Here is a 144179-nt window from a genome sequence, read left to right on the forward strand (position 1 = left end):
GCCAATTACTTGTAAGCCCATGCTGACTGATCCTTGAGCGACAGGATATACCTTGGGCCTGAACTAGTGTAGAAACCACATTCAGCATCATCCCTGTGCTGGAAAAAAACTGATTAAAATGGTCATTCTTCATTTCCACTGAACCCAGTCAATCAAAATGGTTGAACGGTGAATGTTAACAGCTAACAGAACAATTGCCTTTATGATATTACTGAAGCCTCATATTACTGAATATTAAAAACACATCATAAAGAATCCATTTCAATGCTTGTATTGGTTCAATGATATTAGGCCAGTCCCATTTAAAGCAATGATTGTGTAACACTGGCAAATTTCCATCATATAAAAAAATATGCTTCAATGTAGCACCCAAGTAACAAGTGTGGTGATTTTTGAAAAAAACAAATCTAGGTTTTACTTTGTTCCATCAGTAATACCAATTTCATATTTTACCTTTCACCTTTCTTATCCAAACCAATTTTCCTAAACTTCCAAGAATGAAATTGTGCATTATATTGTCATATATTCTTTCAGTCCACGCCCATGGCACACTTGCTTCCAAGTTATCTTTAGAGATTAATCTAGTGGAATTCCAAATAAATCAGAGACTTGAATCTTAATTTCAGTTGTGTGTCTGTTCGTGGCTCCACAGACTGAAAGCAGTTTTGAAAGTCCTACGGCAAAATTTGCACATGAATGGCCTTTCGAAGGTAGCTGCTGCAAGAGGAGGGGCATGGGTAAAAAGTGTATCTGCTGCCTGTGGGCTACCCGTCTTGTCTGAATTATTTAAGGGTGGTTCAGGTTCAGGAGACTGCTCCTGGGCTGGTACAGGGAGTGGTGGTGGTGGTGGTGGTGGAGGAGGGGGAGGTGGTGGACAAGAGGATGGGCTCCTCACAGGTTTAGAAAATTCAAGGTGGTCTGCTGACTGAGAAATATGGGACTGAAAGTGGCTCCAGAGACGGAAGTTGGTACGGAACGCTTTATGGCAAACGTGGCAAATAAATGGCTTAACAGCGCACAACAATTCCTGATGACGCTCCAGTTGCTTGTGTATCGTGAAGATCTTGCCACATTTTTCACATGGCCAAAGACCACGCTCTCCTTTGCATGTCAGGTCCTCTGGTTCCCCACTAGAACTGTTGGGTTCTGATGTCACATCTTCCAGATGAATGGGATTTGTGGAAACTACATCAGGTAGATGATTATTGTTACTACTTGTATTTCTCCGATTAGAAATACTCAAATCTTCAGGAAAGCAAGAAGAATCTTCAGAGTCAACATACATTGGCTCTGAAGAGTCACTGCAGGCATCGTATTCTTTTGATGTACTTGGACTGACAATAGCATCCTCTCCTGCTTCAGTTTGAACTTCTTTAGGCAAGACACCATTATGACATATTGGATCCAAATTGGATTTTTCCACTGGGGCCATTGTGTTTTCATTGTGAACTTCAATCTGATGACGCCATATGCTGAAAGATGATTTAAACGTACGTTTACATTCTAGACAGGTTAACTTCTTATACTCGCACTGATTTTCATGCTCCTGTTTCAGTTCTCTAGAGCAGAACCTAAGGCTGCAGTAGCAGCACACAGTAACATTCCTACAGATTCTCTCATGCTTTGTCTTTTCTGCCAATGACGACATTTTGGTATTACAATGCTCACACTGATGCTCAATATTATCTTCACTTACATTTTCAGTAACAACTTGTTCTTTTGTTTTGAAAGCCCTGTTATAGAGTTTGCAAACAAAGGGCTTCTCACCTGGATGGGTCTTCATGTGTTGCCTGTAACGTGACAGAAAACGAAACAACTTTCCACATGTAGTACAAATGTATACTCCTTTAGTTGCAGATTTCAAATTTTTCTTGAATCCTTGTTCTGACCGCAGCCCTGAGTAACTATGAGATGATATTTGCCTACGCCGCAATTTGTGAAATAAAGCCTTCTTGATCTCTCTTTCACGCATCATATCATTCAGTTTCTTTTGAAATTTTTCTTCTGGAACTAGACTGGAGCTGGTAGCTGCTGATGGGTTAATAACTACTCCATGTTGGGTTTGGCAATGTGTCCAAACTTTGAAATTGGTAAGAAATCTCTTGTGACAAATATCACATACATATGGCTTATCTGGGTTATGGTACATATCGACATGCCGGAAAAGACCTGCTGTGGATCGGAATATCTTGAAGCAGGTCATGCACTTGAACTGTTTGCCAGTTATTGCTGTTTCAGACTCTGAATATTCATCTTTGTTCTCATCAGTCTTTGACAGTTCAAGATTAGTATCATCTGCTGTCGGGCTTGAACTTTCCTCAAAGCTCTGTACTATGTTGGGAGAATGCTGCAAAGTTTCTGATTTTTCATAAAGTTTTGCATTTTCAGCCAAGAATCTCCTCTTCACCGGAAGCATTGATACTCTTCTGTTCCTCTCCACATTTTTCACAGCAAAGTCCTTACTGGTAGACGGTGAAGTTTCTCCTACTGTAACCGTAATTATATCGGAAGTATCTGACGCAGGGCTAGAGGGCTCGGTTTTTATTTTAACAGCTGATGGCAGAGAGACAGCATCAGTTTCAGCAGCCTGAGATACATTAAGTTGTCTTAGTCGACAAGACTGATCAACCTTTGGCTTTTCCTTTAGAAGCTGTTGTTTAATGGAGTCTGTAATCGATGACTTCTGGGATGATGCATCACAAGTCAACTCCAGTGGTTCCCGTTTACAGATCTGTGATCCATAGGTCATTTTCAGATCAAGAGACGAAGAGTAGGAAGGGACTTGGCTATCCATCGACAATGACCTGCGTAGGAGACTCTTTACCAATGGGCCACTGCTAACAACACTTCGGCTGCTAGGTGGCAATCTTCCAGGTTGAACTGTAGGCCCTACTTTGGTGTAATATAGCAAATTACTCTCTTCAGTTTTGCCAGCATTTACCGTGTTCCCAGCTTTTTGTTGGGAATATGGATGTCCTGTAGTTCCATGAAATGAAAATGCGGGTGCAAGTTGTGGCTTGGGTAAAGGCTTTCCATTTACCAAGAGATCAGTCAGACTTTGCCTCACCTCAGAAATATTGCCAGTAAAACTTGAAGTGCCATCTACACTCATGGAATTTCTCCTATCAGGCCAAAACCTCATTCTATTTTGATCATCCAGAGATTTGAAAGTTGCATAGAATTTAGTGTTACCTAAAGTTCCATGAATATCTTTTAACAAAGGTTGTCCTTTATCATCCAAAAGATGAGTTGTATCAGCATCTCTGGACAGAGGATTAGAATTTGCTCTTAAAGCATTCATCAAAGATGAAGACTTAAAACTGTGACTTGGATCGTCCTCTGATGGTCCCTTTTTTTGACTTGAATCCCCTCCCTTTGCTTCAGATTCAGCATTACTTTTATCAAGGTCACTGCGACTCTGACACACAATCACACTCCGTGGCTGGGCACTACTTCCATCTTCACCAACTTTGCCATGCTTCTTGACAGGATTTGCAGCACAAGAAATCTGAGGTGTCTGTGATGGAATGCTGGTCAGAAAAGAGATACCAAGGTTGTCACCGAGAGCATGGACAGCTGAAAGGCTTTTCTTCTCTATGAAGAGGGATGAGGAATAGATGTAATTTAGAATATTCTCAAAGATAGCTGCTTCACAGAGATCCAACTGGAAGACCGACTGGCTTTCATTCTCTTTCTTGGTAAACAAAGAACGGAAATAGTCACTGCTAGCAGCCAAAACATTCTTATGAGCCCGGAATTTATGGTCACCAACAATTAGGACAACGTCACAAAGTTGGCCTTTTAGGCGATCCTCGTTAAGTGCACTCAGGAGCGAGATGGCATGTGCTGGATTGATGTAGTGAAGTAATCCTTCCATTGTCTGCTCTACCTGTAAGACAGTAGAATAATGAAAGTCAAAAATGGAGAAATCAATAACAAATGTAAAGAGGATGAAAGCATCAAGATGCTTTAGATGAAGGTTTACAAACAGACATTTGCCTATCTGCATTCCAAGAGCACAGCGAGGTTTGAGACCCTTGTACCAGACAAAAGTGAGAAAGGCAGATGCTGGAAATCAGAGTCTAGATTAGAGTGGTGCTGGAAAAGCATAGCAGGTCAGGCAGCATCCGAAGAGCAGGAAAATTGGCATTTCAGGCAAAAGCCCTTCATTCCTGAAGAAGGGCTTTTTGCCCGAAACATCAATTTTCCTGCTCCTCGGATGCTGCCTGACTGGCTGCGCTTTTCCAGCACCACTCTAACCTTGACCTTTGTACCAGATACTCCTGCTAGGCACTTAGTTACCAGAGTTTAAATGGTAAGAGATTGACTTGATAAATCCAAGAAAAAGAAAAATTCGGAAACAGTTCAAATACACTGTAGTCTTTAGCCCACAAAATGTTTAATCGGAATGTAAGCAAATTTCCCTGCCCCGAAGCTCACATAAATGTATCAGTATTAACTGAGAATTAGTATGTCAAGACATTTTCCCAGTTTGTGCACCATTAACAATGAATAATAACTAGCTGAGGAGAGATTACAATACTGCAAACTAAGCTAGAGGTTTGAAGGTATCATAAATCACAGTCTGAGAGCCAACAACCATTACACAACCAAGATCAACTGTTAAACTGAAGGTAAAACTTTTATGCTGAATGTTGTTTGCCATAATGGATATGGGACAGCATGCACAGCATTTCGCTGTTTCGGTAATGTAAGAATTCATTCTCCTCGTGTCTGCGTGAGTTTCCTCTCTGTTTTCTCCGACAGTCCAAAAATGTGCTGGTCAGGTGAATTGGTCATGCTAAATTGCCCATATAGTGTTAGGTGCATTAGTCAGGTTGAAATATAAGGTACAAGAATGAGTCTGGGTGAGTGACTCTTTGGAGGGTTGGTGTGGACTTGTTGGGCCGAAGGGCCTAGTTTAGATTACTTAGTGTGGAAACAGGCCCTTCGACCCAACAAGTCCACACTGACCCACCGATGCGGAACCCACCCAGACCCATTCCCCTACATTTACCCCTTCACCTAACACTACATGCAATTTACAATGGCCAATTTACCTAACCTGCACTTGTTTTTGGATTGTGAGAGGAAACTGGAGCACCCGGAGGAAACCGGAGCACCCGGAGGAAACCCACGCAGACACGGGCAGAATGTGCAAACTCCACATAGAGTCGCCTGAGGCGGGAACTAACCCCGGGTCTCTGGCGCCGTGAGGCAGCAGTGCTAACCACTGTGCCACCATGCCGCCTGTTGCAATACTGTAGGGAATCTAATAGAAGTTGTCATTCTTTTGGCACCATCTCTGCGGCACGGTTGCACAGTGGTTAGCACTGCAGCCTCACAGCGCCAGGGACCTGGGTTCAATTCCCGCCTCAGGCGACTGACTGTGTGGAATTTGCACGTTCTCTCCGTGTCTGCATGGGTTTCCTCCGGGTGCTCCGGTTTCCTCCTACAGACACAAAGATGTGCGGGTCAGGTGAATTGGCCATGCTAAATTGCCCGTAGTGTTAGGTAAGGGGTATATGTAGGGGTATGGGTGGGTTGCGCTTCGGCGGGTCGGTGTAGACTTGTTGGGCCGAAGGGCCTGTTTCCACACTGTAAGTAATCTAATCTAATCTGCGCCGCTAGGCCCACCACACTGACGTCAGGTTCCATGTCGTGCCCACATTTGCCCTGCAACCAGGTGTCCCCGACTCCACTGCTACTTTGATAATGCCAGGAGTCCACACTTCTGGCATACCACGCTGCCGTTGCCTTACTAATGCCAAGAGTCTCTCCTCTGGGCCTACTGCATTCAGAACTCCCTGTCTCCACTGCTGGGCCTCACCCAGCAAAAACTGAAGTTTTTGTAGCTATGCTGTTAGAAAGGGAGTTTCAGCATGTTTACCCAGCGACACAGTGAAAGATGACAAAACGGTTAGCTAGAATGCCAGGTTAAAAATAAAAATTCAAAGTAAAGAAATGAACAATTTCATGGAGAGAGGATTGGTTCCTGGCAGCAGAGGATGTATAAATGGATCTTTGATTGGGGTGAGTGAAGTACTGCAGGAGGCCTCAACGTTTCAGAACTACATCAATGACTGAGATGAGCAAATGAATAAAAATAACATTAAGATAGGTAAGAAGGTATTGTACAAAGATGACATAAGGAGGTTACAGACAGATGTAGATAAATTGACCATGTGGGCAAACATCTGGTAGATAGAATATAACATGGGAAAATGGGCAGCATGGTGGAATGCTCGCACTCCTGCCTCAAAGCACCAGGGACCAGGGACAGTGTGTGGAGTTTGCATGTTTCCCCATGTCTGTGTGGGTTCTGCCCACAGTCTGAAAATAAGCAAGTTCGGTGGATTAGCAAAGGTTAATGTGGGGTTGGTACTATCTCACTGGGCTGAATGGCCTCCATCTGCATTGTATGGATTTTATAACATGCAGTAGTCCCTTTGACAGAAAGAATAAAAAAAGCACAGTATTCCTTAAATGGAGAACGATTGCAGAATTCAAAGATGTGGGAGATATAAGTATTCTTGTGCACTAGTCAAAGTTAGGTTGGAGGCAGGTAATTAAGGCGGCAAATGAAATGTTATTATTTAATACAAGGATTGCACATTAAAGTAAGTTAGGCTTCAGTAGTACAGAGTCTAGATTAGAGTGGAGCTGGAAAAGCACAGAAGGTCATGCAGGACAACTGATTTAGTTTCCACTGCAGTTTAGAAGAGAGGGATGACTTGATCGAAAGGTACGAGGTCCTGAACGGAATGTAGAAGGGTTGCATCCTTTTGTGGGTCAGTCGAGAACTAGGGGGAGTCTGCTATAAAATTAGGAGTTGCCTTTTAGGAAAGAGATGAGGAGAAAACACCGGTGATGAAGTTATTAAATATTTTTAAGCAGAGGTAGATAGATTCTTAATGAGTAAAGGAATCAAAGATTATCAGGGGCAGATGGGAATGTAGAATTTGAACCATAAATAGATTGGCATTATCTTACTGAATGATGAAACAGGCTTGAGACAGAATGGGCACTTATGTACGAGAGATTCATAAATTCAAGTAAGGACAGTGTGTGGCTAAGAGGAGAACTTGCAGGTCGTTTTCACATGCTCACTGCCCTCTCAACCCTCTTTAGATGGTATATGAACTTGTTTCTTTTTATTGAAGGATGCGGAAGGCTAGGCCAGAATTTATTGCTCATCCCTCGTGTCAACCACACTGCTGAGAGAGTCTGGAGTCACATGTAAGCCAAACCAAGTAAGACTGTCAGTTTCCTTCCTGAAAAATACATTAGTGAACCAGATGTGTTTTCCCATCAACTGACAATGGATTCATGGTCAACATTAGAGACGCTCAATTCCAGTTTTTAATTGAATTCAAAATTCCACCATGACAAGATTTGAACCCAGGACCCAAAACACGCCCAGAAGTCTGCATGAACAGAGTTGGAGGTTTGGAAAGAGCAGTTGAAGGAACCTTGGCAAATAGTTGCCATGCATCTTAGAGAGATGATAGACAACGCTGCCACAGTAGTGGTGCTGGGGAAGGTGCTAGCTTAAAAGTGCTGGTTGGGTGCCTACCAAGCAGTTTTTTTTGCCAGTGATAAAATATATATAAAATGGGCACACAATACTAAGAAATAGGTATTTAAATTTTGTTTTAGATTTATTTTGGACTTCAGATTTCAGTTATACAGAGGCAAAATGTGAATGAAGTTGGCAGATCAAGCCAGGATGACTGCCAACAGAGTTAGTTTAGGAGTAACAGATTAATAAGTCATTATAGATAAGAGTGACAGGTGTGAAGGGAGTTCTAGCAACAACATGAAAGAGGAAACATAAAGCACCTGCACACAGTTTATTTAGTGCTGAAAGATTTAACTATGATTTATCAACTTAATGTTTTCTTCCATGCAAAACATTTATTCTAAATCTTTTACCTTTCTAAAAATTACTTCTTTATATAATTATCAATTTCTGTTGAAATAATTTCAGATATTTAATTAAGGTCATGCCAGTAAGCTACACAATTCACTATTATTTTGATAATTATTTTGTATTCCTTCTTGAATTCCCATCTTCCTAAATCTGTGCTTTGATGTTACTGCTTTAATAGTCAAAGCATTAATCAGTTATCTAATTGCCATAATTTAAAATATTCTAGCCCCTTAATCTTCTCAAATCCTGGTTTAAAAAAATCCATCTCTTAATCTTCAGTGAATCAATGAAGTTCAATGCATAATTTAATAACATGATTTTCAGAATATGAACAGCCTGGACAGAGTGGCATGTTGGGAAGATGTTCCCATTGCCAGGACAGACAGGGTGCAACATGAGAGGAAAGGGAAGGCCTTCATTCATGATTAAATGGCAGAGCAGACTCATGGGCTCAAGTGTTCTAATTTCTGCTCCAGAGTCTTATGGTTTTATCTTTTGGTTTGTTGTTCCATACTTCTAGATCCAAAATAGAGGATTAGATTGCTCATCTATATCTTAATTTCTTGGCTTTATAGCTATTGAACTACTTACATTATAAGGAAGTCACAACAGATGTTTCACAAAGCTGGGGCATCAATCAATAACTATATTTATTAATAACGTGGATCACACAATAGGGAGCCATATCATAGTTTTCCAATGATACAACGAATGATGGGTTAAGCACTGCAGATGGAATTAGATACCCAAGTAATTAGCCAAAGCTACGGCAGATGGGATTTCTGTAAACAACAGCATTTCCTACGTATCCTTCCAGCGAGCTTACTCATGCCCCCTCTTAAATTATTCAGTGAGTACCAGAATTTGACAGATCTCAAATTTTAATCTTCCTCCCACAATTCTGAAGTCCAGATAAGTTATTTGAATACTAAATGAAAAGAGTTCTAACACCAACCATCTCTTATTTTTTTACAATTCATTCACAGAATATGGGCATCACTGGTTAGACCAGCATTTACTGAGTCATAGTCATAGACATGTAAAGCATGGAAACAAACCCTTCGGTCCAACTCATCCATGCTGACCAGTTACTTAACATCAACTGGTCCCATTTGCCTGCACTTGGCCCACATCCCTCCAAACCCTTCCTATGCATATACCCATCCAGATGCGTTTTAAATGTTGTAATTGTACTAGCCTCCATCCTTTCCTCTGGTAGCTCATTCCACACACGCACCACTCTGAGTGAAGAAGTTGCCCCTCCGGTTCCTTTTAAATCTTTCCCCTCTCACCTTAACCCTATGCCGTCTAGTTCTGGACTCCCCCACTATAGGGAAAATACCTTGTCTGTTTATCCTATTTATGTCTCTCATGATTTTGTAAACCTCTGTAAGGTCACCCCTCAGCCTCTGACACTCCAGGGAAAACAGCCTATTCAACTCTCCTTGTAGCTCAAATCCTGCAATGTCCTTGTAAAACCTTTTTGAATCCTTTCAAGTATCACAACATTCTTCTGCCAGAAGGAGACTAGAATTGCACACAATATTCCAAAAGTGGCCTAACCAATGTCCTTCCAACTCCTCTACTCAATACTCTGACCAATAAAGGAAAGCATACCAAGTGCCTTCTTCACTATCCTATCTGCCTGCAACTCCACTTTCAAGGAGCTATGAACCTGCACTCCAAGGTCTCTTTGTTCAGCAACACTCCCTAGGACCTTACTATTAAGTGTATAAGTCCTGCTAAGATTTGCTTCCCCAAAATGCAGTACCTCACATTTATCTAAATTAAACTCCATCTACCACTCCTCAGCCCATTGGCCCATCTGCTCAAGAACCTTTTATAATCGGAGGTAGCCCTCTTTGCTGTCCACTACATCTCCAATTTTAGTGTCATCAGCAAAATTACTAACTATACCTCCTATGGTCACATCCAAAATATTTATATAAAAAGTGACAAAAAAAGTACTGGACCCAGCACCGATCCTTGTGACACACCATTGGTCACAGGCTCTTTACTTCTAACTTCCAGCCTCTAACTTCTACCTTTGAGCCAGTTCTGTATCCGAATGGATAGTTCTTCCTGTATTGCACGAAATCTCACCTTGCTAACCAGTCTCCCATGAGGAACCTTGTCGAACGCCTTACTGAAGTTTATATAGATCATTCCTAATTGCCCAGGTGGGCAATTAAGAGCCAACAGCATTGGGTCTGAAGTCACATGTAGACCAGAGCAGCAGTTCTCTTCCCTCAAGGACACTGGTGAACCAGTAGGCTTTTATTCTGACAATAGGGTCTTAATATTAGACTTGTACTGAATTCAAATTCCACTCGGTTCAATAGATTTAATTTTACCTTTGTCACCCGCTTTCTCCTCTTTATATATCCCTCCATTCATGTAATAAGTTACCTTAAATTTCAAATACTATTATCTTAAAATTTTTCCAAGTACCATTACATTATTCAATCTAATACCTTATCAAATACTTTTAGAAAATCCATGTAAACTACTTGCACATTTCTTTTCTCTTTCTTCAAAAGAACTCTTTGAGATTAGACAAACACAACTTGATTCTTAAAAATTCAGGCTAAGCATTCCCATTTGACTTATCTTATTTCCGTAGGTTTAGTAATTTCATTTTGAAATATAGCCTCTAGTCGTTTGCCAACTGCAGAATTACTAACTAGCTTATAAATGTCCTTGTTTAGCATGGTCTCCTTTGAAATTAAAAAAAAATCAAGCTTGTAACATATAACCAAAAATCACAAATCTAGCATATGAAAAGCAGAAAATTCAGTGCAGAATGAGCCTGGACAAGTGTCAATTCCATATTCCAGTAAACCAAAAAAGTGGCTTTGATACTTTTGCACTATTCTTTAGCATTTGGTTTTTTAAAAAAAATTCATAGAATTACCATTTTGAACTTCATTCATCATAATTGTGTATTTTGAAGAAAATAAGTGCATTTATGTGACAATTTTGTTTCAGTTTTGAGCATTAAATCTAAATTCATGCTGAGTCAGCAACAATCAAAATAATTTTACTCTCTCAAAATGCCTGACTTCCACAATCTTTCTGCTCAGGTACATAGATAAGTATGTACCTGTCAGACAGGGAGGAAGATATAGAACGCGTGAGCCATGGTTTACTAAGGAAGTGGAATCCCTGGTCGAGAAGAAGAAGGCTTATGTTAGGACAAAGTGTGAAAACTCAGTTAGGGCGCCTGAGGGTTACAAGGAAGTCAGGAAAGACCTAAAAAGAGAGAGCTCAGAAGAGCCAGGAGGAGACAGGAGAAGTTGTTGGCAGATAGGATCAGGGTAAACCCCAAGGCTTTCCTCAGGTATGTCAGGAATAAAAGAACGATGAGAGTTAGATTAGGGCCAATCAAGGATAATAGTGAGAAGTTGTGTGTGGAGTCAGAGGAGATAGGGAAAGCACTAAATAAATATTTTTCGACAGTGTTCACAATAGAAAATGAAAATGATGGCGAGGAAGATACAAAGATACTTGCATCTAGACGAGAAGAGATTGAGGTTCACAAGGAAGAGGTATTAGAAATACTGCAGAGTGTGAAAATAGACAAGTCCCCTGGGCCGGATGGGATCTATCCTAGGATCCTCTGGGAAGCAAGGGAAGAGATTGCCAAGCCTTTGGCATTGATCTTCAAATCATCATTGTCTACAGGAATGGTGCCTGAGGACTGGAGGATAGCAAATGTGGTTCCCTTGTTCAAAAAGGGTAGTAGAGACAACCCTGGTAATTACAGACCAGTGAGTCTCACTTCAGTTGTTGGTAAAGTGTTGGAAAAGGTTCAGCGATAGGATTTATAACCATCTCGAAAAGAATAATCTTATCAGGGACAGTCAGCACAGCTTTGTGAAGGGTAGGTCGTGCCTAACGAATCTTATTGACTTTTTTGACAAAGTGACTAAACAAGTAAATGAGAGTTGATGTGCTGTATATGGATTTCAGCAAGGTGTTCGATAAGGTTCCCCACAGTAGGCTATTACACAAAATGTGGAGGAATAGGATTGTGGGAGATATAGCAGTTTGAATCAGTAATTGGCTTGCTGAAAGAAAACAGGGTTGTAGTTGATCGAACATGTTCATCTTGGTATCCATTTACTAGCGGCGTACTGCAAGGGTTGGAGTTGGGTTCACTGCTGTTCATCATTTTTATAAATGACCTGGATGAGGGCTTAGAAGGGTGGGTTAGTAAATTTGCAGACGACACTAAGGTCGATGGAGTTGTGGATAGTGACGAAGGATGTAGTAGGTTGCAGAGAGACATAGATAGGATGCAGAGCTGGGCTGAGAGGTGGCAAATGGAGTTTAATGTGGACAAGTGTGAGGACTTGTGACTTTGGACGGAGTAATCGGAATGCAAAGTACTGGGCTAATGGTAAGATTCTTGAGAGTGTAGATGAGCAGAGAGATCTTGGTGTCCATGTACACAGATCCTTGAAAGTTGCCACCCAGATTGACAGGGTTGTTAAGAAGGCATACAGTGTTTTGTCCTTTAATAAAGGAGGGGTTGAGTTCCGAAACCAGGAGGTTATGCTGCAGCTGTACAAGGCTCTGGTGTGGCTACACTTGGAGTATTGTGTACAGTTCTGGTCACCGCATTATAAGGACGTGGAAGTTTTGGAAAGGGTGCAGAAGAGATTTACTAGGATGTTGCCTGGTATGGAAGGAATGTCTTACGGGGAAAGGCTGAAGGCCTTGAGGCTGTTCTCGTTAGACAGAAGAAGGTTGACAGGTGACTTAATAGAGACATTCAAAGATAATCAGAGGGTTAGATAGGTTGGACAGGGAGAGCCATTTTCCAAGTATGGGAACAGCAAACGAGGGGACGCAACTTTAAAGTGAGGGGAGATAGGTATAAGACAGATGTCAGAGTAGTTTCTTTACTCAGAGAGTAGTAAGGGTATGGAATGCTTTGCCTGCAACGGTAGTAGATTTACCAAGTTTAAGTGCATTTAAGTCGTCATTGGACAGGCATATGGACATACATGGAGTAGTGTAGGTGGGATGAGCTTCAGATTAGTATGACAGGGTGGCGCAACATCAAGGGCTGAAGGGCCTGTACTGCGCTCTAATGTTCTATGCTCTCATGAAGAGTGTCCCGTGTTTTCCAAGTCCAAGATGTCAACCTTGATTTGACCACCAATCTGACAGTTGTGGAGTCATGACCCACAGCTTGGAGACAAACACCTAATCTAGACTGACATCTCAATGCAATACTGAGTAAATACTTGATTGTTTTTTGGCTGAGGTATTAAATCAAGGCCCCAAGTGATTCTCTTAGATAGTTAGAGAACACAAGTCAAAAGAAAACTATAGTTATTTGTTACATTCACTGCTGTTTAGTTATCCCACAATCAAGACCTAAAACAGATTATCTGGTCATTTGTAACATTGCTGTCTGCAAATTGACTGCCATGATTTCTACAAAAATAAAAATCATCAGTTTAATGATCTCTTGTAGATTTTGAAAATTGTGAGAGAAATACAATTCTTCCTTTAAACAAAGGTTAGTTAATATGGATGAGCTGGAGGCTCTTTTGGAAATTGGCAGATACGATATTGTGGGGATAACTGAGATGTAGCTTCATGTGGACAGGGCCTGGGAAATGAATAATCAAGGCTACACGTGCTATCGTAAGGACAGACTGACGGGCAAAGGAGGTGGGGTGGCCATGTTGGTAAGGGATGATATTCAGTCTCTTGTGCGGGGGGACCCAGAATCAGGGGCTGTAGAGTCAGTTTGGATAGAGCTGAGAAATACTAAGGGTAAAAACACCTTCTAGGGAGTTATCTACAGACCCCCAAACAGTAGTCTGGATGTCGAATGTAAGATAAATCAGGAGCTGAAATTGGCCTGTCGCAAAGATGTTACTACAGTTGTTATGGGGGATTTCAACATGCAGGTAGACTGGGAGAATCAGGATGGTATTGGAGCTCAAGAAAGAGACTTTGTGGAGTGCCTCAGAGATGGATTCTTAGAATAGCTGGTGCTGGAACTGACCAGAGAGAAGGCAATTCTGGATCTGGTATTGTGCAACGAACCAGAATTGGTCAGGGACCTCGAAGTGAAGGAGTCATTGGGAAGTAGTGGCCATAATACTTCCTGCAATTTGAGAGGGAGAGGGTACAATCAGAAGTGACAATATTTCTGTTGAATAAAGGGAACTATGGAGCTATGAGGGAGGAGCTGGCCAAAGTTCAATGGTGCAATACCTTAGCAGGGATGGCAGTGGAGGAACAATGGCGGATATTTCGGTGTATAATGCAGAAGTTGCAGGATCAGTTCATTCCAAAAAGGAAGAAAGATCCTATGAGGAGGCATGGGTGGCCGTGGCTGATGAGGGAAGTTAAGAAACATGTAAAGTTAAAAGAGAAAAAGCATAACATAGCAAAGATAAGTGGGAAAACGGAGGACTGGAAAGCTTTGAAAGAACAACAGAGGATTACTAAGAAGGAAATACGCAGAGAAAAAAAAAGAGGTACGAAGGTAAACTGGCCAATAATATAAAAGGAGGATAGTAAAAGTTTTTTTAGCTATGTGAAAGGCTTAAGACTAAAATTGGGCCCTGAAGACAGAAACAGGGGAATATATTGCAGGGAACAAAGAAATGGCAGAAGAATTGAATTAGTACTTCAGATCTGTGTTTACTGGGGAAGACACAAGCGATCTCCCAGAGGTAACAGTGGCTGAAGGACCTGAATTTAAGGGAATTTATATTGGCCAGGATTTTGTGTTGGAGAGACTGTCAGGTCTGAATGTTGATAAGTCCCCGGGGCCTGATGGTCTACATCCCAGGGTACTGAAGGAGGTGGCTCGAGAAATCGTGGATGCGTTGGTGATTATTTTCCAGAGTTCGATAGATTCGGGATCAGTTCCTGCAGATTGGAGGGTGGCTAATGTTGTACCACTTTTTAAGAAAGGTGGGAGAGGGAAAGTAGGAAATTATAGACCAGCTAGTCTGACCTCAGTGGTGGGAAAGATGCTGGAGTCTATTATAAAAGGATGAAATTACGACACATCTGGATAGTAGTAACAGGATAGGTCAGAGTCAGCATGCATTTATGAAGGGGAAATCATGCTTGACTAATCTTCTGGAATTTTTTGAGGATGTAACTCTGAAGATGGACGAGGGAGATCCAGCAGATGTAGTGTACCTGGACTTTCAGAAAGCTTTTGATAAAGTCCCACATAGGAGGTTGGTGAGCAAAATTAGGGCACATGGCATTGGGGGCAAAGTACTAACTTGGATTGAAAGTTGGTTGGCTGATAGGAAACAAAGAGTAGTGATAAACGGCTCCATTTCGGAATGGCAGGCAATGACCAGTGAGGTACCACAGGGATCAGTACTGGGACCGCAGCTTTTTACAATATATGTTAATGATATAGAAGATGGTATTAGTAATAACATTAGCAAATTTGCTGATGATACTAAGCTGGGTGGCAGGGTGAAATGTGATGAGGATGTTAGGAGATTACAGGGTGACCTGGACAAGTTCGGCGAGTGGTCAGATGCATGGTCGATGCAGTTTAAGTGGATAAATGTATGGTTGTCCACTTTGGTGGAAAGAACAGGAAGGCAGATTACTACCTAAATGGAATCAATTTAGGTAAAGGGGCAGTATAGAGAGATCTGGGTGTTCTTGTACACCAGTCAATGAAGGTAAGCATGCAGGTACAGCAGGTAGTGAAGGCGGCTAATAGCATTCTGGCCTTCATAACAAGAGGGATTGAGTATAGAAGCAAAGAGGTTCTTCTGCAGTTGTACAGGGCCCTGGTGAGACCACACCTGGAGTACTGTGTGCAGTTCTGGTCTCCAAATTTGAGGAAAGACATTCTGGCTATTGAGGGAGTGCAACGTAGGTTCATGAGGTCAATTCCTGGAATAGCAGGATTACCTTACACTGAAAGACTGGAGCGACTGGGCTTATATACCCTTGAGTTTAGAAGACTGAAAGGGGATCTGATTGAGACATAAGATTATGAAAGGATTGGACACTCTGGAGGCAGGAATCATGTTTCCGCTGATGGGCGAGTGCCGAACCAGAGGACACAGCTTAAAAATACGGGGTAGACCATTTAGGACAGAGATGAGGAGAAACTTCTTCACTCAGAGAGTGGTGGCTGTGTGGAATGCTCTGCTCCAGAGGGCAGTGGAGGCCCAGTCTTTAGATTCATTTAAGAAAGAGTTGGATAGAACTCTCAAGGATTGTGGAATCAAGGATTATGGAGATAAGGCAGGAACAGGATACTGATTAAGGATGATCAGCCATGATCATATTGAATGGCCTACTCCTGCACCTATTGTCTATTGTCTAATATCAAGCATATATGTGCACCAGCCACATTAGAAATCATAGCACAAATGTTCAATTAAAACAAAAATAAATTTGCCAAAGACAATTCAACTGGAGAATATAGTCACTCTTACATTTCTGAGCCCTTCGTTGCTGATTCTCTTCTCTTCCTCCTCCTCCTCCACTGCCTCTTTCCTACTAACTCATTTCTTTGCTTCAGCCTCTGCTTTTATCAAATTTCAAGTACAATCCACAGTTAGTGTTCAGAAACCAGACTGCCTGTCCTAATATAAAATATTAAATCCAAGCCTGAGTTTTGAAAGAGGCCAAGGCCTTTGAGTTAAAAAAGTTAACTGAAGGCATTAAATTAGTAATAAAATTGAGATTAGATTCCCTACAGTGTGGAAACAGGCCTTTCAACCCAACAAGTCCATGCTGACCCTCCAAAGAGTAACCCACCCAGACCCACTTCCCTCTGACTAATGCACCTAACACTCGGGGGAATTTAGCACGGCCAATTCACCTGACCTGCACATCTTTGGACTGTGGGAGGAAACCGGAGCACCGGAGGAAACCCACGCAGACGCGGGGAAAAAGTGCAACTCCACACAGACAGTTGTCCGAGGCTGGAATTGAACCTGGGACCCTGGTGCTGTGAGGCAGCAGTGCTAACCACTGAGCCATAGTGCTGCCCACTTTAATGCAACAATTGTGAAATATAAATCATTGCAGACATAACAAATTTGAATGACTAATGAAAACTTTGGGAGTACTTCTTTAAAAAAAAAGGAAAAGCATCCAGAAAGATGACATTATCCTCGGTTGAAATCATGAATAAAAAAGCAGCCATCTTGCTTTTAACATTTTAAATATTCACCACACACATACTTGCAATACAAGGGACCTTTAAAGATTTCATCGAGGCACTTCACAGGAACATAACTAGATTAAAAGAAATGATACTCCACTAGAAAAGACGATATTAGGGCATGTGACCAAACCATTGGACACTGAATCATACAGCCCACTGAATATCCGTCATCCAATCCACACTAAGCCCACAATCCAGCACATGGTCCCATAGTCTTGAATGTTATGACATTTCAAGTCCTCGTCCAGTTACATTTTGAACGCTGAGGTTTCTTGCCTTTACAACCATCACAAGCAGCGCATTCCAGATTCCCAAACCTTGGGGTGAAAATAAAAGTTCTTCAAATCCTCTCAAACCTCCTAATCTTTCCCTTAACATTACACCTCCTTGTTATTTACCCTTGGCTAAGGGGAACAGCTGCTTCCTATTCACTCTGTCCACATCCCTCAGCCTTATGCATGTATAGTCAAGCTCCCCACCCCCCGCCAAACCTTCTCTGCTTCAAAGAAAACAAAATGAGCTTATCCGATCTCTTCATAACTGAAGTGCTCCATCTCAGGCAATAGCCTGATGAATCTTGTCTGCACGCTACCCAGGACAATTACACCCTTCCTATAGTACAGTAACAGGAACTGCATGTAGTTTTTCAGCTGTGGTCGGACCAACATCCTTTACAGTTCCAACGATAACTGCCCTGCTCTTATAATCTATGCCTTGAAAGATAAAGGCAAATGTCCTGCATGCTTTAATTATGCCTGTCTTGCCATTCCAGGCTCCAGTTAACAAACACCCAAAGATCCTTTTGTTCAAATGAGTTTCCTAGTGTCCTGTCAGTCATTAGTACTCCTCTGCCTTATCACTTCTCCCAAGGTGCATCACTTCACACTTATCAAGATTAAAAATTACACTGGCCACTGATCTGTCCATCTGATGAATCCATTCATATCCTTTTACAACCTAAGATTTTTTTCTTCATAGTCAACCATCCAGCCAATTTTCATGTCATCTGCAAATGTACTTCTCATCCTCTCCAGACCCTCACCTGTATTAGTTCTGAGGAAGTAAGAAGTGCCTTACAAACATAGATCCTTCATTTCGAGGGTAAGTGCAAATTTCACAGCAAGATTTCACAATGAAATGAGTGAATGACAAATTTTGCCCTTTTCACTCAAGGCAAGATGTGAACTGAATCAAGAGAAATAAATTCTTGAAATACTTCCTGTAATTTAGAAGTTTTCATCCAGTCTATAAACACGATAATTAACCAACACAGTAGAAGAGGAATGCTCATGGCCTATCCCTGGATTAATTCATGGATTAAAACAAAAGATAATGCCTTGTAAAATGACTATAAATATATGTAGACCACTTAGTTTCATAATACAAAACTCAACCAACTGATAACTTAGCCAACAGCAACAGAAACATAGCTTTTAAACGAAGAGGTGTGTATTTCTTAAACAAAACACAACTGAACGATTACCAGGAAATCAAAATGAATTAGGTCAGATTGAATACTGCACTTTTAAGATTTCCAAACATTGAAGAACCTTGGATGTGGGTGACACGGAACACACAGAAAAAAAAAGAAATTGTTTCAAACATGCAGCTGTACTGTGACAAAGTGCTCATTCATCAGCTGAGCCACACAGCAACATCTACTCATCAGTAACTATTTCCGTTGATGAGTCACACAAGTGTGGTTTAATACAAAGGGCAGCAATCCAAAGACACAGAGATTTTTCACTTTTTCCAGTAGCCTGAAACTACACTGAAGGTTGTATGTTTCTGAAGAAACAACTTTAAAACGGTGATGACACACCTAAGTAGAAGTACCTATTTGTCCTAACATGAAAGGGATCAGGAAATGTACTTAATGGAGGGCAAAGAGTGGAATAGTTTCCTCAACCTCATAACATGTGGGTGTCGATGGCTATGTGCAATAAACTTAAGTGTTACACGATTTTCATACTGAAAGCAGGTCACAAGAAAAGAAAAAAGTTGATGTCTAAAAGAAATCATTGTAAGAATTGAAAAATGGCACACAAAACAGATCATGCATGCGGCAGATAGAGTTTAATAGAGGATGCAGTAGTCTTGATAGAACCATGAAAGAGGCCGGCAATAATGCTTTGATAGAAAAGACAGAAACTGAATTCAGCTCTACAGAAAATCAATGCAGAATCTTCTTTCTTATACCCCATCCATATCAAATACAGTGGTAACAAAATGTGAAATTATTGGTATAACTGGATCTCAAATAGGCAGCCTTAGAACATACAGAGCACAGGAACAGACCTTTTGGTCCACAATGTTGTGCTGAAACATAACACCAAATTAAATTAAAGCCTTCTGCCTGCCCTTAGTCCACATCCCTCTATTCCTTGCTTATTCACATACTTATCCAAAAGCCTCTTAAATTGCCTCTATCACTACCCCAGAGTGTTCCAGACACCTACAACTCGAAAAACACCTTGCCTCTCACATTTCCTTTGAATTTTCCCATCTTACCCTAAACGCAAGCCCTCTAGTATTAGGCAATTTAACTCTGGGAGAATGATTCTGACTGTCAACTCTACCTTCGACTCGCATAGTTTTATAGACTTCTATCAGGTCTCCCCTCAGCCTCCATTGCTCCAGAGACAACAACCCTAGTTTGTCCAACCTCTTCTTATAGCTTATACCCTCTAATCCAGGCAGTATCCGGACAAACCTCTTCTGCACCCTCTCCAAAGCTTCCACATCCTTCCCCTAATATGGTGACCAGAAATGAACACAATACTCTAAGAGTGGCCTGACCAAAGTCTTAGTGCGGCAATATGACTTTCTGCCTCTTGTCAGTGGGTGGCACGGTAGCACAGTGGTTATCACTGCCACCTCACAGCGCCTGAGACCCGGGTTCAATTCCCGACTCAGGCGACTGACTATGTGGAGTTTGCACGTTCTCCCCGTGTCTGCGTGGGTTTCCTCCGGGTGCTCCGGTTTCCTCCCACAGTCCAAAGATGTGCAAGTCAGGTGAATTGGCCATGCTAAATTGCCCATAGTGTTAGGTAAGGGGTAAATGTAGGGGTATGGGTGGGTTGCACTTCGGCGGGTCGGTGTGGACTTGTTGGGCCGAAGGGCCTGTTTCCACACTGTAAGTAATCTAATCTAATCTAATCTAATCTATGCCCCAACCAATAGAGGCCAGCATGCCATATGCCTTCCTCAACACTATCTAATTGTGTGGCTACTTTCAGGGAGCTATGGACTAGAACCCCAAGATTCCTCTGTATATCAATGCTGTTCATGGTCCTGCCATTAACCATACATTTTCCCTTAACATTTGATTTCCCAAAGGGCTACACCTCACATTTGCCGGGGATAATCTCCATCGGCCATTTCCCCATCCATACCTGCAACTAATCTGGATTCCGCTGTATCATTTCACAACCTTGTATATTATCCACAACTCCCTAATCTTTGTATCGTCTGCAAACCTCAAACACTTACGAGTTCAGCGAAATCACTTACATAAAATCAGAAACAGCAGAGCCCTGCAGGAATCCCTATGGAGCACCACTAGCCACGGACCTCCAGCTAGAAAATCCACACTTTCAACACTACCCTCTGCCTTCTGTGGACAAGGAGAAAGTGAGGACTGCAGAAGCTGGAGATCAGAGCTGAAAATGTGTTACTGGAAAAGCGCAGCAGGTCAGGCAGCATGCAAGGAGCAGGAGAATCGACGTTTCGGGCATGAGCCCTTCTTCAGGAATGAGGAGAGTGTGCCAAGCAGGCTAAGATAAAAGGTAGGGAGGAGGGACTTGGGGAAGGGGTGTTGGAAATGCGATAGGTGCAAGGAAGTTAAGGTGAGGGTGATAGGCCAGAGTGGGGGTAGGGGCAGACAGATCAGGAAGAATATTGCAGGTTAGGAAGGTGGTGCTGAGTTCAAGGGTTGGGACTGAGACAAGGTGAGGGGAGGGGAAATGAGGAACCTGGAGAAATCTGAGTTCATCCCTTGTGGTTGGAGGGTTCCTAGGCGGAAGATGAAGCGCTCTTCCTCCAACCGTCGTTTTGTTATGGTCTGGCGATGGAGGTGTCCAAGGACTTGCAAGTCCTTGGAGGAGTGGGAGGGGGAGTTGAAGTGTTGAGCCACGGGGTGGTTGGGTTGGTTGGTCCGGGTGTCCCAGAGGCGTTCTTTGAAATGTTCCGCAAGTAGGCAGTCTGTCTCACCAATGTATAGGAGGCCACATCGGGTGCAGTGGATGCATAACTGGTATGTGTGAAGGTGCAGGTGAATTTGTGGTGGATATGGAAGGATCCCTTGGGGCCTTGGAGGGAAGTAAGGGGGGGGGGGGGGGCGCAAGGTTTGTATTTCTTGCGGTTGCAGGGGAAGGTGCCGGGAGTGGAGGTTGGGTTGGTGGGGGGTGTGGACCTGACAAGGGAGTCACGGAGGGAGTGATCTTTTTGGAACGCTGATAGGGGAGGGGAGGGAAATATATCCCTGGTGGTGGCGGAAATGACGACGGATGATACGATGTATATGGAGGTTGGGGGGGGTGGTAGGTGAGGACCAGTGGGGTTCTGTCCTGGTGGCGATTGGAGGGGTGGGGCTCAAGGGCAGAGGAGCAGGAAGTGGAGGAGATGCAGTGGAGAGCATCGTCAACCATGTCTGAGGGGAAATTGCGGTCTTTGAAGAAAAACCGTCTCAGACTCCTCTCTCCCCTTCCTAGACCTCTCCATTTCTATCTTGGGCGACTGAATCAACACGGACATTTACTATAAACCGACCGACTCCCACAGCTACCTAGACTACACCTTCTCCCACCCTGTCCCCTTTAAAAATGCCATCTCATATTCCCAATTCCTTCGTCTCCGCCGCATCTGCTCCGAGGAGGACCAGTTCCAATACTGAACAACCCAGATGGCCTCTTTCTTCAAAGACCGCAATTTCTCCCCAGACGTGGTTGACGATGCTCTCACCACATCTCCTCCACTTCCCGCTCATCCGCCCTTGAGCCTACCATGAGGGACCTTTTTGAAAGCCTTACTAAACTCCACGTAAGCAACATCCACTGTTCTATCATTGATCACTTTCGTCACTTCGAAAAATTCAAATTAGTACAACCTGACCTGCACAAAGCCTTGCTGACTGTTCCTAATTAGGCCATGCTTTTCCAAATGTGTGTATCTCCTTTCTCTAAGAATCCTCTCCAATAGCTTCCCAACCACTGATGTGAGAGTCAAACCATCATTTCCTGGATTACCCCCATCTCCCTTCTTGAAAGGAGGGACAACATAGCGACTCGCCAGTCCCCATGGACTTCTCCAGCGGATAGAGAGGATAAAAAAAAAGATTTGGTCAAGGCCTCAGCAATCTCCTCTCTTGCCTCTCTCAATAACCTGTGTAGACACCATTAGTCCCAAGGGACTTATCCACCTTAATGCTCTTAAAGAGACCCAAAAACACTTCTTTCTTGATCTAAAAACAACCTCACATATTAATGCACCCTACACTAAATCTCAGTATCCTCCATGAACCTTTCCATGATGAATACTGATGCAGAGTACTCATTTATTCTCTGCCTCCAGCACAAGTTCCCTCCTTTATCCTTGAGTGGCCCTACCCTCTTCCTAGTTATCCCCTTGTTTTTCATGTATGTACAGAATACCTTGGGATTCTCTTTAACCCTACTTGCCAAGGACATTTCATGGCCTCTCCCTTGCTTTCCTCATTTCCTTCTGAAGTTCTTTCCTGTTTCCTTGAAATTCCTCTCAGGCTCTCTCACATTTTCGGTTCCAACTTACATAAGCTTCCTTTTTAACTAAATTCACAACTTCCTTTGTCATCCAAGAGTCTCATACCATGCCATCCTTGCCTTCCTCCTTGTTGGAATATGTCGGTCCTAAGCTCTAATCAGTAGGTCTTTAAACAACTCCACATGTCCAGTGTGGGCTTGCCCAATAAAAGCTGCTCCCAATGAACTCGCCTTAGTTCCTACCTAATACAGTTGTAATTTACTCTCCCACAATTTAATACTTTCCTGTAAGGTTCAGACTTATCCTTATTTCATAGTTATTTTAAAACTTAAGGAATTTGGATCACTTTCCAAAGTGCTCTCTCATTTTAAGGTCAGTCACCTGGCTAGGCTCATTTGCCAATACAAGGTGCAATATGGCCCCTCCTCTAATTGGACTACCCCCATACAGTTTCAAGAAATCCACTTGGATGCACCTAACAAATTCTACTCTAAGTCCCTTGCTCTAAGGCAGTTCCAGTCAATACTGGAGAAGTTAATGACCACACTTTTGTTTTTGTCTCTTTCCATAATCTGCCTACATATTGTTCCTCATTGTCTCGGTGGCTGTTAGAGGGCTGATAGTATAACCCATTAGAGTGAATACACTATTATTTTTCAGCTCTACCCATATTGCCTCAGCGAGGAGCCCTCCAGTATGTCCTCTCTGACTACAGCTGCGACTTCTCCCTGATTAATAATACAATTCCTCCACCTCTTTATCTTCTTCTCTACCTCTTCTAAAACATCAAAATCCTGGAACATTAGGAGCCAGTCCAGGCCCCCTCTCATCCCGGATTCTGTCCCATGTGTACTGATCCAGACTATAAGCTAATCTGCCTTACCTATATTATTCCTAGCACTGAAATAAACACACTTCAGCCCATCAGCCCCATCATGTTCAACCACCTCTTTCTTTCAAACTTACTGGTCATAACATCTGCCTTTTCCTCAATCTCTCCACTTGGTCACCTGTTGCTCTGGTCCCCAGCCCCTGTAATTTAAAAACTTTCCTGAGTGAACCTCCCTGAGAGGATACTGGTCCCCGCACCAAATTCCTCCTGTATAGGTCACTCCTGCCCCAAGAGGTCCCAATGATCAAAGAACCTGAAAACCTGCTCCTTGTACCAACTCCTTAAGCCACACACTCATCTATTTTATTATTTCTAAACTTCCTAGCGGGGGTAATCCAGAGATTACAACTTTGAGGTATTTCTCTTAAACCTACTGTCTGGCTCCTGGAATTCTTGGTGCAAGACCTCATTCCTCACTTTGCCCATATCACTGGAACCAAAATGTACCCTGACTGTTAGCTCATCATCCTCTCCTTTCAGGACAGCCTTTCAGATTATGTTTCAGACTATAATTTCTGCAGTGTTACTAACAAAAGTCAAAAATACGTTCAAACTTTCATAACAAACAGCATGCAAGAGACATTAGAAAGAACACTGGATACCTGGGCTGGATAGTTGTCAACCATTGCTATTAGGATTCACTCGATTTGAATGAGGTCCCCGGATGACTCTGCATCCCAGAAAATGCAGAAGAGTGTTATAAGCAAGGGGATGGAAATATGTTTTAAAAAAAATATAAACTCCCTTCACTGCAGAGCAAATTACTAAACATAAACAAAAATAAAAGCGTATTAAGAAACAAAAAAGGTCACTCGGCCCTTTCAAGTCTACTCCACCATTCAGTAAGACCTCGATTGATCTACCTCAGATACATCTTTTCACAATCCCGATATCTCTAGATTCCCTGAGTATCAAAAAAGGTATCAATCTCTATCTTGGATGCATTCAGTAACTGAGCATTCAGAACTCTTTGGGGTTGTGAATTCCAAAGATTCACAACGCTTTGCACAAAGAAACTTCTCATTTGAGTTCTCGATAGCTTGTTCCTTATTCTAAAGCTCTGATCCCTAGTTCTAGTTTCACTCAAGAGAAGCATTCACAGGCTTCTACTATAAAAAGCTTCTTTAGAAATTCATATGTTACAATGAGATCACCTTTAATAGAGTTTTGACAAAAGGACATCTTCCCATAAAGGTAACAATTTGCAAAATCTTTGGAGAAACAAACAAATAATCTTAAAGTAATTCCAGTATTTTATGTTTTTAATTCTAGTAAGTATATAGTTCTATTCGATTTCTCTTAGTAGGACAATCCCCTTCTCTTAGGGATCAGTCCAGTGAAACTTTGGATTTTCTTAAAGGAAGTTTGAGTGGCACGTTGACTCAGTGGTTACCACAGATGTCTCACAGCGCTAGGGACCCAGGTTTGACTCCATGCGCCGGCTGCGTGGAGTTTGAATATCCTTCCAGTGTCTGCATGAATTTCCTCTAAGTGCTCCGGTTTCCTCCTACAGTCCAAAGATATGCAAGTTAATTAGATTGGCAATACTAAGTTGCACATCGGTGTCCAAGAATGTTCAGGCTAGGTGGATGGAGTACGTTGTCCAGTTTTGGTCCCCACATCTCAGGAAGGTCATACTGGCACTGGAGCGTGTCCAGCAGAGATTCACACGGATGATCCCTGGAATGGTAGGTCTAACATACGAGGAACGGCTGAGGATCCTGGGATTGTATTCATTGGAGTTTAGAAGATTAAGGGGAGATCTAATAGAAACTTACAAGATAATATATGGCTTGGAAAGGGTGGACGCTAGGAAATTGTTTCCGTTAGGCAAGGAGACTAGGACCCGTGGACACAGCCTGAGAATTTGAGGGGGTAAATTCAGAACAGAAATGCGGATACATTTCTTCAGCCAGAGAGTGGTGGGCCTGTGGAATTCATTACCGCAGAGGGTAGTGGAGGCCGGGACGCTAAATGTCTTCAAGACAGAGATTGATAAATTCTTGATGTCACAAGGAATTAAGGGCTACGGGGAGAATGCTGGTAAGTGGAGTTGAAATGCCCATCAGCCATAATCGAATGGCGGAGTGGACTCGATGGGCCGAATGACTTTACTTCCTCTCCTAAGTCTTATGGTCTTATTAGCCATGGGAAATTCAGGGCTATGTGGATATGGTGGGTCAGGTCCGAGAGGGATGCTCTTTGCAGGGTCGGTGTCGACGCGATAGGCCGAATGGCCTAGGATGTGAAATCAGCATACAGGTTGAGGTAACCAGCTGTTAGCAGGAACAACCACTTAACATATACTCTTACTAGCTTAGGTGGCTTCTCAATGCATATACGACAAAATCGCTTCTAGGCTGCAAAATTGACAATTCTGCTAAAAGCCACATAAAATGGTTTTCAACCCTGCTACAGCTGCATAAATTGACTAACCACAGTCTGCCTCAAAGATTAGCAGGCAATGCTTCCTTTACAGCATAGAAATAACAAGCCTAGAAAAGACAATACTGGCCATCCTAACTGAACTTCAAGTCCAGGTGCAAGGATTCTGCTCGTGAGATAAAAGTGGCTTGAATGTTGGAAAACAAAGTTGATTCCCAGGAAATATCATTGTGCTGAGTTGCTGTCAATAAAGCTATTTCATTAATTGATTAGTAATTGTCTGAATGTACTATATAGGATTATGGTCTGAAAAATATACAATTGTCTTTGTTTTAAGCCACATCCGCAGCTCCTCTGAGGAACTTGGAAGTATTTAACCTCTGTTTCTGGACGTGCTGTGCCTGGTCGTATGAGAAATAAGGTGCAAAGTCGTAAAGGACCAAACCGATTGAGTGCGCTTATTGATCGACCATGGAACAGAGAGATCCCCACCCCCGGGGAGTCTAGACCTTCAGATACGGTGAGTCAGGTCTGGGTGGGATGCTCTTCGCAGGGTCAGTGTCGACTCAATAGGCCAAATGGCCTGCTTCCACACTGTATGTATTCTATGAGGTCAAAGGTACTCGGTCTCTGGTCTCACTAAAGCCTCTTTTTAATCGAAGGATAATTTGTACTCTAGTTTCTTTATAATGAAGGCCAATATACTACTTTCTATTGTTATCATTCCACCCGATACTACTGTAATACTGAACAAAATTGGAGCCTAGAGTAAATCTGTCAAATATTTGCAAATTTGGTTTCTGTATTGGTCAGTCACTGAACACTCCACACCACACACTACAATGTCAGTCAATATACTTTTAACAAAACACAAGTTCATCACACAAAATAAAAAAAAAAGCTTTGAGACAATTTGGAAAGATTTCATAAAAGCAAATTGATTCAATCCTTCTTCTGACCAATATCCTTTATAGACACCGAACCCCTATTAAGAATCACTCCGAAGTTCACTATCATCTTACAAGCTGATGTAGTTGCAAACATTTCCACGCGTATACACACACACACACACACACACACACACACACACACACACACACACACACACACACACACACACACACACACACACAGTAATTCATTAACTTTTCACACTGAACTTTAAGGGGGGGGGAAAAAAATAAGGTTGGGCTCTTTAGAGTTCTTTTGACTACTTTGAAAATGCTAAACAGCTCACAGGTTGGTATTAATTTTTTCAAACTGAACCTTTTTCTGGCCTCTGACAACTCTTTCTCTGCATCCAAAAAAAGGTCAACTTCATAAACATTTCAGCAACTGTCTCAACAGTGGCTTGTCTAGTCAGTTAAAGTCACATGACTTCTTGGAAATGCTATTTTGAAATCACTGTTCAAAATGACTAACTTTTTTTCGAGAAAGTGAACTTCATTTATAATATGTTAGGGGCAAGAGGATAAAAGGGAAAAAGAGAAAGGTATATTAGGGACCCAAGTAGCAAACTGTAGATGGGGCCAGAATATGTAAGAAGTTTTAAATTTGTACTTTACACCTGAATTCATGACTGAAAAGAAGAAAATAGGTATAGAAAACACAAAAAAAAACAGGATTGCCATATACTTGAACAAATTATAACTGAGAAGGAGATAGCATTAGCTGTTTCAGTGATCTTAAAGTTAGATAAGTCTCCAGGCCTAGATGAGATGTATCCCAGCTTGCTGCGCGAGACAAGGGAGGAGATTGCAGGACACCTGACATCCATTTTCAAAACCTCCGTGGACACAGGAGAGGTGCAGAGGACTGACAGACAATTAATGTGTATCATATTCAAGAAGAGTGGTTGCAATAAACCAAGGTACTATGGGTTGTAAGTCTAACATTAGTGCTAAGGAAACTACTGGAAAAATTCTGAGGGTTAGAATTAATCTCAACCTGGAGTAACAATGATTAATTAAGGATATTCAGCATAGCTTTGTCAGGACAGACCATTTTCAATTGGCTTTATTGAGTTTTCAGGAGTTGGCTAGATGTGTAGTTGGAGGTAGTGGACCTCAAAAGGCTTTTGACAAGATCTTGTCTTGGGAAACTGATCAACAAGAGCCCATGGAATCCAGGGCAGTTTGGCAAAACATATTTGAAAAAAAATCAGCTTATGGCAGGAGTCAGGGATGATGGTCAAAAGTTGTTTTTGTGACTGGAAGCCTGGTATTCAGTGGTGTATCACAGATTTTGGTGCTGGGTCTTTTGCTGTTTGTAATGCAATTAATTATCTAGAATTGAATGCAGGAGAACTGATCAAAAAGTTTGCAGATTACACAAACATTGCTGGTGTGGTAAATAGTGAGGAGGAAAACTTTAGATGTCAGAATGATATAGGCAGACTAGTCAGATAGGTAAAACAATGCAAATGGAATTTAATCCTGAAAAGAAAGAGATGACTATTTTGGGAGGACTAACAAGGCAATGGGTAAATAATGAATGGAAGGATCTTAAGACAATCATTGATGTGCTTGTCCACACATCTATGAAGACAACTGGTGGATAAAGTGATTAAGGCAGCATAAAACTGCATACTTAGGGCCATAGCCAGAGTATTGTGTGCAGTTCTGATTGCCACACCATAGGAAGAATGTGATTATGCTGGAGAAGGTACAGAGCAGATTCATCAGGATGTTGCCTGGGGTGGATTGTTTCTGCTCTAAGACAGACTAGATAGGTTGGGGTTGCTCTTCCTTAGAGCAGAGAAGACTGAGTAGAAATCTGATTGAAGTGTACAAAATTATGAAGATCATAGGTAAGGTAGATCGGAAGAAATCATTCCCATGAGGAGAGGGATTAATAAGCAGGGGCATTGATTTAAGGTGAAGGGCTACAGGTTTAGAAGGGATTTAAGGGATAATTTTTTTTTGTAATCCAGAGGGTGATGAGTATCTGGAGGTCGCTGTTTGAAAGTGTGGTACAGGCAGGCATCCTCAAGACATAGAACAGAACCCCAACAGAAATCTCTACCCTCAAGACATTTAAGTAACATCGAGACGAATACCTGAAACACCACTGTATACAAGGCTGCAAGCAAGTGCTGGAAAAATAGGCTTAGAGTGTATAGGTACCTAATGACCAGCATGGACACAATATGTTCAGTGTGTGCAGGAGGTCTTCCTGACAGTATGTAGACAGACCAACAGGGGGTGAAGCCACTTTAGATTTAGAACTGGGTAACGAGCCTGGCCAAGTGTTAGATTTGGAAGTAGGTGAGCACTTTGGAGACAGCGATCACAATTCTGTCAGGTTTACTTTAGTGATGGAAAGGGATAGGTGTACTCCACCGAGCAAGAGTTACAGCTGGAGGAAGGGAAACTACGATGCAATTAGGAAAGATTTAGGAAGCATAGAGTGGGGAAGAAAACTGCAGGGGATGAGCACATTAAAAATATACAGCTTATTCAAGGAAAAGCTCCTGTGTGTCCTAGATAAGTATGTACCTGCCAGGCAGGGAGGAAGATATTTAAGCCGAGTTTTATTAAGGAAGTGGTCAAAAAAGAAGGCAGGCTTATGTTAGGACAAAATGTGAAAACTCAGTTAGGGTGCTTGAGGGTTACAAGGGAGTCAGGAAAGACCTAAAGAGAGAGCTCAGAAGAGCCAGGAGAAGTTGTTGGCGGATAGGATCAGAGTTAACCCTAAGGCTTTTCATAGGTACGTCAGGAATAAAAGAATGACGAGAGTGAAATTAGGACTAATCAAGGATAATAGTGAGAAGTTGTGTGTGGAGTCAGAGGAGATAGGGGAAGCACTAAATAAATATTTTTCGACAGTGCTCACTATAGAAAATGAAACTGTTGGCGAGGAATTTAGAGATACTTGCATCTAGCGAGAAGAGATTGAGGTTCACAAGGAAGAGGTGTTAGAAATACTGCAGTGTGTGAAAATAGACAAATCTCCTGGGCCGGATAGGATGTAACCTAGGATTCTTTGTGTGGCAAGGGAAGAGATTGTAAAGCCTTTGACATTGATCTTCAAATCATCATTGTCTACAGGAATAGTGCCTGAGGACTGGAGGATAGCAAATGTGGTTCCCTTATTCAAAAAGACAGACCAGCGAGTCTCACATCAGTTGTTGGTAAAGTGTTTGAAAACGTTATCAGAGATAAGATTTATAATCATCTAGAAAAGAATAATCTGATCAGGGACAGTTGGCACGGTTTTGTGAAAGGTAGGTCGTGCCTAATGAAACTTATTGACTTTTTTGACAAAGTGACCAAACAGGTAAATGAGAGTAAACCGGTTGATGTGACGTATATGGATTTCAGCAAGGTGTTCGATAAGGTTCCCCACAGTAGGCTATTATACAAAATGCAGAGGAATGGGATTGTGGGAGATATAGCAGTTTGGATCAGTAATTGGCTTGCTGAAAGAAAACAGAGGGTTGTAGTTGATGGAATATCTTCATCTTGATGTCCAGTTACTAGCGGGTGTACCGCAAGGGTCGATGTTGGGTCCACTGCTGTTCGTCATTTTTATAAATGACCTCGATGAGGGCTTAGAAGGGTGGGTTAGTAAATTTGCGGACAACACTAAGGTCGGTGGAGTTGTGGATAGTGACGAAGGATGTAGTAGGTTGCAGAGAGACTAAGATAGGATGCAGAGCTGGGCTGAGAGATGGCAAATGGAGTTTAATGTGGACAAGTGTGAGGACTTGTGACTTTGGACGGAGTAATCGGAATGCAAAGTACTGGACTAATGGTAAGATTCTTGAGAGTGCAGACGAGCAGAGAGATCTCTGTATCCATGTACACAGATCCGTGAAAGTTCCCACCCAGATCGACAGGGTTGTTAAGAAGGCATACAGTGTTTTAGCTTTTATTAATAGAGGGATTGAGTTCCGGAACCAGGAGGTTATGTTGCAGCTGTACAAAGCTCTGGTACCGCCACACTTGGAGTATTGTGTACAGTTCTGGGTCACCACATTATAAGAAGGATGTGGAAGCTTTGGAAAGGGTGCAGAAGAGATTTACTAGGATGTTGCCTGGTATGGAAGGAATGTCTTACGAGGAAAGGCTGAGGGCCTTGAGGCTGTGTTCGTTAGAGAGAAGAGGGTTGAGAGGTGACTTAATAGAGACATACAAGATAATCAGAGGGTTAGATAGGCTCTCCCTGTTCACCCTTTTTCCAAGTATGGGAACAGCAAACGAGGGGACGCAACTTTAAAGTGAGGGGAGATAGGTATAAGACAGATGTCAGAGTAGTTTCTTTACTCAGAGAGTAGTAAGGGTATGGAATGCTTTGCCTGCAACGGTAGTAGATTCACCAAGTTTAAGTGCATTTAAGTTGTCATTGGACAGGCATATGGACGTACATATGTCTGTCCAATGTGCGAGCAGCAGCAGAGGTAGGACGAACTTGGAAGATTGCCGAGAAGGTAAGGCAGCTTTTATTAAAATTACTTACCGGTAGCAGGCAGCAGTGTTTTTCTCTTTCACAGAAGAAGCAGGAGCAGCGGAGGAACTGACGGGGACCAGAGGGGTAGCTGGGAAGGTAAGCAGTGAGTATAAATACTCACCCTTCGACACCAACAGCCATTTTAAGCGCGAGCAGCAGCGGAGAAGCAGTGGAGGAAGTGACGTGGACCGGAGGGGCAGCCGGGAAGGAAAGCAGTGATCATATATATCAGCAAGGCGGCTAAACCTGAGAGCTGAAAATGTGTTGCTGGTTAAAGCACAGCAGGTTAGGCAGCATCCAAGGAACAGGAAATTCGACGTTTCGGGCATAAGCCCTTCATCAGGAATGAACCTGAGACTCTACTACTGTAGTGTCTCCCACCCACCCTCCTCCTCTAACCTAGTTAATAAGTAGGAAGAGCGGGAGCGACGACCAGGGGACTGCCGGTAATATATTGGGCAGTGGCTGAACCTGAGACACTACACGTGTTGTATCTCCCACCTCCACCACCATCCCCCCCCCGCCTCCCCGACTCCTCTAACCAAAAATAGGACCCTGGTTTGTTAAGGTAAGGATTTTTTATTTCATTATCAGTGAATGGTTGAAAATGTACTCTTTATGGTTTATCTATTAATTGGTTTTTAGAAAAAGACTATAGCAGAGAGGTATCAGAAAGTATTTTAACTCAAACCTATACAAAGTAATAAAGTAATTAACTAAGCAGAGATGGCTGGGCAGGTGATGTGCTGTAGCTGTATGATGTGGGAGCTGGCTGATCCCATTGTGAATGGCAGTGACCACATCTGCAGCAAGTGTTGGTTGCTGGAAGAACTCAGCTCAGATTTGATGATCTGGAATCTGAGCTTCAAACACTGCGGCACATCCGGGAGGGGAAAGAGTTACCTGGACGCTTTGTTTCAGGAGGCAGTCACACCTGGGAGATAAAGTAATTCACATTCAGTTAGTGATCAGGGACATCAGAGTGTGACTGTAAGTGAGGCAGGTAGGGGTAACCTGAGTTCCGGAGTGCAGGAGCCTCAGCCCTTGACCTTGTCCAACAGGTATGAGATTCTTGCTCCCTATATGGATGAGGAAAAGGGCTCTGGACAGGATGAGCCAGCTGACCACAGCACCATGGTGCAGAAGGCCATTCAAGAGGGGGGAAGCAAAAAGAGAAATAGTCATTATAGGGGATTCTATAATCGGGGGAACAAGCCGGATCGGGAGTCTCGCATGGTGTGTTGCCTGCCCGCTGCCAGGGTGCAGCACATCTCCGACCGGCTTGAAAGGATATTGGAGCGGGAGGGGGAGGATCCAGTTGTTGTGGTCCACGTTGGGTCTAACAACATAGGCAAAGATAGGGTGGAGGACCTGTTTGGGGGATCATCAAGCACTAGGAAGGAAACTGAAGTACAGGTCCGCAAGGGTCATAATCTCCGGATTACTGCCCGAGCCACGTGCCAATTTGCGTAGGGATAAGAAAATTAGGGAAGTAAACACGTGGCTAAGCGATTGGTGTGGGAAAGAGGAATTCCACTTCATGGGGCATTGGCATCAGTTTTGGAACCGGGAGGATCTGTACCGTTGGCACGGTCTCCATCTGAACCGATCTGGTACCAATGTTCTAGTGAAGAGGATAAATAGGGTGGCCAGTGGGACTTTAAACTTCTGAGTTTGGGGGGGGGTAGGGAAAGTGAAAGCGACAGGATGTATGGAGTTAAATGGAAAGATAAGCAGGAGGATAGCATGCATGCAGGTAGAATTAACCTTGAGGCAGATTAGGAATGCAACAAAAAGGAAGGATAACTTAGGACATCTTATGACTTCCAATGTCTCTAATGATAAGAATGTTAGCATTAAGGCACTTTACCTGAATGCTCGTAGCATTCGGAACAAAGCAGATGAACTAACGGCACAGATCATCGTGAATGATTATGATGTGGTAGGCATCACAGAGACATGGTTGCAGGGGGTTCAGAACTGGCAGTTAAACATCCAAGGATTTACAACTTATCGAAAAGACAGGGAAGCGGGCAGAGGGGGTGGGGTGGCCTTGTTAGTTAAGACCAAAATTAAATCTATGGTACTGAATGACAGCGTCAGATGATGTGGAGTCTGTGTGGGTGGAATCGAGGAACCACAAAGGCAAAAAAACCATAATGGGAGTGATGTACAGACCTCCTAACAGTGGTCAGGAGCAGAGGCGCAACATGTACGTGGAAATAGAAAAGGCATGTCAGAAAGGCAAGGTCACCGTGATCATGGGGGACTTCAATATGCAGGTGGACTGGGTAAATAATGTTGCCAGTGGATCCAAAGAGAGGGAATTCTTGGAATGCTTACAGGATGGCTTTTTGGAACAGCTGGTCAAGGAGCCCACAAGGGAGTAGGCTATTTTGGACATGGTGCTATATAATGAACCAGACTTTATAAAAGATCTTAAAGTAAGGGAACCCTTAGGAAGCAGCAATCATAAAATGGTAGAGTTCAGTCTGCAGTTTGAAACAGAGAAGGCAAAATCGGATGTAATGATGTTACAGTTAAAACAAAGGTAATTATGAGGGCATGAGTGAGGAACTGACAAAAATCGACCCGAAGCAGTGCCTAGCAGGGAAGACAGTAGAGCAAAAATGGCAGGAGTTTGTGGGTATAATGGAGGACACAGTACAGAGGTTCATCCCCAAAAAAAGATAGATTATCCAGGGAGGGATTAGACAGCCATGGCTGACAAAGGAAGTCAGGAAATGTATCAAAGAAAAAGAGAGATTCTATAAAGTGGCCAAGAGCACTGGGAAATCAGAAGATTGGGAAAGCTACAAAAACAAACAGAGGATAACAAAGAGAAATAAGGAGAGGATCAAATATGAAGGTAGGCTAGCCGATAATATTAGAAATGATAGTAAAAGTTTCTTTCAATACATGAGAAACAAACGAAAGGCAAAAGTAGACATTGCGTCACTTCAAACTGATGCTGGAAGCCTAGTGATGGGAGATAAGGAAGTAGCAGGAGAACTTAATAAGTACTTTGCGTCAGTCTTCACAGTGGAAGACATAAGTGATATCCCAACAATTAAAGGGAGTCAGGGGGCTGAGTGGAGTATGGTTGCCATTACCAAAAGAGACAGTGCTAGAAAAGCTAAAAGGTCTTAAAATTGACAAATCTCCTGGCTCCGATGGGCTACATCCTAGAGTTCTGAGGGAGGTAGCTGAGGAAATAGCGGAGGCGTTGGTTGAGATCTTTCAAAAGTCACTGGAGTCAGTGAAAGTCCCGGATGATTGGAAGACTGCTGTTGTAACCCCATTGTTCAAGAAAGTATCAAGACAAAAGATGGAAAATTATAGGCCAATTAGCTTAACCTCGGTTGTTGGTAAAATTCTAGAATCCATCATTAAGGATGAGGTTTCTAAATTCATGGAAGAGCAGGGTCAGATTAGAACAAGTCAACATGGATTTAGTAAGGGGAGGTCATGCCTGACAAACTTGTTAGAATTCTTTGAAAAGGTGACAAGTAGGTTAGACCAGGGAAACCCAGTGGATGTGGTCTATCTAGACTTCCAAGAGGCCTTTGATTAGGTGCCACACGGGATGCTGTTGAGTTAGGTGAGGGCCCATGGTGTTCGAGGTGAGCTACTGGCATGGATTGAGGATTGGCTGTCTGACAGAAGGCAGAGAGTTGGGATAACAGGTTCTTTATCGGAATGGCAGCCGGTGACAAGCAGTGTCCCGCAGGTTTCAGTGCTGGGGCTGCAGCTGTTCACGTTATATATTAATGATCTGGAAGAAGGGACTGGGGGCATTCTAGAGAAGTTTGCCGATGATACGAAGATAGGTGGACAGGCAGGTAGTACTGAGGAAATGGGGAGGCTGCAGAAGGATCTAGACAGTTTGGGAAAGTGGTCCAGGAAATGGCTGATGGAATTCAATGTGAGCAAATGCGAGGTCTTGCACTTTGGAAAAAAGAATACAAGCATGGACTACGTTCTAAACGGTGAGAAAATTCATAAAGCCAAAGTACAAAGGGATCTGGGAGTGCTAGTCGAGGATTCTCTAAAGGTAAACATGCAGGTTGAATCCGTGATTGAGAAAGCGAATGCAATGTTGTCATTTATCTCAAGAGGGTTGGAATATAAAAGCAGGGACGTACTACTGAGACTTTATAAAGCTCTGGTTAGGCACAATTTGGAATACTGTGTCCAGTTTTAGGCCCTACACCTCAGGAGGGACAAACTGGCACTGGAGCGTGTCCAGCGGAGATTCACACGGATGATCCCTGGAATGGTAGGTCCAACATACGAGGAACGGTTGAGGATCCTGGGATTGTACTGATTGGAGTTTAGAAGATTAAGGGGAGATCTAATAGAAACTTACAAAGACAATACATGGCCCAGAAAGGGTGGACGCTAAGAAATTGTTTCCATTAGGCAGGGAGACTAGGACCTGTGGGCATAGCCTTAAAATTAGAGGGTGTCAATTCAGAATAGAAATGCGGAGACATTTCTTCAGCCAGAAAGTGGTGGGCCTGTGGAATTCACTGTCACGGAGTGCAGTGGAAGCCGGGTCGTTAAAGGTCTTTAAGGCAGAGATTGATAAATTCTTGATGTCACAAGGAATTAAGGGCTACAGGGAGAATGCGGGTAAGTGGAGTTGAAATGTCCAGCCATGATTAAATGGCGGAGTGGACTCGATGGGCCGAATGGCCTTACTTCCACTCCTATGTCTTACGGTCTTACATGGAATAGTGTAGGTGGGATGGGTTTCAGGTTAGTATGACAGGGCGGCACAATAGAGGGCCGAAGGGCCTGTACTGCGCTGCAATGTTCTATGTTCTATAATAGGTTCAGGGACCCTTTCCATGCTGTAAATTGGACATTAAAATGTAACATCTCTAACAGCTTGGCTCAGGACACATCATTCTGGTTTCAAAATCTGGTCGTTCTGAGTGCAAACCTTATTCCAACAAATAATCTAAACTGGATTAAGCACTGTATGAGTGTTATGTTGAAAGTACTATCATTCAGCTGAAATCCGATTGAGGCTAGAATATTAACGTTATTTGCTGAAGGAAATCCATGATTTCTAACATTATTCTTTCTTCACCAATGTAAAGAAAGAGATTGCGAAGGTGATAAAAAAATGCACATATTTCTTCTTCTGCATTCTTCTCCTAGCTGAAGGTATCACAACTAATCTAACTTAAATGATCTATTTAGCCTGAAGGACACTTTAGAAAATCTGCTAATCATTACATTTGGCCCATCCATATTTGGAGCAGGTGAATCGACGTTTCGGGCAGGAGCCCTTCTTCAGGATTCCTGAAGAAGGGCTCATGCCTGAAACGTCGATTCTCCTTTTCCTTGGATGCTGCCTAACCTGCTGCGCTTTTCCAGCAACACATTTTCAGCTCTGATCTCCAGCATCTGCAGTTCTCACTTTCTCCATCCATATTTGCACTAGAATTGCGTAAGTTAATATCAATCTTTACTGGGGCAGCCTTGACTCAACAGTGTAAAACAGCAATGTATACGATGACATAACAGTAATATTGGCAGTCATGTGCCACTTTCCAAGAACAGCACACACACCATATCAGAGAGGGGTATTACTTTACAGTAGAATACATATAACAGTGCAAGTAAAAGGAATTTTGCAGAAACCTACCAGAGTCAGATCACTGTCACTCTTAGATAGAGGATTCCTTCCTAATATGCACTAGGCCAGAAGTTACCAAAAGAGACATTCAGATACAAACAATTTAACGTAACATTAGTTTCAAGGACAAAACCCATGTGGCACAAATGAAAGAGGAGTTCTTCAATGAAGAAAACTTGAAAAAAACGTTTCTAAGAAATGATCATAATGCCAGCACCATTTGAGCAGTTGCTCTCTCTTCTGCAGTCATTTAAGAACCTTTGGCAAAACAGTGTAAAGAGATTTGGAAATGTCAATTCCAGAGTGATCAAACAATTCTAGTTTTTGAAAAATGCAGAAGCACCAGGTTAATGCATATGCAGTGGAGACCAGTGCAGATGACATTCTTGAAAAAGGAGTTAGAAGATTTCGCTGTAGATTTTGAAACTGTCCTAAAGCATTCGATGTATAGTTCAGCCCAAATCAGAACATTCAAAGCAACTAACTGTGATTTGGTGGTCCTCAATTCCATTGAATTGTTCCTTAATGACCAATAAAGGTTAGCCAGTTGTTGTGACTATGGTGCATTGAACGATTAACTCATTTGCAAACAAGCAATGAAAAGCTGTCAGACATAAGGCAATGTAAAATTTTGAAAAAAAAACTAATTTCGGTTTTTGTTCCAAATTTCCAACATCTGCAGTTCTTAGTCTTATTTTGTGTAAAACCTGGGCATGTGGTCCAATATGCTGGGAAGCTGAACAGTGTGTGCAAAAGCAGGCCGCAATCTATGGCTATATCAAGGCTTTGGATGAGTCCATTAGTTTGGTGGACTTGAAAGCAACAGCCTGCAATAAAAAAGGCAAAATGCAAGAAATGCTGTCGCATCCATTTTAAAGCACTAATGCTATAGAACAAGAAACGAACACAGAAGGCAAGAGGGTCAAAATGTTTCCAATGTAGGGAGACAGGGCACTTAAAACAGTTCTGCAAATCCTCTATATAAAAGAGTGACAAGGATCTGACTCTGGTAGGTTTCTGGAAAATTCCTTTTACTTGCACTGTTATATGTATTCTACTGTGAAGTAATACCCCTCTCTGATATGGTGTCTGTGTGTAATTAAGTGAAGCAAGAAACGTTGTGGAAAGCCAAAAATTCAAGATCTTAAAAAATTTAGAAACAGATAGAATACAGACTTCAGAGGTGAAAGAAAAGATCCAAGAACAAAAAAGGTTAGCCAGCCATTAAACTACTCAAAACACAATTAAAACTTGACTCTTGCTCATGTTATGGGTCCTAGATGAGCTTTTGAAACTGTTCAAATTGCTAACAAAAGAGATCAAGCCACTATCTTTCACCAAATTGAGGAAGATCTTTATAGAGCAGAAAATGCATATGTGCAAATGTAGCTTCTGAAGCAAGATAATGGGACCATCATTCTACCAAAGAATTCTCAGAGCCGTTTCGGGGGCTAGGTAGGCTTTAACACGAATATGCTGCTTCAAGTTACTAAACCTTTATGTTAGGTGATCATAAGCAAGTGCAAACCTTGGAAAAGTATCAACATGAAGAAATGATGATCTGGTATAACTCCTGACAATATGAAAATTCTACCAACTTTAAACCATATTTTTTGATTCATACCCCAGTGTGAAAATTTGCAAGTATAATTGTTAGAACATTCACAATCGTATCTCACACAAATCCTTGGAACATTCAGGAGAAACAGAAAGGCTTTATAATTCTGGCAATCTGTGTAATGTGTTTGAATATCTCAAACGTTGGGATGATGACAGGAAGATTACAATCATCTAATTGATTAGTGATCCAGTCAGTGACTGGATTGAAGATAATTACCCTGGATAAATGTTGACCAAAACCAGATCAGAGAGAGCTGCAAAAACACTGTAAAGGTTTGATCTTATAAATTGCACAATGCACATTCCAGCTGGGAGAAATAGGTTTTTTTAGATTTCTACTTCGGGAAAAAAAAACTGATTTTAATCTATGTACATATTATAGCGATTTACGTACCAAGGTAACCAAACTGCATTAAAATAAAAAGCAAATGCTGTAGATGCTGGAATCTGAAACCAAAAGAGAAAATGCTGGAAAATCTCAGCAGGTCTGGCAGCATCTGTAAGGAGAGAAAAGAGCTGACGTTTTGAGTCTAACTGACCCTTTGCCAAAGCTGCATTGCTTGTCCACAGCCCTTTGAAATATTTCTTCAAATCTAAGAAACTACATACTGGATCCAAATTGATGAGTTCACATAATTTCTGTAGTTGTATTCATACAGTTAATCTATGTCCATTTGTAACTTCTGACCTTTATAAACTTGCTGTTCTTTCTTCGCTCAAAATTGCTTTTGATTTATTATTGTCACATGTACTGAGATACAGTGAAAAGTATTGCTTTGCATGCTGTCCTGCACAAATCATATTACATAAGTGCATCAGGGTAATAGAAGAAAATACAGAATGGTATTACAGTTACTGAGAAGGTACAGAGAAATATAAACTCTACTATATGAGAGGTCTGAGTATGAGGTATGAATCTGGTAACAACTGGGAAGTTGTTGCTGAATCTGTTGGTACCAAAGTTCTCAAACTTTTGCATCTTCTGCCTGATGGAAGGGAGTGGAAGAGAGTATAACCAGAATGGGATGGGTCTTTGATCATGTTGGCTATTTTCCCACAGCAGACAGTCATTGGAAGTTGGTTTTGTGATGCACAGGACTATGTTCACAACTCAATTTCTTGTGACCTAGCTTGTACAAACTTTAAATGAACTTTAACTTTTTCCTTTGATCAGACAGAGCCTTTTGCCACGACCCCGTAAGCTCTGTGAGGTTATGTGTTAAAAGTTTCTCCAGAAAGCCTGTACTGTGTTTAATAACCTTGATTGTTCACAGAAGTTGGTGCGTTGCAGTTGCATCAAGTGTGTAAGAACCTCAAGAGTAAAAGAACCCAATACCTAAGCTCTCTCTTTTCTGTACTCTCTGGTCTTTGATTGAGATCCGACCCAGTACAGTGGAGTTATCTGCAAATTTGTAAATGGAATTTGACCACACACTCTTGAGTGTATAAGGAGTATAATAAGGGCTGAGTAGGCAGCCTTGCAGAGTACTGGTGTTGAGGATTATCATGCAGGAGGTGCTATCGCCAAACCTTACTAATTGCAGTCTGTGGGTCAGGAAATTGAGGATCCAGTCACAGAATGAGGACTAGATCTTGGAGTTTGGAGCTGATTTGGTTGGAATTATGGTGTTGAAGGAGGAGCGAAGGTCAGTAATTGGCAGACAAGAATAAAAATGGCTAGGAAAGCTGAACAGATCTGGCAACAACTGTGGAGAGAAATCGGAGTTAACAATTCGGGTAGTGTGATCCTTCCTCAGAACTGAGGTGAGGCAAGATACTCTTTGGACAGTTGGTGTAGACTTGATGGGTGAATAGCCTCTATCTAGACTGTAGGCTATGATTTTAAAAGGATATTTCCTTTATCCTTTCCAACTGTCAAACTAATTCTGGCCTGTGTCACAAAGTCACCTCCAACTCTGCTTTTTTAAAAAGCCATCTCATATCATGAATCTGAAGGAAGTTGAAAAATTAATGAACAACAAATCTAATTTTTCTCATATTTTTCTTTAACTCTGTGGTGGAAGCCACCAGGTGCTGGAGATTAATCTAACCACTTCAGAATACCTGGAGGGCATGAAAGGCATTGCATAAATGCAAATCTTTTCTATGTTTCTTCAGCAATAATTGTTGCCAACTGCAAGTTCTAGTGATGGTGGAATAGGAAGATTCCTGTGAGGGAGGGGACGGAGTTGGTGTGAGGGGGAAAGGAGGATGGTGACTGTACTGGCATGGGTCGGATGAGAGAATTCGGAGGGAGAGGATATGATAAAAATCTTTCAACTATGATAAAACAGTGGGAACAATTATTCAATACATTCTGGTAAAGCTATTCTTTGTACTAAAAGTGAAGACCTCTAGATTTGCATGAAGACATTTGAAAAATGCTGTCAATTAAAACAATAAACCAGCACTGGTTCTTTCATTGAAGATAATAGGCTACACCTTCCAGGATGTCTACACAGTCTAACTACCATTCACATGCAACTGCATAAACTTCACTTCAGTCATAATATTGCAATAAAACTTGCATACTAAACTGGGATTTCACAATGGAATAAAATTGGAATTTATCAACTTTTTCTTCAACGATAGATGCTAAAATTATAAACAGGCAGATTTTGAGAAATAAATGATTATTTCTCAAGTAACACTATTATGGACTAGACCTGACCCCAGACCCCCTCAAAATATTTCAAGAAGGTAGCCGAGACTCTAACTTTTCTTGTTGTTTTAAGCTGGTGTTAGGTGGATATTCCTGCAGTGATACAGCTGGTCAAACCACTTGGCAATAAACAAAACTGAATTTAGAATAACATAACTATTTGAAAACTCAACTGACAAAAAAAAGAAAGACCTGTCCCGATTTCCTGCAACATCTCATAAACACACCCCTTGGCAAAAAAGATACATTCAAACACAGGTTCTTAAAAGGAGAGAAATGTCAGAGAGAGAAAGTATCAGCATGAGTGGTTTCTTTTGTTCCCCCAGGTAAAACTAACCCAAAATACCCTGAACTCAGGACTGGCCACTCCCCCTTCATTGTACAAGTGTTTAAAAATCCAAAAATGTTTATGTAGGCAGCATAGAACATAAAACATAACAGCGCAGTACAGGCCTCATGCTGTGCCAACCTGTGGAACCAATCTGAAGCCCATGTAGCCTGCACTATTCCATATGCCTATCCAATGGCCATTTAAATGCCCTTAAACTGCATTCCAAACCCCAATACTCTCAGAGTAAAGAAACCACTACTACCTCTAACATCTGTCCTATATCTATCACCGGAGGAATCAGCACAGAAGCGCTTCACAGGAGACTCCCAAGCACCGAGGATGTCACCTAGAAAGGGGACGAAACGTTTGCAACAAAAACTCCCAGCTCGGCAAACAGAACCACAACAACTATATCTATCACCCCTCAATTTAAAGCTGTTTCCCCTCGTGTTAGCCATCGCCATCCAAGGAAAAAGGCTCTCACTGTTCAACCTATCCAACCCTCTGATTATCTTCTATGTCTCAATTAAATCAACTTTCAACCTTCTTCTAACGAAAATAGTTTCAATTCCCTCAGCCTTTCCTCCTATGACCTTCCCTCCATACCAGGCAACATCCTGGTAAATCTGCTCTGAAACCTTTCCAAAGCTTCCACATTTTTTCGAGAATGCAGTGACCAGAACTGTATGCACTACTCCAAATGTGGCTGTGCCAGAGTTCTGTACAGCTGTAGCATGATCTCATGGTTCCGAAACTCTACCCCTCTAACAAGAAAAGCTGACACACCTTCTGCCTTCTTAACAACTCTATGTACCTGGACACAGATCTCTCTGCTCATCTACACTACCACAAATCTTACCATTCCCAAGTGAATCACCTCACACATTTCCGTACTAAACTCCATTTGCCACCTCTCAGCCCAGCTCTGCAGCTTATCTTATGTCCCTCTATCACCCATAACATTTTTCGTCATTATCCACAACTCGTGTCATCCACAAATTTACTAACCCATCCTTCTATGCTCTCATCCAGGTCATTTATGAATTACAAACAACAGTGGACCCAAAACAGATCCATAATGTACGCCCCTAGTAATTGAATTCCAGGATGAATATTTCCCACCAATCACCACCCTCTGTCTTCTTTCATCTTGCCAATTTCTGATCCAAACCGCTAAACTGCCCTCAATCCCATGCCTCTGTATTTTGTGCAATAGCCTACCATGAGGAACCTTCTCAAACGCCTTATTGAAACCCTTATACACCACATCAACTGCTTTACCCTCGTCCACCTGTCTGGTTATCTTCTCAAAGAACTCAATAAAGGTTTGTGAGGCACAACCTACCCTTCACAAAATCGTGTTGACTATCCCTACTCAACTTATTCCTTTCGGGATGATTATAAATCCTCTCTTATAACCTTTTCCAACACTTTACCCACAACCAAAGTAAGGCTCACAGGTCTATAATTTCCAGAGTTGTCTCTCCTCCCCTTCTTGAACAAGTGGACAACATTTGCTAACTTCCAGTTTTCTGGCACTATTCCTGTAGACAATGGCGGCATAAAGATCAAAGCCGAGCGCTTGGCAATCTCCTCCCTGGCTTCCCAGAGAATCTTAGGATAAAACCCATCCAGCCCAGAAGACACATCTAATTTTACCCTTTCCAAAAAATTGCTCACACCTCCTCCTTATGCACTTCAATCCCATCTAGTCAAATTGCCTGTATATCAGTATTCTCCTCGACCACATTTCTTCAGTATTCACACAAAAAGACAAAGCATTCATTTAGCACTTCTCCATCTCCTCTGACTCCATGCACAACCTCCCACTATTATGATTGATTGGCTCTAATCTCACTCTAGTCTTTCTTCTATTCCTACTAGACCTATAGAAAGCCTTAGGGTTTTCCTTGATCCTACATGCCAAAGACTTCTCTTCTTAGCTCTCTCTTTAGGTCTTTCCGGGTTAACTTGTAACGGTCAAGCACCCTAACCGAGTCTTCACATCTTATCCTAACATTAGCCTTCTTCTTCCTCTTGCAAGAGATTCAACTTCCTTAGTAAACCACGGCTCCCGCACTCAACTACCTCCTCCCTACCTGACCGGTACATATTTATTCAAGGACCCACAGCAGCTGGACCTTGAATAAAGCTCCATATTTCAACTGTGCCCATCCCCTGCAGCTTCCTTCCCCATCCTATGCTTCCTAAATCCTGCCTAATTGCATTGTAATTACCTTCCCCGACGACCCCCCCCACCCCCCAAGCTATAACTTGCCCTACGGTATATATCTATCCCTTTCCATTACTAAAGTAAACATAACCAAAGTGTGGTCACTATCGCCAAAGTGCTCACCTACCTCCAAAATCTAATACCTGGCCAGGTTCACTTCGCCTCTTGTTGGCCTGTCTACATACTGCACCAGGAAACCCTCCTGCACACATTGGACAAAAACTGACCCATCTAAAGTACTTGAACTACAGTATTCCCAGTCTATATTTGGAAAGTTAAAGGCCCTCATAATAACTATCCTGTCATTCTTGCTCCCATCAAGGATTATCTTTGCTATCCTATCCTTTACATCGCTGGAACTATTCAGAGGCCGATAGAAAACTCCTAACAGGGTAATCTCTCCTTCCCTGTTTCTTATCTCAGCCTATACTACCTCAGTAGATGAGTCCTCAAATGTCTTCCTGCAATGTGTGTGATTAGTGTTCTGCAACTGTAATACTGTCAATCTCTTAGCTATTAAAGTAGCCAGTTCATACATCAATACCTCTGCTTTTATGACCCTCTCCAAAAACAAAACCAAGAAATAATAAGCTTGTTAGAGGAGCAGCATCATTACAATACTAAGCCCATCAGATGTTACGCTGTTTTTCAAATTGAAAGAAAACAGTTCCCAACTAGTAAAGAGGGCACCCATTAGAGCATACACCTCTGCAGTGCCCTGTAAATGTTAACCTTCCACAATTCTTCCTTTAAATCAATATCTGATAGTGCAACCACAAATCTGAACAAGTAAATCATTTTAGAGTTTCCATTATACAAAGGAGGTTTTAATCCACATCCAGCAACCAACTTTGAAAATTCTGCTCACAGTTTGACAGCTGTGACAAATTCTAACAATAACTGAGGCAATCCACAACAGTCCGGACACCCCAGAAATGTTTGAAATAAAACAGTACAGAATATCTTTGAAAGCACTTACCTTATCTCCTAATGTTAACTGGACCAATACACATGCGCTTGTGTATGTGTGTAATTAGTGTTGTTGAAATCCATCCATAGGTTTTGAGATATATTGTTTACATACAAAAACATTACTTCAGTCCAATTTCAGTAGCAATCTGTTACTACGAACAAGTCACAGGGCCAGACACTTCATGGAATTTGTACATATTCCAACATCTGTTGCCAACATGGTGTTGACCCATTGTAAAATATTTTGTTTTTTTTTCAAAGCCATAGTGACATAATAAGTAAAAAGAAATAAAGAATTGTTATGGCAGTATAGATACTAATTAACTGCAAATGTTGTGGCTCTATCTTAGTTTCAGATTTCTCTTCCCACTTTTTAAACAACCTGGTTACAAGTTTTGAAAGCAGTTCTCTTCTTCAATAGTGTCTATGGCTGGACTAGATTTCTCCTCAACTGCTTCATGAAGTGAGGCATTCTGCATGACATCCCTTCCACGCTTGAAGATTTCCCCGATTGCATTTAGCAGAATATCTGAATTAATCCTATACTCATCTCAATTTCCATTATTTTTGCATTGAACATACTGACACACAAATCTGGCCTTTTACAGGCAAAACTTAGCCCCTATGATTTTCGCAACAGAAAACAACGCATGAAATGAGACTAATATTTGGTGAGACTGTTCAACAGTTCTTTCCAAGTTCAGTGATTCATTTCACTTGAAGTTCTTCTCCCATAAAGAAAACATTTTTTGACAGTTTAAATCATAAGCAGTCCATTAAGCCATCCTCTGAGACTATCATTTGGATTTTGGCATTGTCTTCCTTCCTGAGACTAGCAGTAAAATAAGAGTCTAGTTGCCTTATGTTTCTCTTTACAAATGTTGCTCTCGTGATCAATATAAAAAAAGTCATATCATGTCACAATCATATTTCCCTATTGATCATTGCAATTTTATGGAGAAAGTGAGGTCTGCAGATGCTGGAGATCGGAGCTGAAAATGTGTTGCTGGAAAAGCGCAGGTCAGGCAGCATCCAAGGAACAGGAAATTCGACGATTCGGGCATAAGCCCTTCATCCTTATGCCCGAAACATCGAATTTCCTGTTCCTTGGATGCTGCCTAACCTGCTGCGCTTTTCCAGCAACACATTTTCAGCATTTGCAATTTTATCACAATTTCTTCAATCCTCAACTCCCAACAAAATTTAACTGGTCCAAAAATCTTAAATACATCCAGACAATGAAAAAGCAATACACTGAAGATAACAATTATTAAATATTTCCATTGAAATGCAATAACATTCAAACTAGTTCATGATATGAAGTCCCAAACCATCAGAGGTTGCAATGCAACATCCTTTTTAACCTTTAAATATTTGTGTGCATATACACGTCAACTCATCTCATGATACAACAAACAAAATAACATACAGCTAGCTAAAATGGTTAAAAATCAGCTGAGTGAACCATCTGAGCTGGTTCCACTGCAAGTCTTCTCCACTAGCTCCCCCACCCCCGTCTACCACAACCCCCCCACGGCTTTTGGAACACAGTGGGCATGTTCCTACCGCTAGGCCAGAGCTGTGGGTTCGAGTTCCAACCCCAGATGCATTGTAATCTATCTGAGCAAGTTGGTTAAAAATATCTATGCCCCTCTTGAAATAAGGCCAGGTGTGGTCCCAAAGTCTTTTAGCAAATCTTTGTTACTTTTATACTCCAACCCCTTGCAATGAAGGCAATCTTTTTATTTGCCTTCCTAAATACTTACTCTACATTCATGCTTGACACTTCAATTGACATACTGCAATTCACTGCAACATACTGCAGCCTCTTATCCTTCAAAGAAATATACAACTTAGCGATTTTTGAGAAGAATTGTAGCTCAGGTTGGTAAGTATGTAAGCTAACTCGCTGAGCTTGAAGGTTTGTTTTCAGATGTTTCGCCACCATACCAGGTAACATCAGTGAGACATCTGGTGAAGCGCTGATGGTATATGCCACCTCTCTATTCATAGGTCTGGGTTTTTTAAAGATGGGTGATGTCATTTCCGTGTTTTTTCCCCCCAAGGAAAGCTAAATAGGGTCTGAATCAATGTGTTTTGGTTCTGGTTAGAATACCAAGCCTCTAAGAATTCCTGTAAGTGTCTTTGTTTCACCTGTCCTGCATAGAGAAAATAAGGATACTGCTTTGACTGGGACAACACACACATCCTAGGACAGGCAAAACAAAGACACATACATGAATTCTTACAGGCATGCCATTCTAACCAGAACACCATCAATAAGCACATCAATTACGACCCTATCTACCTTTCCTTGAAAAAAAACAGGAAATAACATCACCCACCTTAAAAAAACCAAGACCTATACAAAGAGAGGCGGGACATACCATCAGCGCTTACCAGGGATTCTCATTGATGATGTTACTGAGTACAGTGACAAACATCTGAAAACAAACCTTCAAGCTCAGCGAGCTAAGTATACTGCTTATCTATTCTTGTTGCTAAAGTGGAGTAGACACTCATTTTTCCACATTCCACAATAATTTGCCAATGATTGTGCTATAAGTTAAAGATGTATTTTCCCCCCACGCATGTGACAATATTAAAGTAAACTTGAAAATTCAGAGGCCAGGAGCCAGGAAGAATCTCTAAAAACTGGATCTTCTCAGTTGCTGGCTATTTACTTAAGTGTGGTGAGACCACTGCTCATTGAGTGTCTCAAATAGAACTAGTCAACCAGGCTAAGGATCAATGACTCAAGAATCTGGTCAAAAGGCTGTCTGACCATTTGGGGGAACACAGTGGCGTACAGCTAATGACAAATCTCATCACTGCTGACAATAGAATTAAAAGTTGATTAATAAATCTGCATTGGAAAGAGAGTGTCAGCGACATTAACGTTAAACTTTCAATCGTTGTTAAGAAAAAACCTCAAACATTCTTCAGGGAGGGAATCCTGCTGCTCTTCTCTGGTCTGGCCTACACATGACTCCAGAACCATAGCAAGCCACTCAGTTCAAGGGCAATTAGAGGTGGAAACAAATATTGCTGGTCAGCGATGCCAACAACCCAAAAATTAATATAGAAAGTTTGGATATGATTGATCACACGGAAGATAAGCCATTTGTTTTAAAATTCCATTTGTTTTAAAAATAGACACAGTCACAAGATGCAATTTCAATCTTCATTGCAAACCAACAAAAATTAGACATCAAAACTTGGAATACACCTTTCAAATGCCAATTTTTTTTGAATTGTGACATATAATAAATCAGGAACCCAATATGCATTTCCTCATTAATTTCACTGGAATTGAACGGAGATCACAACCATGTGTTTTTCCACAAAGTTTGATTCCCAAACTGTCTCCATGACTAACCCATTGGCCTACTTTTACCAATAGCAAGTTCTCAAATATCGCACATTACACAAAAAAAAAATCAGAATGATGGTAACATCTAAGTGTGGGTGATAGCTTCAAAAACCACAGCAAACTGGAAAGTCTGATTTAATTTATTATGTGCTATTATAGCTATGGAACATAATCTCCACAATAAATTTTCTACATTTACTGCAACACTATGTCAAGTCAAAAGGGATAGTCCTAAACAGATAATAAAGGAGGGATGATCTTCATACAGTACCACTGCAAATGCATGAATTGTTGACTGGCAGAATAAAATGGTCATAAGATCCAAATGCTCTTTCATTAATTAATTCACAATTCACAAGAGTGTACAAATTAATAGGTTGTTAAACACTCCTGATTGTAAAAATGCATCATGCCCTTTAAGAGTTGATGTTTTGAATATACTGCCTAGCATGTAGTGCCATCCTCTACCTTCTTCTAAAACTGGTTCTGCCAGTAATGAAATTCAATAAACAAGCTCAGTGGATTGAAACTGCTTACATTGTGTAATTATACAATACTGCTGCTCAAGTTTAAGACTGCTACAACGCTCTCTTCAGGGTACCTAACTCCACTTTTGTTGCATTATCTGTTTAGACTCTGACTTTAAAGTTAGAATCTTCATTATGTTGCAGAAATAGACCATTCAGCCCACCGCGCCCGAGTGCCAATGTCCTGCTTTACCCCATGATACTGCATGTTGTTTTTATTTTAATTAATTATCCAATGCTTTCTTGAATATTTCAGTTGAACTTGCCTCCACACCATACTTCTACACAGTGCATTCCATACTATAATTATTTGCTGTGTGAAAGTTTGCACTTCCAACTTGTTTCGTTTGCAAACATTTTAAAACTGCACCCACCGTTCCTCAAACAGTTTGAGTGGGATTAGTTTCTCCGTAACTACAGAGTTGACCCTGCGAAGTCCTCTTTAATAACATGTGGGAGTGCTATCTCACAGACAAGTCAAACAATAATGTGCCAGATACCACCATTATGATCCCTTGATATTTCCTGTCCAACAGGGGTGGCAGCACAGCGGTATAGGTTCAGGAGGCCTCTTATTGACCTTGGATCCCACGGAGTCTTATGGCTTCAGGTTAAACATGGGTAAGGAAACTTCCTGCTGCTTATCAGGTACTATCATCCTTCAACTGACACAACAGTACTCTTCCGTGATGAGCAACACTTGAAGGAGCACTGAGGGTGGCAAGGGTGCAAAACAGAACCAAAGAAATTACACAACAAAGATGGGGGCTATTCAGCTGATGTTGCCCATGCCAACCCAAAGAAACTCAGATGCCCTTTCATCTTCCTGCGTATGGCCCATAGCTCTGCAGCTTACAGCATTTTAAATACGGATCCAGATAATTTTTATAAGAGTTCAGGGTCTCTGCCTCCACCACTAACTCAGGCAGCAAATTGCAGACACCGCTGCATAAATTAAGCTTTTCCTTATGGTTTCTCATCCTTCTGTTACTTAGCTTGAATCCATGACCGACTCCTGCTTTTTAAATTTTCTGCCAAGGGAAATGGGTTCCTCCTGTCTACTCTATCCATACCCTTCACAATTTTGTATAATTTTGCATTGGAGGCAGGGGGGTGACCTAATAAGAGGTTTATAAAATAATGAGGGGCATAGAACACGATAAATAGACAAGGTTTCATCCCTAGGGTGGGGGATTCTAGAATTAGCGGGCATAAGTTTAGGGTGAGAGGAGAAAAATTTTAAGGGACCTATGAGACAACTTTTTCGTGCAGAGGGTGGTGCATGTATGGATCAGCTGCCAGAGGAAGTGGTGAAGGCTGGTACAATTACAACATTTAGAGGAATATGAGCCAAATGCTGGCAGATGAGACTAGATTAGTTGAGGATATCTGGTATAGTTAGTAAGTTTGCAGATGACACCTAAAATTGGACATGTAATAGACAGCGAAGAAGGTTACCTCAGATTACAATGGGATCTTGATCAGATGGGCCAACGGGCTGAGATCTGGCAGATGGAGTTTAATTTAGATAAATGCAAGCAGCTGCATTTTGGGAAAGCAAATCCTAGCAGGACTTATATACTTAATGGTAAGGTCCTAGAAAGTGTTGCTGAACAAAGAGACCTTGGAGTGCAGGTTCATAGCTCCTCGAAAGTGGAGTCGCAGGTAGATAGTATAGTGAAGAAGGCGATTGATATGTTTTTCTTTATTGGTCAGAGTACTGAGTACAGGAGTTGGGAGGTGTTGCAGTTATACAGGACACTAGTTAGACTGTTGTTGAAATATTGCATGCAATTCTGGTCTCCTTCCTATCAGAATGATGTTGTGGAACTTGAAAGGGTTCATAAAAGATTTACAAGGATGTTGCCAGGGTTGGAAGATTTGAGCTATTGGGATAGGTTGAAGAGGCTCGGGCTGTTTTCTCTGGAATGTCGGAGGCTGAGGGGTGAGGTTTACAAAGGTTTACAAAATTATGAGGGGCATGGACGGAATAAATATACAAAGTCTTTTCCTTGGGGTCGGGGAGTCCAGAACTAGAAGGCATAGGTTTAGGGTGAGAGGAGATAGATATAAAAGAGACTTAAGGGGCAACTTTTTCACACAGAAGGTGGTACGTGTATGGAAAGAGCTGCCAAAGGAAGTAGTGGAGGCTGTACAATTGCAACATTTAAAAGGCATTGGGATGGGTATATGAATAGGAAGGGATTGGAGGGATATGGAACAGATGCTGGCAGGTGGGATTAGATTAGGTTGAGATATCTGGTCAGCATGGACGAGTTGGACTGAAGAATCTGTTTCCGTGCTGTACATCTCAATGACTTTATGTCACCCTTCAACCTTCTCCGTTCCAAGAAAAGCAACCCAAACCTCTCCAGTCTGTCCTCAAAGCTGCAATTCTCCAGGCCCGACAACATTGTAGGGAAACTTCTCTGCACTCTCTCCAAAGCAATGCAGCAACCTGTAATGCTGCGATTAGAACTGCCTACAATACTCTGGTTGTGTCTTACAGTTTCATCATTATTCCCCTAGTTTTGTACTCTATACCTCTGCCAGTGAAGGAGAGCATTCCATATATCTTTTACAAATTTATCTACCTGCACTGCTACTTTTAGGGACTATTTGTACACCAAGATCTCTCTCTTCATGTATCCCTCTCAGTATATTTCAAATTTATTTTGAATTTCCTTTTACTATTTGACCTCCCTAAATGCATTACCTTAAAGCTGAACTCCATTTGCAACTTTCCTGCCCAGCCACCAATTCATCTATATCATTTGAGCTTATAGTTACCTTCTACACAATTAGATTAGATTAGATTCCCTACAGTATGGAAACAAGTCCACACCTGCCCAATGAAGAATTACCAAACCAGACTCATTCCCCTACCCTGTATAAACCCCTGACTAAATGTGCCTAACACTAAGTTGAAAATGTGTTGCTGGAAAAGTGCAGCAGGTCAGGCAGCATCCAAGAAGCAGGCGAATCGACATTTCGGGCATGAGCCCTTCTTCAGGAATTCCTGAAGAGGGGCTCATGCCCGAAACGTCAATTCTCCTGCTCCTTGGATGCTCCCTGACCTGCTGCACTTTTCCAGCAACACATTTTCAGCTCTGATCTCCAGCATCTGCAGTCCTCACTTTCTCCTGCCTAACACTAAGGGCAATTTAGCATGGCCAATTCACCTGACCCGCACATCTTTGGATTGTGGGAGGAAACAGGTGCACCCGGAGGAAACCCACACAGACAGTCGCCCAAGGCGGGAATTGAACCCGGGTCCCTGGTGCTGTGAGGCAACAGTGAGAATCACTGAGCCACTGTGCAACCCACTGCCAATTTTTATCTCTGCTTCAAATTTCTCACATATGCATCCACATTCAAGTCCAAATTGTTGATGCATAAAAACAAGCAGCAGGGATCCCAACACTTGAGCCCAGCAGAACGCCACTTGAAACAGTTTTCCATTCTTAAGAGCAGCCCATGACCATTAGCCTTTGATTCTGTTACTAAGCCAACTTTGGATCCAATTTGGTACATTACCCTGTATCACACAGGCTTTTACTTTTTTAACCAGTCTGCCAAGTGGGACCTCAACAAATGCTTTATTAAATTCCATGGAGACATGACAAATGTACTCTGGGGTGGGACTTTCAATGTTCATCATGAACAGTGGCTCAACAACAGCACTACAGGTCTTAAAGAGCATAGCTGCTAGAGTGGGTCTGCGACAGGTAGTGAGGTAACCAACAAGAAGGAAATACAAAATTGACCTCATCGTTACTAACCTATCAGCTGCAAATGCATTTGGCCTGGATAATAATCGGTAAGAGTGATCAGTGTATACAGTTTTTTCTGGAGACCAAGTTCCATCTTCACATTGAGAATACCCACCCTAATCTTCTATGGCATTATCACTGTGCTAAACGGGATAAACTTCAAACACATCTGGCAACTCAAGTCAGGGCATTCATGAGGCACTATGGACCAGCAACAGCAGCAGAATTGTACTCCAACCCAATTTGCAACCCCAGTCCTGGCATATCCCTTGCTCAGTCAGTACCATTAAACAAGGGGATCAACTCTGGTTCAATGGACAGTTCGGAAGGGTATGTCAGGCGCAACACCAGGTATACCGAAAAAACCTGAAGCTACCAAACTGGACTACTTGCATGCCAAACAGTAAGCAGCAAGTGATAAAAGCAGATCCAATCTAGGCACTACAGTCCTGCCACATCCAGTCATGGATGGTGGTGGACAAATGATTCACTGGAGGAGGTGGCTTCACAAATATCTCCATCTTCAACAATGGAAGGGCCCTGCACATCAGCGCAAAAGAGAAGGCTGAAGCATTCACAGCAATTTTCAACACAAAGGGCTAAGTGGATGATCCACCTTGGCCTCCGCCAGTAATCCTCATCATGACAGATATCAGTCTTCAGCTAATTCAATTCATTCCACTTGATATTAAGAAACAGTTGCAGGCACTGGATACTGTAAAGTCTATGTGCACAGAATTTGGCAATTACACTGAACACCTGTGCTCCAGAACTTGCTCCTACTCTAACCAAGTTCTTCCAATGCAGTTATAACATTGGCATCTACACAACAATATGGAAAATTGCCAGGTATGTCCTGTATTCAAAAAAAACAGAACACATCCAATCCAGCCAATCACCACCCCATCTGTCTATTCTCGATCATCAATAAAGTGATGGAAGGTGTATCAACAGTGTGATCCAGCAGCACCTGCTCAGCAATAACCTGCAGTGACTCAGTTTAGGTTCTGTTAGGGCCACTCAGCTCCTGACCACAGTACAGCCTCAGCTCAAACATGGACAAGAGAGCTGAAATCCAGAGAAGAGTGTGACGTTAGTGGACAAGATGGAATGACACTCAAACATTGTTGCACGATCACGAAGACAGAGGTTAGCTTTCAGTTCCAGACTGCTTGCTTGGATTCAAATTCCATTACGTCCTCTGGTGAGATTTGCCTGGGCCCCTGGATTCCTATTTCAGTGACATTACCACTCTACCCCTCTCTGTCCTGGAATTGGAGAATTATAGTAGCATAGAACTTCAAAAAGGACTTAGAGAAGTTAATGGAATGGCCAAATAAGTGGCAGAAGACTTTCAACGGAGAAATCGGAGGTGATTATTTTGGTTGGAAGGCGGTAAAGAGACAATATAAGATAAAGGATGCAACTTTTGTAAGTGTAGGAGAAGTGGGACCAGAGAGTTCTTGTGTACATTGTGGGACTGTAACGAACACAATTTTTTTTTAAACATGCCACTCAAACAAGGAAGGAATGAATTTGTTTCACAAATGATTTAGCTTCAGACAACTGCTGGAAATATTATTTTAAAAATTGCAAAGATTGGCCCAATAATTACAGTCCAGTCAGTTTTAAATTCAGTAGGGGGAATGTTTCTAGAAACAATTAATTGGGATAGAACAGAGAATTATAGGTGTTTACCTAACATCAGTAAGGGAGCAAAATGCTAGGATCTATTATAAAAGACAGGCTAACAACATTTAGAAAGCATTAATGGGATTGGATAAATCCAACATGGATTTAGAAAAGGCAAATCATGCTGGGGAAAAAAAACATGTGCCAGAGTATTTTGAGCATTTAATTAATAAAATTTGTAAAAAAGAGAACCAGTAGATGTGGTCTATTTTGATTTTCAGAAAGCTTTTGATAAAGTCCCTCAGAAATGGTTAGTGGGCAAAATTAAAGCCCACAGGATAGAGGGCATCACTCAAAGAGTAAAAATCATCCAGCATGGAAACAGATTCTTCAGTCCAACTTGTTCACACCGAGCAGACATCAGGATATGATCCAGTCCCATTTGCCAGCTTTTGACCCATTCCCTTCTGAACCCTTCATATTCATAAACCCATTCTGATGGTTTTTAAAATGTTGTAATTGCACCTGCCTCCACCACTTCCTCTGGCAGCTAGTTCTATACACGTCACCATCTACAACAAAAAGGTTACCTGTCAGGTTCCTTTTAAATCTTCCCCCTCGCACCTTAAAACTACACCTTCTAGTTTTGAGTTTCCCCACCCTAGGAAAAAGACCTTGGCTATTCACCCTATGCATGCCCTTCTCAGCCTGTTGGCATGGACCACAAATTAGTTGACAGACAAGAAACAGTAGTGAATAAATGAGTCTTCCCCCTGCCCCGAGCAGCATGCAGTAACGTCTGGGTACCATAAGAATCTGTATCTTGGCCCTAGCTATTCATCATATGAATTACCTGGATGAGGGAACCAAACGCAACATTTCCAAGTTTGCTGATGACAAAAAGGGATTGTGAACTGAGAGGAGGATGCAAGGAGACACGATTTAGACAAGTTGAGCAAGTGGGCAAACACATGGCAGATGCAATACATGTCAGTGTAACCAACAGAAAGGCATATTACAGTACCAAATGGTGAGTTATTGGGAAATGTGGATGGCCTTGAGCACCAGTCAATAAGATCAACAGGTGTTTTCACCCAGAGGGTGACAGGACTCTGGAATGAACTGCCTGGAAAGGCAGTTGAGGCAAGAATCCTGTCTTTAAAAAGTACTTGGATAAGCACTTGAAATGTCATTACATTCAAAGATATGAGCCAAGTGCTGGAAAGTGGGATTACTGTAGATTTAGAGTAAATTTTCCTTTTAGGAGTGTAGATTTAATGGGCCAAGGAACCACTTCTGTAATATATGATTCTATATGTAGCTAGCAATTAGGAAGGCAAATAGCGTAGTTGCTTTATTGCAAGAGGATTTGTATTCAAAAGTAGGGATTTTTTTGCATATGCTTACCAGAAAGAAAGAAAGCACGAGACAGAGAGCAGTGGAGGCTCACTAGACTGACATCAGGGATAGCAGAGCTGTTGTATGAAAGAGAGTGACTTGACTGACCCTGAATGTATTAGAGTCAAGAAGGATGGCAGTGGGAATTTAATTAAAATTTCAACAATGCTGGACAAACGTCAGGGTGGCACGGTGGCTCAATGGTTAGCACTGCTGCCTCACAGCACCAGGGACCCAGGTTCAAATCCACCCTCAGACAGCTGTCTGTGTGGAGTCTGCACATTTTCCCCTTGTCTGCATGGGTTTCCTCCCACAATCCAAAGATGTGCAGGTCAGGCGAATTGGCCATGCTAAGTTGCCCATTGTGTTAGGTGCATTTGTCAGAGGGAAATAGGTCTGGGTGGGTTACTCTTCGGAGGGTCGGTGTGGACTTGTTGGGCCGAAGGGCCTGTTTCCACACTGTAGGGAATCTAATCTAATCTAAAGTCAGGAGGATGTTTCCCCACTTGGGGAAAAACAGGAGACACAAGATAAAAGGCCCAAGAATAAAGAAATATCGTTTCAATCAATCAAAGGGCAGTGAATCTGTGAAATTCTCTACCACAGAAAGCTGTGGAGGCCATGTGAATGAATGAAAAGACAAAATTTTTTTCTAGATTTTAAAGACATTAAGGAGTAGGGAGACAGGCAGGAATATGGTATTGAGAATGAGGATCAGCCACGGTCATACTGAATGGAAGGAAATACTATTCATAGTTTCTAATCATTTAGTACATCAGCCATTTACTCTACTTCCATAAACAAATTTCCTTTTTCCTAATCAGCCTGTACCTTCTACCATTCTTTTACAGATATCTAAAATCAACTAGTTTTGACATGCTGGGACACACATCTAGGCCAGATGAAACTTCAACTCAGGCCTCCTGGCCAAGAGATTAGCAATGCACCACAACAATATGCCTTTAAAATTTTAGGATTGTCTTTATGTTGGGCTGTCAGTCTCTATTCATTCTCCCTCTCTGCTTCTCATTTTGGGTTTTGTCATTTCTCCTGTGAATCTTCTTTATTCAACCTGGTTATCAATAGCATTTACCTGTACTACCTGATCTCTATGATCCCTATCTCTATGTCATCCAAGCAGGTCTGGATTGGTTTGTCATTCCTTTCTCTTTTAAGGGAATCTATCTTGACTACAAACAACTCTTAAATCAATCCACCGACAATAGTTTACTACACAAACAATACATATTAACTTTCCAGTTACATTTTACACTGCAATTTCATCCTTTTATGGTGGAATAAAAACATTCTAGCACTTTTTCCTAGGATCTCACGAGAATTTTTAGATTTGACATCCATGATTAAATTCTGCATTTCACTATAGACTTTCGCCAAAGTGGCAGCTCATCACTTCAGAGATTAACTGATGTTAGCAGTTTATTAAAAACTGTAATGAAAGCAGATGCTACAGATCCAAAATAAAAGGCAACAGTTTCTTGTTAGAACATCAGACATATTTGGCTTAAAATTCTAACTCTTTTGCGCTTTCTCTCAATTGCTAGACCCAGGTTTATTGGACATCTTGTCTTTTTCATTAAAAACTGGATTTCATTTACATCAGAATCATGACATTCTAGCAAAATAACAAACAAAATCGAGAGTGGGGGGAGGAAACTGCAAAAATAATGCACATTGTCAACAATAAAGACGTTTGATACACTTGGGAAAACAAATTGAGTCGTGATACATTTTACATTTAAATGTAACTGATCTTGTTTTAATGATATGTGAAATGTCAAAATGGTTTCAGTGATAAAAATGGGATTAAAAAGGGTTTCTAAAACAAAACAAATAACTGTAGCCATTGGGAGATCTGAATCACACCAAAACGGAAATTGCTGGACAAACTCAGCACGTCTGGCAGCATGTGAAGAAAAAGCATAATTAATGTCGAGTCCAGTGACCCCTTCACAGTCCTGTTAGATCTGCTGACTTTCTCCAGCAATTTGTCTTCATGTTTTTAAAGGTCATCTAAGGAACCAGGAGGAAACAAATACTAAAAATACAAAAATCTAAAACGACGAACTGCGAATGCTAAGGATTTGTACAAAGCAAAACAGAAATCGCTGCCACACCTCTTGAATTTTTGTTCTTGTCTGTGAAGACAAGACGACAAACACAATCAGAAACACACACACACACTTCCCAGCCCACGTGGGAGACATGAATGACGCACGCGTAGTTTCGGCAATCACTATCGGGAAACGCGCCGACAGCGCATGCGTCAGGCCGTCGACGGGGCGACAGCCAACGCATGCGCACCGCCGGCAACCCTCCTCTACACGACAGCCTGGGGCGCATGCGCTCGGACATTAGGTCAGGTGGCGCACGCATGCGCAGCGGGCTCGGTCGAGCTGCAAACCAACCGCCGCCGCCGATGTGGGAGAGGGGGAGGGGACGAAAACCACCTCGGAGTTACGTCAGGAGCAGGCCGCATTTTTTTTCAGCAGTACAGCTATCTCTCGGTCCTTACTTACACACACATACACACAAACAACAGACAACTCTAAACTTCCGGTCGCTCGCAGTTTTTGCACTGACGAAATCCATTCGCTGGATTGACTCACGCTGTGGTTAAGCGGCGCCTCGAACTCGGCCTCTTTCTGTCTTTTCCTCCCTCTGTGCCTGGCCCAGCCCCGGATTCGGGTGATGATTTTATTTGGTTTAGAATTTGGTGCCGTGCGCCGCCGATGCCGTGATTCCATCCATCTTGAATTTGACGTCATCCCACACTCGGGATGAGGTCACTCCATGGAGCGCTCGTCACGGACGCCGTCTCCTGATTGGCTGGGCTTGCGGGTGGGTGGGACAGAACCCGTCATGTCCGGTCCAGCCTGTCAATCATAGGCAATGGGCCTGCTCTGTGCTCTTAAAGGCAACCCATTCTCATTTCTTTGTATTTCGATCCAGTAACATTAATTTATATTTCTCTTTCTGCTGACCGGTGCTCTTAGTATATACGCAAACAGATGCCATTTTGTCTGCTTTGCCACCCACTAGGAACATATTTCTTTCAAATCAACCTGTTCAGAGATGTAACAGTGCAGACATTGGAACAGGAGCAGGCCATTCAATGCTGAGAACCTGTTCCACCCTTCAGTGAGATTTTGGCTGATCCATAGCCCAACTCTATGTACCTGAAGGTTGTAAGTTTGCTTGCTGAGCTGGCAGGTTTGCTGCTTTCAGAAGTTAAATTACCATGCGAGGTAACACCATCAGTGAGCCTCTGGTGAAGTGCTGGTGTTCTGTACCACTGATGATGTTATCTAGCATGGTGACAAAATGCCTGATAACAACCTGTCAGTTCAGCGAGCAAACTTGCAACCTTAAAGTAAAGCTGAGCTACTAATCTCAAAAGTCCATAAACCTGACATATCCCTTAATATCTTAACAAAAAATGGAAAAGCCCTGTGCATACACAGGATCTGTTCAGATGAGAAATGCGATGGATACTGAAAGAGTTTAAAGGAACCTCTCATAAGATTGGGATACAATGCTCAACTCTGATTGCCAATTCCCAATGTGCCACAGTGAAAAACCACAACAACCTCCTCAGAAGACAGCAACAGGATACGACTGATAGAGTGAGAAAGTATGCCATGTTCTTCATAGCCTTCAACATGTAATTGATGATGACGAGCATCTCGCCAAGATTGTCTCTACACTCAAACAATTGCCAAACCTTAAACAGACCATCGTTCACAGCAAATTACACAGCCTTCAGGACAACACAGGCCACAACACCACATGACCCGACCACAGCAACCACTGCAAGATATACCAGATCATTGTCATGGATACGTGGGAACACCACATGGCAGATACTTACGTGATTTGGTAACATTGTCTATCTCTTATGCTGAAGGTAAGGATGCCCCAAGGCATGGTATGTTGGCAAGACCATGTAGATGCTATGACAATGAATGAATGGACACTGTGCAACAATTGCCAGAAAAGAATGTTCTCTCCCAGTCAGAGAACACGTCAACAGTCAAAGACACTCAGCCTCTGACCTTTGGGTAGCCGTCCTCCAAACCTTCAAGATATACAACAATGCAGAATGGTTGAGCAGAAACAGATAGCCAAGTTCCATACCCATGATGATGGCCTCAACTGTGATCTTGGGTTCATGTCACGCTATATGTGATCCCACCACACTTCTGTATCTGTGAAATCTTCCTTACTGCCTTGTTGTGACACCATCATCATGATAAATTGTTTTGAAATCTCTACCTAATGAGTTGTACAGTTTTGGATTACTTATTACTTTGATTGGACCCTTGTTATGCAACTCTTATACTTATTATGTCATTGCAATAATTTGGTTTGTTTGCAACACCACCTTGTTTTTAGTTTCTGTAATTATCTCTGCCTCGTTTAGTTAGATTAGAGGTTATCCCTTTGCTTGTTATTCAGTTGATGACACTTTACTCCCACCACTTGACACTCTTAATCTCTTGCAGAGATGTATTATTCGGCCTGTTGACACTCCCACTCACACCATTTGTGATAGCGAATGAAATCTTATGCCGATCGTTTAACAAAATCATCGGGAGTTGAGACCTTAAGTATTAACAAGCTCTGTTCATGGCCTGGGAAGTACACCTTCCTTAAGAGAAATCTGATGTAGTCTGACAAAATACAGATTGCCACAAGTTATATAGTATATCATAAGCACACCGGCCGTTAATTACACAACCTGGGGCAGTCATAAGGTTACCTGAGGGCAGTGGTCAGTTCGTGCAAGTGCTACATACATATAGCAAGACTACATTTCTCAAATCTGTAAATGAATGTTATCTTCTACTGCAGGTTCATACTGGGCAGAAACAGATAATTAGTACAATAGGCAATTCATCATTTATGAGGAGAAAGTGAGGAATGCAGATGTTGAAGATCAGAGTTGAGAGTGTGGTGCTGGAAAAGCACAGCAGGTCAGGGAGCATCCAAGGAGCAAGACAATCGATGTTTCAGGTATAAGCCCTTCATCAGGAATGAAGCTTGTGAGCCAAGAGCATAGAGAGATAAATGGGGATTTCTCCCATTTATCTCTCACCCTCTTGGCTCACAAGCCTCATTCCTGATGAAGGGCTTATGCCCGAAACGTTGCTTTTCCAATACCACACTCTCGACTCCAGTTCATCACTTATGACCGCAGAACTGCTCTGGGGCTGGAGGAGCTGAAAGTAAACTTGCAATTACATGGTCATTTCTTGCAAAAATCAAATTCCATAGCTTATTTGAGAATATATTTTAAAATATCATAAAATATTCATTGTCTGTGCTGAGCTATGAGGATTGCTTTGTGACAAAATGGCTTCTCCATGATTTTATGTTAAGGCTTGGGCAAGGCGTTTTCTTCGACAATTTGTACGATCTTCTGACCTTTTAGGCCATTGATGTGTCTCTGTCTTAAATTCTGTGCCTGTGTACCTCTCTGTCACTTTACCTGACAAAGGGGCAACGCTCTGAAAGCTTGTAATTTTAAATAAACCTGTTGGACTGTAACCTGGTGTCACTGACTTCCAGCCTTGACAAAAAAAAAATCCATTTTGAGTTAACTTGAAATGATCCAACATCCACTGCTGTTTACAATGCAAGTCTGGAGCAGGTGGAGCCTGAACCCATGCCTCATGGCTCAGAGGTAGGGAAAGTTAAAAATCACACAAACCGGCTATAATCCAACAGATTTATTTGGAAGCGCTAGCTTTTGGAGCGCTGCTCCTTCATCAGGTTGTTGTGGAGTATAAGATCGTTGTAGGGATCTACAACGTCTTCAGGGATGTTGTGACACATGTGATTAGAACCCGAGCCTGTTGGCTCACTTACCACTGCACTATGAGAGTCCTCTGCAATCTCATCACAGCTGATCATCCAACTCAATAGTCACTAAACCCGAAAAGTCCACTCAATTTTCTCACCTTACAAATGCTGCCAGACCTGCTGAGTTTCTCCAGCAATTTCTGTTTTTTTAAATTTGTTTCAGACCTCCAGCATCTGCAGTTCTTTGTTTTATTTTATTACTTTATTCCTGCTTTGTCCCCATACCCTTTGATCCCTTTGTGGCTAAGAACTCTAACTCCTTCTTGGAAACATTTAATGTTTTGGCCTCAACCAATTTCTGTGGCAGAGAATTCCACAGACTTACCACTCTATGGTTGAAGAAATTTTTATCTCCGTACCAAATGGCATACCCCATATACTTAGATCTGCCTGATCGTCAGTGGTTCCTGCAATGGACTTTTTCAAGGCCTTTAGATATTAAAATATCATTCATGGGATGTGGGGATGTCACCACTGGGGCCACTATTTGTTGCTCTGAAGGAAATGATGGTGAGCCACCTCCTTGAACTGCTGCATTCCATGTGCTGTAGTTAGATCCCAAAGAACCTGAGAGGAAACTCTATTCCTCCTGTAAGTTTCCTGGGATCCCTCTCCGACCCAATCCATTCCTATTGCAGGTGTGTGGAAATGCATCATGTCAAGATATGCTGGGGCCTGGCAATAAGATACCAATAGTTTGTCAGGGCACATTCAAGTTGTAAACATTATTTTTTTGAGTGAAGGAGTGCCAACAAATTCTAAGGTCATACTTGATCAAAAGTCAACACTGGGAGAGGAAAGTGAGATGAATTTTGGACTGGGAAAGGAGGTGTAGGAGAGAAGGAAAAATAAGAACATAAGAAATAGGGGCAGAAAGCAGGCCATTTGTTCCCTTGAACCAGTTCTGCTATTCAAAACTATCTGACTGTGCCCCCCCAGATTTGGGCTGCATAATGGCTCAGTGGTTAGCACTGCTGCCTGTAAATGCAAGAGACTTGTGTTTGATTCTAGCTTTGCGTGACTGTTTGTGTAGAGTCTGCACATTCCCCCTGTGTCTGTGGATTTCCTCTGGGTGTTCTGGTTTCCTCTGGGTGCTCCAGTTTCCTCCTACAATCCAAAGATGTGCACATTAGGTAGATTTGTCGTGCTAAATTGTCTAGGCATGTGTCGGTTAGGTATGGGAAAAGCAGCGTCAAGGGGGTGTGTCTGGGTGGGATGCTCTTCAGAGGGTTGGTGTGGACTTGATGGACCGAATGGCCTGCTTCCACAGTGTAGGGTTTCTATGATACGAATTCCAAATTTCTGCCAAACCCCTTCTCATCCCTGCTCCACCCCATAAGCCTTGACTCCTGCATTGATGAAAACAGTTCAAAAAGAATTCCAGAGATTTACAACATCTCTGATGTGAAAAATATCTCCAGTGAACTGGAGGGAAACATTCACTCCATATCTACCCTATCAAATCCCCTCAGAATGCTGTTTGTTTCAGTATGATCATCATTTATTCTTCCAAACTCCAGTAAGTACCAGCTGAGCCTGTTCCACCTTTCTTCACAAGAATCATCTCAGACCCTTCTCTGAAACATTTCCAAGACAATTAAATATGATCTTAAATAAAGAATTTAGGAGACAATGCTCCAGGTGCAGTTTCACGAATTACCTGTACAGTTGTGAATATTCATGTATTTGTGATAATAGGTTAGGATTGGAAGGTTCATACTGGCAAGAATTATATCCTTTAACCTTCCAACCTTTGTCAATTGGTAGTTCATTTCAAGCACTTATGCTACATGCAATTATATTTTTACAGCAATTACAGAAGTATTACTGATTAATAAAAAAAAATGCTTAATACCTGTAATCCAGTAGCTTACCTGAAGAGACAACTGTCCAATACCAGTAGCCTATCTACTGATGTCAAAAGATATTTGATGAGTAACGTATGCCTGCTGACATCACACTAAGCAAACTGGGATGATTTCATTATTTAAAAATCAGCCTTTTAAATTAATGAGAAATTAAGTCCAAGTAGGCTTGTCATTTTGGGCAGTGCAATTAAAACTGGGAATGGAGAAGTACATTTATAAGCCTTGAGCAAAATTAGAGATAAGAAGAATTTCCTCCACTCCTAAGAAACAAACATAGCAGATTTGTGGCAAAAATTCAGTTAATTTTGGGTCAGTTGATAGCATTAAAAACAGAATTTGAGTCACAGTTGTTGAGAATGTGTGTTTATAGAGGCATTAACTGATCCATGTGATTAGAGTGGAGTTGCGAAGGAAGAGAAGCCAAGGCAAGTGGGTAGATACAATGACAGAAGTGAACTTGAATGGATTGTGGACCAAGTCAGCTAAATGTTGGTCACAATGTCATTGTTTTCCTTTCAATATTTGTATTTAAAAATAACACAAACAAGCATGGATGCTGGAGATCTGAAGCAAATAAAAAATAGAAATTGCTGGAGAAGTTCAGCACATCTGACAGCTTCTGTGGAGAGAAGCAGAGTTAACATTTTGTGACCCTTCTTCAGAACTATATTAATATTTTTAAATTGGGATTGCTGTGGAACCATGATTTGAGGTCTGATTGTTAACTTATTCCTTGATTATATTTATTGACTATTTGAATAACTAGTAACTATTGTCACCATATCAGAAGGTAACAGCAATTTATGGGCGGCATGGTGGCACAGTGGTTAGCACTGCTGCCTCACAGCGCCAGAGACCCGGGTTCTCTTCCCGCCTCAGGCGACTGACTGTGTGGAGTTTGCACATTCTTCCCATGTCTGTGTGGGTTTCCTCCGGGTGCCCTGGTTTCCTCCCACAGTCCAAAGATGTGCAGGTTAGGTGAATTGACCATGCTAAATTGCCCGTAGTGTTAGGTGGAGGGGAATGGGTCTGGGTGGGTGCGTTCAGCAGGTTGGTGTGGACTTGTTGGGCCGAAGGGCCTGTTTCCACACTGTAAGTAATCTAATCTAATCTAAAGTCTTCCACCAGAGACATTGATACTAATTGTAGTCCTGCAATACCAGTATCTTGTCTGCCATTAATTAAGTAGACAAGAACTACCGATCAACTTCCAAAAGGAAAGGGTTAAACTTCCTGTTCCTCAGATAGAATTGAAATATATGGGCAAATACATCAAAATGATGTGGAGCCTGAACAGAGTAGATGGGGAAAAACTGTCCCTACTGCCAGAAGCATCAATCAGAGGACATCAACTGAGGACAAATGCCTGAGGATGTAATGACAGTAGATTTAATCATAACTATCAAGGGGAATTGAATGTGTTTGTGGGAAATGTTCCAGAATTATAGGAAACAAAATGTGTGTGTGTGTATATGTGTGTACCTGATTTTCATAGAATCCCTATAGTGTGGAAACAGGGCATTTGACCCAACCAGTCCACACCAGCCCTCTGAAAAGTAACCCACCTAGAACCATTCCACTACACATCCCTGAACACTATAGGCAATTCAGCATGGCCAATTCACCTAACCTGCACATCTTTGGACTGTAGGAGGAAACTGCAGCACCCAGAGGAAACCCACACATATATGGGGAGAATGTGCAAACTCCACACAGACAGTCGCCAAAGACTGGAATTGAACCCGAGCCCCTGGCACTGTGAGGCACCAGTGAGAACTGTTGAGTCACCATGGCTCCCATCATCTTTCTCACTGGAACTTTACAGTCATGACTGTCTAGCCTCATTTTGTACCATCCAGTGATTCAATATTGACATCAGGCCTACAGAGCATTAATAAAGGTTCTAGGTTCCCTTAGGACTGTCCCTTCATCACATTTTTCTCAAATTCTTCTCTAAATCCACCTATCTCACTTTCTTAACTCCAACCTATTAGCCTAAGAACATGGTTATCCCTTCTCAATCTCCCATTTTGGTTCACTTTATCTTTTCCAACAGGATTAGTGTTGAGTCCTCTGTTGTTTGTTATTTTCATAAATGCTTTAGAAGAGAATAAAGCAGGCATGGTTAGTAAATTTGTAAATGATACCAAAATTGGTGGTATAATGGACAGTGAAGAATGTTATTTATGAGTATAATGGGATCTTGATCAACTTGGCCAATTACAGTTAATGATTGGGCCCTCGGGAGTATTGTTGAACTGAGAGGCAACATCCTGGTAAATCTCTTCAGAACCCTCTCCAGCTTAGTAGTATCCTTCATGTAACAGGGTGACCCAGAACTGAACACAATAATCCAGAAGAGGCTCACCAAAGTCCTGTATAATCTCAATTTAATGTCCCAACTCCGAAACTCAAATAACTGAGCAATGAAGGCAAGTGTGCTAAATGCCTTTTTAACCACCGTATATTTATGTAATACAAACTTCAAAGAATTTTGTACTTGAACCGCTAGGCTCTCTGTTCAACAACATTGCCCAAGGCCTACTTTTAATTGTATAAGTCCTGTCCTTGTTTTTTAACAAAATGTAATACCTTGCATTTATCCAAACTAAACTCCATTTGCCACTCCTCAGTCCATTGACCCAGTTGATCAAGATCTCTTTGTAATAATAGATAACCTTCTTCACTGTCCGCTGTACCACAAATTTTGCTGTCATTCACAAACTCACTAACCATGCCTCCTGTACTCTCATCTAAATCATTTATGTAGATGATAAACAAAAGTGGACCCAGCACCGATCCCTGTGGAACACCGCTGGTAACCGGCTTCCGGTCCAAGAAACAACTACCACCACTCTCTGCCTCCTGCTGTTAAGCCAATTTTATATCCAATTTGTAATCTCACTCTGAATCCCATGTGGATTAGTGGAACCATGTGGAACCTTGTCAAAGGCTTCACTAAAATCCAGTAAACAGCGTCTACCGCTCTGTCCTCCTCAAACTTCATGGTTACTTCCTCAAAAAACTCAATTAAATTTGTAAGACACGGTTTCCATCGCACAAAACCATGTTGACTATCCCTAAACATTCCTTGCCTCTTCAAATGGGGGATGCAATGGCCTGGTGGTATTATTGCTGGACTGTTAATCCAGAGATTCAGGTAATATTCCCATCAAGGCAGAATTTGACTTCAACAAAAACCGGGAATTAATGGTGTAATGATGACCATGAATCCATTGTTGATTTTTGGAAAACCCTACCTGGTTCACTAACATCCTTTAAGGAAGGAAACTGCCATCTTTACCTGGTCTGGCCTACCTTTATGTGAATCCAGACCCACAGTAATGGGGTTGACTCTTAACTGCCCTCTGGGCAATTAGGGATGGACAATAAATGTTGACCTACCCAGCAACATCCTCATCCCATGAGCTAATTTTAAAAAATGCATAAAAATCCTCTCTTTCAGAATCACCTGCAACAGCTTACCCACCACTGAAGTCAAACTCACAGGTATATAATTCCCAAGCTTCTCCTTACATCCCTTCTTAAACAAATACACATTACCTTTGCTCCAGTCATCCGGCACCTCACCCATCATTATAAATGATACAAATATTTCTGCAAGGGGCCTTGTAATTTCCTCCCTAACTCCCCACAACCTCCTAAATCAGGTCTGGTGATTTATCCACCTTCATATTTTCTAAAGCCTCCAGCACTTCCTCTACCTGTTTTCAAAACATTAATATTTATTTCCCTAAGTTCTCTTGCCTCCATTTTTTTTCTCTGGAGTAATACTGATGCAAAATATTCATTTAATACCTCTCCCATCTCATGAGGTTCAACAAAAGGACAACCTCTTTGATCTTTAAAACACCCCACTCTCTGTCTTTCTAGTTGCTCTCTTGCTCTTAATGTACTTGTAGAATCTCTTAGGATTATCCTTAACTTTAATTGCCCAGGCTATCTCTGGGTGAGACAGGAGATTGCAAGAGAGTTGGAGAGAAATGGGGGAGACAGAAGAGGACAGGAGTAGCTGGAGCAGTTGCAAGATGGGTGGAAGACAGTGAGATCAAGAGGGTTAGCAGATAAAGGGAGGCTGTGTGTTTTGCAGGGGGTCGGATGGGAAGAGACATAGAGAGACAAGCTATAAGCAAGGGAGAACAGGCACCATGAAAACCTGAACTCACTGCGCAATGAATATTTTCAAATGAATGTTGCCAAAACTGAATGAGAAGACTGAACCAATAATCATATCCCACTGTTCCACAAGCTATCACAAAATCTGCAACATGCCAACAAGTGTACCAAAGTGACTGAACTGTCCAGCTGACTGATACTCAGGGAGAAAGTGAGGTCTGCAGATGCTGGAGATCAGGGCTGAAAAATATGTTGCTGGAAAAGCGCAGCAGGTCAGGCAGCATCCAAAGAGCAGGAGGATCGACGTTTCGGGCATTAGCCCTTCTTCAGGAATGAGGGCGGCACGGTGGCACAGTGGTTAGCACTGCTGCCTCACAGCGCCAGGGACCTGGGTTCAATTCCCGCCTCAGGCGACAGACTGTGTGGAGTTTGCACGTTCTCCCCGTGTCTGCGTGGGTTTCCTCCAGGTGCTCCGGTTTCCTCCCACAGTCACAAAGATGTGTGGGTCAGGTCAATTGGCTATGCTAAATTGCCCCTAGTGTTAGGTAAGGGGTATATGTAGGGGTATGGGTGGGTTACGCTTCGGCGGGTCGGTGTGGACTTGTTGGGCCGAAGGGCCTGTTTCCACACTGTAAGTAATCTAATCTAATCTAAAAAAAATGAGGAAGGTGTGCCAAGCAGGCTAAGATAAAAGGTAGGGAGGAGGGACTTGGGGGAGGGGCGTTGGGAATTCGATATGTGTGGAAGGAGGTTAAGGTGAGTGTGTCCGGAGATGGGGTGGGGGTGGAGAGGTCGGGAAGAAGATTGCAGGTCAAGAAGGCGGTGCTGAGTCTGAGGGTTGGGACTGAGATAAGGTGGTGGAAGGGGAAATGTTGAAGCTGGAGAAATCTGCATTCATCCCTTGTGTTTGGAGGGTTCCTAAGCAGAAGATGAGGCAGTCCTCATTTCCCCTCCCCCTGCAATCTTCTTCCCGACTTCTCCGCCCCCACCCCCTCTCCGGCCTATCACCCTCACCTTAACCTCTTTCCACCTATCGCATTCCTAATGCCCCTCCCCCAAGTCCCTCCTCCCTACCTTTTATCTTAGCCTGCTGGGCACACCTTCCTCATTCCTGAAGAAGGGCTTATGCCCGAAACGTCGATTCTCCTGCTCCTTGGATGCTGCCTGACCTGCTGCGCTTTTCCAGCAACACATTTTTCAGCTCTGATACTCAGGGACAAAAGCAATTGACATCAATTTAACAGCATAAGATATTGGAGTAGAAGTAGGCCATTCTGCTGATCAAATCTACTCAGCCATTCAGTGAGTTCATGGCTAATCTGACAATTGGTAGTAACTGCCTGGTTAGAATATTGAAGCCTTGATTGATGTAATGAAAATGCATTGGGTGTGACCCCAACAAACTGGAAGATATGTTCAGAGTGATCGTTCTTTCTTTATGTAGAAGCTCATAAAAGTTACCAAAGAACCTCAGACAGTACCCTCCAAACCCATAACCACTTCCAACTAGAAGAACAAGGGCAACAGACACATGGGAACACCACTACCTTCAAGTTCCCCTCCAAGCCACTCACTTCCTGACTTGGAAATGTATTGCCATTCCTTTGATGCCACTGGATCAAAATCCTGGAATTCCCTCCCTAATGACATTGTGGGTCAACCCACAGCAGGTGGACTGCACTGGTTCAAGAAGACAGCTCACCACCACCTTCCCAAGAGCAACTAAGGATGGGCAATAAATGCTGGCCAGCCAATGATAGCCACATCCCACAAACGAATAAACTAAGTGTGTGTGTCAGTTACTTTGAAAAAGAAAACCTTTGATTGCTGACCTAAACTTGTTATGCCAATTTAAATGCTGTGGTATCTTAGAAATTAATGATTTTCTTGTTTGTTGTTATTTAAGTTGAATTGATGGACAATAATCACTGAGGATATTGATGATTTCTTCCAGTTTTACTTCTTTGTGAGTCAAAGTACCTCATGCATCAACATTAACAGTGGAATTAACGTCACTATGTGCATCACCAAATAAAGTCGTTAGTGAGAATGAGAAAGGAGCCCCTGAAAATCAGAAAAAATCCCTGAAAATTAAGAAGTAGCCCTTGATGCTAACAGCACAGGTTGAATTTCTGAACTGACTGAGGTTACAATGAAGGCCCTGTCTTCTCAACATCGTCCCTCACCTGAGGTATAGTGATCTTCAGGTTAAACCACCATCGGTCACCCTCTCTAAGGATAGAGTAGCCCTATGGCTTTCTAGGACTAAGATGACTTTAGTTTTAATCAGAAATCTATCACCCTCTACCTACTTCAAATATACTCAAGGATTGAGCTTCCACTGTCCTCCGGAATTAGAGAATCGAGATTCCAAAGATTCACAACCCTCTGAGTAAAAAATGATTTCTGCTCATCTCAGTTCTCAATTACATCCATTTTTAAGTTTGCCCATGACTCTAGACTCCAACCAGAGAAAATTTTCATCTGCATCTACACCTTGGTCCATCCCTTTAAGTATTTTGTAGGTTTCAGTGAGATCACCTCTCCTTCTTTGAAAGTCTAATGAATACAATTCCAGTTTGCTCAATGTCTCTTCATAGAACAGTCCCTCTATCCAGGGATCAAGTCTGGTGTGCTATCATTGCATTCCCTCTATGACAATAATATATTTCCTGAGATATGGAAAGCATCTTTATCACGTCAGGATATCACAAACAGTTCAGGTGACGGACAACTGAAAGTACTCGGGGATACCCTCACAAGAGCAGAGTACGATGCCCAACTCATCGACCGCCAGTTCCGACGTGCCACGCAAGGAATTGTAATGACTTGCTGCAACCGACAGGGTACCCTTCGTTGTTCAGTATTTCCCAGGAGCTGAAAAATCACGCCATGTTCTTCGTGACCTGCAACACATTATCAATGAGGATGAGCACCTCACCAAGACCTTCCCCAAACCTCCACTACTTGCCCTTAAACAACCGCCAAACCTCAAACAGATCATTGTTCGAAGCAAACTGCCCGGCTCTCAGGACAACTCCATGCAACCCTGTCACGGTAGGCACTGCAAGACGTGTCAGAGTGTGTACATAGATACCACCATGGGGACACCTCCCACCTTGTACACGGCAGACACTCATGTGACTCAGCCAATGTTGTCTATCTTATACTCTGTAGGCAAGGATGCCTGGAGGCATGGTACATTGGGGAAGCCGAGCAAAGGCTATGACAATGGATGAATGGGCACCGCACAACAATCAACAGACAGGAGGGTTCCCTCCCAGTTGGGGAACACTTCAGTGGTCCAGGACATTCAGCCTCAGATCTTCGGGTAATCATCCTCCAAGGTGGACTTCGGGAAAGGCAGCAGAGGAAAGTGGCCGAGCAGAGGCTGATAGCTAAGTTTGGTACCCATAGAGAGGGCCTCAACCGGGACCTTGGGTTCATGTCTTCGAGTAAAAAATGAGGTCTGCAGATGCTGGAGATCACAGCTGCAAATGTGTTGCTGGTCAAAGCACAGCAGGTTAGGCAGCATCTCAGGAATAGAGAATTCGACGTTTCGAGCATAAGCCCTTCATCAGGAATAAGAGAGAGAGAGCCAAGCCGGCTGAGATAAAAGGTAGGGAGGAGGGACTAGGGGGAGGGGCGATGGAGGTGGGATAGGTGGAAGGAGGTCAAGGTGAGGGTGATAGGCCGGAGTGGGGTGGGGGCGGAGAGGTCAGGAAGAGGATTGCAGGTTAGGAGGGCGGTGCTGAGTTGAGGGAACCGACTGAGACAAGGTGGGGGGAGGGGAAATGAGGAAGCTGGAGAAATCTGAATTCATACCTTGTGGTTGGAGGGTTCCCAGGCGGAAGATGAGGCGCTCCTCCTCCAGCCGTCGTGTAGTTGTGTTCTGCCGGTGGAGGAGTCCAAGGACCTGCATGTCCTCGGTGGAGTGGGAGGGGGAGTTAAAGTGTTGAGCCACGGGGTGATTGGGTTGGTTGGTTCGGGCGGCCCAGAGGTGTTCTCTGAAGCGTTCCGCAAGTAAGCGGCCTGTCTCACCAATATAGAGGAGGCCACATCGGGTGCAGCGGATGCAATAGATGATGTGTGTGGAGGTACAGGTGAACTTGTGGCGGATATGGAAGGATCCCTTGGGGCCTTGGAGGGAAGTGAGTGTGGAGGTGTGGGCGCAAGTTTTACATTTCCTGCGGTTGCAGGGGAAGGTGCCGGGGGTGGAGGTTGGGTTGGTGGGGGGTGTGGATCTGACAAGGGAGTCACGAAGGGAGTGGTCCTTGCGGAACGCTGATAGGGGAGGGGAGGGAAATATATCCTTGGTGGTGGGGTCCGTTTGGAGGTGGCGGAAATGGCGGCGGATAATACGTTGTATGCGCAGGTTGGTGGGGTGGTAGGTGAGAACCAGTGGGGTTCTGTCTTGGTGGCGGTTGGAGGAGCGGGGCTCAAGGGCGGAGGAGCGGGAAGTGGAGGAGATGCGGTGGAGGGCATCGTCGATCACGTCTGGGGGGAATCTGCGGTCCTTGAAGAAGGAGGCCATCTGGGTTGTGCGGTGTTGGAATTGGTCCTCCTGGGAGCAGATGCGGCGGAGACGAAGGAATTGGGAATATGGGATGGCGTTTTTACAGGGGGCAGGGTGGGAGGAGGTGTAGTCCAGGTAGCTGTGGGAGTCAGTCGGTTTATAATAGATGTCTGTGTTGAGTCGGTCGCCCGAGATAGAAATGGAAAGGTCTAGGAAGGGGAGGGAGGAGTCTGAGACAGTCCAGGTGAATTTCAGGTCGGGATGGAAGGTGTTAGTAAAGTTGATGAACTGTTCAACCTCCTCGTGGGAGCACGAGGCAGCGCCGATACAGTCATCGATGTAGCGGAGGAAAAGGTGGGGGGTGGTGCCAGTGTAGTTGCGGAAGATGGACTGTTCCACATATCCTACAAAGAGGCAGGCATAGCTGGGGCCCATGCGGGTGCCCATGGCAACTCCTTTAGTTTGGAGGAAGTGGGAGGATTGAAAAGAGAAGTTATTCAGGGTGAGGACCAGTTCATGTCACATCACAGGTGACCACCATTGCACTATACACACATACGGACACAGGTACACACAGACGCGCACACAGACACCCACATACACCCTTGCAGACACACACACTCCCACACTCACACATGCATCCCCTCACAGACTTAAGACACTCTGCGCTCACTACACACACACACACATACACTTTCTCACACTCACAACCCCCACCCCAGACAGATACACACACACAGACAGACAAAGACCCATATGCACACATATATTTTGTGGGGTGAATTTGTACTTGCAGGGTTATATTGTACTTTGCTCAAAAACTGCATGCATTCATGTAGAACTCTGAGCTCAAAAACTGCATGAATTTATGTAAAACTCCGTGATCTCACTTTTTAGATTAGAATCAATCTAAACATCATGGCATAGACAGAGAACACAAGGGGCCAACACCTTCAATATATTGTCTAGCTATCACCATTGTTAACAGCTAACCCAAGAATGCAACTTCAAAAAAAAAAGTTTTGTGATTTACACATGAAAGAAGTGAAACTATCACTGTATTCTAACAGATGAAAGGCTTAACAGACAATCAACTTTTCAATGTATAATTTCAGTTACATCACACTGTAAATTTTTGCTATAAAATCTGTGGGTTAGGCTTGAGCCCTCCACTATCACCTGATGGAGCGTCGCTCGGAAAGCTAGTGTGCTTCCAATTAAACTTGTTGTGTGATTTTTAACTTTGTATACCCCAGTCCAACACTGGCATCTCCAAATCAGTTCATAACCAATGTAAGTAATTTTGTTAATTCTGACGCAGGGTACTAGAGTACTGCTCATTACTTTTAGCTGAGAGAGCAATGGTCACAAACAGGAAGTGCCTCACAAAATCTTCTGTTGTAAACAACGATGACAAAAGAAAGCAACAGATGGATCGGTTTATGACACACACTCACCACACACTCACTGACTGATAGATTTTGCCAAATGCCTGGACTATGAGAGAAATCATCCTGTGCATCATTGTGACATTTGGTGCCACTGTGTGGAAAGTGCAACCTGGATTAGCACAGGATGGCGAGCTTCCTCTGGAATCTGAGAACTGTACTGAGGGAACTGGAGAGCAATCATTGCCAGCAGGTAAACTTCATTATTAAAATATAAGAGTTTTGTGATATTTGATAAAACCCATGTTTAAATGAACAACCTTGCTAGTCTTATATGCACAGCTGTGAGATGGGCAACTGATAAACAGTCTTTAATCTGAATTCACTTAATGCATTGTTGACTTTGATCGGTTAAGGGTCGAGAAGTGAGAATTAAACTCAATAAATAGGATAAGAATTAGAATGGCAACTCGCAAGCCATGCAGCTAATGAGATGTTTAGGAGATATGAAACACTCACCAGAAAATGTTGGAGAGATTCAGCGGGTCTGGCAGCATTATGAGCAGAGACACAGTTAACATCCAGTATTATTTCTTCGGAACAGTATCAAAAATATGTATCTGCTTTTGTCACAATGATTGTAAATTTTGGAATTTCTCAGAACATTTTATGATAGTTGGGATAATCCTTCCTGCTTCAAGTAAAAATCATCTTAATGCAACACTAACATTGCCTTTACCATTTATGAAAGTACCCTTTTTATTTTTCAACTGTTTGTGAATTGTTGAAAGGCTCCCTGGATTCCCACAGCTGCCTCACTCCACTGCTTCCTCTCTGTGCTGTTACTAGATGCTAGATTTGGGATAAGATGATTATATTTTGACAAACCACAATTAAATTGTATTTGCTGTGGCCACTGTACTAATAATGTTTGAATGCCCAAGATTAAGAAAACACACCTTTTTATTAAAAAAAGGAGCTATGTGAAATTGGAGAAACTGGAAGTGATTTGTAGGGTGTGGAGTTTGTCCTGAGCTTTATGTTCGGAAAATATTAGGAAGGGTGACAACTTGAATAGGCTGGAGTATGGTCAGGTGGTTTTAACTGACATTCCAAATGAAAGCAGTTTTATTAATTCATTAATTTGCGATTTTACTTTTCATAAATAGCTGTCATTTTGTAACATAGAACATCCAGTAACTGATTGGCTCAATCGTGGCCTCAACCTACCATGTGAGCAAGTCTTGATTCTGCTTTCCTGTTCTGTTTGCGCTGAGTTTCAACATAATTCATTTTCTTGTGATGCAAAGTTGTCTACAGTTGTTTGAGGTGTATCTGAGCAACACAAAATAAGTTGTCAATCAAGCAATAATCCACAAAGGGGCCATAGATATCTCGCCATTAGAGAGAGGGGGAGAGATAATTGATAAAACATATCTTGAAGGATATCCTACTACCAGCTTGTTTAAGACAAGAAGGCCGGCCTCCATGAACTATCACAGGGGTTCATTCAGTCTGAAATGGACAACTGGGATGCCTTGTGTCAGAAAAGATTGGAAACCCAATAGATTGTGGCTGCTTACATGCTGACTGAGATTCAGTCAGTAGAGCTTTTGTTTTTAGGTCTGGGAGATTGCCAGTTCAAGTGACACAGCAGGTTCTGAGCACAAAAGTCAAGGCTGGTGCTCTGAGGGAGTGCTGCACTGTCCAAAGTGCTGTCTTTTGGATAAGTTGTCAAACAACAGCTCTCTTAACTGTATGCAAAATACCTGTTGGCCCTACTTGGAAGAGGAGAAGTATTAGTCCTAGTCAATATTTATTCCTTACTAGAGTAATATTCAATGGCTACCACATAAATTAGCTCATGCATTTCTTATGTTACAGCAACAACTACACTAAAAGTAGTTTGATTTCTGTAAAACACTTTGGCACATTCTGAGTCGTGAAAGATACGATATAATAGTAAGTCATTTTATTTGGTCTCCTGGGATCTCCCAATAAAAACACAGGCCAACCAGAAAACAAACATTTGGGAAATTGAAGCAAGGGAAACTGAAGGTTGTGGTCTGGATAATTATCAACCTAATCTTTTCAATTAGATGCATTCTATGAATTGAGGCTGGAACAGACCTTGACCCTCCAGATCTATTATGAATAGTCAGTTTCTTCACCCTCAGTCTTTTATTGTAACAGGTGCCTTGAGAAGAACTTGAGTGATTTTCTTTTGCCATTGATATTTTGCTGTTTGACATTCAACTCTTTAACCAAGGCTGTAGTATGAGGAAGGTAAACACTGAGCGAAAAAGAAACAGGTATCAAGGTGCATCAGCTGCAGATGATGTTTGACCTGCAGAACAACAGCATCACATGACAGATAAACCAGAGTGTTTTTCTGTGGATTCCTAGGGAATAAGGTGGAGTAGATACTGGAACAGTCCCAAAACACATGGTGCCATATCATACTATGCTGCTTGCAGACTGCATTCTCTGGTTCATTAGGACTCAAGATTGTTCCCTTTCTCTAAGTCCAAAACTAGACAGGCCAGACACTTATAACTTGGCTTCTGGTATTTGTTTAATTGATTAATGTGAATAAAAATCTTCAATTAATTTGGTAATCAATTCCTCTACATTGCAAGACACAAAAATGTGAAATGAGGCATTTCTGGAAAAGAAAATCCTCACCATCAGTTTTGCTGTTTAGCAATTCCTGGTTAACCCTTCAAAACTGGACAGGTGACAACTGTAACTAAACTCTGTACTGAACAGAGAGTTGCTCCACTATTAATATATGATCGTACATTACTATTCTCACATTACAATATCTCGAATTGTGTTGATTGCTTAGGGAGGCTGTGGCCAAGTGATATTGTCACTGGGCAAGTAACTGAGAAGCCTAGGTTAATACTCTGGTGACATGAGTGTGAATTCCAACATGGCAGATAATGAAAGTTGAACTCATTAAAAACATTAGTTGCCCTAATGGTGACCATGTAACTATTGTTAATGATGAGTTCTTCATGGGAGGAATCTTCCATCTTTACCTGGTCTGCCCTGTATATGACTCCAAACCCAAAACAATGCGATTGATTCTTAACTGTCCTCTGGCCAATGTGGTTTGAGCAATAAATGTTGGCCTAGCCCATGAAGGAATAAATGAATGGTAATCATTCAAATGCAGTCAATCGGTTTGTGCCAGTATTAATTCAGGCTCAGCACAAAAAAGTGAAATGACTCCACAAAGGCTGGTATCCATTCACCAAGTTGCCTTTCATTTACATGTGCATAGTTCAAGACTGACCCAGCTACCTCAGAGCCAGCTCCTAGAGAGAACAGAACCCTTGACACTCCTGTTTATATCTGTCAGCCAGGACTCCCTCATTACACCAGATTAAGAGTCTCAATCAGGGAATTCATACTTTGTGAGATACAAGTGGCTGACCTCATTCCAAAAACTCCAGGAAGAATTTGTATTTTTTTGATACATTTATGACGTATCGGTTGGGCCAATATCTTTTGTCCATCAATTTCAGAAACTGTCTTCTTGAACCATTGTCATCCATGAAGGGGTGTTTGTGTGTCCATAAGGTTGATAAAGAAGGCATTCCAGGATTTTGACCCAGGAACAGTCAGGAAACAGTGATATCATTCCATAACAGGATGATGTGTAACCTGGAGGGGACCTTGTAATGGTGGTGTTCCCATGCATTAGCTGCCTTGAGCTTCAAGATGTGGTAGCTATTGATTTGGAAGGTGCTGTCAAATAATCCTAGTGACATGCTTCTGAAACTTCTCACTTAGAATGAATTACCTTGAAGCTCAGGTACCATCATTAGAGTGAGTTAAACTACCAGTTTTATTTTTCCTGCCGAATTTTAAATGAAATTTCATTCACAGGAAATGGGCATCATAGACCAGGCCTGTTTTCATTGCATGTCCCATGAGAAGATGGTGGTGTGCAGCCTTTTTAAATTGCTCAGGTCTATATTATTTAGGCACACCCACCATGCTCCTGAGGAAGGGTTCTGTTTAGGAGATATTGTTGCAGACACCAGGTGAGTTACTGCCTTACATCTCATAAATAGTACACATTGCTGCTACTGTCCATCAGTTGTGGAGGGCATCAATGCTTTGTGTGTTAAACGGTCTACCAATCAAGCTGCAAACAAACAAAGTACTGTGGATGCTGGAAATCTGAAACAAAAACAAAAATTGTTGGAGAAGCTGAACAGGTCAGTTAAAGTTTCATGTATGGGGACTCTTCATCAAAACGCAGGGTCTCCAGAAAGTTAATTAAATGGTTAGAAAATAATGAGCTCTTCATTTCTGTGGAGAGGCGGATCTGTCCCAAGAACAGAGAATGGTTAATGGCCTCAGAATTGTGAAGAGTATCTAGAGGGTAAACTAGATTGAATAGTTTCGACTGACAGGTGGGTCAATAAGCAGTGGATAGAAATTTAAGATAATTGTCAGTAGATCCTCAAGAATCTGTAACCAGGTACCTTTGCACCTAAAATGGCGCCATAAGTGACAACTTGTAAACTTTTCACTGTACTCATGTGACTACATATGACAATAAAGCCAACTTATTAGAACAACAGAGAAGATGAGACTTTTCTAAACACAGCAGTTGTTGTAATCTCGGATGCATTTTCCAAAAAGATGGCGCAAGCAGATTCAGATAATAATTTGCCAAAGTGAATCGGTTACACTTGAAGAGGAAAATGCCAGCAAGGTAAGAGTAAAGAGTGGGGGTTTTGTACAAAGTGAATAAATCCCATGAAGAATTAATGCAAGTGTGATGGAGAACTTGTGCTATAAAATTTTATGAGAGGGTATTAACTCTTGGCCTACGTTAGATTAGATTACTTATAGTGTGGAAACAGGCCCTTCGGCCCAACAAGTCAACACCGACCCTCCGAAGAGCAACCCACCCAGACCCAGTCCCCTACATTTACCCCTTCACCTAACACTACAGGCAATTTAGCATGGCCAATTCACCTAACCTGCAAATCTTTGGATTGTGGGAGGAAACTGGAGCACCCGGAGGAAACCCACGCAGACATGGGGAGAATGTGCAAACTCCACACAGATAGTCACCTGAGGCGGGAATTGAACCCAGGTCTCTGGCACTGTGAGGCAGCAGTGCTAACCACTGTGCCACCTGTTTATTTCGGGAAACAGAATTTACACTATTTCAAGGTGATATATTGTTAAATTTGGAGTCATAATGCAAATACATGTAGTAGTGGATTACTTGCAACCCAAATATACTTGATTCAGTGAGTTAACTGAGGGGAGATGAGCAAGAGATAAAATCTCTATGCACAGAAATATAAATAAATGATATGTCAAAAATAGTCTATTTTGCCCATCCAGTCCCTTATAATATTTACTCACAACGCACCAGAATCCAAATTCGATAAGTTAGCTCTGTTGCTATATCCCTTTATTTCCACTTCCTTCAAACGCCGGTTGAAGTTATTCTGAAATGTTGGCTTAGAGTCTTAAGGAAGAAGCCATTCAGCCCATCAAGTTCATGGTGGCATGGGTCTAACTCGAGTATTGTATCTTATAGCCTCATAACAATTAAAAAAAGTCTCCTGTTTCTGCTCCTAAATTTTGGAAGACCTTCAAGAAAATCAATATTCCAAGGCAAGTATTTATTTTTGCTCAGGTATGTAACATGCGTTTTTCTATTTCTTTTACAGCCCTACAGAATGCCAGTATTTTCTCAGTGAACTTGGGGAATTGTATAAATCACTTCCCTATCAGCATGTTCCAGACCTACAGTGGAGAAACAGAGCAAGATTTACTCCCAGTGTACCAGGACGACTGTGAATTGAACTCTCACTGCCAGGGATTGGAACTAGAACTGTGTTGTGCAAATGGGAGCTTCAGCAAATGTGTCCGATTTCAGAGTCAAGGTGCGTGAGTTCTCTAGTATGGAAGTCAAATGCAAAAGAAAATAAAACAAAGGGAGCTGTGTTCATGTTCAACATCATAGTTTTTTTTTATTGGAAATACTTTCCTGATTTTCAAGCACAATGTTAAGATGCAGATGGTTAAAAATAGGATTCCTAAAGTTCCAGGGTGATCCTTTCATGTGTTGATTCTCGATGTGAATTCTAAATAAACTGATTGTAAAATCTGCTGTGAGATAAGCTTTTTCGTACAGTATGTAGAATTTTTCTTTCAATTTTTTATATTGCTTTACATCTGAGCAAGCACAGGTTTACTGCACAATGCTGTCTCCAGTCTGGCATTTAATTGGCATCCACTCACAGAGGCTGCTGTGGGCAGTGCAAACATTGTCACTGAATGTAGCTCTGAGGTTGGAGTTGAGGTACATTGATTAGATTAGAGTGAGGTTTACTCTGTATCTATCCAGATATATACCTGCATTTGCTTGCTTGATGTTAAATATTTTACATGGGAAAGTGTTTCATTTTACAGCTGTATTACCTCTGAAGTTGTCAAGTACAAGTTTGGGAAAAAAAGGTGTTAACTGTAAAGGTTACGAGTGCAAGGTGTAAACTCCAGTGCACAGCGGAGAGTACATTGTGTTTTACTTAGTTCAATTCTATTCAATTCAATTCAGCAGAGGAACAGGCCCTTTGGCCCACCAAGCCTGCGCTGATTCCCAATCCCTATTTAAACCTATTACTTATTGCCCATGCACAGTTTCTATCTCTCGATTTGTGTCCATTCGTGTCTATCGAGATATGCCTTAAATGTTACTAACGTGCCTGCTTCCATCACCTATTTTTGTTTACCAAATTATATATAGTCAAACACTAGTTGAAATTATTCCTATCTAGCTCTGAGCCAAGTGGTACTATGAGTAAGAATCCAAGACATCACATCCAATCTTATTTATTAACAGTTGTATTGGCTTATGGTCTCCACAAACTTAGAATGGATCTATTTCATAACTATTGGTGATGCCATCAATTTTAATTACTTAGTAACCATAGATTTTTCTCTGCTAAACAAGGAAGATTACAAAATCCCAGTGATAATGCTGAAATTTTGCACATAATGACTTTAAAAAATATTCCCTCCGGCTTTGAGCAATGTTAGAAAAGTCAGATTGTCCCTGCTGTTCTTTCGTTCCTTTAGACTTTGGTTGGACATCCTGTCCTGAAAGATTGATGCCCTTGAAACTGAATGAATATTATATACCACTGCCAGGTGCCTCTTTTGCAGAGGAGATAGTTAAATAGAGTTGGTGCCCAGCCCATCATTCTCCCATTCTCACCCAAACCCAGCCCCATAATGTAGGGTGGGGGTTACCAAAATTGGCAGCCTCCCCACTATAAGTAAATAAAGAATTAAGCATCAATTGAACTTGTTTAAAGTACAATTGACCCTAACATGATATTGTCAATGCCATAATTTGGTTGGAATGGGCATGAGCTGGCAGCCCTGTATTTACAAAAAAATGTTTTTCGAACTTTAGGAAGGAAAGGGGAATTCTGTTTTTGAGGGAGCCCTTTTCATAATGTGAGCAATCACCAGAAGATGATAATCCACCTTCATCCTCCCCACCTGGACTTTTAAATGCACCTGCACCCTGTCCTTCCCACCCTGATGTGGCTAAACTCTCCCTTTCAAACATTTACCTAGATCTGAGATTCCAATAGGTCTTCTTTCAGCCTGGGATTGGTTACAGCACTGCAGTGTTCATCCCAGAACTCTCATGTTGCTGACATCTCCAGAGGGTGAGTTTTAACCTCATCGTAATGTGGAAGTCCAACTCTGTACGAATCTAGTCCACCCGCAGCACATCATGGCTGCAGGATATCTCTTTTCTGGAATCTGAGTTCCCTTCTATGTGAGGCATGCTATCTACTATCAATACCAACCACCAACCACCAACCATCTCTGTTCTATGAATTCATGTCCCTCGTCTTAATGCTGATATATTAGAGAATTCATGAACTTTGGCCCAGCATCAATGAAGGGACAATGTGAATTTTAATGAAAATTTGAGTAAATTGCATTTCCTCATTGTTTTACCTCTTGTCACTTTTGTTGGTGCGTGTTCTGAGGCAGGAAGGCATTGGATAAATAATGGTGACTTGCCGTCGTATAGTTTATATAGATCTCATTTGCTGGGGAGATGTTAATTTAGATAGTAAGAAATTGGTCACTCCTGCAACATCAGTGAGGAAACATACTTACAAGGAGCTTGTGTTAGAATATCAATGTTGAATCCTTTGTGTGGATATAGTGTTATCTCTCGAACCTCTGCTCCCTTCAAGCACAGCTCCATATTGTGAGTATATGGTCAGTGAGTTTATCTTACGGTCCCGTTTGAGCTGTGATAATTGACCAAGTGACCATCATAAGTGAGTTTTGACAGTGAGCGTTGATATTCATTCAAGAGTCAGAGCATCAAAGCTAAATTTGAATCTATTTACATAAGGAGGTCATAGTAGGCAGGTTTTCTGGTATTAGTCACTTGACAGAGATCAGGAATGGAAATTTCAATCAATCTGTAAGCGTACAATGGATGGCTTTCTTCTGCATATTCTTTAATTGTAACTCAGCCTCCACAATCCAATGAATCTGATCCACGTGAACCAGCTTTGGAACGGATGTGTCATTCACCAAAGTTTATTTTTACTCGGATATTTTAGGTCTATTTATCTTGTATCATGTTGAAACTGCACTATTTGATGGAACATAAATTTGTTATGATATCTCCTTTCCAATCTTAAAAATCACACAACACCAGGTATAGTCCAACAGGTTTAATTGGAAGCACTAGCTTTCGGAGCACCGCTCCTTCATCGGGTGGTTGTGGAGGACACAATTGTAAGGCACAGAATTGGTAGCGAAAGTTTACAGTGTGATGTAACTGAAATTATGCATTGAAAAATGCCTTGATTGTTTGTTGAGTCTTACATCTGTTTGAATTCCATGATAGTTTCACTTCTGACATATGTAATTCATAAAACTTTTTTTTAAAAGTTACATTCTCAGGTTAACTGTAGTAATTGGTGTTAGCCAGACAATATGTTGAAGGTGTTAGCCCCCTGTATTCCTTGTCTGTGCTAGAGTGTTTATACTGATTCTAAGCTAAAAAGTGAGATAACAGAGTCTTACATGAATTCATGCAGTTTTTGAGCAAAGTACAATGTAACTCTGCAAGTACAAATTCACCCCTCAAAATATATGTATATGTGTGCATGTGTGTGTGTGTGTGCGTGTGTGTGTGTCTGGGGTCAGGGGTCGTGAGTGTGAGAGAGAGTGTATATGTGTGTGTATATGTGAGTGTAGAGTGTCGAAGTCTGTCAGGGGTGCATGTGTGAGTGTGGGAGTGTGTGTGTCCATAGGAGTGTGTGTGTGTGTCTGGGATGGGGGATTGTGAGTGTCTATGAGAGAGAGTGTATAAGTTTATGCGTAAGTATAGATTGGTCTAAGTGTGAGAGGATGCATGTGTGAGTGTGTTTGTCTAAGGTGTGTGTGAATGTCTGTGTGCATGTCTGTGTATATGTGTGACTATGCGTATGGGTGTGTGTGACTGGAATGGGGGTTGTGAGTGTCTGTGAGAGAGAGTGTATAAGTGTATGCGTAAGTGTAGAGTGGTAAAAACAATGACTGCAGATGCTGGAAACCAGATTCTGGATCAGTGGTGCTGGAAGAGCACAGCAGTTCAGGCAGCAACCAAAGTGCAGCAAAATCGACGTTTCAGGCAAAAGCCCTTCATCAGGAATAAAGGCAGTGAGCCTGAAGCGTGGAGAGATAAGCTAGAGGAGGGTGGGGGTGGGGAGAAAGTAGCATCTAGTACAATGGGTGAGTTGGGGAGGGGATGAGGGTGATAGGTCAGGGAGGAGAGGGTGGAGTGGATAGGTGGAAAAGGAGCTAGGTAGGTAGGACAAGTCCAGACAAGTCATGGTGACAGTGCTGAGCTGGAAGTTTGGAACTAGGGTGAGGTGGGGGAAGGGGAAATGAGGAAACTGTTGAAGTTGACATTGATGCCCTGAGGTTGAAGTGTTCCGAGGCAGAAGATGAGGTGTCCTTCCTCCAGGCGTCTGGTGGTGAGAGAGTGGTGGTGAAGGAGACCTAAGACCTCCATGTCCTCGGCAGAGTGGGAGAGGGAGTTGAAATGTAGAGTGGTCTAAGTCTGTGAGAGGGTGTGTGTTGTGTGTGTGTGTGTGTGTGTGTGTGTGCGTGTGTGTGTGCGTGTGTGTGTGTAATGAGCATTGGTAGTCACCTGTAGTGTGACATGAACCCAAGGTCCCAGTTGAGGCCCTCCCTATGGGTACAGAACTTAGCTATCAGCCTCTGCTCAGCCACATTTCGCTGTTGCCTGTCCTGAAGTCCACTTTGGAGGATGGTTACCCAAAGGTCTGAGGTTGAATGTCATGGACCATTGAAGTGTACCCCAACTGGGTGGGAACACTCCTGCCTGTTGATTGTTGTGCGGTGCCAATTCATCTGTTGCTGTCACAATAGTCGCTGCAAGACGTGTCAGAGTGTGGACATTGATACTGCCATTACACGTGGGGATGCCTCCCATCATGTACATGGCAAGTATTCATGTGACTCAGCTAACGTTGTCTATCTTATACGTTTCAGGCAAGGATGCCCTGAGGCATGGTACATTGGGGAAACCGAGCAAAGGCTATGGCAACGTATGAATGGGCACCACACAACAGCCTAAAGATTATGGCACAGACAGAGAACACAGGGGGCTAACACCTTGAACATATCGTCTAGCCAACACCAATTGTTACAGTTAACCTGAAAATGTAACTTTTAAAAAAATGGTATGTGATTTACACATGAAAGAAATGAAACTATCATGGTATTCAAACAGATGAAAAACTCAACAAACAATCAAGGCATTTTTCAATGTATAATTTCAGTTACATCACACTGTAAACTTTAGCTACAAATTCTGTATCTTACAATTGTGTCCTCACAACCACCCGATGAAGGAGCAGTGCTCTGAAAGCTAGTGCTTCCAATTAAACCTGTTGGACTATAACCTGGTGTTGTGTGATTTTTAACTTTGTCCACCCCAGTCCAACACCGGCATCTCCTAATCATGACTACTTTCCAATCCTTTAATCTCAATATAAAATAAAAATACAGCTGGCAATTTATACCCTCCAGGATTCAGTCTTGAGTTCATCAATTCCAAACCATAATGCATTTCCTCCATTTTGTTTCTTTTCAATTTGTAGGTTGGACTTTAATTTTTGTTTCTTTTCAATTTCAGATGGCAGCTTCATATCATTCTGCCATTCACACCTCTTTTAGTCACATCTTTTATTTCTTTGCTTGACCCATTACTGTTTCCTTGGCTTTGCTGTTTACTTTCTCCTGTCTTTCACCCTCTGTCAGACCTATCCCGCCCTTCAGTCTTCTACTTGATTAAAACATACTACCTTTCTAACTTTGCCAACTCTAATGAAACGACATGGACCTGTAATATTAACTGTTTTTTTCTCTTGCTGTTGATGCTTTCAGACTATATTTTCATTCTCTCAGCTGATGGTACCACTCAACAAGTCAGTTTCCAGAGTGAGGTCTGACTTGGCAGATCACAAATTTTATTTTTGCAATTTGGTTCCATGATGGTCAGTCGCTGAACATTTTCACAAAAAGCTGACAATTTATCTTGAACAAAACAACATAACTTGATTACACAGAAGAAAGACAAAAATAAAAGCTAAAACAATTTGGAAAGATCATATCATAACCAGCAAGAAGGAATATTCAACCATTTTTCTCAGCAATATCTAGTACAGCACTCAACCCAAATGAAGCATCACTTCTATCTTCAGTCTTTAATTTTTTACTGAACTGCTGAGGTCAATCAGTTCCCTTCTGCGGTATTTTGCACATTTGTCAGAGTCTCTCCATCCCTCCTTGAGGCACACAGACAGAAACTAACTCACTGCCTTTTGTCAATGAATTTGAAGAAAATGATCAGAGCTTTTCCAGCAACTTTGAACATTTTGAGGCTGCAAAGTAGCACATCTGAAGATAGTTGGATCAGTACACAAATAGGAAAGGTTTGGAGGGATATGGGCCAGGACCAGGCAGGTGGAACTAGGTTACTTTGGGATTATGTTCGATATAGACTGGTTGCACTGAAGGACTTGTTTCTGTGCTGTCTGATTCTTTGACCCTATGAATCATTTCTTCTGAACTGATCTTTGTCCTCTGACCTCTGTCCCCTGGCTGCTGGCCTCTCCATCTGGATTTAAGAGCTTATTTAGTTCGCAGGATAGCTTATCTGGTTATTTAACTTAACTCATTTTTTTTGGAAATGCTGCTTGATCTGTTGGTTGAAGAAAGGAGTTTCTGACTCATAAAAAGAAGTCACTTTCACAGAACTGAAAAGCAAAAACCTATTTATCTCTTCTTCAGATCATAATGTTCATAATATATGAAACTTTAACACAGTATTTTCAGTTTTTATTTTAGATTTAATCTTTCTGTTTTACAGTTGGAATTGACTACTACCTTGGATGGGCAAAACTGAAGATAAATGAATTTGAGTTGGACACAAACTACAGTGGTTGGGATTACTTCGACCTATTAAGAAATGCTAGTGGTTGGGTATGTAAAACCACTGAACATATATTCCTGAATGCTCAGTAGGAATATATAATTGTGAATTAGCTCCAAGAAACACAATTTGGAGATGGTAATAAATTTTAAAAACATTTTTTTCTTCAACTTATTTTTCCTTTTCTCTTTCGCTTTGACTGAGTGTTACCCTGTGCTGAGAGTAATTCCATGCACAGGAACAGCTCGCTGGTTAAGTGAGTTGGCAAAAGAAATTGGTAGATGGAGTAGACCAGAGGAAAACATTAATTTATAAGTTAACAGGTATGCTAGAAAAGCAGCATATTATTTCAATGGAGACAGGTTGCAGAACTCTGAAGTATGAAGAATGGAAAGGTGATAGCACAGTGGTATTATCGCTGGACTGTGAATCCAGAGACTGAGGTAATGTTTTGGGGACCCAGATTTAAGTCCCACCATGGCAGATGGTGGAAATTGAATCCAATAAAATGAAAATCTAGAATTAATGGTGTAATGATAACCATGAATCCATTGTCGATTGGGGAAAAACTCATTTGGTTCGTGAATGTCCATTGGGGAAGGAAATCTGCCATCTTGACTCAGTCTGACTCCAGACCCATAACAATGTGATTGACTCTAAAAACTGCCCTATGAACAATAAATACTGGCCTAACGAACGATTCCCTCATCTCGTGAATGAATAAAAGAATAATAAAAGTATCTGGTACGTGAATCTGAATCACATAAAGTTAGCATATTAGGTAAGTAATTAGAAAGGCAAATAAAATGTTGTTGTTTATTGCAAGGTGAATGGAATATTAAAGAAGGGAATTTGATATAGCTGAACAGGACTTTGAGAAGACCACATCTGGATTATTGTGTACGGGTCGGCCTCCTTTTTTTAAGGAAGAATGCATTGAGGTTGGAAGCAGTGCAGAGAAGGTTCACTTGACTAATACTAAGATGGGGAGAATTACTTTAATGAGGAAAGATTGGTCAGGCTGGGCCTGTGTTCATTGGAGTTCATAAAAATAAGATAGGAGCTTGTTGGAACAGGTAGATCCTGAGAGGATTTGACAGGATGGATTCTGAAAGAATATTTCCCCTTGTTGGGCAGACTTGGGCAGACAAATTAAAAATAATTTCTGTTTCAGGCAGAGTTGAGGATAGATCACTTTCTTTCAGAGGATCATGAATCTTTGGCTCTCTCTTCTCCAGAGAGCAGTGGAGGCAGCATCATTGAATTTTTTTAAGGCAGAGGTCGATGGATTATTGAACACCGGTGAATTAAAGGCAATCAGGAATAGGCAGAAGTGTGGAGTTGAGGTCACACTCAGATGAACCCTAATCTTATTGAATGGTAGAACAGGCTTAAGTGGTCATTTTGCCGAACCCTTCTCCTAAATTGCTTGTTGGTTCAAATGCCCAAACAGTTATTCATCATGTGTCAGTTGAGTTAGCAATTTTCTGCAAGGTATTCAACACAGAACTGCAAGGAAAGATGTTCTTAATCACAGCTGGTGAGGTGATGGCCTAGTGGCATTGTAATTGGACTGTTAATCCAAAGACCCTGGTAATGTTCTGGGAACCTAGGCTCCCCCCTACAACCCACTCTCCCACCCTGGCACCTTCCCCTGCCACCGCAGGAACTGTAAAACCTGTGCACACCCCTCCTCCCTCACCTCCATCCAAGGCCCTAAAGGAGCCTTCCACATCCATCAAAGTTTTACCTGCGCATCCACTAATATCATTTATTGCATCCGTTGCTCCCGATGTAGTCTCCTCTACATTGGGGAGACTGGACGCGTCCTAGCAGAGTGCTTTAGGGAACATCTCTGGGACACCTGCACCAATCAACCGCACCGCCCTGTGGCCCAACATTTCAACTCCCCCTCCCACTCTGCCGAGGACATGGAGGTCCTGGGCCTCCTTCACCGTCGCTCCTTCACCACCAGATGCCTGGAGGAAGAACACCTCATCTTCCGCCTCAGAACACTTCAACCCCAGGACATCAATGTGGACTTCAACAGTTTCCTCATTTCCCCTTCCCCCACCTCACCCTAGTTCCATACCTCCAGCTGAGCACTGTCTCCATGACTTGTCCTACCTGCCTATCTTTTTTTCCACCTATCCACTCCACCTTCTTCCCTTACCTCTCACCTTCATCCCCTCCTCCACTCTCCTATTGGACTCCATGCTACTTTCTCCCCATCCCCACCCTCCTCTAGCTTATCTCTCCATGCTTCAGGCTCACTGCCTTTATTCCTGATGAATGGCTTTTGTACGAAACATCGATTTCGCTGCACTTTGGATGCTGCCTGAACTGCTGTGCTCTTCCAGCACCACTAATCCAAAATCAAGTCCTATCATGGCAGATGGTGGAGCTTGAACTCAATAAAATCTGGAATTAGTCTAATGATGACCATGACATCATTGTTGATTTTCAAAAAAAACCCATACGGGAAGCAAACTGCCATCCTTGCTTAGTCTGTGACTCCAGACCCATCACAACATGTTTAACTCTTAACTGCCTTCTGGGACAGGCAGTAAATGCTGGCCATTGACGTCCTAATCCTGTGAATGAATTAAGAAAACGTCACTGACACATTCCATGTCCCATATTTACACACACGCGTTTTCTCACTTCTGTATTCTTTCATGGATGTATCACTGGTCAGGCTGCCATTCCTAATTTCCCTTGAGAAGGTGAAGGTGGTGAGCTGTCCTTGGGGCATACGTGCACCCACAGTGGATTACCGAGGGAGATCTGAAATCTCCAGTGATAAAGAAATGACAATAAAGTTCCAAGACATGATGGTGTGTGACTTGGAGGGTAGCTTGCAGGTGTTGGTGTCCCTATGTGTCTGCTGTCCTAGTTCCACTCGGTTGTCGAGATTGCAGATTTGGAAGATGCTGTTGAAGCAGCTTTGATGTGTTGCTGCTGTGTATCTTGTGTACAATACAAACCGCACTGACTACATATTGCTGGAGGGTGTGAATATTTTAAAGAGTGCTTGAAGGGGCACAGATTAAATGGGCCAGTTTGCCCTGGGTGGTATTGAGCTTCTTCATGTTGTCAGTCTTGTACAGCACACAAAACAAAACAGTTCACTGTATTTCAGTACGTGTGACAATCAAAGATCCAATCCAATCCAATCAAATCACATTCCTCACTGCAGAATTCCCAGCCTCTGGTTTCCTTTGGTAACCACTGGAATTGATATGGCTGACTCCATTCAATTTCTCGAGTAAAAAGTGAGGTCTGCAGATGCTGGAGATCAGAGCTGAAAATGTGTTGCTGGTTAAAGCACAGCAGGTCAGGCAGCATCCAAGGAACAGGAAATTCGACGTTTCGGGCCCTTCATCAGCCCTTCATCATTCAATTTCTGGTCAGTGGCAATCTCTAGGTATTGATTCAGAGATTGTAATACCATTAAGGTTAAAGGGAGATGGTTTAGATTCTTTCATTATGAAGGTGGTCATTATCTGGCATTAGTGTGGTATGAATGTTAAGAATGATTTAATCCAAACAAAGGTGTATTGATCTCATTAGCATATCTTATTGCCAATAAAGAGGAAATGGATTTATTTCTGTAGAGCTTTTCATGACATCAGGATGTCCCTCGATGCTTTACAGTCAATTGGATGTTTTTAAAGTGGAGTCATGGGTGCAGAGTCATGGGAAATACAGCAGACAATTCGGGGAGAGAAGGACTTCATAAACTGTGATATCTTATCTGTTTTATTAATGCTGGTGGAGGGCTAGGACACCAGGAATAAGTTCTCTGTACTTCAAATTAGTGTCATTGGATCATTTAGGTTCACATCAGAGTCTGATTGAAAACTGAGTTAATGTCTCATTCAAATTTCAACACCTCCAATAGTGTGGGACTTTCTCAGTACTGCCTGAAGTAATGTGCTGTATTTTGAGTTTAGGTCTTTAATTGGGACTTGAATTGACAATCTTCCAGCCAAATGTTGTGATGCTAATTTTACTGACCTGTTTTCCAGTGAGTAGTTCACATTTGACCACCGTTAGGGGAGGAGAATTTGCAGGGGAAGAATAATTTCTGGGCTATGTTAGGAAAGATTCCAGAAGCAGGAACCAACATTATGAGCAAAGAATCAGAAAGTTAAGCTTGATGGATTGAGGCTTAACTTTGTGCAATAGTGTATAACAGATAATAGTGATTCATCAAGTGATGGATTCAATCTCCATGACAGAGATTTGAGCACAAAAATAAAAGTCAGTACTGCCATTGCAGTGGGAATGCTGCCCTGTCAGAGGTGCCATCTTTCAGCTGGGACATTAAACCTAGAACCTGTCTACTCACTCAAGTGGATTTTAATTTTATTCTTTCATGGGACGTGGGAATATGGGAATCACTACAAGCCTAACGTTTGTTATCATCACTGATTACCCTTGAACTGAGCAGCTTTTCAGGTCATGGTAGAAGACGTTTAAGAGTCAACCACATTGCTCTGGGTCGGCTGGATCAGGCAAAAGACAGCAGATTTCCTTTTCTAAAAGACATTTTTGAATCAGATGGAATTTTATTAAAAAATGATGCTTGTCAATGTTGTGAGCCTAGCTTAATATTCCAGATAATTAACTGAATTTAAATTCCACCAACAATCATTGGAAGAAGAGAACATCGAATATAGAACATTACAGCATAGTAAAGGCCCTTCAGCTCTTGATGTTGTGCTGACCCATGAAACCAATCTGAAGCTCATCTAACCACCGTCGGGCTTGCAGCCTGCTGAGTCCGCTCCACCATTCAATGTGATCATGTCAGATCAAACAAGTTAATGGCTTTTACTCACACTATCCTCATAACCTTTTATGCCATTGGTAATCAGCAATCTATCAGTCTCTACTTTTAAACATGCTGAGAAACTAAACTTCCAGAGCCCTCTGAGATAGAGAATTCTAAAGGTACACAACCCTATTAGTGAAAGGTTTTCTCATCTGGTCCGAAATGGCATGCTTTTCAATTTGAAATTGTGACCCCTGTTTCTGGACTCTCTACCTGTGAAATACCTCACCTGCACATACCCTGTCATCCCTTTAAGTATTTTGTAGGTATCAATGATATCATCTCTCATTCTTCAAAACTCTTGAGAATACAGGCCCAGTTTGCCAACCTTTCTTTGGTCGAACAGTTCCTCCATCTGAGGAACAAATCTGGTGTCTCTTTGTTGCACTTTCTCTCTTCTATTAATATCTTTCCTAAGATAAGGAAAGCATCTTTATGCCACCACACCTCAATCTTTCCTGAGGTGAGGAGATCAAAATTACACTAAGTCCTCCAGATGCAGTCTAACTGAGCTGCTCTACCTTTGAAGCAAGACTTCACAATTCCTGTACCAAGATCTTCTTACAGTAAAACCTAACATTCCACTTGCCTTCCTCAGCTGCAGATCATTCCACCCAATGTGCCTGTGCTGACTCTTTCGTAGAGCTGTCTAATTAGTTCCACTCCCCAACTCCTTTCTTCAAAGCTCTACATATTAGTCCTTTTATACATTTAGTCAATTGCCCTTTGAATATTATTGTTGAATCTACTTTCATCATTCAGTCAGTGAATTTCAATTTTGAAAATGTGTCATATTAAAAAAACGTTTCCCCATATCATTTCTGTTTTTTTTGTCAAACACCTTACAATACATGGGACTTGGTTACTTACCACAGTGCCATTGGAATATGTGTAAATAAACTGTCTTCCATTTGATTTGTCACTGCAGTCCAGTACAAAAGAAGACACATTCCAAGATTGTTCCCACATTAAGTGGCACCGTAACTCAGTAGTTAGCACCGCTGCCTCCTAGCGCCAGGGACCTGAGTTCAATTCCAGCCTTGGGTGACCATCTGTGTGGACTTTGCACATTTTCATTCCATCTGCATGGGTTTTCTCTGGGTGTTCTGGTTTCCTCTCACTGTCCAAAGGTGTGCAGGTCAGGAGAATTGGCTATGATAAATTGCCTGTAGTGTTTGTAGGATGTGTAGGTTAGGTCAGGATAAATGTAGAGTAATTGGTAATGGATTCGGTGGGGTACTCTTTGGAGGGTAAGTGTGGACTTGTTGTGCCGAAGTTTCCACACTGTAGGGATTCTATAGATTACTCCTCTTTAAGCAATATTGGGGATTCCCTATCCCTGGCCACAGTCACTGAGCATTACAGAATCACACAGTATAAAGAAGGCTCTTCAGCCCATCAAGCCTGTACCACCAAAGCAGCCCTAAATATCCACCAATCCCACTTTATAATCATTTGCTCATCACTTTGAATGTTATGACATTTCAAGTGTTCATCCAAGTACTTTTAAAAGACTGTGAGGTTACCTGCCTTAACTATTCTCCCAGACAGTGCATTCCAGACCCCACCACTCTCTGTGTGCAAAGCGTTTTGCTGAAATCCTTTCCAAATCTCCTGCTTTTCACTTTAAAATCATATCCCCTTGATATTGACCCTTCGATTAAGGGGACCAGCTGCTTTCTATCCAGCCTGTTCTTGCCTGTCATAATCATATACACCTCGATCAGGATCTCTCTTTAACCTGCCAAATATACACACAATCCCAGGTCCTGGGTCCAAACTTTAAAAAGAAGATGGTCAGCTCCAAAACAAAGCTCTGTTGCCCACTTCAGTAAATGTTTCAGATCTATCTTTGGCCACAGGTAAAATGCTAGTGAATTGACAAATACAAAATAAAAGCAGAAGTGCTTCACATGCCTGGTTCCAGTAGGGGAGAAGTGTGGGAACAATGCAGATGTCCTCCTCTGGAATCCCCTTAAGTATCCCCTGGATTGATGGATCCCAGTTTGTCAATGTATGCTATAGCTCTGAGTGGAGTTACCAAGCAAGTTAATGCAAATTAATGGCTTGCTGCCATTCTCTAGTCACAGTCACAACAATATTACTTAGCAATTAGTTGATGTTTCTATGCACACATTTTCATATTCTGTTATTATGTTCTAGCTGGAAGCTGCACTCCTAACACACGATGTGTCTGATGCAAATCTCCACATCCTCTGCCCAGAGCCAACCTTTGTAGATCAACAGTACCCAGTCCTTGGTTTTATGTTGGCAGTAAATCAGAGTTACAGTATCGATTGGCTCCAGCAAGGATTCCACATCTTAATTAATACCAGTGAATACGTATGTGATGTAAAACTTGGAGGTAAGATGATGTGGAACAGGTCAGACTTTTGTTGTATGTGAATGACTTCTGAGTTGTTATCATGTGGGTTTTTTTATCTCTAACTGTCTCTGCCTGTTTTTCTCTCTCCATCAAATGTGAGAATGTTTTCATGCAATCCAGATCCATTCTTACTTTGTTGAGGTTGGCTTTATCCCTGTTAATTGTTTTTTTGCGCTGGATTGTTTACATTTCTTTCCATTGTTACCTGAAATATTACTGTCCATCAAAATGGTGTTTCACTGACATTTGATCCAATTGTCCCATCCCATTCCTCAGAGCCAGGTCCTGCAGTGCCTCCTTTCTTGTTGGACTGGAATCTGTAGCTGATGTAGGAAATGCTGCTGATCACATGTGATGGGTGACAAGGCGTTTTGCTGGAGATGTCTATGACTCTATGACTAGAAACTCTTGCCCCCCTCTCACCTGTATACCACGACTTTCCCAGCTTTTATTTGGCTAATAACTATGCAGTATTTTGTGCACCTCTCTGTAACTTCATTGCAAATGTGTTCCTTTTCATCCTCCCCACTAGTTAGTGACCTTTACACGACATGTGCACTTGTCCTTTTTCTTGTTCCTTGGCTCTACTAAATTAATTTAGTTCTTGACTCCTTGAGAACATTCTCTTTCTCTCTTACAGCAATTCTACTTACTCAATACTGCCACCCTTTCCTGCCTTTCCTGAACATCTTTATTTCAGGATTATTTAACACCCAATTCTGCCCTTCCTTGTGCCTGCTTGTTATTATCACAACATCTTATTATCACAACATGACAATTTTATTTATCACATTCTGTACAATCGTATATATCTGCAGCAACATTTATTAATCTTCATTACTTTTTCCCTTACTCTGACCCTTTCGATTCACTTACTATTCTGGTACAATTTTTCTCTCCCAACATTTTGTATATCTTGGTATTTCTCTTTGATAGAAGGCTCCTCCCTACGGATCCCCAGTAACACAAGCAAAATGCTCTGCAGGGAACTTGTTCAGATACAAACCATGTGGCCTGTACAGGTTACATCTTCCCTAGAGCTAGTTCCAATGTCTAAAAATCTAAAACCCTCCCACTTCCCCAACCACCCATTGATCTGCCCTTATCTTCCCATTTCTGTACCCCATTTACATGCGGCACTGGAAATTATCTGGAGGTTATTTGAGGTAATTTGAGATTTTTGATATCCTGCTTGCTAATTTTCTAGCTAGCTCCCTAAAATCTGACTGCAGGATGACATCCCTCTTGCCGCTTGTGTCATGGGATTTAAATGGACCATGATTGTAGACTGATCACCCTGCTACCTCAGGGTGTTCTGCATCTGTTCAGTGACCCTGGCACCAAGGAGGTAACAACCATCCTATACTTACATCTGTGGTTGCAGAAACATTGACCTATTCCTCTAACTCTTCATTTGTTGTGTCCCTGAATGTGTACTCTCTGTCTCTGTATGTAGCTATGTGTGTCTCTCTGACTGTGTGTGCAGCTGTATCTGTCTATGTGTGTGTGTATGGCTGTGTCTCCCTGTGTATCTGCCTGTATCAGTGTATGCCTGCTGTGGTGTGTGTTTAAATCTATGTATGTAGGTGTGTGAGTGTGTCTGTAGGTTAGTGTGTGTGTGTGTCTTTTCTTCCATGTATTTGTGTATGTGGTCCAATGAAGCCCAGCTCCAATAAGTTCATCTTTATTATTGAGTTAATAAAGAATGAAACAAAAACAGAAGTTGCTGGAAAAGCTCAGCATCTCCTGCATCAACTGTGAAGATAAATCAGAGTGAATGTTTCAGGCCGATTGATTTTTCCTCAGAATGGTCACCAGACCTGAAACATTAACTCTGATTTACCTTCACAGATGCTGTCTGACTGACTGAGCTTTTCCAACAACTTCTGCTTTTGTTTCTGACTTACAGCATCCTCAGTTCTTTCAGTTAGTAATAAAATATGGACACTCAGCCTACCAGATCAGGTAATACTTACCTGACTTTAGACTCCCTATATCACGTGGAGACACTAATGCTGTTCCTTTTCCTGGACTTGTTCTCCTGCAGATGGCATCCGGCAAATGGGGAACACATCAGGAATACAGGGCCACAGGATAGACAGCAGCAATCTGATACATGAAGCACAGGGTTCAAATGCAAGCAGCATGACCACTGAAAGCATCTGGAGTGCATCAGATTTGGAAAATATTTCAGTTGAGAATTCAACAGCTCTGTTTGGGAAATCCATGGAGACTCAATCAACAGGTTCTATCTGGGAAAAAAGTAACTCAGCTGATGCTCCCAGTTACACGGGGTCAGTAAACCGACCAGAACAGAGGAGGGCAACCACAACAGTTCTTCCAACTCAGACAACTGGACAGTCAGAGATGGTGACAGATATAGCAGCCACTGTTACCATGGAAACAGGTACTCTTGCACAAAGTGCTGCTGAATGTAGTATGGAGAGTTAAAACAGCAAAAAGGTTGTGGTGTGACACAAATTGAAAATACAGATGGCAAAGAGTTGATGCCCATGTAAATCTATTAATTGCTCAAGAGATGTCTAGTCAAGAAATCTGAATAGAATACTTTGGCAAAATCATGTGCATTCTTGCAGTAGAATGTAGCCAAGAATTACCCATGTGGTCCTGGAAAGAAACGTGCACAAGTATTTCTGAAACAAAAACTGACATTGCTGGAAAAGCTCAGCAGTTCTGGCAGCATCCGTGAGGTGCAGTCAGAGTTAATAAGACCATAAGACATAGGAGTGGAAGTAAGGCCATTCGGCCCATCAAGTCCACTCCGCCATTCAATCATGGCTGATGCGCATTTTAACTCCACTTACCCGCATGCTTCCCGTAGCCCTTAATTCCTCGAAACATCAAGAATCTATCAATCTCTGCCTTGAAGACATTTAGGGTCCCAGCCTCCACTGCACTCAGCGGCAATGAATTCCACAGGCCCACCACTCTCTGGCTGAAGAAATGTCTCTGCATTTCTGTTCTGAATTGACCCCCTCTAATTCTAAGGCTGTGTCCACGGGTCCTAGTCTTCTCGCCTAACAGAAAAATTTTCCTAGTGTCCACCCTTTCCAAGCCATGTATTATCTTGTAAGTTCCTATGAAGTCTCCCCTTAATCTTCTAAACTCCAATGAATACAATCCCAGGATCCTCAGCCGTTCCTCGTATGTTAGACCAACCATTCCAGTGATCATCCGTGTGAATCTCCGCTGGACACGTTCCAGTGCCAGTTTGTCCTTCCTGAGGTGTGGGGACCAAAACTGGGCACAGTACTCCAAATGGGGCCTAACCAGAGCTTTATAAAGTCTCAGTACACAATGGTGCTTTTATATTCCAACCCTCTTGAGATAAGTGACAACATTACATTCCCTTTCTTAATCAAGGACTCAACCTGCATGTTTACCTTTAGAGAATCCTCGACTAGCACTCCCAGATCCCTTTGTACTTTGGCTTTATGAATTTTCTCACCGTTTAGAAAGTAATCTATGCTTGTATTCTTTTTTCCAAAGTGGAAGACCTCGCATTTGCTCACGTTGAATTCCATCAACCATTTCCTGGACCACTCTCCCAAACTGTCTAGATCCTTCTGCAGCCTCCCCACTTCCTCAGTACTACCTGCCTGTCCACCTAACTTCGTGTCTTTGGCAAACCTTGCTAGAATGCCCCCAGTCCCTTCATCCAGATCATTAATATATAATGTGAACAGCTGCAGCCCCAGCACTGAACCCTGTGGGACACTGCTTGTCACCGGCTGCCATTCTGAAAAAGAACCTTTTATCCCAACTCTCTGCCTTCTGTCAGACAGCCAATCCTCAATCCATGCCAGTAGCTCTTCTCGAACACCATGGGCCCTCACCTTGCTCAGCAGCCTCCCGTGTGGCACCTTATCAAAGGCCTTTTGGAAGTCTAGATAGACCACATCCACTGGGTTTCCCTGGTCTAACCTACTTGTCACCTCTTCAAAGGATTCCAACAGGTTTGTCAGGTACGACCTCCCCTTACTAAATCCATGTTGACTTGTCCTAATCAGACTCTGCTCTTCCAAGAATTTAGAAACCTCATCCTTAATGATGGATTCTAGAATTTTACCAACAACCGAGGTTAGGCTAATTGGCCTATAATTTTCCATCTTTTGTCTTGATACTTTCTTGAACAAGGGGGTTACAACAGCGATCTTCCAATCATCCGGGACTTTCCCTGACTCCAGTGACTCTTGAAAGATCTCAACCAATGCCTCCACTATTTCCTCAGCCACCTCTCTCAGAACTCTAGGATATATCCTATCGGGAGGAAGGGTCACTGGACCTGAAATGTTAACTCTGATCTCAGACCTGAGACATAAACTCTGATTTACCTTCACAGATGCTGCCGGACCTGCTGAGCTTTTCCAGCAACTTCTGCTTTTGTTTCTGATTTACAGCATCGGTAGTTCTTTTGGTTTTTACTCTAGTATTTCTCTTGTGTCTTTCACAACTTTACTATATTCCAAAGTGCTTTACATCCAATTCAGTAATTTTGAACTACAGCCATTATTGCAATATGACAAGGAGAATTTATAAACAATGCTGATTAAGGGATAAGGAACACCCCTGTTCCTCTCCAAAATGGGTGCATGAGTTCTTTTGCATCCACCTGGGTGATCAGATGGTTTTGTGTTGTGATATGGCCAATAGACCAAAAAGAACATGTTCAAGGTTGTTCTTTATACACCAACTCATATTTCACTTGAATGCTTTCCTTCATCAGACAGGGTATTGAGTACAAGAGTTGGGAGGTCATGTTACAATTGTGAAAGACATTGCATCGGCCACATTTGGAATACTGCGTGCAGTTCTGGTCACCACATTACCAAAAGGATGTGGATGCTTTGGAGAGTTTCCGGAGAAGATACACCAGAATGTTGCCTGGAAAGGAGAGCGCTAGCTATGAGGAGAGGTTGATTAGATTAGTATTATTTTCATTGGAAAGATGGAGGTTGAGGGGGGACCTGATTGAGGCCTACAAAACCATGAGAGGTGTAGGCAGGATGGAGAGCAAGAAACATTTTCCCAGAGTGGAGGACTCAATTACTACAGGTCACGAGTTCAAAGTGAGAGGGGAAATGTTTAGGGGAGATATACATGGAAGATTCTTTATGCAGAGGGTGGTGGGTGCCTGGAATGCATTGGCAGCGGAGGTGTCAGGGGCAGGAAAGGTAATGCCATTTAAGATGTATCTAGACAGATACATGAAAGGGCAGGGAGCAGAGGGATACAGATCCTTAGAAAATAGGCAGTAGGTTTAGACAGAGGATCTGGATCAGTGAAGGCCTGGAGGGCCGAAGGGCCTGTTCCTGTGCTGTAATGTTCTTTTTTCTTTGTTATTTCTTTGTAATTAATTCTTTATCTCTGTCTAAGAAGGTATGTTTGCTGTTGTCTTGTTAAGCCTTGACAATGCACTCAGATCAATATTCTCTTTGATATTAAATTTCCAGGAATGTTATCATGGCTTGAATATTTAAGCTATGAGAAAAGATTGGATAGGCTGGGATGGTTTTCCTTCAAACACATGAGACTGAGGGGTGGTTTAATTGAGGTGCGGCATGGTGGCACAGTGGTTAGCACTGCTGCCTCACAGTGCCAGAGACCTGGGTTCAATTCCCGCCCCATGTCTGCGTGGGTTTCCTCTGGGTGCTCCGGTTTCCTCCCACAATCCAAAGATGTGCAGGTTAGGTGAATTGGCCATGCTAAATTGCCCCTAGTGTTGTAGACATTTTGTCCCCTGTCTAGGTGACATCCTCAGTGCTTGGGAGCCTCCTGTGAAGCGCTTCTGTGATCTTTCCTCCTGCATTTATACTGGTTTGAATCTGCTGCTTCCGGTTGTCAGTTCCAGCTGTCCGCTGTAGTGGCCGGTATATTGGGTCCAGGTTGATGTGCTTGTTGATTGAGTCAGTGGATGAGTGCCATGCCTCTAGGAATTCCCTGGCTGATCTCAGTTTGGCTTGTCCTATAATAGTAGTGTTGTCCCAGTCAAACTCATGTTGCTTGTCATCTGAGTGTGTGGCTACTAAGGATAGCTGGTTGTGTCGATTCGTGGCTAGTTGGTGTTCATGGATGCGGATCGTTAGCTGTCTTCCTGTTTATCCGATGTAGTGTTTTGTGCAGTCCTTGCATGGGATTTTGTATACTACATTGGTTTTGCTCATGCTGGGTATCGGGTCCTTCGTTCTGGTGAGCTGTTGTCTGAGAGTGGCTGTTGGTTTGTGTGCCGTTATGAGTCCTAGTGATCGCAGTAGTCTGGCTGTCAGTTCAGAAATGTTCTTGATGTATGGCAAAGTGGCTAGTACCTTGGGTTGTGGCATGAGGACATGCCACAACCCAAAGGACTAGCCACACTGCCATATATCAAGAACATTTCTAAACTGTTGATTCAATCAACAAGCACATCGACCTGGACCTAATATACCGGCCACTGCAGCGGACAACTGGAACTGACAGCCAGAAGCGGCAGATTCAAACCACTATAAATGCCGGAGGAAAGATCACAGAAGCACTTCACAGGAGGCTCCCAAGCACTGAGGATGTCACCTAGACAGGGACGTACTTCTGCAACACAAATTTCCAGCTCGGCGAACAGAACCACAACAACAGAGGATAGAAATTTAAGATAATTGTCAGTAGATACTCAAGAATCTGTACCCAGGTATCTTTGTACCTCAGATGGTGCCATAAGTGACAACTTGTAAACTTTTCACTGCACTCATATTGTAGGTTACAGAGAGACCATGGCAAACTAGAGATCTGGGCTGAGAGGTGCCAAATGGAGTTTAATGCAGAAAAGTGTGAAGTGTTTCACTTTGGAAGGAGTAACATGAATAAAGAGTATTGGCCTCATGGTCAGATTCTTGGTAGTGTAGATGAGCAGAGAGATCTCAGTCTCCATGTACATCGATCCCTGAGAGTTGCTTACCCAGGTTGATAGGGTTGTTAAGAAGGCATACAGTGGGTTAGCTTTTATTTGTAGAAGGATTGAGTTTTGGATCCATGAGGTCATGTTGCAGCTGTACAAATCTCTGGTGCAGCCGCACTTGGAGTATTGTGTACAGTGCTGGTCTCTGCATTATTAGAAGGATGTGGAAACATTGGAAAGTGTGCAGAGGAAATTTACCGGGATGTTGCCTGGTATGGAGAGAAGATCTTATGAGGAAAGACTGAGGGAAGTGAGGCTGTTTTCATTAGAGAGGAGAAGGTTGAGAGGTGACTTAATAGGCCCATACAAGATGACCACAGGATTAGATAGGATGGACAGTGAGAGCCTTTTTCCTTGGATGATGATGGCTAGCATGAAGGGTCATAGCTTTAAATTGAGGGGTAATAGATATAGGACAGATGTCAGAGATAGGTTCTTTATTCAGAGATTAGTAAGGGCGTGGAATGCCCAGCCTGCAACAGTGGTAGACTTGCCAACTTTCAGGGCAAAGAAATGGTTATTGGATAAACATATGGAGAATAATGGGTTTGTGCAGGTTAGATGGGCTTTAGCTTGGTTTCACAGGCCAGCGCAACATCGAAAGTCGAAGAGCCTGTGATGGTCAATATTCTATATTAACTTCCATTAAGAACCAATGCAAGTGTGATGTTGAACCTGTGCTGTAAAATTATATGAGAGGGTATTAACTCTTGGCCTATGTATTTCGGTGAATCTTAGTAAACAGACTTTACACCATTTCAAGGTGATATATTGTGAAATTTGGAGTCCTAATGCAAATATATGTAGTAATGGGTTACTTGCAACCCAAATTTACTTGATTCAGTAGTTAACTGAGGGGAGGTGAGCAAGAGATAAAATCTCTATGCACCTAAATATAAAGAAATGACATGACAAAAATAGTCTATTTTTCCCATCCAGCCCCTTATAATATTTATGAACAATGCACCAGAATCCAAATCCGATCAGTAATTTTCCAAGAAGAAATAAATTCTTTATTTCCACTTCCTTCAAACGCCTGTTAAAACTATTCCTAAACATTGGCTTAGAGTCTTAACGAGGAAGCCATTCAGCCCATCAATTTCATGGTGGAATATTTCTGACTCTGGTATTGTATCGCACAACCTCTAACAATAAAAAAAAACACCTGTTTCTGCTCCTAAATTTTAGAAGTGCTTCAAGAAAACCAATATTCCAAGGCAAGCATTTATTATGTAACATGCGTTTTTCCATTTCTTTTACAGCCCTACAGAATGCCAGTATTTTCTCAGTGAACTTGGGGAATTGTATAGATCACTTCCCTATCAGCATGTTCCAGATCTACAGTGGAGAAACAGAGCAAGAATTACTCCCAGTGTACCAGGACGACTGTGAATTGAACTCTCACTGCCAGGGATTGGAACTAGAACTGTGTTGTGCAAATGGGAACTTCAGCAAATGTGTCCGATTTCAGAGTCAAGGTGCGTGTCAAATGCAAAAGAAAATAAAACAAAGGGGCCTGTGTTCATGTTCAACATCATAGTTTATTCATTTATTGGAAATGCTTTCCTGATTTTCAAGCACAATGTTAAGATGCAGATGGTTAAAAATAGGATTCCTAAAGTTCCAGGGTGATCCTTTCATGTGTTGATTCTCGATGTGAATTCTACCTAAACTGATTGTAAACTCTGCTGTGAGATAAGCTTTTTCTTACAGTATGTAGAATTTTTCTTTCAGTTTTTTATGTTGCTTTCCATCTGAGCAAGCACAGGTTTGCAGCACAATGCTGTCTCCAGTCTGGCATTTAATTGGCATCTACTCACAGAGGCTGCTGTGGTCAGTGCAAACATTGTCACTGAATGTAACTCTGAGATTGGAGTTGAGGTACATTGATTAGATTAGAGTGAGATTTACTCTGTATCTATCCAGATATATACCTGAATTTGCTTGCTTGATGTTAAATATTTTACATGGGAAAGTGTTTCATTTTAAAGCTGTATTACCTCTGAAGTTGTCAAGTACAAGTTTGGGAAAAAAAAGGTGTTAACTGCAAAGGTTACGAGTGCAAGGTGTAAACTCCAGTGCACAGCGGAGAGTACATTGTGTTTTACTTAGTTCAATTCTATTCAATTCAATACAGCAGAGGAACAGGCCATTTGGCCCACCAAGCCTGCGCTGATTCCTAATCCTTACTTAAACCTATTACTTATTGCCCATGCACAGTTTCTATCTCTCGATTTGCTTCCATTCGTGTCTATCGAGATATGCCTTAAACGTTGCTAATGTGCCTGCTTCCATCACCTATTTTTGTTTACCAAAATAAATATAGTCAAACATGAGTTGAAATTATTGTTATCTAGCTCTAAGCCAAGTGGTACTATGAATAAGAACCCAAGACATCACATCCAATCCTATTTATCAACAGTTGTATTAGCTTATGGTCTCCACAAGCTCAGAAAGAATCTATTTCATAACTGTTGGTGAAGTCATTAATTTTAATTACTCAGATTTTTCTCTGCTTAACAAAGAAGATAACAAAATCCCAGGGATATTGCTGAAATTTTCCACATAATGACTTTTAAAAATATTCTCTCTGGCCTTGAGCAATGTTAGAAAAGTCAGATTGTCCCTGCTGTTCTTTCGTTCCTTTAGGCTTTGGTTGGACATCCTGTCCTGAAAGATTGATGCCCTTGAAACTGAATGAATATTATATACCACTGCCAGGTGCCTCTTTTGCAGAGGAGATAGTTAAATAGAGTTGGTGCCCAGCCCATCATTCTCCCATTCTCACCCAAACCCAGCCCCATAATGTAGGGTGGGGGTTACCAAAATTGGCAGCCTCCCCACCATAAGTAAATAAAGAATTAAGCATCAATTGAACTTGTTTAAAGTACAATTGACCCTAACATGATATTGTCAATGCTATAATTTGGTTGGAATGGGCATGAGCTGGCAGCCCTGTATTTACAAAAAAATGTTTTTCGAACTTTAGGAAGGAAAGGGGAATTCTGTTTTTGAGGGAGCCCTTTTCATAATGTGAGCAATCACCAGAAGATGATAATCCACCTTCATCCTCCCCACCTGGACTTTTAAATGCACCTGCACCCTGTCCTTCCCACCCTGATGTGGCTAAACTCTCCCTTTCAAACATTTACCTAGATCTGAGATTCCAATAGGTCTTCTTTCAGCCTGGGATTGGTTACAGCACTGCAGTGTTCATCCCAGAACTCTGATGTTGCTGACATCTCCAGAGGGTGAGTGTTAATCTCACCGTAATGTGGAAGTCCAACTCTGTACGAATCTAGTCCACCCGCAGCACATCATGGCTGCAGGATATCTCTTTTCTGGAATCTGAGTTCCCTTCTATGTGAGGCATGCTATCTACTATCAATGCCAACCACCAACCACCAACCATCCCTGTTCCATGAATTTATGTCCTTTGTCGTAATGTTGTTATATTAGAGAATTCATGAACTTTAGCCCAGCATCAATGAAGGGACAATGTGAATTTTAATGAAAGTTTGAGCAAATTGCATTTCCTCATTGTTTCACCTCTTGTCACTTTTGTTGGTGCATGTTCAGAGGCAGGGAGGCATTGGATAAATTAATGGTGACTTGCCGTCGTCCAGTGTATACAGGTGCCAATTGCTGGAAAGATATTAAGCTTAGAAGTAAGAAATTGGTCACTCCTGCAACATCAGTGAGGAAACATACAACAAGCTTGTGTTAGAATATCAATGTTGAATCCTTTATGTGGATATAGTGTTATCTCTCTGACCTCTGCTCCCTTCAAGCACAGCTCCATATTGTGAGTATATGGTCAGTGAGTTTATCTTACGGTCCTGTTTGAGCTGTGATAATTTAACAAGTGACCATCATAAGTGAGCTTTGACAGTGAGCGTTGATATTCTTTCAAGAGTCAGAATATCAAAGCTACATTTGAATCTATTTCCATGGTGGGCAAGCTTTCTCGTATTAGTCACTTGACAGAGATCAGGAATGGAAATTTCAATCAATCTGTAGACGTATAATGAATGGCTTTCTTCTGCATATTCTTTGATTGTAACTCAGCCTCCACAATCCAATGAATTCGATTCATGTGAACGAGCTTCTGAACGGATGTTGTCATTCACCAAAGTTTATTTTCACTCAAATGTTTTAGGTTTATTTATCTTGTATCGTGTTGAAACTGCACTATTTGATGGAACATAAAATTGTTATGATAGCTCCTTTCTAAACCTTTAACCTCAATAGGAAAGAAAAATAGAGCTGATAATTTATACCCTTGTGGACTCAATGTTGAGTTCATCAATTCCAAACCATAATGTATTTCCTCCATTTTGTTTCTTTTCATTTGGTAGGTTGGGCTTTAATTTTTGTTTCCTTTCAATTTCAGATGGCAACTTTACATCATTCTGCCATTCGCACCTCTTTTAGTCACATCTTTTATCACTTTGCTGACCCATTGCTGTTTCTGTTGGCCTTGCTGTTTATTTTCTCCTGTTTTTCACCCTCTGTCAGACCTATCCCACCCTTTAGTCTTCTACTTGATTAAAGCAGACTACCTTTCTACCTTTGCCAACTCTAATGAAAGAACATGGAGCTGTAACATTAACTCTGTTTTTTTTCTCTCGCTGCTGATGCTTTCAGACTAGATTTTCATTCTCTCAGCTGATGGTACCACTTGACAATTCAGTTTCCTGAGTGAGGTCTGACTTGGCAGATCACAAATTTTATTTTTGCAATTTGGTTCCATGATGGTCAGTCGCTGAACATTTTCACAAAAAGTTGCCAATCTAATTTTTAAAATAATTTTTTTTGTTATGAAGAGATTTTTAAATATTACAACAAATACAAAACAATGCAATTCAGAACAGTACAAAAATAGAACAAAACTAAACCCAAATAATAAAAAAATTCCCCAACCCACCCACCTATACAATGTATTAACATATATAGAGAAGTATAAAATTAAAAAAAAATAAACTAGCTATTTAATTAAATGAATAAATACCTAACAACAAATAAATAAAAAGTAATAACTCAGCCCAGCCAAACAAAACACTCATACATTCACAGTTCCTCCTCCCTGGATATTGGACACATGAAACACAACCGTTATGGCTATATAAAAGCCCTTGTTAGTGTGGCAGATAAATCTGTGTCCAGGTATTTCAAAAAGGGTTGCCATGTCTTGTAAAAATTCTCAGTTTTGTGGTGTACCATATTTGCGAGAAATTCCAGGGGAATATGCTCCATAACAATCTTCCGCCAACCCGACAGGCCTGGGGGGGTTTTTGGATATCCAACCTAGCAAGATATTCTTCCTTGCACAGAACATAAGAATATTGAAAAAATTTTCTTATGCGCATCTGCAGGAAATACAATGGGTCGGCCCAAAAGGAGAGAAATAGGGTCCTTCTCCACCCCTACACCTAAAATCCTCTCCATTGCACCCACCATAGCGCTCCAATATGTTTGAAGCCTGTCACAAGACCAAAGACAATGGGTAAGAGTGCCCGTGCACACCTTGTACTTGGGACATGCTGAAGATACCCCTGGTTTAAATTTTGATAAATAGTCTGGGACTAAGTGGACCCTGTGGAGAATCTTCAACTGTAAGCATGGGTCCTATTGCAAATTGATATCTTCCTTGCATTCTCCCAAATATCCTCCCATGCCTCTGAAGAAACTTCAACACCCAGCTCTCTTTCCCACATCTTGCAGCCGATCAGACTCATCTGAGGTGGCACCCCCCAATTGGTGATATAAAGTACTGACAGAGAGTGTACTCTTAGCCCTTAGTACCCCTCTTTCTATGTCAGATTTGTAGGAATCAGTCAAAAGTGTGGTCTTTTTCTGAATAAAATCCCTAACTTGAAAAAAACGAAAGAGGTCTCTATTAGGTAACTTGTACTTCCATACTAACTGATCGAAGGTCATCATTACATCTCCCTCAAATAAATCACCCATGCAAGATATACCCCTGGCTGCCCAACGTTTAAATCCTGAATCTATCATACCCGGTTGAAAACCCAGCATACCCATTAAAGGTGTAAACAAAGATATTTTGCCAATATTACCTTCCCTCTGCCGAATTGCCCCCCATGCTTTAACAGTATTGATGACTATTGGATTATGGCAATATTCCCTAACTGTTCTCACCTTGTCCAAAAACAGCAAACTGGTAAGGGGGCATCTTGCCTGGGAGGCTTCGATATCTAGCCATATTGAAAGAGGGTCCCCACAAACCCAATCAATCATGTAGGTCAAAAGCGAGCTTAATTGATCATTTTTAATATCCGGAAAGTCTACTTCCCCCAATCTGTAAGGCAACTGCAGTTTGGCTAATTTAATGAGGAGCCGTTTATGGTGCCAGATAAAGGAGCTGAACCAACTGTTCAGTCTCCTGAGTGTTTGTTTATTGAAAATCAGGGGGAGCATCCGTATAGGGTATAGCAAACAAGGGAGAATATTCATTTTAATAAGCGCTTTTCGACCCAAACATGAGACTGGAAGTGCCTCCCATCTTTGGAGATCTTGTTTAATTTTTTTCAAATTGAGTTAAATTGATTTTGAAAAGCCAATCCAGAACTGGAGTAATGAATATGCCCAAATACACAACCCCCCTTTGACCACCTAAATGGAAATCTATAGTCACTCTCAAGAGCCAACTCTTTTGTAAGACCACCCATAGGTAGAGCTGAAAATGTGTTGCTGGAAAAGCACAGCAGGTTAGGCTGATCCAAGGAGCAGGAGAATTTTCGTTTCGGGCATGAGCCCTTTTTCATAAGCCCTTCCTGACCTGCTGCGCTTTTCCAGCAACACATTTTCAGCTCTGATCTCCAGCATCTGCAGTCCTCACTTTCTCCACCCATAGGCATAGCCTCTGATTTAGCAAAATTAATCTTATACCCTGAAAAAGTGGCAAGCGGGTGAGTGCATTGTATCAGGCAAGGCACTGAAACTGCTGGATTTGTCAAGAAAATTAGAACATCGCCTGCATACAGCGAGATCTTATGTAATTTTGACCCCACTTCTGCAGCTGATATATTGAAATTCTCTCAAATGGCCTCTGTCATTGGTTCAATCACCAACGTAAAAAGAAATGGTGAAAGGGGACAGCCCTGCCGGCTGTCCCTAGAAATATTAAAATTACTTGATTGTACACTGTTGGTAATGACCACCGCGAGAGGTACGCTGTAGAGAACCATTACCCATTTTATGAAAGCTTTGCCCAGACCAAGCCGGTCTAGAGTATAGAAAAGGTACGGCCACTCAACTCGGTCAAATGCCTTCTCTGCATCTAAAGAAATCACCAATCCCTGTATTGACTGCTGTTGGCATGCTTGAATTACGTTAAGCAGCCTCCTAACGTTATTGGAGGATCTGCGACCCTTTATGAAGCCTGTCTGATCCTCTTTAATAATAGAGGGTAACACAGTCTCCAGCCTTAATGCGAGAGCCTTCGAGAGGATCTTAAAGTCCACATTTAAGAACGAGATGGACCTGTATGAAACACAGTCTTCCGGATCCTTCCCTTTTTTAAGGATATGTCAAATATTGGCCTCTCTCAAAGATGGTGGGAGACAATCATGACTGTATGAATTTTTAAACATATTCAGCATCGGGCCTGACAGTATACTTATAAATTCCTTATAGAATTCACTGGGAAGGCAATCAGGACCGGACAGCTTTCCACTCTGAAGCTGCCTCACAGCTTCCTGCACTTCTTGCTCTGATAATGGGGCATTGAGAAAGGACTGTTGTTCAGGAGTCACACCCGGGAGCTTCAGATCTCTAAAAGAGGATTCCATTTTGGCCTGCCCCTCCTCCCAATTCCCAGACTGATATAACTTAGAGTAGAATCTCTGGAATGCCACATTAATCTTTTTAGAATCACATGTTAGGTTCCCAGACCCTTCCTTAATCGCTGTAATGGTTTGTGGGGCACTTCTGTTTCTGGAAAGGTAAGGTAAGTACTTGCCTGGCTTGAAACCATGCTCGTACAACCTTTGCTTTGCAAAAGCCAGCTCCTTCTTTGCCGTTTGCGTGAGCATGGAGTTTAGTGCAGACCGCAGTGCCATAATCCTCTGTAGCTTGACCAACGAGGGTCTGTCAAAATAGGCCTTCTCGGCTGCCTTCAACCTTGCTTCAAGGAGACATTGCTGCTCACCCTTCTGCCGCTTCCTACTGGTGGAATATGAAATAACTAACCCCCTGGCAGTTTCCCAGAGAACAGATGCGCTATCAACTGAGCCTATGTTGATGTCTAGGAATGTCCGAAATTGTTAGAGAAATACTCCACAAACTTGCTGTCCATGAGAATAAAGGGGTCCATTGGCCAGTACCTTGAATCCACTGTAACATCCTTAATCTTAACCATGAGGTACACTGGAACATGATCAGAGATGGCAATATTACCAATCGTACAGGATGCCACCAGATCCAGGGTTACCGCAGGGGTCAGAAAAAAAATCAATCCTCGTGTGACATCTATGCAGATTGGAGAAAAACGTGAAATCCCCACCTGTAGGGTGGAGACACCTCCAGACGTCCACCAACCCTAATTCCCCACACAAACCGAATAACTGTTTAGTTTGTGCAGAGGGTATTAAGGAACCTTTAGGCAACCTGTCTACTGTGGGGTCCATGAAGCAGTTAAAATCTCCTCCTATAATGATGTCCCGAGACTTGAGACTTATCAGTTTAGAAAAAGCATCTACCAAGAATTTAAGAGGATGAGCTGGGGGACAATTAACATTTAAAATACCATCTTCTTCCCCTTTTATCAAGGTTATAAAAATTACAAACCTCTCATATGTGTCTTTAACACATTCCAACAATTTAAATGAGAGATTTTTCCTAACCAATATAGCCACTCCCCTATTTCTGGCATTAAATGATGAAAAATAAACTTGGTCAAAGCCATTCTGCTGTAATTTCAGATGCTCCTTGTCATCCAAATGTGTCTCCTATAACAAAGCAATATCCACCTTCTCCTTTCTAAGACTCAAGAGTACCTTCTTCCTTTTAATTGGTGAGTGACTTCCCTTGATATTCCAGGTGCACCATTTAATCAAATCATTAGCTATAATCTTCTGCAATTACATTTAAATTCCAGAGAGGAGGAACTCGTACCACAAATTGCTGAGACTTAGTGTTGCAAGGTCCACCAAATATAAAAACTACATAAACTAAAACCACTACATTTAACAAACATACAAAATTATTAAAAAAAACAGTAAAAACCAGAAAACAAACCAACATATAAAGTGGCAATAGGGCTGAGTAGGGGAACTCACCCCCTGCCTGGAGGGGGCAACTACCCATCCCAAACTGCTCATAAATATGCATCTAACCATCTCACCACCTTCACTTCACCCAGCTAGCGCCTCATTGCAAGCACAAGCTAAAAAGAATAAACACCCCACAGAATATCAATATGAATAAAAAAACATTCTTTTATAAAAAAAGGGGTAATAAATACCCCATCCATTCTTTGGTATGTCCTAACTTAGAAATTTAAAATGTACATCTTAACCACCGCCAGACATAATTTGAGCCAAATGCATATTCAAGCAACAATATTGATACATACTACAATTGTTTAAATTAGGTTAGTTTGTCCACAAAGTCTCTTGCCTTCTCCGATGTGTCAAAGAGATGCATGGATCCATCTAAGGTGATCCGAAGCACTGCCGGATATCTCAGGGAGTACTGAATCCCAAGCTCCTTCAGTCTTCTCTTGACACCATCATACGATTTTTGTTTCTGGATCACTGCCGCTGAAAAGTCCTGAAAAAACAGGATCTTAGACCCCTCGTAAATTAGGGCCTTTGGATCCTTCCCCTGGAGTCTGGAAGCCTCCATGACTCTCTCCTTATCCCGGTAATGATGGAACTGCACCAGGAAAGGACGAGGGTGCTGACCCAGTCCCGACCTCCGCGCTGCGACCCGGTGACCCCTCTCTATCTTAAATCCTCTAATGCCAGTCTCCAAGTCAAGGAATTTCGGAAGCCAATCTTCAACAAATTCCATAGGCCGCTCACCTTCCTTACCCTCAATTTGTTTCCCCAACTCATTCACTCAGGAACAGGACATTGTTGCCGATGTGAATATTGAGTCACAATTAATTAGAATGGATGGATTTGAGGTATGTAGGGAAGAGGTGTTGGAAATTCTGGAAAGGGTGAAAATTGATAAGTCCCCTGGGCCTGATGACATTTTCTGGGAAGCAAGGGAGGAGATTGCAGAGCCATTGGCCTTGATTTTTATGTCCTCGTTGTCTACAGGAATAGTGACAGAAGACTGGAGGATAGCAAATGTGGTTCCCTTGTTCAAGAAGGGGAGTAGGGATAACCCTAGTAACTATAGGCCGGTGAGTCTCACTTCTGTTGTGGGCAAAGTCTTAGAGAGAATTGTAAGGGGTAGGATTTATGAACATCTGGATGGGAATAATGTGATCAAGGATAGTCAGCATGGTTTTGGGAAGGGCAGGTCGTGCCTCACAAACCTTATTGAATTCTTTGAGAAGGTGACTAAGGAGGTGGACGAGGGTAAAGCAGTAGATGTGGTGTATATGGATTTTAGTAAGGCGTTTGATAAGGTTCCCCATGGTAGGCTACTGCAAAAAAATATGGAGGTATGGCATTGAGGGGGAGCTGGAGGTTTGGATTAGGAATTGGCTGACTGAAAGAAGACAGAGGGTAGTAGTTGATGGTAAAGGTTCATCTTGGAGTGCAGTTATTAGCAGTGTTCCGCAAGGATCTGTTTTGGGACCATTGCTGTTTGTCATTTTTATAAATGACCTGGAGGAGGGGCTGGAAGGTTGGGTGAGCAAGTTTGCGGATGATACAAAAGTCAGTGGAGTTGTTGACAGTGAGGAAGGATGTGGCAGGTTACAGCGGGATATAGATAAGCTGCAGAGCTAGGCAGAAAGGTGGCAAATGGAGTTCAATGTAGGTAAGTGTGAAGTGATTCACTTTGGTAAGAGTAACAAGAAGATGGGGTACTGGGCTAATGGTTGGATACTTGGTAGTGTGGATGAGCAGAGGAATCTTGGTGTCCATGTACAGAGATCTCTGAAAGTTGCCACCCAGGTAAATAGTGCTGTGAAGAAGGCATATGGCGTACTGGCTTTTATTGGTAGAGGAATTGAGTTCCGGAGTCCTGAGGTCATGTTGGGGTTGTATAAGATTCTGGTGCGGCCGCATCTGGAGTATTGTGTGCAGTTTTGGTCACTGTACTATAGGAAGGATGTGGAGGCACTGGAATGGATGCAGAGGAGGTTTACCAGGATGTTGCCTGGTATGGTAGGAAGATCGTATGAGGAAAGGCTGAGGCACTTGGGGCTGTTTTCATTGGAGAAAAGAAGGTTTAGGGAGACTTGATAGAGGTGTACAAGACGATTAGGGGTTAGATAGGATTGACCATGAGAACCTTTTTCCACGTATGGAGTCAGCTATTACGAGGGGACATAGCTTTAAATTAAGTGGTGGTAGGTATAGGACAGATGTTAGGGTAGATTCTTTCCTCAGCGAGTTGTGAGTTCATGGAATGCCCTGCCAGTAACAGTGGTGGACTCTCCCTCTTTATGGGCATTTAAACGGGCATTGGATAGGCATATGGAGGAAAGTGGGCTAGTGTAGGTTAGGTGGGCTTGGATCGGCGCAACATCGAGGGCCAAAGGGCCTGTACTGCGCTGTATTTTTCTATGTTCTATGTTCTAACATCTCGCGAGACTTTGAGAGCTGGTTCACCAGGTCCTGGAGACTAATCGGCTCTGGGGCTGCTGCAGGCTGAGCTGTAGACCCAGCCTCGGATGCTCCTCCTTCCTTTTTAGGCATTTCTGGACAGCTGAAAATACAGGTAAGTCAATTTTTAAATGTTTCTTGGGGCTCCACAATCTTTCCAACGCCCCAAGAAATCCTGATGACCTGGGTTGGGCGGGTTAAAGGACTGTCCTGCTCCTGCTGCAATGCGAAGCTCTGCAGTGTGATCTTCTCAGATCACCGTCATCTTAGATCCCCCTCGCCAATCTAATTATAACAAAGCAACATAACTTGATTACACAGAAGAAAAATAAAAATAAAAGCTAAAACAATTTGGAAAGATCATATCATAACCAGCAAAAAGGAGTATTCAACCATCTTTCTCAGCAATATCCATTGCAGCACTCAAACTCAATGAAGCATCACTTCTATCTTCAGTCTTTAATTTCTTACTGGACTGCTGAGGTCAATCAGTTCCCTTCTGTGGTATTTTGCACATTTGTCAGAGTCTCTCCAACCGTCCTTGAGATACATAGACAGAGGTGAAGATTAGAGTGGTGCTGGAAAAGCACAGTAGGTCAGGCAGCATCCGAAGAGCAGGAAAATCGACATTTCGGGCAAAAGCCCTTCATCAGGAAACTGATGAACGTGGCTGATAGGGGACAACAGCACCACTCAACCGCACCGCCCCATGGCTGAACATTTCAACTCCCCCTCCCATTCTACCGAGGATATGCAGGTCCTGGGCCTCCTCCACTGCCATTCCCTCACCGCCCGATGCCTAGAGGAAGAACGCCTCATCTTCCGCCTTGGAACACTTCAACCCTAGGGCATCAATGTGGACTTCACCAGTTTCCTCATTTTCCCTCCCCCTACCTTACCCCGGTTCCAACCTGCCAGGTTAGCACCATCCTCATGACCTGTCCTACCTGCCAATCTTCCTTCCCACCGATCCGTTCCATCATCCTCTCTGACCTATCACCTTCATCTCCATCTCCATCCACCTATTGCACTCTTAGCTACCTTCTCTCCAGCACCTCCCCCCCTCCCATTTATCTCTCCACCCCCGAGGTTTCCAGCCTCATTCCTGATGAAGGGGTCCCGCCCGAAATATCTATTTTCCTGCTCCTCGGATGCTGCCTGACCTGCAGTGCTTTTCCAGCACCACTCTAATCTTGACTCTGATTTCCAGCACCTTCAGTCCTCACTTTTGCCTATACACGGTGGCACAGTGGTTAGCACTGCTGCCTCACAGCGCCAGAGACCTGGGTTCAATTCCCGACTCAGGCGACTGACTGTGTGGAGTTTGCACGTTCTCCCCGTGTCTGCGTGGGTTTCCTCCGGGTGCTCCGGTTTCCTCCCACAATCCAAAGATGTGCAGGTTAGGTGAATTGGCCTTGCTAAATTGCCCCTAGTGTTTAGTAAGGGGTAAATGTAGGGGAACGGGTGGGTTTCGCTTCGGCGGGTCGGTGTGGACTTGTTGGGCCGAAGGGCCTGTTTCCACACTGTAAGTAATTTTTAGATTAGACTTACAGTGTGGAAACAGGCCCTTCGGCCCAACAAGTCCACACCGACCCGCCGAAGCGCAACCCACCCATATCTAATAAAATCTAATAAAAAAATGCTAACTCACTGCCTTTTGTCACTGAATTCTAAGAAAACAATCAGGGCTTTTCCAGCGACTTTGAACACTTTGAAGCTGCAAATCAGCACATCTGAAGATATTTGGATCAGTACACAAATGGGAAAGGTTTGGAGGGATATGGGACAGGAGCAGGCAGGTAGAACTAGGTTAGTTTGGGATTATGTTCGACATAGGCTGGTTTCTGTGCTGTATGATTCTATGACCCTATGAATCACTTCTTCTGAACTGATCTTGCTTCTGCCTTATGGCCTCTGGCCTCCAGCCTCCAGCCTCAAGCCCCTGACTCCTGGCTGCTGGCCTCTTCATCTGGATGTAAGAGGTTATTTAGATTACAGGACAACTTATGTGGTCATTTAACTTAACACACATGATTTTTTGGAAATGCTGTTTGGCCTGTTTGAAGAAAGGAGTTTCTGATTCTTAAAAAGAAGTCACTTTCACAGAACTGAACAGCAAAAACCCATTTACCTCTTCTTCAGATCATAATGTTGATAATATATGAAACTTTAACACAGTATTTTCAGTTTTTGTTTGAGATTTAATCTTTCTGTTTTACAGTTGGAATTGACTACTACCTTGGATGGGTAAAACTGAAGATAAACGAATTTGAGTTGGACACCAACTACAGTGGTTGGGATTACTTAGACCTATTAAGAAATGCTAGTGGTTGGGTATGTAAAACCACTGAACATATATTCCTGAATGCTCAGAAGGAATATATAATTGTGATTTTCCTCCAAGAAACTCAATTTGGAGATGGAAATAAATTTTAAAAACATTTTCTTCTTCAGTTTAATTTTCCTTTTCTCTTTTGCTTTGGCTGAGTGTTACTCTGTGCAGAGATAATTCCACGCGCAGGAACAGCTCACTGGTTAAGTGAGTTGGCAAAAAAAGAATTTGGTAAATGGAGTAGACCTGAGGAAAATATTAACTTATAATTTAACAGGTATGCTAGAAAAGCAGCATATTATTTCAATGGAGACAGGTTGCAGAACTCTGAACCATAATGAATGGAAAGGTGATAGCACAGTGGTATTATCGCTGGACTGAGTCTATTATCCAGAGACTGAGTTAATGTTCTGGGCACTCAGGTTTAAATCCCACCACGGCAGATGGTGGAAATTGAATCCAATAAAATGAAAATATGGAGTTAAGTGTGCAATGATGACGATGAAATCTTTGACAATTGGGGAAAAACCCATCCGGTTCATGAATGTCCATTGGGGAAGGAAATCTGCCATCTTGATCCGGTCTGGCCTACATGTGACTCCAGACTCATAACAATGTGATTGACTCTAAAAACTGCCCTATGAGCAATAAATATTGGCCTAACCTATGACTCCCTCATCTTGTGAATGAATAAAAGAATAATACAGGTAACTGGTCCGTGAGTCTGAATCACAAATTTAGCATGCTAGGTAAGTAATTAGAATTGCAAATGATGACCAGGCTATCATTGCAGTTTCTTAAAAACAGTCATCCAGGAAGCTTGTTTAGTCAGTGACTCCAGACCCATAACAATGTGTTTAACTCTGAACTGCCCTCTGGGACATGCAGTAAATGCGGGCCTGTGATAACCTAATCCGGTGAATGAAGTTTTAAAAAGTCATTGAGACTGTTCCATGTCCCATATTTACACACATGCCTTTTCTTCCTTCTTTATTCTTACATGGATGTATCACTGGTCAGGCTACCATTCCGAATTTTCCTTGAGAAGGTGAAGGTGGTGAGCTGCCCTTGGGGTATAGGTGCACCCACAGTGCATTAGCGAGGGTGATCTGGAATCTCCGATGACAGAGGAGAAATGACAATAAAGTTCCAAGACATGATGGTGTGTGACTTGGAGGGTAGCTTGCAGGTGTTGGTATCCCTATATGTCTGCTGCCCTGGTTCCACTCGGTGGTCGAGATTGCAGATTTGGCTGATGCTGTTGAAGCAGCCTTGATGAGTTGCTGTTGTGTACCTTGTGTACAATACAAACCGCACTGACTATGCATTGCTGGAGGGTGTGAATATTTTAAAGAGTGCTTGAAGAGGCACAGATCAAATGAGCTAGTTTGCGCTGGATGGTATTGAACTCTTTCATGTTGTCAGTCCTACATAGCATACAAAACAAAACTTTTCACTGTATGTTGGTACATGTAACAATCAAATCCAATCAAATCACATTCCTGACTTGGGAAATCAGAAGATTAGTTACTCACTGCAGAATTGTCATCCTGTGGCTTCCTTTGGTAACCATTTTATTAATATGGCCGACTCAGTTCAATTTCTGGTCAGTGGCAATCTCTAGGTATTGATTCAGATTAAAGGGAGATGCTATGGATTCTTTCATTATGAAGGTGGTCATTATCTGGCATTGGTGTGGTATGAATGTTAAGACTGATTTAATCCAAACAAAGCTGTATTGATTTCATTAGCATATCTTATTGCGCATAAAGAGAAAATGGATTTATTTCTGTAGAGCTTTTCATGACATCAGGATGTCCCTCGATGCTTTACAGTCAATTGGATGTTTTTGAACTGGAGTCATGGGTGCAGAGTCATGGGAAATACAGCAGACAATTCGGGTAGAGAAGGACTTCATAAACTGTGATATCTTATCTGTTTTATTAATGCTGGTGGAGGGCTAGGACACCAGGAATAAGTTCTCTGTACTTCAAATTAGTGTCATTGGATCATTTAGGTTCACATCAGAGGCTGATTGAAAACTGAGTAAATGTCTCATTCAAATTTCAACACCTCCAATAGTGTGGGACTTTCTCAGTACTGCCTGAAGTAATGTGTTGTATTCTGAGTTTAGGTCTTTAATTGGGACTTGAATTGACAATCTTCCAGCTAAGTGTTGTGATGCTAATTTTACTGACCTGTTTTCCAGTGAGTAGGTCACATTTGACCACCGTTAGGGGAGGAGAATTTGCAGGGAAGAATAATTTCTGGGCTATGTTAGGAAAGATTCCTGAAGCAGGAACCAACATTATGAGCAAAGAATCAGAAAGTTAGGCTTGATGGATTGAGGCTTAACTTTGTGCAATAGTGTATAACAGATAATAGTGATTCATCAGGTGATGGATTCAATCTCCATGACAGAGATTTGAGCACAAAAATATAAAAGTCAGTACTGCCAATGCAGTGGGAATGCTGCCCTGTCAGAGGTGCCATCTTTCAGCTGGGACATTAAACCTGGAGCCTGTCTACTCACTCAGGTGAATTTTAATTTTGTTCTTTCATGGGACGTGGGAATATGGGAATCACTACACGCCAAACGTTTGTTATCATCACTGATTACCTTGAGTAAAAAATGAGGTCTGCAGATGCTGGAGATCACAGCTGCAAATGTGTTGCTGGTCAAAGCACAGCAGGCCAGGCAGCATCTCAGGAATAGAGAATTCGACGTTTCGAGCATAAGCCCTTCAATGAACTGAGTAGCTTTTCAGGTCATGGTAGAAGACGTTTAAGAGTCAACCACATTGCTCCGGATGTCAAACCATGTGTCGGCTGGATCAGGCAAAAGACAGCAGATTTCCTTTTCTAAAAGACATTTTTGAATCAGATGGAATTTTAAAAAAAAAATGATGCTTGTCAATGTTGTGAGCCTAGCTTAATATTCCAGATAATTAACTGAATTTAAATTCCACCAACAGTCATTGGAAGAAGAGAACATTGAATATAGAACATTACAGCATAGTAAAGGCCCTTCAGCTCTTGATGTTGTGCTGACCCATGAAACCAATCTGAAGCTCATCTAACCACCGTCGGGCTTGCAGCCTACTGAGTCCGCTCCACCATTCAATGTGATCATATCAGATCAAACAATTTAATGGCTTTTACCCACACTATCCTCATAACCCTTTATGCCATTGATAATCAGCAATCTATCAGTCTCTACTTTTAAACATGCTGAGAAACTAAACTTCCAGAGCCCTCTGAGATAGAGTATTCTAAAGGTACACAACCCTATTAGTGAAAGGTTTTCTCATCTGGTCCGAAATGGCATGCTTTTCAATTTGAAATTGTGACCCCTGTTTCTGGACTCTCCATCTGTGAAATACCTCACCTGCAGATACTCTGTCTATCCCTTTAAGTATTTTGTAGGCATCAATGATATCATCTCTCATTCTTCAAAACTCTTGAGAATACAGACCCAGTTTGCTAACCTTTCTTCGGTGGAACAGTCCCTCCATCTGAGGAACAAATCTGGTGTCTCTTTGTTGCACTTTCTCTCTTGTAATCATTTCTTCCCTAAGATAAGGAAAGCATCTTTATGACACCACACCTCAATCTTTTCTGAAGTGAAAAGATCAAAATTGCACTCAGTCCTCCAGATGCAGTCTAAATGAGCTGCTATGTCTTTGACGCAAGACTTCACAATTCCTGTACCAAACTCCTCTGTCAGTAAAGACTTTCCTCAGCTCCTTATCATTCTACTGAATGTGCCTGTGCTGACTCTTTAGTAGAGCTGTCTAATTTGTCCCATTCCCCAACTCCTTTCTTCAAAGCTTAACGTATGCTTCCCCTTGTGCATCTAGTCAGTTGCTATTTGAATATTATTATTATTATTGAATCCACTTTCATCGTTCATTTAGTGAAGTTCGATTTGAACAATGTATCATATTGAAAAAAATTTCCCCATATCATTTCTGGTTTTATGGTTAAACATCTTACAATACATGGGACTTGGTTACTAACCACAGTGCCATTGGAATGTGTGTAAATAACCTGTGTTCCATTTGATTTATGTCATTGCAGCCTAGTACTAAAGAAAAAAAGCATTTCAAGAGTGTTCCCACATTAGGTGACATGGTGTCTCAGCAGTTAACACTGCTGTCTCAGAGCTAGGGACCCGGGTTTGATTCTAGCTTCAGGCAACCGTCTGTGTGGAGTTTGCACATTCTCCCGCTATCTGGGTGGCTTTCCTCCGGGTGCTCTGGTTTTCTCCCATAATCCAAAGACATGCCGGTCAGGTGAATTGGTTATGCTAAATTGCCTGTCGTGTTTGTAGGATGTGTAGGTTAGGTGCATTAGTCAGGATAAATATAGAGTAATTAGTAATGGATTTCAGTGGGGTACTCTTTGGAGGGTGAGTGTGGACTTGTTGTGCCGATGTTTCCACACTGTAGGGATTCTATAGATTACTCCTCTTTAAGCAATATTGGGGATTCCCTATCCCTGGCCACAGTCACTGAGCATTACAGAATCATACAATATAAAGAATTCAGCCCATCAAGTCTGTACCACCAAAGCTGCCCTAAATATACACCAATCCCACTTTATAATCATTTGCTCATTACTTTGAATGTTATGACATTTCAAGTGTTCATCCAAGTACTTTTAAAAGACTGTGAGGTTACCTGCCTTAACTATTCTCCCAGACAGTGCATTCCAGACCCCACCACCCTCTGGGTGCAAAGTGTTTTGCTCAAATCCTTTCCAAGTCTCCTGCTTTTCACTTTAAAATCATATCCCCTTGATATTGACCCTTCGATTAAGGGGACCAGCTGCTTTCTATCCAGCCTGTTCTTGCCTGTCATAATCATGTACACCTTGATCAGGATCTCTCTTTAACCTGCCAAATATACACACAATCCCAGGTCCTGGGTCCAAATCTTAAAAAGAAGATGGTCAGCTCCAAAACAAAGCAACATCTGTTGCCCATTTCACTAAATGTTTCAGATCTATCTTTGGCCACAGGTAAAATGCTAGTGAATTGACAAATGCTAAATAAAAGCAGAGGTGCTTCATATGCCTGGTTCCAGTAGGGGAGAAATGTGGGAACAATGCAGATGTCCTCCTCTGGAATCCCCTTAAGTATCCCCTGGATTGATGGATCCCAGTTTGTCAATGTATGCTATAGCTCTGAGTGGAGTTCCCAAGCAAGTTAATGCAAATTAATGGCTTGCTGCCATTCTCTAGTCACAGTCACAACAGTATTACTTAGCAATTAGTTGATGTTTCTCTGCACACATTTTCATATTCTGTTATTATGTTCTAGCTGGAAGCTGCACTCCTAATGCACGATGTGTCTGATGCAAATCTCCACATCCTCTGCCCAGAGCCAACCTTTGTAGATCAACAGTACCCAGTCCTTGGTTTTATGTTGGCAGTAAATCAGAGTTACAGTATCGATTGGCTCCAGCAAGGATTCCACATCTTAATTAATACCAGTGAATACGTATGTGATGTAAAACTTGGAGGTAAGATGATGTGGAACAGGTCAGACTTTTGTTGCATGTGAATGTCTTCTGAGTTTTTATCATATAGTTTTTTTTAATCTCTAACTGTGTTTCCCTGATTTTCTCTCTCTGTCACATGCGAGAATGTTTTTAAGCAACTCAGATCCATTCTTTGTTGAGGTTGGCTTTATCCCAGTAAATTGTTTTTTGCGCTGGATTATTTACATTACTTTTCCATTGTTACCTGAAACACTACTGTCCATCAAAATTGTGTTTTACTGACATTTGATCCAATTATCCCATCCCATTCCTCAGAGCCAGGTCCTGCAGTGCCTCCTTTCTTGTTGGACTGGAATCTGTAGCTGATGTAGGAAATGCTGCTGATCACATGTGATGGGTGACACGGCCTTTTGTTAGAGATCTCTATGAATTTCTGACTAGAAACTCTTGCCCCCTCTACCCTTTACACCATTAGTTTCTAGGCTTGTATTTGGATAATAACTATACAATATAGTGAAACTTAGATTATCTGAACGAAATGGGGGCAGTATTTTGTTCAGTAATTGATTATTTGGTTAGTTGATTCAATGCCTCTCCTCTGGGGCTCAGAGTTTTCTGAAGTCTCCTTTTCCTCACCCTCCCTGCCTTACTTCCTCTCTCTGTCTCCGGGTTTGTTTCTGAGCAGACACACGCTTGTGTGTGGGACCTGCAGCATTGCTGAAGCTTCCCACCACCCCACCCCCATGAGTTCAATGGGATTGATGTAGCAAGCACTAACTAATTCCACACCTCATTCAGTAGACTAGGCAGCAGCACACCAAGTGCGAGCCCCTGTCTGCCCCCTCCCTGCACCCAACTCCCCTCTACCCCCATGGCCCCACTCCCTGTATTGGACAATGTTGGAGAGGTTTAGAGTCCACTTCTTTGTAGAACTTCCGGGTGAGTGTGGGGAGACAGAGAGAGGGCAGGCAGTCAGTTATTTGGAGTCGGTGCTTGGGCTCATAGAGTCATAGAGGTGTACAGCATGGAAACAGACTCTTCAGTCCAATCCGTCCATGCTGACCAGATATCCCAATCCAATCTAGTCCCACCTGCCAGCACCCGGCCCATATCCCTCCAAACTCTTCCTATACACATACCCATCCAAATCCTTTTAAATGTTGCAACTGTACCAGCTTCCACCACTTCCTCTGGCAGCTCATTCCATACACGTACTGCCCCATGTGAAACATTTGCCTCTTAGGTCTCTTTTATATCTTTCCCCTCTCACCCGAAACCTGTGCCCTCTAGCTCTGGACTCCCCCATCCCAGGGGAAAGATTTTGTCTATTTATCCTATCCATGTCCCTCAGAATTTTGTAAACCTCTATAAGGTCACCCCTCAGCCTCCGACGCTCCAGGGAAAACAGCCCCAGCCTATTCAGCATCTCCCTATAGTTCAAACCATCCAACCCTGGCAACATCCTTGTAAATCATTTCTGAACCCTTTCAGGTTTCACAACACCTTTCCGATAGGAAGGAGACCAGAATTGCATGCAATATTCCAACAGTGGCCTAACCAATGTCCTGTACAGCTGCAACATGACCTTCCAACTCCTGTACTCAATACTCTGACAAAAAAAAAAGAAAGCATACCAAATGCCTTCTTCGCTATCCTATCTATCTGCGAATCCACTTTCAAGGAGCTATGAACCTGCACTCCAAGGTCTCTTTGTTCAGCAACACTCCTTAGGACCTTACCATTAAGTGTACAAGTCCTGCTAAGTTTCCTTCCCCAAAATGCAGCACCTCACTTTTATCTGAATTAAATTCCATGTGCCACTTCTCAGCCCATTGGCCCATCTGGTCCAGATCCTGTTGCAATCTGAGGTAACCTTCTTCGCTGTCCACTCCATCTCCAATTTTGGTTCATCTGCAAACTTACTAACTGTACCTCTAATGCTTGCATCCAAATCATTTATATAAATGACAAAAAGTAGAGGACCCAGCACCGATCCTTGTGGCATTCCACTGGTCGCAAGCCTCCAGTTTGAAAGACACCCCTCCACCACCATCCTCTGTCTTCTACCTTCTATATAGCTATGTCTGTCTGACTATGTATTCAGCTGTATCTGTCTGTGTGTGTGCATGTGTGGTGTGTGCGTGCGTGTGTGTATGGCTGTGTCTCCCTATGTATCTGCCTGTATCAGTGTATGTCTCTCTATGGTGTGTGTTTCTGCCTACGCGTGTGCGTTTATGTGTATGTATGTTATTGCATGTGTGTGTGTGTGTCTGGCTGTGTCTCCCTGTATATCTGCCTGTATCAATGTATGTCTGCTTATGGTATGTGTTTCTGTCTATGTGTGTTGGTGTGTGTGAGTATATCTGTCAGTTCTTACATGTGTCTGTGTATGTGGTCCAATGAAGCAGCAGCTCCTCTAAGTTCATCTACATTATAGAGTTAATAAAGAATGGAAACAAAAACAGAAATTGCTGGAGAGGCTCAGCTGGTCTGGCAGCAATTGTGAAGAGAGTCTGAGGATGGGTCATCAGATCTGAAACATTAACTCTGATTTATCTTCACAGATGCTGCCAGACCTGCTGACCTTTCCAGCAGCTTCTGTTTTTCTTTCTGATTTACAGCATCCTCAGTTCTTTCGGTTTTTAATAATGAATGGACACTCAGCCTACCAGATCAGGTCAAATACTTACCTGACTTTAGACTCCCTATATCACATAGAGACACTAATGCTGTTCCTTTTCCTGGACTTGTTCTCCTGCAGATGGCATCCGGCAAATGGGGAGCACATCAGGAATACAAGGCCACAGGATAGACAGCAGCAATCTGATACATGAAGCACAGGGTTCAAATGCAAGCAGCATGACCACTGAAAGCATCTGGAGTGCATCAGATTTGGAAAATATTTCAGTTGAGAATTCAACAGCTCTGTTTGGGAAATCCATGGAGACTCAATCAACAGGTTCTATCTGGGAAAAAAGTAACTCAACTGATGCTCCCAGTTACACGGGGTCAGTAAACCGACCAGAACAGAGGAGGGCAACCACAACAGTTCTTCCAACTCAGACAACTGGACAGTCAGAGATGGTGACAGATATAGCAGCCACTGTTACCATGGAAACAGGTACTCTTGCACAAAGTACTGCCTTTGTGGTTTGGAGAGTTAAAACAGTATCTGGTCCAAAGCCTTACAGGTGACAGCTTCAGGTGCAGATCCAGATTCCTTTTCATTGAGTTGAGGATTTCCACCTCAATCATCAAACTGGCAGTGAGTTACAAGCTGTTCCTTATGTTCCATTGAATCCCCTATCAGTTATCTTAAATCTATGCCCTTTGGTAACTGACCTCCTTGCAAGGAGAAACATGTCTTCCCTGTCCACTCTATCCAAGCCCCTCATTATTTTCTTCACCAAAATTAAGCAACCCCTCAGCCTCATCTGTTCGAAGAAAAACCATCCCAGCCTGTCCAATCTTTTTAACTATAGGAATTGGGATGTCATGTTGAAGGCATACAAGACATAGGGTAGGCCACTTGTAGAATGCTGCATTCAATTCTGGTTTTCCTGCTATAGAAAAGATGCTGTTTGACTTGAAAGGGTTCAGAAAAGACTGACAACATGTTGCCAGTATTGGAGAGTTTGAGCTACAGGTGTTGAATATGACTGTTTACCATTGGAGCATTGGAGACTATGGAGTGACCTTATTGAGGTTCATAAAATTATGAGGGGCATGGGATTGGTGAACAAACAAGATGTTTTTTCCAGGATAGGGGAGTCAAAACTAGAGGGCTTTAGTTTAAGGTGAGCGGGGAATGATATAATAGGGACCTGAGGGGCAATTTTATGATGCAGAGCGTGGTGCGTGTATGGAACGAGCTGCCAGAGGAGATGGTGGAGGCTGATACAGTTGTAACATTTAACATTCATCTGGATGGGTGCATGAATAGGAAGGGTTTAGAGGGACATAGGCCAAATTTCTGTGCTGTAAAACTCAATGACTTTATGTCTCTATGACCACTTTACTCAGCTGATGCAGACATGTTGGAATGGGTGACCTATTTTCGTGCTCTAACCTTTCAACTGTTCTCCGCATCTTTTGTTTCAGAGATGTTTATTTGTCTCTGTGTAGATTGGTTGAAGTTGTGTAGCAGGGGCTATGGTCCAAATGAGAAATTGTAACAATTAGAATTCACAGCAGCCCAATCAGTATCTGTAAAAATGAAAGACAAATGTTGAGGTTTCAGTATTGTAGGCTTCACCAGACCTGTACATGACAGAGAAGGATTTTAAGTGAAAGGAGGACTTGTATTTCTATCATACCTTTCACCACTGCATGACATATGTTCATGTTTTCATCCTGTATGGCCACAGGTAGTTTTATAATAACTGGATGTCTCGATTTGTCGACTTTTCAGCCTTTATTGCATTCAGAGCTTCAATTTCAATCATCAGTTGGAACTTTACTGAAGACCTCAACAACAAGACCAGCACTGTCTACAGAAATATGGAGGAGCTCTTTGTGACTGAGGTGAGATATTGAACTGGATGTAGATGGAAAGACAGAAAGAACTTGCATTTTGATAACATCTTTCGCAAACTCCAAATCCCTCAACACATTTTGCTGCCAATACTTTCTCGATCACAGAATTGTTCCAGTGACGAATGAGGCTTTTCAGCCCATTGGGTCTGCACCAGCTCTGTAGGAAATGCGCCAAACAATTTGCACACGGTAAGGTCCCACACGCAACAATCAAGTCACGACCAGATTATATGGGCTGGATGTTACGCATACTCTCCCTCTTCACCCTCCTCCATTGTTGCCAGGCAGATAATCAATGATGAAGTAAGCATATCACTATGCAGGGTGGCAGAAATCCCATCCATGACCTGGAGCTGTCCCTCATAATTTACCGGGTAGGGAGGTACCGAAACAGGCGGCCTGCCTGCCATTTTAAAATAAATAATTAATGGTCAGTTGTAATTGTTGCCAAGCCAATTGCTGAAAATATAATGCTGACCATAATATGGCTTACATGGACAAGTGAGTTGCCTATTTTGTTTTAAACAAATGATGGGGTGGAATTGAGACATTGTTCATTAGGGATGCTCTATATGCAAGCATCCCTCCCCTGCCCAGCGCCAAGGTGTTAACCCCTCTTTGTCTCTCCTTAGGTCTCCAGGTATCCAAAACATGACCTCTCACTAGCCTGGCGATCCCTCACAATTGTAAAAGCCTGGGAGGTACCTGGGTTCTGGGATCGAGGTTCTGTGCAGACATACTTGCAGTACCAGCAGTAACCACTACTGAGTTCTGGCACTGTTGGGACTTCTGGGCAATCAGACCAATCAGCAGATCCAGAAGGTGGAACCTTCTCACCCTGAGGTGTGGAAGTCCCACTTTCAGGCTGTTTAATCCACCGACACTGTATCACAGCAAAAGGTGGGCTTTTCTTTTAGGTACTGTGGTTCAACCTTTACAATAACAAGGTGTGGGGTGGTAGGTGTGAGAAACACGCCCTTGTGAAATCCAGTCCCAGACAGGGTCAAAGGTTGGCTTCCAAAAGAACGTCCTGCTCTTTGAATATTGACATGAGATCTTTCATGGCCACCTGGGAATTGAGATAGGAATTTATGATTCAACATCTCATCCGAAGCGTAGCATCTCTGATGGGGCTGCACTCCCTCAATAGGATAAAAGCAAAGCACTGAGAACCATGGAGTGTGCAATTACAAATCTCCGATACTGGCTTGGAATCTTGAGTCCACGTGACACAGATGTGGGCCTGCCACCATGTTTCAGCCACTACACCACCCTGTGCGCCGCCCCTCTGTTCAACAAGCTCTCTCACCCTCGCAACCCATGACTCAGATCCTTTGAGACAAGTGTTGCTGAAAGGTACTTGTTGCTAACCACCACGTATCTCTCTCTCCGTCTGCCAGTTATCACAGCTGTTGAGTGAAGCTGCAGAGGTAACCCTCCAACGTGCCCTTAATTTCACTGTGTTGGTGGAAAGGTTCAGGAAGGGAAGCATCATTGTTGATTTCATCCTCCTGACTCACACCGAAGAGAACGTGACCCTTGCCAACATGACTATTGTGCTACGTACCGCTGTTAACCATTCCCTGGTGTCAGAGAGTGGATTTCGTTTCTCAAATGGAAATATTGAAGGTAAGGCACGAGCAACATCATCTGAGACTGCCAGGTTGGGGAATTGTGAAAGTAAATGAGAAATATTTTCTCCATTTGATGACACCTTCCATCACTTTACTGATAGTTCAGAGTAGACTGATAGGGTGGTAAGTAGCTGGGTTGGAGTATATTGGGCCACTTTTTCTGAGATTTTAGAGGAGTCCTCACTAACCTTCATTTCCCTAGTTCATTGAATTGCCACAGTAGAAGCAGGCTATTCGGCCTACCGAGTTCACACTGACCCACGCTCCTACCTTATCCCCACAACCCTACACTTAACCCGGTTAATTTGCTTAACCTACATATTCCTGGATGCTATGGGCAATTTAGCATGGCCAGTCCACCTAACTTTCACATCTTAGGACCGTGGGACGAAACTGGAGCAGCTAGAGGAAACCCATGCAGACACAGGGAGAATGTGCAAACTCCACATGAACAGTTGTCCAAGGGTAGACTCTAACTTGTGTCCCTGCTGCTGTGAGGCAGCAGTGCTCACCTCTGAGCCATTAAGCCTCCGTGCCACACTGTGGGAACTGTAATTCCTACAATTTCAGTGGCAAATTGTAACATCGCTGTGGCTGTCATGTTTCAGACATTTTTATTTAGAATTAGAGTTAGCCTTTATGGTCACATTTAACAATGAGTACAGTGCAAAGTGAGGAATTGGTTTAGCTCAGTTGGCTGGATTGTTGGCTTGCAGAGGATTGTGATGCCAACAATTTGGGTTCAATTCCCATCATTGGCTTGAGGTTACCAATGAAGGACCTTCCTTCTCAATCTGTTCCCCAGCCGATGGCCTTCAGGTTAAATTGCTGCCAGTTGCTTCTCTCTAACAAGAGAGCTAGCCCTGTGGTCTGTTAAAGCTATGGCAACACAACAACAGTGAAAAGTCTATATGTCACTACTTGCAAGGTTCTTAAGTTGCTTGGTACAGCTTCTTTAGTTACAATATATTAAAAAATTGAGAAGAATAATGCCCAGTGTCAGAGATATGTAAGTTCAGAACAACAGTCTTACAACCTAGACTCCACTGACATCTAGCCTCTCATCCACACAGGACTTCACCTCTTGTTCTGCATGGTTCACTCATTTACTGACTGGGCTTTTGGGGAATTTCCTTTGAGTCACACCAGTTGTTTACTATTTTATTCAATCATTGTGTACCCGAGCTAACATTTCCATCTTGGGAGTGCTGCAGCATTTCAACAAAGCTCAATACAAACTGGAGGAACAACAATTGCACAATAAAACGAAGATGCTGGAAATCTGAAACAGAAGCAGAAGTTGCTGGGGAAACTCGGCAGGTCTGCCAGCACCTGTAGCGAGAAAACAGAGTTCACTTTGGAATGATACCAACAGCAACTTATTCCTCTAAGACCCAATGTTCAAGTTAACAACTTCAGAGCCTGAACTTTGTCCTCCATTTGATTACAAGCACCTCATTCCCCCCACTCCTACCCCAGCCATGTCTCATTTATACATTGTTGGCTTTGCTTTGAGTAGAGTGGCATCCAAAGAGCAGGAGAGTCGACGTTTTGGGCATGAGCCCTTCTTCAGGAATGAGAATGAGCCATTCCTGAAGAAGGGCTCATGCCCGAAATGTCGACTCTCCTGCTCCTTGGATGCTGCCTGACCCGCTGCGCTTTTCCAGCAACACATTTTCAGCTCTGATCTCCAGCATCTGCAGTCCTCCCTTTCTTCTTTGAGTAGAGTGGAACTATTTTCTCCTTTTTGCACCTATCATTCACACCTATTTAAACTTTCTATCACTCCTTTATCACCATTAACACTTTACTTTCTTTAACTCTGAGCACCCTCATCATCTTTTACACCTGTGCCTCATTTTCCACCTGTCAACAGCATAAAAGCTATCACTTTTCAGCTCTTTTCAGTTCCAAAGAAGTTAAATCAGCCTCAAAACGCTCACTCTGTTTTACTCTCCTTATTTGCTGCCAGACCTGCTGAATTTCTCCAGCAATTTTTTTTCAATTTTCAGTTTCCCAGAATCCACAGTATTTCCAGACAGAAAACAAGCTAATGGTTTGAGTCTAGATGACTCTTGATCAGAGCTGACGTGACAGTCTGATGACGAGTCATCCCGTCTCGAAACATTAGCTTGCTGTCTCTCCACGGATGCTGCCTGACCCATAGTAATCTCCAGCATTTGTTGTTTTCAGTACAGATTCCAGCACCTGCAGTAATTTGGTCCTCCACAATATTTACCCGTTGTTGCTAAAAATAAGAAGGGATGAAGGGCCAGGCAATAAATTGGGGTAGTTTAATACATTTTGTGCTCTGTTTTCCTTTTTTTAGTTGAACAGCAATACAAAATCTCCATAACTTAATGATTTCTGGTCTATTAAATTTACTCAGGATACAGAAAAGAACATTTAGCTGGAAGCTTTCTCAGTTAATATGCAATAATATTAATCTTGCAGCAGTAGCCACCATTCCCAATCCATCTGCATAAAATACTGATTGTAAGCTACATATTTCAACTTTTGTTTCCATTACAGACTTTGATCTGTGTGACAATGACACATGTGCCTACTACTGTGAAGCCCTTGTTGGGATATCCCAATGTACATGTGCGAATGGGCTGAATGGTCACAGGCTCACCTGCATACACAATGCATCAGCTGCTTGCGGTGCAGCTCAGGCTGTGATACCAAACCGTCTCATATGGGAACTTCAAAAGATGTCTCAATTTCTGGACTTTGCAAATGCCACAGGATGTTCTTTCAGTCGAAACGTAACTGATATGTTTGGCATTCTGCAGGTGAAGGATTTGTGCCTGGTAAGCGAAAAATGCATGCCTGCAAATGCACTAAATAAATGGACTGCTTTACCAAGTGGGCGAGGCAAAAGCGAGGACTGCAGAGGCTGGTTATTAAAGTTAAGAGTGTGGTGCAGGTCAGGCAGCATCCGAGGAGCAGGAGAATTGATGTTTCGAGCAAAACCCCTTCATCAGGAATCCTGATGATGGGCTTTTCCCGAAATGTCAATTTTCCTGTTCTTTGGATGCTGCCTGATCTGCTGTGCTTTTCCAGCCCCACACTCTTGACTGCTTTATCAAATCTTCATTCTATTCCCTTGAGGAATGATACAAAGTAGTTGGGGGGATTTGCAGTCTGATTAACATTCTGACAGCTACAATGCAAAAGCATGAACTCTGCTTTGATAAATGTTAACCATTTTTATGCAAGCCAAAAGGTGGATCTCAGCTCAATGCTGAGAGGGGATGAAGTGGGCCCCATGACTCACACGATGAAAGAACAGTGGCAGGGAAGCCCTGAGCCGGTTATTATATGTCAGCAATATGGCAAATTAAAAGGTACAGGACAAAGCAGGGGAACAAACTTTGTTGCAATCAGAGCATGGCAAGAACGTATATCTTAAAAGTGTGACATCAGGCAAGGCTGGGGTTTGCAGAAATAGTAAAACAAAACAGAATTGAATACTTTGTAGGTGAATACATGTAACATTCATATCAAAACAGATGAATCGTCATCTCTCATAGAAATAAATGTATATGTCCTGGTAGCCCTTGCCACAGGAAATGACATCACCACCGGAAATTATGTCACCAGCCCAAAAAAAACCTAAAAACATAAATAGAAAGCAGGTCACTAACACAAGTGCTTCACCAGAGGCTCACTGATGATGTTACCTAGTTTGGTGATGAAACATTTGAAAATGAACCTTCCAGCTCAGCGAGCAAACTTACATCCTGTCCTTACAGAGACAAGGCTGCAGGATGACCAATTCTGGGACCTGGACATTCAAGGACATTTGACATTTTGAAAATACAATGATCTGGGAAAGGATGGTGAGGTTGCTCTATTAATTAAGAATGACACTGGTGCCACAATGGGAGATGAACTTCTGAAGCTCAAGATGTAGAATCAGTTTGAGTAGAGGCATGAAATAGAAATGGGAAGAAGTCCATTATGGAAGTAAACCCCTTAACTACAGCTACTCTGTAGGAGTGGGTATTCAGGAAGAAATATGTGAAGCTTGTGAAAAATACACTGCAATTAACATGGGCGAGTTTAATCTGTGTAGAGAGTGAACAATCAGCAAAGATCATCTTGAAGCCTAGAACTGAAGAAGGGACACTGGACCCAAAACGTTAACTCTGTTTTCTTTCCACAGATGCTGTCAGACCTGCTGAGATTTCCCAGCAAGTTCTGCTTTTGTTTCTGATATCCAGAATCTGCAGTTCCTTGTTTTTTGGGAGGGCTGAACAAGCAAATTTCAGTCTGGGATCTAGACCTGTCCATATTAGCATCAACTGGGATCTTAATAAAATGGGATCTTATCCAAAATCAGGAATGAATGATGTTAAGAAGAGTCTTTGAATCCTTAAAGAAACATGGAGGTACAGGAACAAAGATTGCTGTGAAATGTATTACAGAATTTTCAATTTTAAAGCGGTCTTAACCAGGAAAACTGTGCAGTGATTAATTTTGGAATGTTGAATTTGAATGAAGATGACAGAGTTAAAGGCAGGTTTCTTGGCAGTGTGGATGAACAGAGAGATCTTGAGGTCCATGTCCATAAATCCCTCAAAGTTGCCACCCAAGTTATTAACTTGGTACACTGAAGGGTATGTAAGTTAGTCTGATCTTAGAGTAGGATAAAAGGCCAGCACAACATCGAGGGCTGTACTATTCTATGTTCAATGTTATTAAGAAGGTGTGGTGTGTTGGCTTTCATTAGCAGGGGGATTGAATTTAAGAGCCATGGGGTTTTGCTGCAGCTCTATAAAGCCCACACTTGGAATATTGTGTTCAGTTCTGTACACCTCATTATAGGAAGGATGTGGAAGCTTTAGAGATGGTGCAGAGATTTACCAGGATGCTGCCTGGACTGAGCTAGGGGTTTTCTTATTGGAGTGAAGAAGGATGAGAGGTGACTTGATAGAGGTGTAAAAGATAATGAGAGGCATAAATAGAGTGGATAGCCAGAGACTTTGTCCCAGGACAGAGATGGCTATCATGAGGGGGCATAATTTTAAGGTGATTGGAGGAAGGTTGAGGGGAGATGTCAGAAATAGGTTCTTTACACAGAGAGTGGTGGGAACATGGAATGCACTGCCAGCAGTGCTAGTAGAGTCAGATGCATTAGGGACATTTAAGTGAGTTTTGGATAGGGACATGGATGACAGTATAATGAAAGGTATGTAAGTTAGTCTGATCTTAGAGTAGGATAGAAGGCCGGCACAACATTGAGGGCCGAAGGGCCTGTATAGTGCTGTACTGTTCTATGGTCAATGTGTGCAACTGTTACTAAGACTTTTCTAGGTGTAAAATATGTATTTTATATCTTTGACTGAAGCAAAAATGAGAGAGTTAGCCAGAAACCTGAACACATCGTAGCTAACATTAGCTAAAATTCAATTACAATTGGGAAAGAGAAAACTTGAACTGGAGTCAGAGCACTGAATACAGGAGTTGGGAGGTCATGTTGTGGCTGTACAGGACATTGGTTAGGCCACTTTTGGAATACTGTGTGCAATTCTGGTCTCCTTTCTACCGGAAGGATGTTGTGAAACTTGAAAGGGTTCAGAAAAGATTTACAAGGATGTTGCCAGGGTTGGAGGGTTTCAGCTATTGGGAGAGGCTAAATTGGCTGGGACTGTTTTCCCTGGAGTGTCGAAGTCTGAGGGGTGACCTTATAGAGGTTTATAAAATCATGAGTGACATGGACAGGGTAAGTAGACAAGGTACTTTGCTGAGGATGGGGGAGTCCAGAACTGAAGGGCATTGGTTCAAGATGAGAGGGAAAAGATTTAAAAGGGACCTAATGGGCAACGTTTTCAGGCAAAGGCTTGTACCTGTATGGAATGAACTGCCAGAGGAAGTTATGGAGGCTGGTACAATTACACCATTTAAAAGGCATCAGGATGGGTATATGGATAAGAAAGGTTTAGAGGGATATGGGCCAAGTGCTGGCAAATGGGACTGGATTAGATTAGGATATCTGGTCGGCATGGATGAATTGGCCCGAAGGGTCTGTTTCTAGTGCTGTACATCTCCATGACTCTATGATTCTATGAAAAGGAACAATGAAAAGACATGAATTGGATGAAGGGGAAATGAAAAAAATGTAAATGTGAAAGAAAGGAGGAAGGAAAGCAAAAGCAAGAACAATGGGAAATAAAAAGCTTCATTTGGCAACAGGTGAATATAGAAAGTGCTCTGGCCTATGAGCACTTGACCCAGGATGAAACATTGATGCCATAGGGCTGTGGGTCTATGTTCTACAGCAAAGACATAGACAATAATTTAAGTGGGTCCTCCCAGTGTTATTCTGAAACAATGCTGCACTATCAGAGGTACCAGGCGTATGACATTAACCCGTGATTCTGTTTGCTCATAATGTGGATGGAACACCATGTTGAAGTAGAGGACGGGTCTTGTGCTAGTGTTCATCCTCCATCAAAATTAAAAATCAAGAAGAGAGGCAAAAACACAGTGGACGTTGGAAATCTGAAACAAACGCAAAGAATGCTGGAGAAATTCAGGAACAGAATTTCAATCCTGAGAAAGAGTCATGATAGGCTCGAAACACCAACTCTGTTACACTCTCAATAGATGCTGCCAGACCTGTTGAGTTTCTCTAGCACACTTACTAAGAGTGAAGAGATCTGAGTCATTATAAGAAAACATCTTGTGTGATGCGCATGAATTGGGTTTTTTGTGCGACACCAGTCACTAAACATCAAAATATTTAATTGTATTTTAGGTGCCCGGGGATATTCTGAGCCCATGAAAGATGCAGCAGAAATGCAACTCTTTATGCAGTGCTCCCAACAAACATTCCTCCTTTTTCAATTCACAGTGAATCGCAAATGCTGAAACAGTCACACAAACATACTGCTGCAAGGTGACATATTTTTCAATTAACAGGAATAAAATGAAAGTCAATACTTCTTCCTTCATGTCACTATGTTGCAGGGCATCACCAATGTCATCAAGGATTTCTGGCTGGATTGGGAAAATGAAGACACTTTGCATCTGTATTTGGAAGGACCCAACATCACAGTCTGTCAATTCTCAGTTTCCCCAGAAGATCAGATGTTGTAAGTGCAACCCTTGAAGCTACAGTGAAAGCACTTTAAAAAAGGCAATAATTAACTTGGAGTTCATTCGAAAAGAAGGAGCAAGTCTGTATGGAGAGTTCCTCAAAACTCTCTAGATTTTTGCAAGGGTTGTGGAGGGGGGGGGGGGGGGGCGGGCGTGGTGGTGGTGGTGTATTGGTGGTGGTTGCATTGTCCAGGCCCCTCACATTTACTTATTGGCCAGTTATATAGCAACACCTGTGTGTGGAGGTATTTTGCAAATTAAAGTCAAAAATAGAAATTGCTGAAAAAACTCTGCAACTCAGAGAGTGGTCTGAAGGAAAGAGTACTAAATTGGGCCAAAGTCAATTATATCAAAATTAGGCAGGAGCTCAGAAATGTGAATTGGACACAGCTACTTGAAGGGAAGCCCACATTTGATATGTGGGAGGCTTTCAAAGATAGGTTAAAGAGAGTGCAGGGTAGGCATGTCCCTTGAAAGTAAAGGATAGGAAAGGCAAGATTCGTGAACAGTGGATAACAGGAGGAATCATATGACTAGCCAAGAGGGAAAGGGAAACGTACAAAAGGTCCAGGCTGCTAAGAACAGATCGAGCCCTGGAAGAATATTGGGAGAGGAGGAACAGTCTTAAACGAGGAATCAAGTGGGCTAAAAGGGGTCATGAAATAACTTTAGCGAGCAGAATTAAGGAGAATCCCAATGACTTTTATTCTTATATAAGATGTAAGCGAGTAACTAGAGAAAGGGTGGTCCACTAAAGGATAAGGAAGGAAGGCTTTGTGTCGAACCTGAGAGAATGGGTGAAATTCTGAATGATTACTTTGCATCAGTGTTCACTAAGGAGAGAAGCATGATGAATGTTGAGATTAGAGATAGAAGTTTGATTAGTCTGGATCACGTTGATATAAGTAGGGAAGATATTTTCGGTAGGCTAGAGGTTACTAAGGTGACAAATCCCCAGGACCGGATGGGATTTATCCCAGGTTGCTGAGGGAGGTGAGAGAGGAAATAACTGGGGCCCTAACAGATATCTTTGTAACATCCTTAAACACAGGTAGGTTGCTGGAGGACTGGAGGGTTGCTCATTAGATTACTTACAGTGTGTAAACAGGCCCTTCGGCCCAACAAGTCCACACCGACCCGCCGAAGCGTAACCCACTCATACCCCTACATTTACCGGGTAAAAAATGAGGTCTGCAGATGCTGGAGATCACAGTTGAAAATGTGTTGCTGGTTAAAGCACAGCAGGTCAGGCAGCATCCAAGGAATAGGAAATTCGACGTTTCGGGCATAAGCCCTTCATCAGGAGGGCTTATGCCCGAAACATCGAATTTCCTATTCCTTGGATGCTGCCTGACCTGCTGTGCTTTAACCAGCAACACATTTTCAACTCCTACATTTACCCCCTACCTAACACCACGGACAATTTAGCATGGCCAATTTACCTGACCCGCACATCTTTGGACTGTGGGAGGAAACCAGAGCACCTGGAGGAAACCCATGCAGACACGGGGAGAACGTGCAAACTCCACACAGTCAGTCGCCTGAGGGCGGAAATGAACCCGGGTCTCAGGCGCTGTGAGGCAGCAGTGCTAACCACTGTGCCACCGTGCCGCCCACTAACTGTGCCACCGTGTCGCCCATGTTGTCCCCCTGTACAAGAAGGGTAATAGGGATATTCTGGGTAGCTACAGACCAGTGAGCGTGATGTCGATGGTGGGAAAGTTGTTGAAGAAGGTATTGAAGGATAAAATCTATTTGTATTTGGAAAAGAATGGGCTTATCAGTGATAGGTAACATGGTTTTGTGCAGGGGATATTGTGCCTTACCAATTTAATAGAGTTCTTTGAGGAAATGACCAAGTTGATAGGTGAAGATGTTGATGTCATACACATGGACTTTACTAAGGCATTTGATAAGGTTCTCCATAGTAAACTAATAGAAAAAGTGAAGTCATATGGTGTGCAGGGTTTTCTAGCTCAGTGGATAAAGAACTGGTTGAGCAACAGGAGACAGAGAGTAGTAGTTGAAGGGAGTTTCTCAAAATGGAGGAAGGTGACCAGTGGTGTTCCCAGGGGTCAGTGCTGAGGTCACTGTTGTTTGTAATATACATAAATGATCTGGAAGAGGGCACTGTTGGTATGATCAGCAAGTTTGCAGATGGCACGAAGATTGGTGATGGAGCAGAAAGCATAGGGGACTGTCAAAGAATACAGGAGGATATAGATGGTCTGGAGAGTTGGGCGGGGAAGTGGCATTTTGTGAGGTCTAATTCTGGAGTAAATTATACAGTAAATGGAAGAATCTTGGGAATAGTTGATGAGCAGAGAGATCTGGGAGTTCATGTCCATTGTACCCTGAAGGTTGCTGCACAGATGGATAGAGTGGTCAAGAGGGCATATGGTATGCTTGCCCTCATTGGACGGGGTATTGAGTATAAAAGCTGGCAGGTCATGTTAAAAATTATACATGACATTGGTTTGACCACATTTAGAATACTGTGTACAGTTCTGGTTGCCACATTACCAAAAGGATGTGGGCGTTTTGGAGAGGGTGCAGAGAATCTATACGAGGACATTGCCTGGTATGGAAGGTGCTAGCTATGAAGAGAGGTTGAGTAGGTTAGGTTCATTTTCATTGGATAAAAGGAGATTGAGGGGTGAACCTGATTGAGTTGCAGAAAATCATGACGGGTATAGACAGGGTGGATAGAGATAAGCTTTTTCCCAGGATGAAGGATTCAGTAACAAGAGGTCATGCTTCCAACATGAGAGGTGAAAAGTTTAAAGGGGATACACATGACAAGTACTTTACACAGAGGGTGGTAGGTGCCTGGAACACATTGCGAGCAGAGGTGCTAGAGGCAGGCACAATAGATTCATTTAAGGTGCGTTTAGACAGATGCATGAGTAGGTGTGGAGCAGAGGGATACTGATGCTTAGGAATTGGGTAACAGATTTAATCAGTGGACTTGGATTGGCTCAGGCTTGGAGGGCCAAAGGGCCTGTTCCTGGGCTGTAAATTTTCTTTGTTCTTTCTTAAGTTTGGCAACATTTGTGAAGAGTAAACAGATTTTGGCTTGCTCATAGAAGGCAAAGGATAGTAATGGAAGAGTGATTTTCAGGCTGAAGGTCCATGACTAGTGGTGTTCCACAGGGATCCGTCTTGGGATCTCTGCTGTTTGTGATACATGTATCTAAATGATCTGGATGAAAATGTAGATGGGTGGGTTAGTAAGTTTGTAGTTGACTAAAAGATCAGTGGAGTTGTGGCAAGTGCAGAAGATTGTCAAAGGGTACATGGTGGGATATAGACCAGTTGCAGATGTGGATGGAGAAATAGCAGATGGAATTTCATCTGGATAAGTGAGAGGTGCTGCACTTTGAGAGATCAAAGGTTAAGGCAACAGGACTGTTAATGGCAGGACTCTGAATAGCATTGAAGTCCATAGCTCCCTGAAAGTGACCACACAAGTGGAAAAGTGGTAAAGAATATATATGCCATGTTTGCCTTTTTTGCTCAGAGCATTGAGTACAAGAGTCAGGATGTCATGTTGCAGCTTTATAAAATGTTAGGCCATGCATTTAGCGTGTTGTGTTCATTTTTGGTTATCACGTTACAGGAACTGGGTGGAGGCTTTGGAGAGAGTGCAAGAGAGGTTTACCAGGATGCTTTCTGGATTAGAGGGTGTTAGCTAAAAGGAAAGGCTAGAAAAACCCAGGTTGTTTTCTCTGGAATGTTGGAGACTAACAGGAGACTTGATAGGAGTCTATCAAATTATGAGATGCATAAATAAGGTTAACGGTCAGAATCGTTTTCTCAGAGTTGAAATGTCTAAAACTGGGGAGCATGCATTTAAGATGGCGGGGGGGGGGGGGGGAGTTCAAAGGAGATGTGAGGGGTGAGTTTTTTACACAGAGATGGTAGGAGTCTGGAATGCGCTGCCAGGGGTGGTGATGGAGGCAGATACAAAAGGAGCATTTAAGAGACTTTTAGATAAACATATAAATAAGCAAGGAATGGACCAAGGGCAGGCGGAAACGATTTGTTTAGTTCAGCACAATATCGTGGGCCAAAGGGTCTGTTCCTGTGCTGTACTATTCTATGTTCTATGTTAATGTTTTGAGTCCAATTACCCTTCTTCAGTTCACCTCTGGTTGACTATTGGCACTTGCAATTAACACCCATTCATCTATATTACTCCTCTACTACCATTAGCACTCCCTTTGTCTCCTGCAATGGACACTGTCACAATCTATTCCACTTGTTCATCCTCCCCTTTGTCAAGTGTAAATGCCATCGTTTTCTAGGCCCCTTCAGTTCTGAAGAGAGGTCACACTAGACTTGAAGTGTTAATTTTGTTTTCTCTCCACTGATGCTCCTGAACCTTTCTCCAGCACTTTTTATTTTTGTTTGTTTCAGATCTCCAGCATCCACAGTTTTTTGTTTTATTACATTAAAGTTTAAAAACATTTATTTAAATTACCGTATAAACATGTAAGTGCGAGATGCAAACCCCAAGCTGTGTTACGTTTCCTCAGTCATTTATTTATGTAAAATACTTTTCTTTTTCAAAAAAAACTCTTTGAAATTAATTGTTAAATGATTGAACAAATAAATGGAAATAATTCTTTGTCTTATTTTAAAAAATATCCTGAAACTTTGCCACTATTTGCTAAGTAAATCTCAATTTTCTTTAAATGCCAATCAATTCAAATGTCTATGCTTCCCTTTCAGAAATCAATCACACGGATATTAAACTGGATAACTAACATCTGGAAGTTGTCTCTAAAATAATATTTTATTTATAAAGTTACATTTGAATCTTTACTTTCAAAAATTAATAGCCTTGATCATCATATGTAAAATTTACAAGTGGACCACATTTCTACTGTTACCTTTTGTTGAGTTAAGCATAGAAATCCCATGTAAAAAGTGAGGTCTGCAGATGCTGGAGATCAGAGCTGAAAATGTGTTGCTGGTTAAATCACAGCAGGTCAGGCAGCATCCTGATGAAGGGCTCTGGCCCGAAACCTCGAATTTCCTGTTCCTTGGATGCTGCCTGACCTGCTGTGCTTTACCAGCAACACATTTTCAGTTTAGAAATCCCGTGCTCCATTCCCAGCACTTATCTGCCATAAATAAATCTAAATATTCAGTAAGAATGAGTTTAAAATCTGGTACAATAGGTATAATAGCCGCGTGAAGGTCGTAAAGCACTCCTGAAGTAGCTTTTTTACTTTCTTACTGTGAGCAGTGTCATAGGCCATTTATGTTTGGATTCATACAATCATATAACATGGAAGTAGACCATTCGATTTGTCTCTTTGGAAATGTTGATCGCTTAATTTCTGCTTCTTTTGAAGATGCTTCAAGGTTATAAAATTTAACTTTTAAGTATTTGTCCAAATTTCATTTGAAGGTTACTGTTGAATCTATTTCCACCACCTTTTCAAGCAATTAGTTGCACACCAATTTGCAATTTCACATTTATAATTTGTGCAAATGTCCCCAATTTGCTCAATAAATATCTTCTTATTTACCTCTTATACATTTTTCTTTTATGCAGGCATGCATATTTCTCTGTACATATGAGGTCATATGGAAAGGGGACAACATTTTTTTATCAGTTCATTCTGACTTCATGAAACTCTGAGGATTTATGTGCAATTGTCAATTTACAGAGAATCTTTCCCAACAACTGAAAATACCCTCCAATTTTAGATCTTCTCAAAGAGGATTTAACTTTGACAGAATCTTACTTACAGCAATAGAATCTTGAGGCTTTGAAGGGACACACCAATTTTACATCCAGTCAACAACATAATATACTGTGTCTTACACAGTATCATGGTCTTATTCCTAAAAAGTAGAGATATTTTATGGCTAAGAGCAACATTTTCTTGTTGAAGGACACTTTAGTGGTTATCAATATGGAAATAATATGTTAAACCTTGCGTTTTGAGGTGAATTGCCTAATAATTGCTACGTAGAAAAAATAAAAATCCAGGTGAAACTCTAAATTTGCAAGCAGGAAACCTTGTACAAATGCCTCACTCACATGACAGTCAATCAGTAATTGACTTCAGGATGATTAAAGCAAGGAAGCATATGCTTGAAAGAGATCAGGCTCTATAAACACCAGCTAGACTTTGGCAGTAGAAATAATACGTGGTGTGCTACATGGTATACCGCTCTGTACATTACCCAACAACTCATTCTCTGACTTCTTGAGCTTACAACAAAGGAGACCTACAGCTCTGCAGCTCTTATCCTAATTCAGGCTATGTCTTGTTCATTTATCACCCTTGTGATGCTGACACATGTTGGCTCTGAGTTGTTCAGCAACTACATTTTACTTTTTTAATAGAATCCCTACAGCGCGCCACTCTGCCCATCGCGCCCACACCAACCCTCCGAAGAACACCCCACACACTCACCGCTCTGTAACCTTACATTTCCCATGACTAATCCACCTAGCTTGCATATCTTTGAACACAATGTGCAACCTAGCATGGCCAAACGACCTAACCTTCGGACTGTGGGAAGAAACTGGAGCAGCTGGAGGAAACCCACATAGACATGAGGAGAATGTGCAAATTCCAGACACACACCAGTCACCTGAGGGTGGAATTGAACCCTGACACTGTGAGGCAGCAGTGCTAACCACCGAGCCGCTGTGCTGCTAGTAAAAGAAAAAGAAAATTGTTATCCTTGTTGTCAGCCTTTTTTATGGCTGTGTCTATCTTTACACTCTGTCATTACCTACAGCCTTTCAACCCTCTGCAATCTCTGCGCCCCTCCGGTTTTAATCACTCCTATTATTGTTAGCTGGGTCCTAAATTCTGGAATTCACTACCTAATTCTCTTTCCTTCTCTGCCTCTCACTTCTTCTTTATGATGTTGCTTAAAACATCATAAGGGCAGCACGGTGGCACAGTGGTTAGCACTATTGCCCCATAGCGCCAGAGAACCGGGTTCAATTCCTGACTCAGACAACTGACTGTGTGGAGTTTGCACATTCTCCCCGTGTCTGCGTGGGTTTCCTCTGGGTGTTCCGGTTTCCTCCCACAGTCCAAAAATGTGCAGGTTAGGTGAATTGACCTTGCTAAATTGCCCATAGTGTTAGGTGAATGTGTAGGGGTATGGGTGGGTTGCGGGTCGGTGTGGTCTTGTTGGGCTGAAGGGCCTGTTTCCACACTGTAAGTAATCTAAAACCTCTCAGATGAGACTTCTGGTCATTTGTCCTCATATCTCTGTACATAGTTTAAATTTTGTTTGATGTTATTCCTATGAATGACTTCAGGCATTTTATTGCATAAATGGGACTATGTAAACTTGCATTTGTTTTGTAATATTAGCAGGACCAAACGTTGACTGATCCATTCATGCATGTTGCTGCTTTACTGAAGAGTTCAGTGTGATGCACAATATTATACCCTCAATATCTTGCAGGTACAAAATAATTGACGGCACAGATGGAATCAGAGGATCATTCCTGGTTGACTATGCGTGTTTGAATAATGAACAGTCATTCGCTTTTGGAAAAAATGAAAGTTTAAATGCGACCATGATTCAGCAACGGAGGTCCTTTACTGTTCATGAAAATGAAAGTCTGAACGTTACTGTGAGCATTGAGTCAGGTCTGGTCAGAGACCCTCGACTCTTTATAAAGAACTGCCATGTTGAGTCATCAACACATGAACCTGAAGGGGACAAACTGATAGAAAATGGGTAAGAAAAGAGGTTTGAACTCAACAGTCAGTTCCCAGTAAGAATGGCATTTGATAGAAGGGATACCTTTGCAGTCTGAAAGTTTAATTAATGTTACTTAAAATGTAATCACAAACACAGTAGCTACAACGGCATATCAGAATCTAGGAATACTGTGGCAGGTAACTCACCTCCTGACTCCCTAAAACCTGTCCACCAACTACAAGGCACAAGTCAGGAGTGTCATGGAATACTCCCCTTGTATGGATGAGTTGGCCATGCTAAATTGGCCACAGTGTTAGGTGTGTTAGTCAGGAGAAAATATAGGGTAGGGGAATGGGTTTGGGTGGGTTTCTCTTCGGAGGGGCGGTGTGGACTTGTTGGGCCGAAGGGCCTGTTTCCACACTGCAGAGAATCTAATCAGAGTGCAGCTCCAATAACACTCAAGAAGCTTGACACCATCCAGCCTGCTTGATTGGCACTTAGTCCACAAGCATTCCTTCCCTCCAGCATTGACACTCAGCAGCAGCAGGTTGTACAATCCACAGGATGGACTGCAGAAATTCACCAAAGATCCTGACACTTCTATCAAGAAGGATAAGGGCAGCAGATATAGGGGAACACCATCACCTTCAAGTTCTGCTTCAAGCCACTCACCAACCTGACTTGGAAATATCTCACTGTTTCTTCACTGTCACTGAGTCAAAATGCTGGAATTCCCTCTTTAGTGGCAATGTGGGTCAACCCACAGCAGGTGGACTATAGCAGTGTAAGTAGGCAGCTCACCACCACCTTCTCAAGGGCAACTAGGGACAGGCAATAAATGCTGGCCCAGCCAGCAAGACCCACATCCCACATCCCACAAATGATTTTTAAAAAATTGAGTAAAGTTGAAAATTTCATGGACTACGTAATCAGTTTAAAATAATGCAAACATATCATAATCATAATATAAGAATAGATAAATTCCACAGGCAATAGGGAAATGGTGGACTGGACATTAAAGGAAATGTAATATTTAATTAAAATTATATTGAAATTACAAATCAACATGCCATTTCTCCATATCAGATACTGAAGTTCATGTCATTAAATCATTTCGTACTTTACTGAAAACCTGAAAAATGTAAGGAATAGAGCAACTTTGATACACTTCCATCCCTCATTTTATTGGGTTGAATTTAGTCAAATCTCTGAGTTGTCTTAAAGATTGTTATGGGTGTGGTGGTGATAACCGATTCTGAAAATATTTAGATAGCGTAAGAGGTTTTCTGAACTGAATACTCAAGCTTTTGGACATGAATGACGTTGTAAAAGTGGTACTGAGAGCCAAAGAGCAACGTCAGAGCAAGCTTTTATATTCTTTCAATTCGGGTGGTTTGCCTGGGTCTGAGGGAAGGATGCTGCACAGGAATTACATTTTTGATCAAAGGGTGGAGAAAATCGTTGCAGATCAAGAACAGGCTGCGGAGAGGCAGTGCCCACATTGTCATCCCATTCCAAGCCATTACACAATCTCTATTTTCAACACTTTCATCTTTATAAGGGTATAGCTGCCTAACTTTATTTCAAGGGGAATTTGCAAACGTTAGCACTGCTGCCTCAGAGCACCAGGGACCCGGGTTCGATTCCACCCTCAGGGCGACTGTCTGTGTGGAGTTTCCCTGTGTTTGCTTCCTCCGGGTGCTCCGCTTTCCTCCCACAATCCAAAGATGTGCAGGCTAGGTGGATTGGCCATGCTAAATTACCCATAGTGTCCAGGGATGTAGAGGCTAGGAGGATTAGCCATGGGAAAGCAGGGTTAAAGGATAGGGTGGTGGGATGCTGTTCAGAAGGTTGATAGGGACTCAATGGGCTGAATGGCCTGTTTTCACACTGTAGGGATTCTATGTTCTATGACTGTATTTACATAGCATTATATTTAGTAGCTTTTGGCCAAATATTGCTACCTCTTATTATGGTTTACTCATGATTTAGTGCTGTACACTTCTTACAAATAGTCCTTACATTAATTAAGGACAGGTAGCAATCACAATAAATGCACACACTGCTATATTGATATTTTTCATTTCCTTCTTGCTACCAATCCGTCCATTTCATTTGTCTATTCCTCTAAATGCTGAGATTTGATTCCAAGTACGGCTACCCATCTCATTTTGTTTTTAATTATTGAGGCAGTCAAAGGATCAAGACTACACACACAGTTCAGAAACTTCAAACTAAGTAAAACATCTGGTGTGCTAAACTGGCCCCATTATTCAAATAGAACAAAGAATAAAGAAAATTTACAGTCCAGGAACAAGCCCTTCAGCCCTCCAAGCTTGAGCTGATCCAAATCAGCTGTCTAAACCTGTCACCGAATTCCTAAGCATCAGTATCCCTCTGCTCCCCACCTACTCATGCATCTGTCCAGACGCATCTTAAGTGAATCTACCACCTCTGCTGGCAATGTGTTCCAGATGCCCGCCACCCTCTGTGTGAAATACTTGCCGCGTGTATCCCCCTTAAACTTTCCACCTCTCACCTTGAAACCGTGACCTTTTGTTATTGAATCCTTCACCCTGGGAAAAAGCTTATCGAACTCCACCTTATCTGTACACTTCATGATTTTATAGACCTCAATCAGGCCCCCTCCTCAATCTCCTTTTTTCTAATGAAAACGAACCTGACCTACTCAACCTCTTTTCATAGCTAACACCTTCCATACCAGGCAACATCCTCATAAACCTTCTCTGCACCCTCTCCAAAACGCCCACATCCTTTTGGTAATGTGGCAACCAGAACTGTACACAGTATTCTAAATGTGGCCAAACCAATGTCTTGTAAAATTTTAACATGACCTGCCAGCTTTTATACTCAATACCCCGTCCAATGAAGGCAAGCATACTATATGCCTTCTTGACCACTCTATCCACCTGTGCAGCAACCTTCAGGGTACAATGGACCTGCACTCTCAGATCTCTCTGCCCGTCAACTTTTCCCAAGGCTCTTCCGTTCATTGTATAATTTGCTCTAGAATTAGTCTTGCCTAAATGCATCACCTCACATTTGTCTGGATTGAAATCCATCTGCCACTTTTCCGCCCAACTCTCCAGTCTATCTATATCCTCCTGTATTCTTTGACAGTCCCTTATGCCTTCTGCTACTCCACCAATCTTTGTGCCATCTGCAAACTTGCTGATCATACCAGATCATTTATGTATATTACAAACAACAGTGGCCCCAACACTGACTCTTGTGGAACACCACTGGTCATCTTTCTCCATTTCGAGAAACTCCCTTCAACTACTACTCTCTGTCTCCTGTTGCTCAACCAGTTATTTATCCACCCAGCTAG

At 42.2% G+C, this 144179-nt stretch overlaps 1 protein-coding gene across 1 annotated transcript; it reads right to left on the reverse strand.

Annotated features, from left to right (window-relative positions):
• Nucleotides 1-525: 525 nt before the first annotated feature.
• zbtb21 (zinc finger and BTB domain containing 21) lies at nucleotides 526-58545 on the reverse strand. Its single transcript, XM_060832825.1, has 2 exons — nucleotides 58392-58545; nucleotides 526-3889 (listed from the first exon to the last, which is right to left on the reverse strand). Exons 1-2 carry the CDS (start codon nucleotides 58527-58529, stop codon nucleotides 623-625), a joined length of 3405 nt encoding a protein of 1134 aa, XP_060688808.1. The 5' UTR covers nucleotides 58530-58545; the 3' UTR covers nucleotides 526-622.
• Nucleotides 58546-144179: the final 85634 nt, after the last annotated feature.

The sequence above is a fragment of the Hemiscyllium ocellatum genome, chromosome 12 (assembly GCF_020745735.1).
Source record: "Hemiscyllium ocellatum isolate sHemOce1 chromosome 12, sHemOce1.pat.X.cur, whole genome shotgun sequence".
Classification (NCBI taxonomy): Eukaryota; Metazoa; Chordata; class Chondrichthyes; order Orectolobiformes; family Hemiscylliidae; genus Hemiscyllium; species Hemiscyllium ocellatum.

Excerpts from the sequence above, each read along its gene's own strand:
- zbtb21 (XM_060832825.1), bottom strand. The coding sequence starts at position 58,529 with ATGGAATCACGGCATCGGCGGCGCACGGCACCAAATTCTAAACCAAAT. Across the intron at positions 3,890-58,391 it reads AGGCGCCGCTTAACCACAGC|GTAGAGCAGACAATGGAAGG; the intron begins GTGAGTCAATCC and ends ACTGTCTTACAG.